Source organism: Bos indicus x Bos taurus, chromosome 3 (genome assembly GCF_003369695.1).
Source record: "Bos indicus x Bos taurus breed Angus x Brahman F1 hybrid chromosome 3, Bos_hybrid_MaternalHap_v2.0, whole genome shotgun sequence".
In the NCBI taxonomy this organism is placed as follows: domain Eukaryota; kingdom Metazoa; phylum Chordata; class Mammalia; order Artiodactyla; family Bovidae; genus Bos; species Bos indicus x Bos taurus.
Window position 1 is genome coordinate 92,219,190 of NC_040078.1, and position 133,655 is coordinate 92,352,844.

General features: G+C 44.1%; 4 protein-coding genes, 1 long non-coding RNA gene and 1 other non-coding gene across 12 annotated transcripts in view; 3 read left to right on the forward strand and 3 right to left on the reverse strand.

The window, feature by feature from the left end:
* The window catches only part of CDCP2 (CUB domain containing protein 2), a 20,575-nt gene extending 10,973 nt beyond the window's left edge, over positions 1–9,602 (forward strand). The window contains exons 3-6 of the mRNA XM_027538363.1: positions 512–847; positions 2,261–2,614; positions 5,531–5,709; positions 9,230–9,602. Coding sequence (XP_027394164.1) covers positions 512–847; positions 2,261–2,614; positions 5,531–5,709; positions 9,230–9,556 — 1,196 coding nt within the window. The 3' untranslated portion in view covers positions 9,557–9,602. The remainder of the gene's footprint in view (positions 1–511; positions 848–2,260; positions 2,615–5,530; positions 5,710–9,229) is intronic.
* Positions 9,603–46,286: 36,684 nt separating this feature from the next.
* On the reverse strand, positions 46,287–90,435 carry TCEANC2 (transcription elongation factor A N-terminal and central domain containing 2). Of its 4 annotated transcripts, none has more exons than XM_027537174.1 (5): positions 90,347–90,435; positions 89,116–89,259; positions 72,455–72,596; positions 54,664–54,857; positions 46,287–47,323 (listed from the first exon to the last, which is right to left on the reverse strand). In XM_027537174.1, exons 2-5 carry the CDS (start codon positions 89,215–89,217, stop codon positions 47,135–47,137), a joined length of 627 nt encoding a protein of 208 aa, XP_027392975.1. In that variant the 5' UTR covers positions 89,218–89,259; positions 90,347–90,435; the 3' UTR covers positions 46,287–47,134. The 4 variants fall into 4 exon arrangements, with proteins under 4 accessions (XP_027392975.1, XP_027392976.1, XP_027392974.1 ...); XM_027537175.1 differs by lacking the exon at positions 90,347–90,435 and adding an exon at positions 90,092–90,272; XM_027537173.1 differs by lacking the exon at positions 90,347–90,435 and adding an exon at positions 90,027–90,271.
* Positions 70,426–70,555, reverse strand: LOC113890609. Its single transcript, XR_003510567.1, has one exon. It is a non-coding gene; the product is annotated as a small nucleolar RNA SNORA42/SNORA80 family (small nucleolar RNA).
* Positions 76,534–82,920, reverse strand: LOC113889850. Its single transcript, XR_003510363.1, has 2 exons — positions 82,027–82,920; positions 76,534–80,044 (listed from the first exon to the last, which is right to left on the reverse strand). It is a non-coding gene; the product is annotated as an uncharacterized LOC113889850 (long non-coding RNA).
* Positions 90,424–116,216, forward strand: TMEM59 (transmembrane protein 59). Of its 4 annotated transcripts, none has more exons than XM_027537169.1 (9): positions 90,550–90,799; positions 94,684–94,716; positions 95,730–95,835; positions 97,626–97,720; positions 100,722–100,874; positions 102,936–103,017; positions 104,650–104,731; positions 107,032–107,140; positions 115,573–116,214. In XM_027537169.1, the coding sequence occupies exons 1-9, from the start codon at positions 90,611–90,613 to the stop codon at positions 115,726–115,728; spliced, it is 1,005 nt and encodes a 334-aa protein (XP_027392970.1). In that variant the 5' UTR covers positions 90,550–90,610; the 3' UTR covers positions 115,729–116,214. The 4 variants fall into 4 exon arrangements, with proteins under 4 accessions (XP_027392972.1, XP_027392971.1, XP_027392970.1 ...); XM_027537168.1 differs by having other exon boundaries at positions 90,552–90,799; positions 104,647–104,731; positions 115,573–116,216; XM_027537171.1 differs by lacking the exon at positions 94,684–94,716 and having other exon boundaries at positions 90,424–90,799.
* Positions 116,217–124,244: 8,028 nt separating this feature from the next.
* The window catches only part of LDLRAD1 (low density lipoprotein receptor class A domain containing 1), a 10,557-nt gene continuing 1,146 nt past the window's right edge, over positions 124,245–133,655 (forward strand). Inside the window, exons 1-6 of the mRNA XM_027537176.1 lie at positions 124,245–124,376; positions 124,893–124,947; positions 127,553–127,681; positions 129,761–129,898; positions 132,053–132,181; positions 133,596–133,655. The exon at positions 133,596–133,655 is cut by the window's right edge and continues 1,146 nt beyond it. Coding sequence (XP_027392977.1) covers positions 124,356–124,376; positions 124,893–124,947; positions 127,553–127,681; positions 129,761–129,898; positions 132,053–132,181; positions 133,596–133,655 — 532 coding nt within the window. The 5' untranslated portion in view covers positions 124,245–124,355. The remainder of the gene's footprint in view (positions 124,377–124,892; positions 124,948–127,552; positions 127,682–129,760; positions 129,899–132,052; positions 132,182–133,595) is intronic.

The following is a 133,655-nucleotide window of genomic DNA, read 5'->3' on the forward strand; positions in this document are numbered from 1 at the left end:
GCCTTGTCAATGGCACCCGCTGGTCTCCATGTCTCTTTGTTTGAGAGCTTTTACCAAAGCTGTGGCAGCCTACCTCTCAGCCTGCATTCTGAGGGGCTGGTGGGTGAATGCCCCCATTCTCCCACCCTGTCTCTCTCAGTGCCCACCTGTGGTCCCCTGTCTCTCCCAGATAAACTCTTTGGGCTCAGATCCTTCTCCTGGGCTCTGTCTGGGTGAATGCAAACTCACACAGCTAAGTTACTTAACTTCTCTCTGCCTCCAGTTTTCCAACTGTAAAATGGGGAAACCGCCCTGCTTTCCTCATGGGGTTACTTTTCTGTTGTCATCGTTTAGTCGTTGTCACGTCTGACACTTAGGGTGATGGCTAAAAAGATGGCTTGTGCCTGCCACTTAACAAGCGCTCAGTGGGTGGTGCCAAGGGTCCGGGTGAACACTTGTGGGAGTGGCATTTCCCAAGGGAGGAGATGGGGGTGCCAGGGGAGGGTGCCAGTTCAAGTGGGCTCCCTTGCAGATGTGTGTGGTGGTGTCCTGACCGGCCTGTCAGGGGTCCTCGCCAGCCCCGAGTACCCCAACAACTACCCCAACAACGTGGAGTGCCGCTGGGTGATCCGGGCCGCTGGCCCCGCCACCATCAAGCTGGTGTTCGTGGACTTCCAGGTGGAGGGCAGTGAGCAGTGCACGTACGACTACGTGGCTGTGCTTGGGGGGCCCGGCCCCGCCCGGGAGCACCACTACTGCGGCAGTGCCAGGCCCCCCACACTCGTGTCCCTGGGCCACGAGCTGCAGGTGGTCTTCAAGTCTGACTTCAACATCGGAGGCCGCGGCTTCAAGGCCTACTACTTCTCAGGTGGGAGGACTGCAGCGAAACCCCCAGGGCTCTGTGCATGCTGGGGGGTGGGGGAGGAGTTCTACTTTTCTGCCTCTGGGTTTGGCACTTCCTGCTCTTTCTCTGCCTGAAATGTTCTAGCACACTCTTTCCTGCCTGGCTGATGCCAAGGCACAAGCATGTCACCTCCTCTGTGAAGACTTCCTGATACCCTCTGAATTATTCTCTTCCTTCAGCTCCTTCGAGAAGTGTTTTCATAACAATGATCTAATGCTTGTCACTTCTGTATGTGGTTTGCATGTTGATCTCCTCTGCCTGACTTCTAGTTCCTATGGATTTATCTTTATACCTGCTACATAGAAGACACTCGGTTAATGTTTGTATAAATGAATGAATGAACACTTTGGAATTAAACTCTAGTGGAGGAGATGGAGAAGAAAACAGTGAATACTCACTGTGATCTGTGATATCTAATAGTAAGAATGATGGATGACTTCCTGGAGGAGGAGAGAATTGCGCAATGCTTTGAAGGAGTTAAAGCTTCCCTGGTGGCTCAGAGGTTAAAGTGTCTGCCTGGAATTCAGGAGACCCGGGTTCGATCCCTGGATCAGGAAGATCCCCTGGAGAAGGGAATGGCAACCCACTCCAATACTCTTCCCTGGAGAATCCCATGGAGGGAGAAGCCTGGTAGGCTACAGTCCATGGGGTCGCAAAGAGTCGGACACAACTGAGCGACTTCACTTTTCACTTTGAAGGAGTTAAACAATGGCAGAAGGAAGGGAAGGGTGTTCAAGAAGTGAGTGTTTAGTCGCTTCAGTTGTATCCCACTCTTTGCAAACCTAGGGACTGTAGCCTGCCAGGCTCCTCTGTCCATGGGATTCTCCAGACAAGAATACTGGAGTGGGTTGCCATGCCCTCCACCAGGGGATCTTCCCCACTCAGGGATCAAACTCATGTCTCTTACATCTCCTGCATTGGCAGGTGGGTTCTTTACCACCGGGCCACCAAGAAAGTCCAAGCAGAGGGATCAGCATGGAGAACAGAGAGGGTTTGTGTGCCCATAGTACTAGGAGATGTTTGGTGAGGCTGGAGGTGGGGCTCAATGTAAAGGGGCAAGGTCATGAACCACCTTGCCTGTCAAGTCCAAGTTTGGACTCAACTCCGAGGACAGGTATTAGACATTTTTATTGAATTGCTAGCAGGGTCAACACTCAGGCAATGGATTGCCCATTGGAGTGAGAGTCCCAGTTTTCAGCTAGTTATAGTTTAAAGCAGGCTTTGGGATTAATTGTCTGGTTTTCTGCATGGTGCCTACAACCTGCCAGGGTGGTTTTAGGATCCCTATGGTGCCTGCTGCCCAAGCTGTGGTTGCAGAAGATGACAGTCTCCACTCTTCTCACCGTTGCTCCTTTGGACTTGCTCTCCCCAATCCAGGAGAATGCCAGGAGGTGTACACGGCGGTGCGGGGCAACTTCTCCAGCCCGCAGTACCCCAGCTCCTACCCCAACAACATCCGGTGCCACTGGACCATCCGCCTGCCTCCTGGCTACCGGGTCAAGGTGTTCTTCCTAGACCTGGAACTGGAGGAGCCCAACAGCCTAACCAGGACCTGCGACTTTGACCATCTAGCAGCCTTTGATGGGGCCAGTGAGGAGGCGCCTCTGCTGGGGACTTGGTGTGGCCACCACCTGCCACCCCCCGTCACCTCAAGCCACAACCAGCTCCTGATTGTGCTGCACACGGACCGTAGCACCACCCACAGGGGCTTCTCTGTGGCCTACATTGGAGGTCAGCTGGGGTAGAGGGTGAGGGTGTGCTTATGGGGGAAGGTGAGGCTGGGGTCCCAGGACTTTGCAGCCTCCTTCCTCCATCCCTCTTTCTCTCTATTGCACCGATTTCTCTGGTGGCTACATCACTGCCGACTCCTGCCCTGGGACCTCTGAGGCTGTACCAATGTGACTCCTGCTTATTTTCACTATTATAGTGCCCTATTTTTCTAGCTTCCAAATCTACGATTCCCAATTCCTCTCTATCTGTCTCTTTCCTCCATGGCCCCTGGCTTCTCTTGTGTTATGGTTGATTCTCTGTATCCAGGGGCAATGCACAAAATATGGTAATACGATTTATGTTCATAATGCTAAACAACCTTGCTTGTACAGTCATAAGTCCTGACTGACAGTGGTTTGAAAATCCACTGATCTTTCAAGACCTTTGATTTCCTTTTATAACAAGAAGTCTAGAGCTAGTCAGCTGCGGTATTGGTTCAGGGACTCAACAATATCCGAGTTTGCATGTCTGAGATTCTCTCAGCCTCATGACCACAATATGGCTGCCACAACTCCAGGCATCATGTCCATGCTCAAGTCTGGAAGAGGGTAGGGGAGGTGCCAGCCACAAATGTCCTTTTATCAGGAAAGTAAAAGCATTTTTCGAAGCACTCAAATTTCTTCTTCTTGATCTTATTATTTTAAGCTTGATCATATGGCTGTGCCTAGCTGCAGAGTTGGCTAGGGAACTTGGCACTCAGCTTTTCCATCCTCCACAGTGCCAGTTAGATTTGCCAGCTGACAGCATCTATCCCCTCCTCTCCCCACCCGTCCCAGGGCCATGGGCCCAGAAAAGCCTGTCCTCTGGACCCACTTTGCCCTCTACCTGACCAGGCTAGAGCCTCTTATGCAGGTGTAGAAACGGAGATGCAAAGAAAGGACTTTGATGTCATGCAGGCAGCAGTGGCACAGGCAAGGCTAGAACTCACACTCCTGCTTTTTGTGTGGCTGAGCAGGGCCTGGGGGGGAGGCTCGTGGCTGAGCTCAGACAGACTAGGACCACATTCAAATGCTGCTGGGCCTTCCTGGTGGCTCAAACAGTAAAGAACCCACCTGTAATGCAGGAGACCTGGGTTCGATTCCTGGGCTGGGAAGATCCTCTGGAGAAGGGAATGGCAACCCACTCCAGTATTCTTGCCCGGAGAATTCCATGGACAGAGGAGCCTGGTGGGCTACAGTCTTTGGGGTCGCAAAGAGTTGGACACGACTAAGTGACTAATGCACACACACACTGATCATCCAGTGGGGCTGAGCTGTAGGGGAAGGAACCAGGAGAGCTGCAGCACGCTAGCGGCCCCGAAGTGACCTGAGCAGACCCTCCCTCTGTCTGCTTCAGTCACCTCCACCCAGAAACACGCAGGAGGACTCTTCCTCTGTTAGAGTGCCCTCTTCCTGGATGGCACTTGGAGATCCAGGTGCCATGAGCTCTGCCACAGCTGGCTGACAGGTCTCAGTAAACTGAAGATACCAGCTGAAGGAGCTGCAAAGTCCCCTTTGTTCAGATGGGCCTATTTCCAGGCCTGGGTTCTCTCCCAGCTGTGTGTGATCTTGGACAAGCCCCTTCTCCTTTCGGTACCCCCAGAGACAGAGGGTGGGCCTCTCCTCTCCTGGCTCCTGTTTCAGATACAAGGACCCCACTCCCACCCGCCCCCTTTCTCCCTGATGCCCTTGGGAGCCTGGGGTCAGACAGGGCATTCGTGCTGGGCCAGGATCCAGATGCGGCCCAGGCTGTCGGCGGCCTCCCGGCTGGAGGACGACCTCAGCATCAATCAGGGGTGACACACAGTTCAGCGCCACCAAGATCATCGTGGGAGACGGCAGGCCCATAAATCCCCGCCTGCCCAGACACCAGAGGCTGAAATATGTCTGAGGCGTTTCCCGGAGAGAGGTTGAGAGTTCCTGGCCTCTGCCTGCCAGCTCCTTCCTTTTCCTCCCTCCAGGTCCCCACCCCCACGTCCTTCCTCCTAACCTCACCCCTGCCCCAGCAAACACTGCCCCCTACACACCCACATGCACACACACACAGTCTCGCACAGACCCAGACGCTTGGAGTCAGACCGTCCTGCTGGGAGGGGGTGCGGGGGCTCCCACACAGGGTGGAGAGACCAGGAACCATGGAATCTTTACAGACTCGATGGTTAAAATGCCAGCTTGGACACTGCAGACAGTGTCACCTCTCAGAGCTCTGAGCTCTAAAACTGTAAAACGGACTTAGACGTGTCTGCCTCATGGGGTTGGTATGAGGAGGGAGAATGAGGCTTTCTTCACTACCCTTTTCAAACTGCAATCCCTCCCGCCCCACCAGCTCCACTCATGCATACATGCTGCTCTCCTCGTCTCCATCTTTTTCTTTCCTTGATTTTCCTTCGACTACTCTGACACTTAGGTGTATTTTACATATTTATTGCTCCCTCATCCAACTAGACTGTAAGCTCCAAGAAGGTAGGCATGTGAGGCTGGTTTTTTCCTTTTCATTTCTATATCTGGCATTCAAGATAGTGCCTGGACTACATAGGCTGTAAATACTTGTTAAATGATTGAATGAATTGCCTGGTATATGGCAAACATGATCAGCAAATAGTAGCTTCCATTATGATTAACAAAATTCATTCATTCAATCATATATTCACCTTTCAAGCTCTGGGCTTAGAGGACTCTGAGAAGTAGGAATGGTGCCTGCCCTGGAGCTCATAGCCTGATGGAGTTAAGTGGAGAAACACATGTAAATATGTCCTTGTAGGACTGCATATGAGCCATTCACTCTCTGGGCCTCGGTTTTCCACCCACCACCCTTTGGCCAGGGGCTTGAAGAAGGTGGGGGGGGGGTCAGACTGCCTGCCCGCATGGCCTCCAGCTCCCCTCTCCCATCCATCCCCAGTGGTGCCCATGAACGTGAGCTGCACCCGCACCGACTTCCAGATCCTGATCTCTGCACAGGCGCTGGCCCCACTAGAACGGACCAAAGTCTACCTGGGAAGCCGGAGCTGTGCCGCCCAGGAGATGGGCAGCAACTTCCGGATCCAGGCCCGCTTTGACACCTGCGGCACTGAGTCTCAGGTAGGGGGATGAGGGCTGGCATGAGGCTGGGGCCCTGATCCCTGGGGAGAGGCACCTGCCAGACTTGAGAATTCAGCTTCTCTTCCTGGCTCTGGTCATCACACCTGCTGGATATGGAACTCAGCCTCTCCTTCTCCTCAACAAACTTGTTCAATGTAGACACACAAGGAGCTCAAGTAGGGGAGATGCAGAAGGGCGATCCTGCTGCGCGACCTGCTGACGACCAACAGCCCCTACTGGAGGCCCCTCTGTCAAGGTCCTGACTGTTTCTGGAGGCTTTCCTGCTCTCCCCTGTCCTCCCTGGAGCTCCCCAGGGCCACACAGTCCCCATCTCTAACACACAGAGGTGTTTGAGCACTACTGCCTCCTGCCTGCGCAGGGAGTCCCTTTGGACTACTTTGTGATCCCAATCCTTTTCTGGGTTCCACAAAACAAAAGAGCCCTTCAAGAGACAGGATCCACCTGCCTCCAAAGGCGGCGAGGTGTGCAAATGAACATTTTCTACTGTCCTTGTATTTTGGAAGCCTGGAACCCAGGTTTGGGGCCTTTAGCATCACTGGGTGGCTGCCCAAGCACCCTGGATGTTTGTATTCTTAGGGGCAGGTTGGAAAGGGGAAAGGCCTTGGTATCTGAGGATTCATGATTTGGCAGAATCACGTGATTTCCAACAAACCATGTTTCCCCCACACCCAGCATTAACCAAGTGTGTACCTCTGGCTCTTCCAGTTCACCCTCCGCTCCCCCAGCCTCCTAGCAACCACCATCTTTTTGACCTGAGTAGAGGAGAAGTGGGAGTCAGTCTTGGCTGCCAAGATAATCTGCCCTCACCTCTACTCTATGCCCTAAATCCCTGAGCGGTTTTCTTTAGGGGCAGAACCACATTCCATAGAGTCATAAGATGATGGGGACAGAGAGCCCCAGAAGCAGGGAATCATGACATCTAGAACCAAGAACTCCTAGACACTCAGGGTCTGAGTTGCAGAACCTCCGCTAGAACTTAGAGCCTCATAATCATAGAAGCTTGGCATCAATATTATGGAAACATAAAAACCGGGAACCTTAGACTCATGGGTTCTTAGTGTAACACATATAAGTCGTAGACCCATGAGGACCAGTCTCTGCATTGAGTTGCTTTCAAAGATGCACAGTTCAAGTGGCCAAAAGCAGGACAACCTTTCTGTGTGTGCGTGCTTTGTTGCTTAGTCATGTTTGACTCTTTGCTACCTTATGGACTGTAGGCTGCCAGGCTCCTCTGTCCATGGAATTTCCCAGGCAAGAATACTAGAGTGGGTTGCCATTTCCTTCTCCAGGGGATCTTCCCGACCCAGGGATTGAACTTGTATCTCTTGTGTCTTCTGCATCGACAGGAGGATTCTTTACCCCTGTGCCACTTGGGAAGCCCCCAACCTTTCTGTACTTTTCTTAAAAACCACAGAGACTTGATCTCATAACCATAACACCACATATGTGTGGACTCTTTCCTCAAGTTTCACTCATCAAAAACCCCTGAAACTTTCCCACACACCCATTTTATGTGGTTTTCCCTCCATTCTTTATTATATAGATTCACTTTGGCCCTTTCACTGGGTCCACTTTCACTCTCAGGTCCTGTCTCTCCCACCCTCTCAATTCTTTGTCACAAAATTTCAGGACTCTGGTCCTCCTCAGAGAGTCCGGTGGCAAGACAGGCTGAGGGTACGAGGCAGAAGACTCCTCTGGGGACACGGTCTCAGAGCCTTTTGGAAGCCCAGAGTTGGGAGAGACCTACAAGGTCGCCTGGTCCACCGAAGGGAAAGACCTACAAGGTCGCCTGGTCCACCGAAGTCCAGATCGGTAGCTCCCCTTCAGTCTCTTCCCGAAAGGGCTGCCCAGCATCCCGTGATGGCAGATTCCTCCTGTGCGCTTGCACTTCCTAGGCAGCTTTGATTTTTAGAAGAGCCTCAGCTCATAAGTCGGAGAAGGCAATAGCGACCTACTCCAGTACTCTTGCCTGGAAAATCCCATGGACGGAGGAGCCTGGTAGGCTGCAGTCCATGGGGTCGCAAAGAGTCAGATAGGACTGAGTGACTTCACTTTCACTTTTCACTTTCATGCATTGGAGAAGGAAATGGCAACCCAGTCCAGTGTTCTTGCCTGGAGAATCTCAGAGACGGGGGAGCCTGGTGGGCTGCTGTCTATGGGGTCGCACAGAATCAGACACAACTGAAGCGACTTAGCAGCAGCAGCAGCAGCTCATAACTAGGACTTCCCAGGTGGTGCTAGAGGTAAAGAACCCACCTGCCAATGCAGAAGACTTAAGAAATGTGGGTTCAATTCCTGGGTCGGGAAGATCCTCTAGAGGAGAGTATGGCAACCCACGCCAGTGTTCTTGCCTGGAGAATTCGATGGACAGAGGAGCCTGGCAGGCTATATAGTCCATGGGGTTGCAAAGAGTGGGACACTACTGAAGTGATTTAGCACACACACTGCTCAACAGTAACGGAACCAGACAGGGCAGTTGGGGCGGTCTGAGAAGTGTAATGGCTGCTCTATATTTGGGGAGAGTATCCCGGCATAACTGCAGTCTCCAGTCAAGACCACAACAGACTGTCTGTCAAAATATTGTCCCTCAGTTCCCAGCCCCAAAGCCCTACCGTCTCAGGGCATCTGGACTCCTGTCTCCTTCATCCGTGCAGCAGTGTGACAGGCTCCCCACATCTCACTCCTCAATGGCTCTTCCCAACCCCTGGGTGATGACGCTGGACTGACCTGGACTCAACCACAGGGACACAGAATCACTGCAGACACAACTGGGCCAAAAGATTCCAGAAGGAAAGTCACATCACACCAGGGAGACGGCATCTCACGGGGAGGCAGGAGACTGGCTTCTGGCCCTAGCCCTGGGCAAATCATGGCTTTGCTGGGCCTCAGTGGCCACATCTGTGAATTGCCAAGGAAGGGAGATTAAACATCTCCCAAGGAAGGGAGATGCCCTGAAAGTGCCCTTTGGTTCTACATCCTTTGGTTTGAGTGAGGTGTGGCGGTTAACAGCACAGTTAAGAATCGAGCAGCCCTGGGGAGAATATACTCCCTGTCACTTGGGTGCTGTGTGGCCTCAGACAAGGGACTTAACCTCTGGGCCTCACTTTCCTCATCTGGCAAATGGCGATATTAATGGTACCAATTAGAGAAGGTTGTCATGAGCATTAAATGAGATAATGCACTTAAAGGCAGAGCCTGGAACATGGCAAATGTCCCTGTTGTTACAGTTTCTATCTTTCATAGATTCCACCTCCCTGAAGCCAGAGCAAATACTGACCCATCGAATCTGATACTGTCCTTCCAGACATTCTGGTAGTGCCCCTTTCACAGGTGGGGGAAGGGGCCTGAGGCTGTGAGTGGAAGGAGTCAGTGGCCAAGCTGGGACTGGAACCCCGACTCTGGAGTTCTGCCCCCTTGGCACTGAGTCCTCACATCGCTAGGGCAGCAGGGGCAGTCCTGGCCCCCTTCGGTGTGAGCAAGTGCCCCTTGACCCCCACAGAGAAGAAATAACACCTCAGTGATCGTCAGCGTGCTGTACATCGACTTCTCAGCTGGTGGGCAGGAGGACACCCACGAGTACGAGGTCCGCTGTGAGCCGCGCCGCAAGGAGGCCTCTGCGCACCTGCTGTCAGGCTCCCACTGGCTCGGGCCCTACGCTGCCACGGCCGAGCACCTTCAGGAGGCGCCCCCCAGGGACGAGGTGGAGGCACTGGAGGGCCCCGTGGCCATGGTGGCCCAGGACACCAGTGACATCGTCTTCCTGGGCCTTTGCATCCTGGCTGGAGTCCTCATGGTGATTGCCATCGTGGTCCTGATGCTGCTGTAGGTGGGGAGGGTAGGACCTGGCATCTGACACCCCTGGGACCCTACAGTAAGGGTGAGAGCAGGTCTTATTGACTTGTTAGTGACCATGGACAAGTCACTACCTTCTCTCTGAGCCTCAGTTTCCTGGAGCCCTTGACTCTGCCCTACTTACCTCGGTACAGGGCTGGCATGAGGCTCAGAGAAGAGCATAAATGGATAAGAGCTATGTAAACTATAGCCTGCCATGCACATGTGTGCAATTGTTTTCGTTGTTATTAATTTTAAAGATTTTCTGCTATAGAAAGAACCCTCCTGTGTGTGTTATTTGTCAGTGTATACAGTTGTGGTCACTGGCGACAGAGTTGATAAAACTGACTTGTAACTTGTATGAGAATTTCACCATCTCAGGATACAAATAAGTCACCTCCTAATTTTCCAACTAATTGCTCATCCCAAGCCTTCATTAGTGGGAAGTTCAGTATCCATCCAGGGGCCTCCACTCTCCTGAACTGACCCAGGAACCCCGAGGACTTTGTCTAAAGCAGGCCAGTCCTGCCTCCAAACTCCAGGAAGAGAGAGGATTGTGGAAGGTGGGCTGTGTGCATCCTGACAGACGCCAGTCCACCCAGGTGGGCAGAGCCCTGCCTGTGGATGCCTACCCTGGACTCAGTAATGGGGCTGGAGACTGAGGACTGGCAGCTCTTCCATGCTGGTGTTTTTCCTTAAATATTTAGTGATCTTTGGGGTTTACCAGGTGGCGCTAGTGGTAAAGAAACTGCCTGCCAATGCAGGAGATGTAATAGATTGAGGGGGTGGGATTCAATCCCTGGGTCGGGAAGATCCCCTGGAGACGGGGATGGCAACCCACTCCAGTATTCTTGCCTGGAGAATCCCATGGACAGAGGAGCCTGATGGGCTACAGTCCATAGCGTCACACAGAGTCAGACATGACTGAGGCGACTTAGCAGGCACGCATGCATAGTGATCCTGGCCTGAAACGCTGATTGAAATCCCGTTTGTCTCTGCCCTCACCCTTAATGTCAAGCTTAGCTCACCAGCCCATCCTTTTCCTCCAGATGACTTTTCTTTGAATCCCTCTGACTTTTCCCTGTTATTGGACTTCACTAAGCGATACTCCAGTCTACTGAGAGCTACTCCAGTCCACCCGCGTTTTTCCAGGTTTACACCACAGTGAGTGGGGGTTGGATTCCCAGTGCTTTCCTGTGAGAATATCTCTGGCATCCTTATGAGAATTCTCTTGCCCTCCCCAGAGCACTATATATCAAGAAGTGGAGCAATCTTGTTAACGAATAATAAACAAAAAATACATTTATAATACATCACTTTCCCTTGTTCACCTTTATATTTGCATAATGAATCACTCAAGTGAGTCCTTTCATGACACGAGAAATTGACTGTGCTGACCACTGGCATCAGTGTAAAAAACTGTAGTCCCATCCACTGATTTCCAGCCTTGTGACTATTACAGTCTTAGGCGCCAGGCATACAGGGAAGAGCAGGTCAGAGGAGATTCCTAACTTCTAGATGCTTACAGTCGAGCGTAGCCAAATCTGGGAGAGGGAGGCCAGACGAGTTGGTAACTTGCAGAGGAAAGAACTAGAGAGAAAAGAGCTGATAAAGTAAGACATGAATTAAACAAGGGAAAAAGAGTAGTCTGGACATTGGGAGAACTCGGTTCAAGTCCACACTCTTCTTTCTAACTGAGTGAGCCTGAGCAAGGTACTTTGACTCTATGGACCTTGATATCCCCACCTGCAGAATGGGACCACAGTTCCTGGCTTGCCCCGAGGGTGTGGCAACATGATGAACTAGAGGTCTGTCAGGGTCATGTGCCAGCAGGAGACTCTGGGGTGTTTGGAGAAGAGGCCCCAGGCTCTTTCTCTCCCACCGACCTTCTTACTCTCAGACTCCTCAAGCCACTGAGCCAGGCTTCCTTCACCAGCCTGAGTTGTGAACACCTCACAAACTTCCCAGGTCTCAATTTCCCTGAATGGGCAAGATTGGACACACAGCATGCCCTCTTTGAGGACACCTTTGGGGTTCTGTCCTCCAAGGACTATGGGCTAGATTTTGAGGTGGCATCTGGACCCAAGCTCACCTTGTCCTTATCAGCTCATCAGAGTGGGGGAGATGACAGCCCAGCCTGTGGCTGGGCTCAAGATGGGATGGTGTGTGTGCACAGATCTGGGAGTCTCGATCTCCACCCTCAGCTGCCAATCTTCAAGCGCTCCAGCACGGAGGCCAGAGCTTCGGCTGTGCAGACAGACCATCCCCAATTGAACTTCGGCTCCACTACTTGCTAGCTGTGTGACCTTGGGCAGGTCACCCCATCTCTTTTAGCTCAATATTGTCACCTGCAAAGTGATGCCAACTTCATCAGCCCTGGGGGGATTAAGTGAGATAATGCATGACAAAGCCCAAGTCAACAAAACTCTCACTTAATACCATTGACTTATGAATGTGACCTTGGGGGAGCCCGTTTCCTTCTCTGGCCTCAGTTTCCCTATTTCCAAAATGTGACGTGCATCACTGTCACCCCCAGTACCGTCACTGTCATCGCTACTATTCTTACGCACCCTACATGGCAGGGATTTAAGACATGTCATCCCACTTAAGCCAACTTGTGAGGTAGACATAGTTGTCTCCATTTTACGGATGAAGAAACTGAGGCTTGGGGAGGGAAAGTGCTGTGCCCAAGGTCACATGGCTATGTTATGTTGAAACTAGGCTAAGAGAGACAGTGCATCCCTGAGCTGGGGGTCTATGTAGCGAGCTGGAGCCTCTTGAGACCTCAGGCGAATGGTCTCAAGCATGAGGGCTATGCCCACTTGGGAAAGGACTGGACTGGCGGAGAAAGAGAGGATGGTTTTGTCTTCACAAACGTGCCCAGATACTGCCATTCCCAGCCCTCCGGGCAGCCAGCACACTGATTATCCTGCGTGAGCCACGGGAAATGACAGTCTTTATGACAGTGCGGTGTCTCCAGAAATGAAAGGGCTGAAATGATACCCATTAGCCAGTGCGCGCCGGCCCTGGAAGTGTCGGCATGGGAAACATGGTGCAGCTTTCCTGCTCACTGACTATTTCCCCTTTTCAGAGGGCAAGGGTCTGTGGAGGAAGCTGGGCTTAGACCCCAGGTCCCTCCCTATTGGCATGTGGCCTTGAAATGTGCCCAGCCCAGAACTTGGGCTCCTCCAGACAGCCTGGGTCTGCAGGGCCAATGTTATCAATGAGGGAGCCCTTGCAAATGGCTGTGCTGATCCTCGAAACACCTCTTCTGGCCTGTAGGTCAGGCAGACCTGGGTTCATTTCCAGTTCTTTCTCTGACTCTATGCAACCTTGGGCAGGTTGTTTAACTTCTCTGAACCTCAGTTTCTTTATTTGCAGAATGGGGAAAGAAAGACCTTACTTATGAGGTCACTGTGAGGACTGCAAGAACAAGGGAGCACACCCCACATGGGGCCTCCTCCTGGGTCATTCAGGAGGTGGTTGCTGGCAGCTGCTTCTCTCAGGACAGTGACGGAAGCAGTCCCTGCGTCCTTGGCTTCAGAATGAAGCCCACCGGACCAAGAGGGCCATGTGGTCACTCTTGGCAGTTGATGCCTTCTCCTGGGACACAGCCCACCATGTAGAAAGGCTCTTGAACTGTTGGTTCCATGCACACTCTTGGGGAGTAAGCCACCTGGGCACAGTGAGCTCATGAGCTCAGTTCATGTCTGTTTCTGCCACTACCTGGCCAAGTAACCTTGGTCTGTCGACCCATTGGTTCTCTGGGTCTCCTTAAGAGACACTACTCCAGCACCCACCATAAGCCCGGAACTGGGCCAAGGCACTGGGATCCAGACAGAAGTGGGGCAGAGACGGTGTCAGAAGTAGGACTTAGGAGTAGGGTTCTCAGCTTGGCTCTGCTGTAACCTCTCCAGATCTCAATTTCTTCATCTGTTAATTGGGAATAATAGTAGAAGCAGTTTTTTGAAGTGTATGCCAGGCATTTTTCTAGATTTTTTTGTATTTACTTTCTCCTTTAAATCTCTAAACGGTAACTATGATTATTCTTTATTCAAAGAAACAGTGGAGGCAGGATTCAAACCCAGGCACTAGATCTGTCTGCAGATCCAGACCTGACAGGAGAGCAGATGAGGAGAGTCAATAAGAAAAACAGGTCACAACCATAACTCACATTTGTAGCTGTAACAAAAAATATTTTATTATTTTTAAATGTTTTTTTCTGTTTTTTTTTTTTTTTAATGGGCAGAAAGGAACTTAAAAAAAAATATTTGTTTGGCTGCGTTGAGTCTTAGTTGCAGCACATGGAATCTTCACTGCATCATGCAGGATCTTTTGTACAGATTCTCTCTCCTTGTGGTTCACGGGCTCTGGAGCTCACGAGGCTCAGTAGCTGCAGCACACAGGGCTTAGTTATTCCAAAGCATGTGGGATCTTCCCCGATCAGGGATCGAACCCATGCCCCCTGCATTGCAAGGCAGATTCTTATCCATTGGACCACCAGGGAGGTCCCCAAAGTACATTTCAGATATTAATATTAAACACTTTGTGCCTCGTGTTCTAAGAACCTGAGCACTTCCCATAAGCTAGTTCCTTTAATCCTTGTAATAATGCTGTGAGGCAAGAGTACTGTTATGAGGCCCATTTCACAGATGAGGAAACTGAGGTGCTGAGAAGTTGAGTAACTTGCTTGAAGTCACAGCTTATAGCTCCCATTAAAAAAAGGCTGATGCTGATAGCATGAATTGTTCTACACATGCTTGTTTAGGCCTCACAGGAGATGAGCTTGGGCAGAGAAGGTGGTGTCCCACCTACAGTCCTATCACTAGTTAGCGGTGGAGCCAGGCTTCCAATCAGGGGTCTGATTTCAGAGTCTTGCAGTGCCAGCACTTCGGGGCACAGTGCCCAGTGTGGAGCATGACTGCGTTAAGTATTGACCAGTCCCAGCCTGAAGCTGCAAAATGATTTGGGATTCCCAAGGCCCCAGAGAGGCCCTGACAAACTGCTGCCCCATCACGGGTGCCTGGTCAAAGGCTGCTCCCAGTGGAGCCTTCCAGAAACCCGTGGCCACCTTGGCCTGCTGTTTCGTCCCTGAAGGCCTAGAACGCATGGTGCCCAAAGCCAGGCCCAGCTGCCCTAGACACTGAGCCTAAGGCCCCCCAGGGCTACTCCACATTCCCCTCTGAAGTCAGCAAGGCTCTAGACTGGCTCCTTCCCAGAACATCAGTGGGCTCACTGCCCTCTGCTGGCTTCCTCCAAGCCCACCCAGTCTCTAGGAAGGCTGCTCCAGCCATCTTAGCACCCTGGCTCCACCTGAGCATGCCTGGCCAGCTCTGGGGGCTATGCTGCAAAGAGCCTGGACACCATCTCTTTTGGTCTTGCCGCAGAAATGGAAATATAACAGTAATTGCTCCCGCTCACTGAGTCCCTAGGCATGCAGGTGCCCCACCCACTCTAATCTGCACAACCACCCCATTTTACATATGAGGAAGCTGAGGCTCAGCCAGGCTGAGGAGTTTACCAAAGACCACCTGCTGGTAAGTGGTTGAGAGGGAACTTGAATTCAACTCTTTCTAGGGGCTCTTTCCACAAAATCAAAACCACATGGAATCTCCCAGAAGGTCTTTCTGATGTTTATGCCAAGAATATCCCCTTCAGGATATTCATCCATGCCTTTGAGTACCTGATCCCGAACTTATGGGTGTTGGGGAAACAAGGCGATATGAATGGTGTGGGTAACCTGCTCCGAAACCAACAGTGACACAGGCGGGTGAGCACTAGGACCAGCAGAGGAGCCTCAGCACCGCCTGGAAGCAGGGAGGGTCCCCTGGAGGTGGTGGCGCCTGGGCAGGGTCCTGGGGAATGCGGAGGCACTGAACAGGTGAAGGGAAAGAGAGGGCGGGGAGGAAGGGTTCTTCAGGCAGGACGTGGCTAGAGATTAAAGACTGGGGATCCCCAAGTCCACCAGGTGGGAGTGGAGGTGGAGGTGACAGAGAGTGGAGGTGATAGGCCAGAAGTGCAGGTGGGGACAAAGCCTGGCTGTCGAGATTCGTCCCACACAGCAGGGCCAAGGCCTGGGGGATCTGGGATGGCCACGTCAGGCTCCCCAAATCATAAATCCTGTGCACTGGCTTTATAGCTGAAGCCTGGACAGAAGGCAGTTGGCCTACGGTCACCCAGGAGAGCGGGAATCACACCCAAGTTGCCTGACTCCAAGGGACACTCTGTCCCTGCAGTACAATCTCATGGCCCTTCCTCCTTCCGGGGGGGTGAGTTTCTACCTGATCACCATGGTAGCCATCAGGGACCCCAACCCCTGGGATTCCCCTGGCAACTCTGTTGACAAGGCCCCACCCGCATCACCTGGATGAGGGAGTTTCCCTGTCTTTGAATTCAAACACAAACAAACCCCAAACAGAAACTGCCCCACACCTGAGCTCCAGGTATTCACAGCCCAAGCTTGTGGGGTGTACACACCTTTTGGCTCACACCCAGGAGAGGGAAGGAAGCTGTTTGAATATAAAAACTCCTCTGGATGAGTGCCCAGCATTTTACAGTTTGCAAACTGCTTTCCCCAAACATTCTGTTCTTTGATCCTCACACCTGTCCTGAGAAGGAGGTGTTGCCCATTTTGCAGAGGGGGAACCTGAGGCCTGAGAAGTAAAGTGATGTGCTCAAGGTCACCCTGAGAGTTACTGATGGAGCTAAGGTTAGAAACAAGCAACTGCAGGAGGCTGTGCGTGCTGAGCCCACATCAACCAGGCAGCTCGATCCTGATGAGTGTGGGGGGTAAAGCCAGGAGCCCTTTGGTCTGGGTGGGACAGAGGAGGTGCCACTGGGGCTGGGTCCTTCAAAGATGCACTGCAGTCACCAGGCAGAATGGGAGGAGGGCTTTCTGGGCAGAGGGAACAGCGTGAGCAAAGGCCTGGAGATAGGAAACCTGGAGGATGGTCCCAGACAGGGAGTATTCCAAAAGGGCTGGTGTACAGGGGCTGTGGGGCCAAGAAGGTGGCTCTCCTCCATCCCAGGGGCCCTTTTCTCCCTTCCTCTGTCTCCCAGCTGCCTCTGTCAACATCTGCTTTTCTGTCATTGTCAGCGTTCAGATCTGACTCCTCCATCATTCTGGAAGCTTCTGGAGGTCAAGGACCCTATCCAGTTCATCTCTGTGTCCTTGTCTTCTAGCACAAGCCTGGGCTGGCACAGAGATATAGTCTGTGAATGAATAAAAATGAATAAGTGAATGAGGCCACAGTGCTGGTTGCATATGAAATAGCAGCCAACAGCGTTTTGAATATCAACTGTGTGCTACCAGGTGCTTGGCTAACTGCTTTCTACATGTATCCTCTCTTTAATCCATTGATTTTATTATTCTCATAATCTCTGTTTTATACGTGAGGAGCCAGAGGCACAGAGAGGTGAAGTAACCAGAGCAAAATCACAAAGCCCAGAAGTGTCTCTGGACTTCAAACCTAAGCCACAGGCTCATCTGAGACAGTTTGCACATGTTCTCTGGTGGCTCAGATGGTAAAGAATCTGCCTGTAATGCAGGAGACCCAGGTTTGATTCCTGGGTTGGGAAGATTCCCTGGAAAAGGGAATGGCTATCCTCTCCAGTATTCTTGTTTGGAGAATTCCATGGATAAAGGAGCCTGGTGGGCTACAGTCCAGGGGGTCACAAAGAGTCTGACACAACTGAGTGACTAACACTTCTACTTTCGCAGGCACGTGGAGAATGTCCTCCTGCACACACACAGTACACACACATGTATGCACACACATGTACACACATACAGATGCACACAGCGTGGATATCCAGGCCTCAGGCCCGTGCTCTTGGGCACCCACTCCTCCCTGGGTTCACTTATGCCTGGCGGGGCCTGGTGCCAGGCCTAGGGGGTGCGGCTGGGAAGGAGTCAGGGGGACTCTGAGCCTCTCACTCCCTTCTCCTCCGTTGCAGCTCGCTGTCCTTAGGCACCTCCAGCTCTGTCAGGGTTGTGGAAATGCTTTCTCTACAATTGACCCTGTCCATACAATCCCCAACACAAAATGTTGGTTGCCCATCATGAAGGAAGTGAAGACTTCTGTCTGCCTGTGGTGTAGCAAGCCCTGTCCCAGACCCCTTACTAACTGTGTCACTCCTGGAGGGGTTCCTCAGGATGCCCACGGTCACCCAGAGTCAGGGGCAGAAAGGGAGTTCCAATTTATGTGGATGGGACCCTCCAGACCAGCGTGTCCCTCACCGCCCAAGTTTCTCACTGGGACCCCCAAGCCTCTTTGAGGTCTGACAGAGGACAATCCAGTTATAAGGAGCAGAGTGGGGACCAGAGAGGGGAAGGCCTTGCCTGAGGCCACGCAGCCAGTGGAGAGGAGCCAGAACTAGGGCTAGCTGTGGGGACAGGTCACAAGAGCACATGTCCATCCCGAGCTGAAATTGAGGCTGGCTGGGGGCTAGTCTGAAGGTTTGGGGAAACCCTGCCTGGACACCCGTCCTCTTTGCCGGCTCCATCTCAAAGCCGAAGGGAACCCTGGAAGGAAGGGGCCTGCTGGGTGTGGGGGGTCCAGACAAGGCCTGCAGTTCTGAACGGCAGGTGACTTGGTGTGCATGAATCCTTGCACTGGCTTTCACACTTCACACGTGCAGCCGCACAGGAGCTCCGCTGAGTGTGGCTGGGGGCACAGGTGCGAGGGTCTGCGTGTGGCTGCGTGTGTGGGTGCGTTTGGAAACATACGTGTGGGTCTAACATTATGCCCACTGCACTCTCACGTGTGCCCCGCCTGCTTGGCTCTGTCTCTTCCAGTGTCTCTTTTGATTCCCACCAAAGGGCTGTGAGGGGGTCGTGGAGAAAGGGAGGTTGAGAGGAAAGCAAGGGAGGGGTGTTTGACTGCAGGAGGTGGCTACGTACATGTGCTCACGTAAAGGGGTGCTCCTATGCATGTGTGTGCATGTGTGTGTACTCTGTCTGGAGGGGACTGGGAGTGGTGATCCCTGAGGTCCCTCCTGGTTCTACCGAGCCTGTTCCCCAAGAGATGTCAGGTTTGGGGTTTTGGGGGGCCTGTGTGGGCAGAAGAATGTGTACATGCCTAGTAAGAGAGAGCCCTTGTGTGCACTCCAGGTGTCTTCCTCCACCAGACAGTTCCTAAGGACCTGAGGCTTGAGGAGGGTAGGGGAGCCAGCCCAGAGGATTGGACAGATGCTTTGGAGGCCACTCTGCCCACCCACCTGGCAGAGGGCTGGGTTGGCGTTGGGCACAGCGCCACCTTGTGGGGCTGCAAGGTGGGCTCTGCGGCATCCCAGGGAAGCTGATGACCTCCCTGGGGAGGATGGAATGTGACAGGGAAACATGGTCTGAGGGATCTGGCAGGTCAAACCACCAAGGAGCCGGCCTGAGCCACTGCATCCTGGTTGTGCCAATTTCCCAGTAGAAAAAAGACTTTAAACGCCTCCTGGAAGGTTTTCTCCAACATCCCAGAATGGCCCTGAATCCTCCTGGCACCCTTCACCTCGCTTTTAATCTTAAGTCCTATTACCGTTGCTGAGAAAAACAGACACTGACCAAATCCTTAAAACTGGGATGTGTGAAAGGTGGTCAATTGTCCCAGCCTGCCTTGGCTTGCCAGGACTGAGGGGCTCCCCAGGACATGAGACTCTCAGTCCTAAAATCAGGGAAGCCTGGGCAAACTGGACTTGTTAGTCCCCCAGATGGGTGAGTGTGTCAAAGGGGCAACACCCAGTGCAGTGGAGACAATGTCCACTAGCTTGTCTGAAGGATCTAAGGAGGCTTCTGCGCCCTCACCCAGCAGGGTCTTGGTCGATCTTGTGTGTCCTGGGAGTTCTGTTACCGTCTCCGTGGTATTGGGTGACGCCCAGTCTGGGTCTCCACCCAGGCCTCTCTCTTAGTTTCAGTCCTTGTCCCCTGCTCTAGATGACAGCTCCACGCTGCCCCACAGGACAACGACCACACAAGCCTCCAAGGGAGTCATTGTGTTCCCTGAGCCTCTTCCCCTCCTGTGTTACTATCTCAGTGAGTCACTCTGACAGATACCTAGGCTCATCTTTGATCCCTTCCCCTCCCTCACTTCCCACATCCAGCCAGTCAATTGCACGTGTCCCCATCTTTCCAGTGTGTTCCTGTCTCTCTCATCCCTACTGCCACTACACTGTCATCGGTAACCTCTCCTGGCCTCCCTGCCTCCAGCCATTGCCCTGAGTTCATATAGACCGTGGACAGACCATGGAGTCTGGGCATGACTTAAAAATGAGTAAGAATGTTGGTTTGAACTTGGTTCCAGTTTCTAGGTCCTGAGAATTCTTGCCATGCTGGTCTGGGGACACTCCTTACCTACCCTGCACAGGAGGGATGGTGTAGGTCCCCTTTATGTCCTTCAGGGTCTGTCTGGGCCCTGACTGGAGGCCCCTCTATTTCACCTGGGGATCTTCCTGCCCAGGCCACTCCAATGCTCCCCATTGTCCTCAGGATGAAGTTGGAGCTCCTCAACCTTCCCCACAAGGCCCTGATGACCAGCTGCCATCATCCTCAGAGTGATACTTATATCCATTGCTCTACCTGTACCCACTGTGCTGCTGGTTTTCTAACTCTGTTCTGTAGAGAAAGATGATATGTGTATAATGGGATATGTGTGTGTGTGTGTGTGTGTGTGTGTGTGTGTGAATGCTGTGTGTATGGTGGTATTTGTGTATGTGATAGTTGTGAAGATGGTGTGTGGTGGGGTGATGTGTGTGGTGGTGAGGATGGTGTGTGGTGGTTGAGGTAATGGTGTGGGTAGTGGTGAGGGTGATGTGTGTGGTGGTTGAGGTGATGGTGTGTGTGGTGGTGAGGATGGTGTGTGTGGTGGTTGAGGTGATGGTGTGTGTGGTGGTGAGGATGGTGTGTGTGGTGGTTGGATGGTGGTGAGGATGGTGTGTGGGCTGGTTGAGGTAATGGTGGGTGTGGTGGTGAGGATGGTGTGTGTGGTGGTGGGGGTGATATGTATGGTGGTGAGGATGATGTGTGTAGTGGTTGAGGTAATGGTGTGTGTGGTGGTGAGGATGGTGTGTGTGGTGGTTGAGGTAATGGTGTGTATGGTGGTGGGGATGGTGTGTGGGCTGGTTGAAGTAATGGTGTCTGTGGTGGTGAGGATGATGTGTGTAGTGGTTGAGGTAATGGTGTGTGTGGTGGTGGGGATGGTGTGTGGGCTGATTGAGGTAATGGTGTATGTGGTGGTGGTTGAGGTGATGGTGTGTGTGGTGGTAGAGGTGATGTGTGTGGTGGTGAGGATGGTGTGTGTGCTGGTTGAGGTAATGGTGTGTGTGGTGGTGAGGATGGTGTGTGGGCTGGTTGATGTAATGGTGTGTGTGGTGGTGGGGTGATGTGTGTGGCGGTGGTTGAGGTGATGGTATGTGTGGTGGTTGAGGTAACAGTGTGTGTGGTGGTGAGGATGGTGTGTGTAGTGGTTGAGGTAATGGTGTGTGTGGTGGTTGAGGTAATGGTGTGTGTAGTGGTGGGGGTGATGTGTATGGTGGTGAGGATGGTGTGTGTGGTGGTTGAGGTGATGGTGGGTGTGGTGGTGAGGATGGTGGGTGTGGTGGTGGGGGTGATGTGTGGTGGTGAGGATGGTGTGTGTGGTGGTTGAGGTGATGGTGGGTGTGGTGGTGAGGATGGTGGGTGTGGTGGTGGGGGTGATGTGTGGTGGTGAGGATGGTGTGTGTGGTGGTTGAGGTGATGTGGGTGTGGTGGTGAGGATGGTGGGTGTGGTGGTTGAGGTGATGGTGGGTGTGGTGGTGGGGGTGATGTGTGGTGGTGAGGATGGTGTGTGTGGTGGTTGAGGTGATTGTGGGTGTGGTGGTGAGGATGGTGGGTGTGGTGGTTGAGGTGATGGTGGGTGTGGTGGTGAGGATGGTGTGTGTAGTGGTTGAGGTAATGGTGTGTATGGTGGTGGGGATGGTGTGTGGGCTGGTTGAAGTAATGGTGTCTGTGGTGGTGAGGATGATGTGTGTAGTGGTTGAGGTAATGGTGTGTGTGGTGGTGGGGATGGTGTGTGGGCTGATTGAGGTAATGGTGTATGTGGTGGTGGTTGAGGTGATGGTGTGTGTGGTGGTAGAGGTGATGTGTGTGGTGGTGAGGATGGTGTGTGTGCTGGTTGAGGTAATGGTGTGTGTGGTGGTGAGGATGGTGTGTGGGCTGGTTGATGTAATGGTGTGTGTGGTGGTGGGGTGATGTGTGTGGTGGTGGTTGAGGTGATGGTGTGTGTGGTGGTTGAGGTGATGGTGGGTGTGGTGGTGAGGATGGTGGGTGTGGTGGTTGAGGTGATGGTGGGTGTGGTGGTGAGGATGGTGTGTGTGGTGGTTGAGGTGATGGTGGGTGTGGTGGTGAGGATGGTGTGTGTGGTGGTTGAGGTGATGGTGTGTGTGGTGGTGAGGATGATGTGTGGGCTGGTTGAGGTAATGGTGTGTGTGGTGGTGAGGATGGTGTGTGGGCTGGTTGAGGTAATGGTGTGTGTGGTGGTAGAGGTGATGTGTGTGGTGGTGAGGATGCTGTGTGTGATGGTTGAGGTAATGGTGTGTATGGTGGTGGGGATGGTGTGTGGGCTGGTTGATGTAATGGTGTGTGTGGTGGTGGGGTGATGTGTGTGGTGGTGGTTGAGGTGATGGTGTGTGTGGTGGTGGAGGTGATGGTGTGTGTAGTGGTGGGGGTGATGTGTATGGTGGTGAGGATGGTGTGTGTGGTGGTTGAGGTAATGGTGTGTATGGTGGTGGAGGTGATGGTGTGTGTAGTGGTGGGGTGATGTGTATGGTGGTGAGGATGGTGTGTGTGGTGGTTGAGGTAATGGTGTGTGTGGTGGTGAGGATGGTGTGTGTGGTGATTGAGGTAATGGTGTGTGTGCTAGTGAGGGTGGTGTGTGTAATGGTTGAGGTAATATGGTGTATTGGTGATGGGGGTGATGTGTGTGGTGGCTGAGAAGATGATGTGCTGTGGTTGGGACACAATTGGGCTTTCAGACCACTCAAGTCTACTTCAACCAGACCATATCTACTTGTATGTTTTGTGAGTAGGGTCCTCACAAAACTTCAATTGTAAGGCTTCTGCGGCTCTGAAAGTTTTATGAGGAATCCCTGCCCTAATATGACTGGCTGTTCGTTCCTTGTCCATGCCAAGCAGGTTCCCATCTCCATGCTTTTATCCATGCTCCTTGGAGGCCTCCATCTCTGTAGAAATTCTGCCTTCTCAAATGCCCATGCCTCCAAGAAGCTTCCAGGACTCAGTGTCAGGGCAGGACCACTCCCTCCTCTGTATACACTGCCCTGCATCTCTGCTTCCTGTGTTTTTGTCTGACTCACATACCTAGGCTGAGAGCTCACCACCTCAGTTATCCCCACGCTAATATTCTCCTTTCTTCTCTGCTGACTCATACACAGAGCTACATAGAACCTCGTAAAGATTTGCCTGCAGCACAAAGTCTGGGAGGCAGGGGAAGACAGACACATAAATGGATGATACTGTGACATGAGTATCATATGATGGAGGGGAGCCCAGAGGCCCTGGACCAGGGATGGGGGAGGGGGAAAAAAGGCTTCTTAGAGAAAAGACTCCTCAACATGGTTTAAAGGATGAAGTGTGAGCCTAGAGAAGTGGGAGAAAGTGTCCAGGCAGAAGGAACAGTGTATGCAGGGGGCCTAGAGCATTAGAGACAATGGTTAGCTCGTGTGGCAAACTGTAACTAGTATGTGGAATAAAGAGTGTACGTGGGGAGCAGCAGGACACGAGGCCTGGGAAGTAGGTGGGGAGCCGGATCACAGATGGCCTTGGGTACCAGGCTGTGGAGCTGGAACTTAATCCTAAGAACAATGGGGCCTTTACAGGGAATTGAAAAGATACTGACAAGGTCAGATTTACTTAAAAAATTTTTTTTATTGTGGTAAAATACACATAATGGAAACCCACTCCAGTACTCCTGCCTGGAAAATCCCATGGACGGAGGAGCCTGGTGGGCTGCAGTCCATGGGGTCGCTAAGAGTCGGAAACGACTGAGTGACTTTACTTTCACTTTTCACTTTCATGCATTGGAGAAGGAAACGGCAACCCACTCCAGTGTTCTTGCCTGGAGAATCCCAGGGACAGGGGAGCCTGGTCGGCTGCCATCTATGGGGTCGCACAGAGTCGGACATGACTGAAGTGACTTAGCAGCACACATAACATAAAACTTACCATCTTAGTCATTTTTAAGTGTGCAGGTCAGTGGTATTAAATACATTCACATTGTTGTGGACTTTCTGTGGTGGTCCAGTGGCTGAGACTCCGTGCTCCCAGTGCAGGGTCCTGGGGTTCGATTCCTGGTCAGGGAACTAGATCCCACATGCCACAACTAAGAGTTTTCGTACTGCAACTAAGACCTTGTGCAGCCAAATAAATAATTTTAAAAGCCTATAATATAAAGCATTTTTAGAAATATCCACAGGGAGCTCAGCTCTGTGCTCACTGATGACCTAGAGGCCTGGAATGGAGGGTTAGGGCAGGAAGGAGGTTCAAGATGGAGGGGATATACATACACATAGCTGATTCACATTGTTGTATAGCAGAAACTAACACAACATTGTAAAGCAACTATACTCGGATTAAAAAATAAATGAATGAATACATTCACACTGTTGTGGAGCCAACACCACCATCCATTGCCCTCTCTCCTTTCATCTTTTAAATCTGAAACTCCACCCATTCACCAAGACCTCCCCATTCTCCCCTCCCCACCAGCTCCTGGCAACCACCATTCTGCTTCTTGACTGTATGGTTTTGACCACTCTAAGTACCTCATACACGTGGAATCATACAGTATTTGCTTATTTCAATCAATGTCCTCAAGGCTCACCCATGTAGCATATGTAGAATTTCCATCTTTCTTTGCTGCTGCTGCTAAGTTGCTTCAGTTGTGTCCGACTCTATGCGACCCCATAGACAGCAGCCCACCAGGCTCCCCCGTCCCTGGGATTCTCCAGGCAAGAACACTGGAGTGGGTTGCCATTTCCTTCTCCAATGCATGAAAGTGAAAAGTGAAAGTGAAGTCACTCAGTCGTGCCCGACTCTTAGCGACCCCATGGACTGCAGCCCACCAGGCTCCTCTGTCCATGGGATTTTCCAGGCAAGAGTACTGGAGTGGGATGCCATTGCCATCTTTCTTTAAGGTTGAATAATATTCTATTATTCAGTATCTGCCACACTTTATTTATTCACCCTCTATGAACATGTGGGTTGCTCCTACCTTTTGGCTATTGTGAATCATGCTGCTTTGAATGTGGGTGTGAAAATCTCTCTTGGAGACCCTACTTCTGATTGTTTTGGCTGTATGCCCAGATGTAAACTTGCTAGGTTATAAGGTGATGCAAGTTTTAATTTTTTGAGAGACCACCATACTGTTTTCCACAGCAGCTGTGCTGCCTTACACCCCCACTGACAATGCACAAGTTTCCAATTTATCTATATACTTGCCAACACTTGTTATTTTGCTTTTTTGATATTAGCCACCCTAATGGGTGTAAGAAAGTATTTTAAAAAATAATTTACTGAGGTGAAATTCACATAACATAAAATTAACCATTTTAAAGCAAACAATTCTGTGGCATTAAGTACATTCACAATGTTGCTCAGCCAACAACCAATTCTAAAACATTTTCATGACTCCAAAGTAAAATCCCTTACCTGTTAAGCAGTTTCTTCCCATTCTTTCTCCTCTCAGCCTCTGGCAACAATCAATCTGCTTTCTGTCTTTACGGACTTTTCTATCTGGACATTTGATTTATAGAACCATACAATATGAAACCTTCTATGTCTGGTTTCTTTCCCCTTACTTAATATTTTTGAGGTTCATCTGTGTGTACCATCTATCAGTACTTAGTTCCTTTACATGCTGTGCTATGCTAAATCACTCAGTAATGTCCAATCCTTTGTGACCCCATGGACAGCAGCCTGCCGGGCTCCTCTGTCCGTGTGGATTCTCCAGGCAAGAATACTGGAGTGGGTAGCCATTTCCTTCTCCAGGAGATCTTTCCAACCAAGGGATCAAACCCGGGTCTCTCGCATTGCTGGCAGATTTTTTTTACTGCCTGAGCCACCAGGGAAGCCCTTATTCCTTTATATGGATGAATAAATCCCACTGTATGTACAGTTGTCCTTTGGTATCTGTGGGGACTGTTCCAGGACCCCTGTGGATATCAAAATGCACAGATGCTCAAGTCCCTTACATGGTATAGAATGGCACATTTTCCAGTATACTTTAAATCATTTCTAGATTACTTATAATATCTAATACAAAGTACATAGTTGTTAATACAATGTGAGTACCGTGTAAATTGTTGCCAGCCCTTGCCAAATTAAAGTTTTGTTTTTTGGAACTTTCTGCAATATTTTCCTGAATATTCTGGATCCACAGTTGGTTCAATCCATAGATGTAGGACCTGTGGATTTAGAGGGCCAACTGTACATACTACAAATTGTTTATCTGTTGATGAACCTTTGGGCTGTTTGGGTTTACTTTTGATCCCTCTAGCTAAGTCCATACAGTTGTTTGGAGGGGAAAGTCTGGATGAGGAAGATGGATGCAAGCATAGGTCACTGACATGGGAAGACAGAAGGGCTGCATTGATTTAGAAGGCAGGTGGTTGTAAGTGCTAGAGGGAGGAGTGAAAAATGTCTCCCCAGTTCATTGCTCTTGAGACAAGCTATAGGGGAAAAGAAGTTTCGGGAGAAGACCATGAGCTCGGTTTGGACCTTGCAAATTTGAGTTGCTTGTGGGCCATCAGATGCAAATGCCCTCCAAGGCGTTAGAGATGTGGATCTATGTGCATCTGGAACTCAAGAAAAAGTCTGGGCAGAAGAGGGGTTTGACAGTCATCAGTTTGTAGCTGAGATTATCAGGAGGGAGTAGGGAGGTGGCAGGAGGGAGGAGGCTCAGAACAGGACCCCGAGGGTTCTGGAAGGCAGTTCCTGCTCATCCTGACCATCTTGCTCACCACTGAGTAAGCAGGCCCAGGTGCAATGACGGACACAAACAAGTAGCGACATAAATCCTCGTTGAATGAATGAAACAATCCACAGAGGCCTGAGAGACCTAAGAGGAGAAACCAGAAGACTGTGATGTTGGAAAACTTGAGAGGAATTCAAGGATGAAATGGTCCGCAGTGCCGATGTTGCAGCCGTTATTCTGGGTAAGAACCAGTGACCTTGACTTCTATCTGGGAAAGAGGAAAGCACTGATGACCCAGGCAAGTGACACAGATTTGCAGTGGTGCAGAGTCGGGACAATCCCGAGAAGCCTTGCAGGAGCGGAGCTCGGAGCAGAGAGGGTGAGCTGCAAGGTCCCGTCTGGTCAGCCTAGGCTCTGGTCAGGAAGCCAGGATCTGACTGAGTGACTTGGCTGAGTCCCTTCCCTCTCAGGCATTTGAATGGCCGCTCCTGGAGAATCTGCAATGACTGCTATTCATCCTCACTAGCTGTAATCCCACCTCCCAGAGCCTCCCCAGAACCTCCTCACTTCACAGGTCCCTTGGCTCTGCGTAGGGAAGGGCTTATCTCAGGGAACACTAATGAGTCCCTCGTTTTTTTAAATATTTGGCTGCACTGGGTCTTAGTTGTGGCATGGGGAATCTCTGTTGCTGGGCAAGGACTCTCTAGTTGTGGCGGTGAGGGTTTAGTTGCTTTGCAGTATGTGGTATCTTAGTTGCCTGACCAGGGAGCAAACCCACATCCCCTGCGTTGCAAGATGAACTCTTAACCACTGGCCCGCCGGGGAAGTCCCTGGGGTCCCCTGTCTATAACTGGCCCTCAGAAGTATGTAGGTGGAGAAGGGAGAACCAGAAGCTTCTGGCTGCTCGACCAGCATTTCCAGGGTTCCATAACAGTTTTCTTCTCCTTTTTCCAAAGTTGAGGTTTTTCATAAGCCCCAGGCACATCCGATGGGAAGAGGAAAGGTATCTGGGAGAGGCTGAGAGACCCCAGGAACACTGAAAGTTAGAGGGAGGGCTGACCTTGCATCCAGATGGCTCACAGAACACCCCCCACCTCCCCCCCTCCGCCCCCCCCCCACACAACTCCCTGCTAGCTCAGAGGAGATGCCCACATAGGTGGTGGGAGATCTAGACATCCGGGGCTTTGGATCTGGCTTCTCTCTGCTTCACTGAGTGACCCTGGGCTAGGGCTTCTCTTCTCCAGGGCTGCTTCTTGTCTCTACCATGGATTCACTTGACTGCCTCATGCCCTGACATTCTAGAGCTTCAAACTGCCATACTGAGATCAATGTGGACACAGTACAGCACAGCAGATCCCAGCCAATGAGGGGCTGATAGACTCTCCAGCTCCCTCACCCCTTGACTGGGACAACTTTGAGGCACATTCTATGTCATCATCCAGAATTCCTTGGTGGAATCCTTGGTTATCAGAAACTTATTTGAGGGCCTCCCTGGGTGGCTCAGTGGTAAAGAATCCACCTACCAATGCAACAGACATGGGTTCAATCCCTGATCCAGGAAGATCCCACATGCTGCAGGGCAATTAAGCCCAAGTGCCACAGCTGTTGCGTCTGCACTCTAGAGTCCAGGAGTTGCAGCTACTGAGCCGGGGCACCACAGCTACTGAAACCCGAGAGCCCTAGAGCCTGTGCTCCGCAACAAGAGAAGCCACCAGTGGGAAGTCTGCTTACCACAACTAGAGAAAAGCCTTCACAGCAACGAAGACCCACACAACCAAAAATAAATAAATCAAAACCAAAAAAATTTTTGTAAAGGAACATTTGATAACATCCTCCTTTCCTTGTCTCATCTTCCAACATGCCTGCAGGTGCTCTCTCTTGTCTCAAATCCTTATTTTAGGGACTGTTCCTGGGGAAACCCAGCCACAGACAGTGCAATAATAGTAATGGTGAAAGTGAAAGTTGCTCAGTTGTGTCTGACTCTTTGCACCCAGTCCTATCGAGTGCAAGGAGTGGACCCCCTTGTGGACTGAAAGCTTGTTTGGGAGTCCTGGGTCAGGCCACCTCCGCTCTGAACCTGAGGCATTTCAACAGAGACATAGAGGTGGGGGTGCAGCTAGTGAGGGTGTATAGTTGTCATTGCAGATTCTCCAGGAGTGGCCACTCAAATTCCTGAGAGGGAAGGGACTCAGCCAAATCAGTCAGTCAGATCCTGGCTTCCTGACCGGAGCCTAGGCTGACCAGACAGGACCTTGCATCTCACCCTCTCTGCTCCGAGCTCCTCTCCTGCAAAGGCCTCTTTGTGACCCCATGGACTCTGAAGTCCATGGAATTCTCCAGGTCAGAATACTGGAGTGGGTAGCCTTTCCTTTCTCCAGGGGATCTTCCCAACCCAGGGATCACACCCAGGTCTCCTGCATTACAGGTAGATTCTATACCAGCTGAGCCTCAAGGGAAGCCCAGAAATACTGTAGTGAGTAGCCTATCCCTTCTCCAGTGGATCTTCCCGACCCAGGAATTGAACCAGGCTCTCCTCCATTCAGGTATATTCTTTACCAACTGAGCTATCAGGGAAGCAATAACAACAGGAACTGCCGTTTACTGAATGCCTGATATGTGCCAGCCTTCATATTATATAGACCTCATGTGATCCTCCCAACGAGCCTTCCAAGTGGACGTTATCACCTCTATGTCTCTGTTGGGATGCCTCAGGTTCAGAGGGGAGGTGGCCTGACCCAGGACTCCCACTTGACAAGCTTTCAGTCCACAAGGGGGTCCACTCTTTGCGCTCGATAGGACTGGGTGTCGAGGAACCTGAACCCAGGGGCCTGGCCCCATTGGTTATCACACCCAGAGCAAAGGCAGTGTGGGGCACTTTCAGGCACTGACACTGTCCCCACGACAGCACCATGAACAGTGGCGGCAGTGGACTCCTTCCAAGGTGTCACTAGCCAAGGATACTGATGAAGATGGAGTCCGAAGCTGGAGAGGAAGAACAGGCAAATATGGCGACTGCCATCGACAGGCTGGCTTGTGGCTACTCTTGGGGATTCCTAGCAACACCTGGGGGACTCTTTGAGAGAGATAAACTCCCATGTATGCAGAGTGAGGCTCAGGATCATCGTCCTTTGGACGAAAATCGGACTCCATTTTGTAATCACAGGTCATTAAACTTGAGCAGTGTTTAGGCTGCATCCAATACATTCTTAATGTGTTTGTGTAGACAGACTATGCCTTTGTTTATGGAAGCACAGAGATATTTTGCTTTAGGTTTAAGTTTCAAAGCATGGCTCCATAGTAAATATTTTAATTATATAAAAAGAAAGCTAGGGATTTCCCTGGTGGTCCAGGGCTTAAGAATCCACCTTCCAATACAGGGGATGTGAGTTCGATCCCTGGTCAGGGAATTAAGATCCCACATATCACCTTGCAACTAAGCCTGAGCGCTGCAACTAATGGGCCCTCGTGCTCTGGTGCCCGCATACCACAACAAGAGAGAAGCCCGAACGCTGCAACTAAGACTTAATGCAGTCAAATAAGGAAAAAGAAGAAATAAAAATTAAACTGCTGTTATTTAAAAAAAAAGGCTATTTGAGTAATAATGAAGTAATACACTCATGTACACTAAAATAAGCTCCCTTGACGGTATTCAGGAGGCTACACTCCACTTCACACTGGGTCTATTTTCCCAAGTGCAGCTCGGAGTAACCCCCCATTTCTGGCCTCAGTTTCTTCACGGGTGGTAAGTGGAGCACCTGGATAAGCCCCAAGCTCTCTGAGGTCCCAGACTTGACAGGGCCGGTGGCTCTCCCTTGGGGCTGTTCAGCAAATCTAGGCAGGTTCCTGCCCGCACTGTCTAGCCTAGAAGCAGATCTGTAATTGAGCCTGCAGGGTCACAGTGACAAGCACAGCCGTAAATCTCAGCTGAGGAAGCAGCCCCCGGGAGATAAATTGTACTGAGGCTGGCTCTTTCCTGTCTCTGGGGTTAACGTGGAGAGAAAGGGAGCCGACAAAACCGCTCCCTGTGGATTAGACAGTCCACAGGCTGTGGGCACCAGGACCCAGGCCACCCATGGCCGGGAGGGAGTGGCTACAGAATGCTGTTTGCTCCTCGGAGCCCTTGAACCTGGGCATAGGGTGGTTTAAGCCAAACAGTGACTCGGTCAGAATGAATGCTTTGTCATGGAGTGTCTACATGTCTCTTTCCTCCCCTGGATTCTGCAGCCAGATACTGTGTCTCAGTCAGCTTGGTGTGTCAGCACAGGGGCTGTATGTATTACTGAATACCCATAAAAGATGATAACAATGAGAACTAATATTGAGTGTGAATTCTGTGTCAGCCCTGTGCTTATTGTTCTACACGTATTATTTACTCCTCACAACAGTGCCAGAAGGTACCCTTAGGAGACAGTTGAGAAGACATAGCACAGAGATGTTAAGTAACTCATCTAGCATCACTCAGCTAGTTGGTGGCTGAGCCAGGATTTAAACCCAGGTAGTTTGGCTCCAGAGACGGGGCCCTGGATCACACTGCGAGGTGGTCACAGAGCAGTCATGACAACAACAGTGAAAACGGACAGTCAGGCACAGGAGCCCACCAGGTAGTCTGGCAGTGGGAGCACCGGGTTAAAGACAAGGGGCTGAGAACGGCCACTGCCGTTTGAGGAACGATGATACACTTGGTAGATAATAGGATGTGCTGAGAGATGAACATAGGAAGCTGGGGCCTGATCCCAGTGAGCTCGGGGGCCAAGCTAAGGAACGTGGGCTCTCTCCTGTGGGAGAGGGCAGAGCAGTGACACAGCCAGGCATGAGGACCCCCTCTCACTAGCTCTGTGACCTCGGGCAAGGCACTGCCCCTCTTGGAACCTCGGTTTTCCAAAACTAAGATCATGGCATTCGGTCCCAATCACTTCATGGCAAATAAAAGGGGGAAAAGTGAAAGCAGTAACATATTTTCTTTTCTTGGGCTCCAAAATCACTGCAGATGGTGACTGCAGCCATGAAATTAAAAGACGCTTGCTCCTTGAAAAGGAAAGCTATGACAAACCCAGACAGCATATTAAAAAGCAGAGACATCATTTTGCCAACAAAGGTCCATCTAGTCGAAGCTATGTTTTTTTCCAGTAGTCATGTACTGATGTGAGAGCTGGAGCATAAAGAAGGCTGAACGTTGAAGAATTGATGCTTTTGAACTGTGGTTCTGGAGAAGACTCTTGAGAGTCCCTTGGATAGCAAGGAGATCAAACTAGTCAATCCTAAAAGAAATCAACCCTGAATATTCATTGGAAGGAGTCATGCTGAAACTGAAACTCCAATACTTTGGCCACCTGATGTGAAGAGCTGATTCTTTGCAAAACACCCTGATGCTGAGAAAGATTGAAGGCAAAAGAAGGGGGTGACAGAGGATGAGATACTTAGATAGCATCACTGACTCAATGGACATGAATTTGAACAAACTCTGGGATAGTGGAATACAGAGGAACCTGGAATGCTGCAGTCCATGGTGTCACGAAGAGTCAGACACAACTTAGCGACTGAACAGCAATAACATTCATTCATTCCTGCTGCTTTCTGCCTCTCAGGGTCTGGGCAAGGACTAATAAGACAAGAGACAAAAACGATTATATAAATTGTAGCAGATCTGACAGATGCAGGTTGGTGGGAGGCATGGAAAGAAGTGAACAGACAGCAGTTGTGAGAGTAGCCAGCTGTTTTCATCTAGAGGCTACCAGATTGCCTCCAACTTTTATTGTTATTAAAAGGAATAGCATTTGCATGAGGCCTTGCTACTGCCATGTGGCTTTTATCACCTCAGTTGAGGGCCCTCAAACCTTTTAAGTTAGATGTAATTATTTATCTTGGGCTTCCCTGGTGGCTCAGACAGTAAAGAGTCTGCCTGCAGTGCGGGAGACCCGGGTTTAATCCCTGGGTTGGGAAGATGCCCTGGAGAAGGAAGTGGCAAACCACTCCAGTATTCTTGCCTGGAAAACCTCATGGATGGAGGAGGCTGGTGGGCTACAGTCTATGGGGTGGCAAAGAGTTGGATACGACTGAGCAACTTCACTTTTATTCAGCTTACAAGTGAAGACACCAAGGTGCAGAAAGGTGAGGTGGTCCCCGTACCCGCCGAGCCCTACAGGCCAGGGGCAGAGCTGAGCACAAGTTTGGGGTTCCAGGTGCACAGCCGTGTTCTTTCAGTCTCTCATGTGACCTTCTTTATACTGTCAGCTTGTCAGAGCCAGAGGGCAAACCAAGGGCACGAAGGTACAAGGAGACAGGAAACAGCAAGAACTGAAGACTAGAGGTATTTGAGGTCTCGAGCACTGGTCAATAACCTCGAAGGTCTGACAGGTTATAACTTGTCATTTTACCGAAGTCCAAATCTGTATTCTTTGCTGCAAGACCGATAAGTGGGGCAAAAGCCTGTCAGAAAGGCTATCCGGCTGACTGCCCAGTGGGCGGTTCTCAGCTCAGCTGCCCGGTTTTCTTCCTGGGGGAGGCGGAGAGGCCTGGGGTTGAAGTTGCACAGGGTTAGAAGCAGTCCATCTGGGGAGAAATCCCAGCTCTGCCACTTGAAGCTGTGTGATATTAAGTGACTTCCTGTCTCTGAACTTGTTTCCTGATATGGTATATAAGAATAATAATATCTACTTCCAAGGATGTTGAAAGGATTAAATGAGATAGTCATTCATAGGCTCTCAGGAGAGCCAAGGAACTGGGTGGTACAGGGCAGCCTCTGGGAGGGGAAGTGGGAGGCAGGGATGCAGAAGAGGGAGGAAGGCTTACTGCTCACCATATACCTTTTTGTAATCTCTTGTTTTGTTTTAATCATGTGTAGAGGGTCCCTTTTCAGATATATTAATAGAATTTCAAAAAGTGAGATGATGCATATAAAATACTTGGCGCAGTCTTGATGTATATCACCCCATAACTCTTAGCCTTATAGTTATTATATATATTAGTATAAAGTAGTTATTATGAACTCTTTCTTTGTGGACAATGACTCCCTCCTGCAAAGATGAAACCCTTGATGGAGCTGAAAAGGAGGATGCTAAAACAAGCGCTGTTTCTTACCTAGAGTTTCACGGAGTTTCAGGGGGCAAATACTTGCCTTTGACCGGGCTTCTTGCTAAGAAAGGTTAGGCTGACACCTGGGCACCTGGAGGATCATGGCAGCCTCGTTGGAGTAGGAGGCTGGCCTTGAACGTGTGTCAAACCATTGGTCCACGGGCCTGGGCTTGGCGCCTGTCTCTGTCATTCACTGGCAGAATAACCTTGAGCAAGTCGCGGAACCTCTCTGAGCCATCAGATTTTCAATTGACAAATGAGGACGGTAAGAGTGGTCTGCCTTGCAGGGCCATTGGGAGGATTTTGAGAGAATTGTGTGGTACCTCTCATCATCACATCTTCATCTTCATCACTGTAAGGCGTCTGTCTTTCATCTGGACACAGCAGGAGCCAGTAAAAGGTTTTCTGCCAGGCGCAGTAGGGTTGGATTTTAGGCATGAGAGGTCACTCTGGAGGTCAGTGTGGACAGAGGACTGAGCAAGGAGGGGACTGAGAAGGATTCTGTGTGGACCCCCAAGCCCACCCCACCTGACCTCTCTGAGCAACACCTTTGGCCATGAATTGTACTCACCCTGGAAAAGGACTGTTCTGGATGTGGCAGGGAAACAAAATCTGATGTAACTAACAGAGCTTTGCCTTATCCACTTGCCTGGGATGGTATTTATGTTAATCCTATTCCCAGCTAAAGCAACTCACTAATAAAATCGGCGCCTCTGCTCTGGGCTCCACACCATCTGTCAGTTCCGCTCGGGAGGCGCTCTTCCCAGGGAGCAAGGAGCCCATGGCTGGGCTTCATGGGCCCTCGTGGGCCAGCCTGGAGGTCCTGTTTACCTTGCACATACATACGAAGCCCTGCTGGGGGCCAAGCCCTGGGCCAAGCACTGGGGACCCGGAGGACAGAAAACAGACAAGGTTGCAGGTGCTCCATGAAGCATGCACTCTGTTGCTGCTGCTGCTGCTGCTAAGTCACTTCAGTTGTGTCCAACTCTGTGCGACCCCAAAGACGGCAGCCCACCAGGCTCCCCCGTCCCTGGGATTCTCCAGGCAAGAACACTGGAGTGGGTTGCCATTTCCTTCTCCAATGCATGAAAGTGAAAAGTCAAAGTGAAGTCACTCAGTCGTGTCCAACTCTTCACAACCCCATGGACTGCAGCCTACCAGGCTCCTCCGCCCATGGGATTTTCCAGGCAAGAGTATGGGAGTGGGTGCCATTGCCTTCTCCGTGCACTCTGTTAGGAGAGGCAAAAACAAAAACACAAGTAAATAAATAAGTGACTAAGTTCAGATGGGGTTAAATCCAATGCAGAAAAAAAGCCCTCATGTGTCAGAAAGTGGCCTAATGAGAGGGTGAGGGGAGACCTTGTTGAGAAGGTGAATCACCCTGGCCCATCAGAGTGTGCCAGGCAGAGGGAACAGAAGCAGATCCCCCAAGGAAGGGCCACTGTCAGCGAGTTTGAGGACAGAAACCAGAGCACTGGAGCTGGGGTAGGAGATGAGACGGATCCCGCCGGTGGCAGAGGTCAGGACATGGGGGACCCTGGAGGCTGTGGAAGGACTGTGTGAGAGGAACTACAGGAGGGTTTTGAGTGGCATGACCTGCAGTAGTTTTAGACGTCACACTGGCTGCTGGGTGGAGAGTCCATTGCAGGAGGGACAAGACTGCTCCCAGGAGACAGATAAGAGGTTCTGGCAACTGGAGATGGGAGAGAAGTAAGGCTCGGGGTTCCCTTTGAGGGTAACAATGTGAATAAGATCCAGAGTGTAGTTTACCTAGCACAGCATCTAACACACCTCGGGAGCTCCCTCCATGATGGCTAGGGGTTTGATTATTAATATTTTGATTCTCCTCTGCCGCACAGCTTCTCCAAAATATTACCCTTTAAAAATCCTGATATTTGATCACCTCAGGTGCAATGCTATGGGCACTTTCCCTGGCAGGCTGGCCTCCAATCACGTCCCCAGTGGCCACGTACGCTGCTGACCTCCGAAGTGACCCTCCCAGGGGCCATGCATTTATTTCCTGGCTCTGAAGCAATCCAACGTTTAGTGCCTCCTCAGGGAGCCTTGCTCTCTGCTTCAGGCAGGAGGGGGTGGGACTCTTGCACACAGAGAGATTTCGAACCTGACACAGTCCCTGCCCTGGAGCACCTATTAAGGTGGAGTGGGAAACAGTGTCTGATGCACTACTCCGTATTTGTTGATTCACAGCTACCCACGTCATAAGCCCCTCCTACTGTACCTATAACTTTACTTGGGTATCTCCTCATCTCAAAACCTTTAAACTTCTCCAGGTAGAAACTCCCAGCCCAGAATTCAGGCCCTTCACAGACTGGCCCCTGCCTCTTCTCCAGTCTTCACTTCAGGCATTCTGCCTCTTCATGCACTTTGCCTCCTGCCACAAGACACTTGGGCTTCCCTGGTGGCTCAGTGGTAAAGAATCCGCCTGCCAATGCAGAAGATTTGAGTTTGATCCCTGGGTCAGGAAGATCCCCTGCAGAAGGGAGTGGCAATCCACCCCAGTATTTTTGCCTGAGAAATTCCATGGATAGAGGGCTACAGTCCATGGAGTCACAAAAGAGTCAGATATGACAGTGGCAGTCCATGGGGTCGCTAGGAGTCTGACACGAATGAGCGACTTCACTTTCACTTTTCACTTTCCTGCATTGGAAAAGGAAATGACAACCCACTCCAGTGTTCTTGCCTGGAGAATCCCAGGGACGGGGGAGCCTGGTGGGCTGCCGTCTATGGGGTCACACAGAGTCGGACACGACTGAAGCGACTTAGCAGCGGCAGTAGCAAACAACAACACACGACACTTCTTATTGTTCCCTGTTCTCTGACATGTCTCTGACTTGCACTACCTTTCCTTGTACCAAGAATATCACTTCTCCCATTCACTACCTGGTAAACTCCTATACATCCATCAAAGCCCAGCTCCAGGGAATTCCCCAGCAGTCCAACAGTTAGAACTCTGCACTTTCACTGCCGAGGGTGTGGGTTTAATCCCTAATCAGAGAACTAAGATTCTGAAAGCTGTGTGGCAAGGGCAAAAAAAAAAGGTCCAGCTCCAACATTAGCATCTTTGCAAAGCCTTTCTGATTGTCTCCAGACTGAGACACTCAATGGGCAGAGTTGGCCCCCACTCCACGATACTCCCACAGTCTTCCACCCATTACTCTGGCATGCCAGACTGCTATGGATCAGTGATTCAGTCCTTCCATTGGACTGTGAGCCCCTAACGGGTTCATCTCGGTGACCCACAACAGGGCCTAGCTAGAGGAGGGAAGTGGTCAGGAAATAATTTTGTTGGGTGACAAGGATATCGGTGTGGCCACAGTTACAGGTAGATGAGAGGCACAGGCATGAGGCCAAAGTGGCCAGGAGACGCCTGGAGGGCAGGGCCTTGGATGCCAGGGCTTGGGTGGATTTCAGCCACTGGAGAGAAAGATGAGGAAGAAGAGGAAAACCAAATCCCACTTAAAAGACCTGGGAAGGAGAACTATATGGCATTATGATAGGGGATATAAATATTAATTATGTTTACACAATGTTCTCAAAGGCTATTAGCTCTGGGTTCATTGTCCAACATAAATAAGATAACCCTTGCCATTAAGAACTTCAAGTCTACTAATAGGTAAAAAAATACCTGTGCACCTATAAACATATAAAATTGTCTCTTTCTTGACCTCTGACTCCATCTCATCAAACATTCCCTTATGCAGATGTAGAAATCGAGTCATGGAGAGTTGAACTAGCTTGTCTAAAACTTGTTAACTGAAGCAACAAGCTAATGACTATTCAATTCAAAGGCAGTCATGAAGTGCTTTGGAGGAAGAAATCTCACCAGTCACAGAACTTGTTTTTCATCCAGTATGGTTGCTTGTGTTTTCTGCCTTATACATGGATTGATACTCCATGTATCAATGTATACTGTATACTCCATGTATCAATGTATAATGTATCAATGTATCAATTGATACTCCATGTATCTGTGAAAAAAACCCAGATTGGATTACAACCCAAAGTATAAAATAAATATGAGTCCATACTTACATAAAATAAATAATAACTAGGGGGGAATGGGCAAGTCTTCCTTAGGAAGAATTCCGAATACTATATGTAGATACTGCACCCTCCTCCAGGAGGTGGAGTTTGATTCCCATCACCTTTGAGTATGGTCTGGGGAGGAGAGTCTGAGATGGAGATGAGCACACAGGAAGTTTATTAGGGGCTGCTCCCGGGTGGAGGGAGGGAAATGGGTAAGATTAGGCAGAGATCAGTTGGGGGATGCAGTAGTAAGACCTCAGCTGGTGCCACAGAGCTGTGAAGCTCCCAGTCCTTCAGAGTCGTGCTGAATTGGGACAGTGGAAATAGGCCTTTATAAACTTGAATCAACCTGCCCTGGGGGAGGGGTCTGACCTGGGGGGAGGTAACTCTCCTCAGCTGAGGGAATTCCCAGCAAGGGGTTGCTGGCTGAGGGGGAATGAGGGTGTCAGTCACAGGGATAAGGTCTGGGCAACACAGGACAGCACCCTCTAGAGCCCACATTTTGTGCCATCCAGCCCCACTTCTTGAGTTCTGGGAGCATCTCTTCTGGGATTCCAGTGGGCCTCTTTTCCTGGGGGAAACTTACAGAGCAAAGTTAGTGAGACAAACTGCCACCCTCAGCACTGTGACTGGTCTGCAGCTGATACTCATCTTCCTCTTCTGTTACCTGTTCTAGATTCCCCTTACCCTCAGCTAGCACCTCTTCTGGGCTCAGTGACCTACGTGGTGGCGTGATCCTGAGAGCCTGTGGTCACCTGATCCTTCTCAGGCCACGGCTCCCACACTGTCTATCTACGGTAAGTATTGGGAAAGGATCCCCTGGAGAAGGAAATGACTACTCACTCCAGTATTTTTGCCTGGGAAATCCCATGGACAGAGAAGCCTGGTGGGCTACAGTCCATGGGGTCACAAAAAGAGTCGGACACGACTGAGCGACTAAACAATCTGCCAAGGGAATGCCAGGGGATTTCCAAATGGATTAGCTGGGTATGAAAGATATACCTCTCTGCTCTCCAGTGCTTAACAGCAGCCTTACCACTTCCCGATGATCAGGGTTAATTATGCTGAACGAATGGTGACTCTGCGTCTTGCCTGCTGGTTCCTGGAAACCAGGATCTCAAAGTACCTGGGTGTCAGACATGGTGAAAAGTTCAATAGTCGTCTTGAGGTTTCCCCAGCTGAAGTGTTGCCTCTTGAGAACCAGACCTCCAACCCTGCAGATGCCAGAGTTGTGGGGAGTGACGGTAAGTGTGAGACCACTCCTGCTTTCATCCTTGGTTTCTGGACCCATGTATTTATTCTCCCTGTTGGAGACAAAGCGCTGTGTAATGGTCTTTGATATACTGCTTCTAGGAGGATGGCATCCTGCCCTCACAGAGTGTTGTTTCTGAGCTGGTGGCTCAGCCGTGCCTTTACAGACAGTTCCAAACTGGCAGCTTAAGGACAGTGCAGTATGTGGAGGGATGAGTTGCCTCCATGGCCATGTGCCTACTGATGTAGAGTCATGCTGGATCCCACACCAGTAGCTTAAACACCCTGTGATCCTTGCAGAATTGTGCAGGATGAAGCCCTACAAAGAGATACCTAGGATATATGTCTATTTCAGGAAGGATGAATCGCAGCTCTTTCCAGGGTAGAAGGGGTTTAACATAATCAAGTTGTCAAGTAGCTATTTTTCTCAAGGAAGGAGACATATCTAAGATTGAAAGTGGGGTTTTGTTACTGGTAGCTTAAACACTTAGCATCAGCCATAGCTACATGAGTCTTGGTGAGCGGGAACCCATGCTAATGGGCGCATACATTCTCTCTCTCCATGCCATCATGGTTAGTGTTTATTGACACCCCTATTGCCAACACTGGGATGGTCTTATAATGCATATACATGGTTGTTTAATGCTTCCCCCCCGCCCCCCATCTGGTTGGTGATAACACAGAATTCAGTGACCTTCACACTTGGTGCACATTTCCATAGGTCCATCCATACACCTCTAGTCCAGGTCTCCTTGTCCCTGGTTTTCTAATCTTATCCTTCCAGGCCCCCAACTGCTGCCCATGAGATCCAGTAATACTCCATCCTTGGGCCCCTTTTCATTCCACAGAGTGGATGACTATGTGTGCTATTCAAAGCCCTGCCCACTGGAATTATTTTCTCCTCCACTGTCTTTCAAGGACACCCCTATGTGAGGCCTGCAGTGCAGCAACAGTCTATTTTTGGCTTGCTCACACGTACTGAGCCTACCCACTCATAAACAAATTTTGGCTTTTTTTCCTCCTTCAGCTGGATATAAGGAGCTCTCCAGGCAGCCGTAGGTGAGCAGAGGAAGAGACACTGGTGCAAAGGTGGTGGGTGACAAGGTGTCTGGGCCACCTGTTCATGCAGCTGCCTTCTGCCCTGTGGTCCTGTGACCAATCCCAGCGGTACCACATCTGTCTCATGATGAACTACTGCAGGCCTTGTCTGACCTTCCAACTTGGTGGATCTGATAGAATCCAGCTCACAACGAGCAGCTCTGGCTGTGTGGTCAACTTGATGATGCAGAGTCAGATGATCTAACCTGGTAGCAAATCAGGAGCTGTATTTTGAAGTGTGTCATTCCTGGCTAGAGATGACATGGCCCTGCTCCAGAACCCCAGGGGTCGGGATGGTGATTCTCCTACTAGGCCTTGTCATAAACTCCACAGGCATCTTTTCCCACTACAGCTGCCTCAGATCTGGGTTCTGCCAGATCATATGGTCCACAGAGCAAAGCTACTTGTCTTACAGCCTGGACCTGCTGCTGAGTCCCGATCTAAACTCTGGGTCCCGATCTAAACAGGCAGCCCTGGAGGCTTCCCTGGCTCAGATGAAGAATCTGCCTATCAGTGCAGGAGACTTGGGTTGGATCCCTGGTCTGGGAGGATCCCACATGCCATGGAGCAACTAAACCTGTGAGCTGCAACTATTAAGCCTGTGCTCTAGAGCCCAGGGGCCACAACTACTGAGTCCATGTGCCCTAGAACCCTGGAACAAAAGAAGTCACTTTAATGAGAAGTTCATGCACCACAGCTAGAGAGTAGCTCCCACTCCCTGCAACTAGAGAAAAGCCAGCAGTGAAGACCCAACACAGCCAAAAAAACAAATAAATAAAATTACATATATTAAAAAAAAAACAAACCCAAACAGGCAGCCTCTGTGTTATCTGATATATGGGAGGATATATGGGAGGAAACAGTACGTATTCCTAGTTATGGAATAGGCTGCCTCCAAAACCCAAAGAAACATTGTGCTTCCTTCATAATGGAGGAGTAGATGCAACACTTTTGTCTTTTACTTTGGAGGGAATGTGTCTGGCAAATCCCCGATGACTGGCCACTAGAAATTTCACTGATATGTCAGATATGCAGATGATACCACTTTAATGGCAGAAAGTGAAGAGGAACTGAGGAGTCTCTTGATGTGGGTCAAAGAGGACAGTGAAACAGCTGGCTTAAAACTCAACATTCAAAGAACTAAGATCATAGCATCCGGTCCTATCACTTCATGGCAAATAGAAGGGGAAAAAGTGGAAACAGTGGCAGATTTTACTTTCTTGGGCTCCAAAGTCACTGTGGATGGTGACTGAAGCCATGAAATTAAAAGATGCTTGCTCCTTGGAAGAAAAGTTATGACAAATCTAGACAACATACTAAAAAGCAGAGACATCATTTGGCCAACAAAGGTCCATCTAGTCAAAGCTATGATTTTTCCAGTAGTCATGTATGGATGTGAGAGTTGGACCATTGAGCATTGAAGAACTGATGCTTTCAAACTGTGGTTCTGGAGAAGACTCTTGAGAGTCCCTTGGACAGCAAGGAGATCAAACCAGTCAATCCTAAAGGAAATCAACCCTGAATATTCATTGGAAGTACTCATGCTGAAACTGAAGCTCCAATACTTTGGCCACCTGACGTGAAGAGCTGACTCACTGGAAAAGATCCCGATCCTGGGAAAGACTGAGGGCAAAAAGAGAAGAGGGCGGCAGAGGATGAGATGGTTAGATGGGACCACCAACTCAGTATACATGAATGTGAGCAAGCACCAGGAGATGTTGAAGGACAGAGAAGCCCGGTGTACTGCAGACCATGGATGTCGCAGAGTCAGACACAACTTAGCAACAACATCAGGCTCCTGAATCTTGGTAGTGTTTTCTCCCATTCTCTGCAATGTGTGTCTCACTAAGGTTACTTGTATACTTGCTATTTCTTGCTCATCTGTTTCAATTAGCTGATGGGTTTAGTACAATAGATATGTTTGATATTCTGCAAGATACCTAGTTGGTACAGGTCTTTCAAGACTAGATTGTACGACAACATGAGAGTTAACAGCCCTGGAGCAAGACTGTAAATATATACTTTTGTCTGTTCCAAGTGAATATGGAGTCTGAGCTTTCTTTCTGATATGGAAAGAAAAGAAAAATATTCACTACATCAGTGGCTACATACTATGTACTGGAGAACATATTAATGTACTCCAGGAAAGACACCACATCTGCCATTAAAACTACCACTTGGCTGATCTTGCTCTGGTTCCCTGTCACCTTCCAAGGTACATCTGATTTTTGTAGGGGACAGACCAGTGAATTAAATAGAGAGATAAAGGGAACACTATTCCTGCAACATTTAGGTCTTTAAGGATGGCATTAATCTTTGCCATTCCCTGATTACCAGTGAGGTTGAGCATTTTCTAATATGTTTATTGGCTTATTTCCTCTTCTTTGAATTCTTGTAATTTGTAATTGTTTACTTTTAAAAAAATGGTTGCTCTATCTTAGTCATCCCTGTGATCCTCAGACTTGGCACATGAGAACTCAACAAATATGCACTGAATCAAAGGTTTTTCTCTCTTTTTCGGCCGTGCTGCCTGACTTGTAGGATCTTAGTTCCCCAACCAGGGATCGAACCTGAGCCTTCAGCAGTGGAAGTGTTGAGTCCTAATGGGAAATTCCCTAAATCAAAGATTTTAACAAGATGAAAAAGTAGCATTTGATTGGACATCCTGGTCATCTGGGATCTTGAAACCAACCTCCTTAACTTATGGGTAAGCCTATTCCTGACAGCAATTGTATCATTTTGGTTGATTTAAAAAGAAAATACAAAGTCATCCAATCAAATCATCTCTCTTCTGAAACCGAGGCAGCGTCACCAAACTAATCGAAGCTCCAAAGCCTTGTTTTCTGGATGGACTCCCTTTGATAGCAATAATGGGCAGTAACAAACTAAGCCCTCAGCCCATCTGGCTGTGATAAACACATCCAAAACACATTACAAATCTCAGAGTGAGGCTCTGAGGCCTGAGGCTGCAGCAAAAGAAAACCAAGGCTGACAGGCACAAGTTTAAAACCCTGATATTTTATAAATGAAAAAAGGCCAGCTGCCTGTTCCTTCACCACTGAACACGGTAAATGAATTATCTGAGCTTCCTGCCATTTTTCAAACCTGGGACTCTCAGATATCATTAGAGTGTATCATCAACTCTAAACTTCATTTGTCCAAAAAAAAAAAATCTCTAATTTACTGAATCTCTAGTGTTTCTTTCCTTTGCCTTAAATTGTTGTTGTTTTTAAATCATTAAGTTTTTTTCTTATGTATCTGTTTATACAGGAATGTCTTTATCTTTTTAAAACACACATCTTATTAGGTCTCTCACTTCCTCAGAAACTTCTCATGCCTTCCCATGATCTGAAGGCCAAAGTCCAAACTCCTTCACAAGGCCTCCAGGGCCCTATCTACTTTTTTTTGCCCAATTTCTCTCCATTCCTAAGACCCTTAAGCTTCTACCACCCATTTTATTGCCTTTACTGAAAGAAGCCATGCACTTTATACCTCTGTGCTTTTGCACACATACTGACCCCTCTGCTAAGAACTCCGTGTGAAGACTTCCTTTCCCTTCAGTTCAGTTCGGTTCAGTTCAGTCGCTCAGTCATGTCTGACTCTGCGTTAGAATGGTGTTAATCACCACTTTCTCCACTTCCTCAACATTGTACATAAATATCTACAGTAAGCACTTAATATGCTATACTGTAATTATTTTCCTATGTGTTTGTCTCTCCACCAGACTAAGAATTCCTGAAAAGTAGAAACTGTATCTTCATTACTGCAGTTTCCCCTGTGCCAGTCTAGTCCCTGGAACAGAGGAGGTGGGCAACATTTGTTTATTGAGTGAATGAACAGACAAGCTCCCTACTCCAAAGACCAGGACCTCCAATTTAACAACCACAAGAAAAGGATCAATAAGCTGCTGGAGCAGATTCTAAGAGTATTTACTCACCCGAATTTTCTCCAGCAACTGAACACACTCAGAAGACATACTCATGCCTAGACTTACGGGCAACTCAGAGGTCCCAAGAACTTCTCTCACCCCATTTCACAACCTGACCCTTTCATTTTTAAGAGGCTGGAGCTCAGAGGTGCTTCTTAGTGGGTGGGCAAGCTTGGATGGATGTCGGCAGGCTTCCCTTCGGCAAGCACTCAGAATAGCTCCATTAGTGTTCATGGAAATTCTGCACGTGCATCAAGGAGAAAACAGCCACAAATAACACAGCCTGCTTTCCAAATCTCCAAAGCACATCTCTGCAATCATTTTACTTTCCAACTATCACCACCAAAGCCTTTCAGCCATAGAGCGATTTGTCTTCAACTTACTCTGGGCTCCTAAGTTAGCAGAACCCTTTGGCTGTTTATAAATGAAGCTTCCTACTTCCGGTCTCTCTCCCTGCTCCAGCTTCTCTTCTACACAGCCACTTATCCAAAATACTAACCAGTTCCTGCATGGCATCAGTCCAAGTACCTTCACCTGATGCTCAAAAGACCCTTCAAACTTGATCCTGGAAATCTAGGGGTTGACACTTGGGAGACAGGGATGGGCTGAAGATACAAACTGGATTGCCATCAGCATGTAAAAGACGCTTGAAACCATAAGCGTGGATGAAATCAACCAGGGAAGCTATATATAGGCAAATCACCTGAGTTTTGAGGCTTAGATCTGCTATTCACTATCCGTGTGACCTTAAGTAAGTTATGAAACTACTGTGAGCCTTACTTTTCTCATCTTTAATTGGGTATTTTTAAAAATGTCCAGCACAGTGCTGAGCAATTATTATTCAATTTCCCAGAGTTACTAGCAGTGGGAAACTGAACAAGATACTTCTTCTTGGTAAGCCTCAGGGTCTCATCTGTAGCTCCCGCTAGGTATCCACAAGGCACCATGGAATGGGTGCTCAGCAAATGACTGCCAAATAAAAGAAGAAATCTAAAAAAACTGAAACAAAACTTAGTAATAAAATAGATGAGATGATTCAACAGGCTTTTTTAAACTGTATAAAGATCAATGTAAATGCTAATAAATTATCTTAGGAAAAGGATCTAGCACTTAGAAGGTAGACAATGTTAGGCCCTTTCTTTCTGTCCTTGCTTTAAAAAACAAACAAACAAAAAAGTTTCTAAAATAAACAAATCTCTGATAAGCTTAATCCACTATAACAGCAAAAATATAAACACAAGTACATATAAAATCATACAAATACATTCAACATCATTACATTGGCATATTTCATTTTGCTAGACTTTTTTCTTCCCCATCTCCTATTTCCTTTCATGCCATCTTCTGGCTCCCCTCTCTTCCCTAAGGCAGCCAGTGGAAATAGTCTGATACATACCCTTTCATACACTGCTCATATAATCCTGTACAAAGACATATATTCATATATAGGATTCTTTTGCTTCCTTTTTATAAAACTGAATTCTTATTAAAGACATTTCTCTGTAAATTCTCGCCCCCACCCCCCTGCCCCCGCACTTAATACATCTTGGTCAATCCTTCAGGTCAATGGATGCAGAAGTCATACTTTCTTTTCAATGACTGACTACTCACTGTCAGTCTTCCTCCTCCCACAATAAAGCTGCACACCAATGTCCTTACAAGGATTATGTTCTTTAGGAAACTTCTCTGCTGGGTCAGTGTACAGACGTTGTCTTAAATATGAGTAAATATTGGCAGATTATTTTCCAAGAGGGATGTGGTCATTCATATTCCCACCATCAGTGTAAAAAGGGACCATTTCACCACATCTTCAACAGAAGTTGGCATTTTAATTTTAAATGTTTTCCAGTTTTATTGGTGAAAATGGCATTGTATTGTTGCTTTATTCTTCACTTTCTTGAATATTTTTGAGGTTCCGCATAGCTTATTGTTTATTGTCATTTGTGATAAAGATCTTCGATGTACACAACTTACTATCAAGAATATCAGAAAAAAAACCGTGTATGAGAGAGAAAATGAGAGCGAGACGGTGTCCTTGCTTTTTTAATCTATCTCTTCCTTTTCTGGATTTTAAATTTCTCTTTTTGGCCCAAGCCCCAAGGCTAACAGGACCTTATAGTTCCCTGACCAGGGAATCTGGAACCCCTGCAATGGAAGCAGAGAGTCCTAACCACTGGACCAAACAGGAATTCCCCAAACTTCTTCCTTTCTACTGGCTCCTTCTTTTCAGATTACAAACATGCTCCAGTCTCCCCTAACCTAAAAAGTCTTTTTGGGGTCTCATTCTATCTCCCTAAATTCCTGCCTAATCATTCTTTATTTTCACCAACTATACTCTTTTCTCACCTCAAAACACTTTTCAATGAAAAAGCCATACCTTTGGTTTTAGGGGAAAAAAGCCCCAGTTTATTATTTTTTTAAAAAAAGCAAGTATCAGTTCCATAATTGTTTAAGCAAGCCTATATACAGGTATTTTGTTTTAAAAAAATATGTATATAATTTTTCTCTTACAGTAATTCATTTCAAGAGCAATTCCATTAGGTATCTTCTACAGAGCCCTAAACCGAGGCAGCCAGCATATTCAAATAAACTCCAAGGAGTGGGCACGCTTCAGGCCAGCTCCTCATTAGAAACCCCAGCATGGGGGCTCTGGAGACCAGTGTGCGGAAGGTCTTCCAGGGAGAGCTGAAACGTTCAGATAAGTCAGTTCTGCAAAGAAGGGGTAGCTGGCGGGCTCCAGCAGGCTCACCCCTGGGGTAGCGCAAAGAGAACAGACGGGGGAGTTCTGAGAGGCACTGGCGCTATCTAAACTCGGGGGGATGGAACCGAGTGAGCAGCAGCGGTAATTGAGTTTCAGTTACCTGCAGGGTGGTGAAATAAAGCAGTAACTTCATCCGCCTGACGCGGGGGAAGTTTAGAGGTGTCCTTGGCATACTCACAGTGAAATCCGTCACCCTTTCACTGTGTTGGGCGATGGCAACCGTACTGCGCTTCCTAGTGACAGCGAGCACTCGTCCTGTTAGGCAGCCCCAGCGCACTCCAGCTAATGAAGCATTTCCTGCAGGCCTGTCTCCAGGGCTCTGCATCCTCTGTCTGAAGGAATGGCACCATGGGAAAATTTAGCACAGCCAGCATCAACCATCGCCCAAACTCAAAAGAATCTTTGAATGGCAGAGAGAGGCCCATTTTCCTTTCTGCCCAGCCCAGTGCTGGAACCACCCTCAGGTCACTTTTTGTGGGTCTGTACAAACGTGCCGACTGGCAGCATGCCGCTCTTCACCTGCTCCCGGATTTCAGCTCGATGCTTTAATGTGAAGACCAGGGCTCTCACCGTCCGCCGGTATGGCCCATTAATGAGGCGGGAGCAGAGATGAAACGTTTCCCGTTCAATATTTTCAACCAGTAGGTGATCCATCTAAAAAAACAGAAAAATTATCAAATTAGGGCCTTGCATTGCATAAAGATTAAAAGCAAGAGAGGCTGGAGCACTTTGCTCAGAGGCCTCCATTAATCAACTGAAATTCAAGGACATCTACTTCCTGTCACAAGAGAAACAGGAAGAGCAAATTAATTCCACCCTGGCAATTAAGGAACAAGGCCATGTGCTTTGTGACAGGGACCTCATTCACAACCCCTGCCGGGTGGTAATATTTGCCATTATAACAGGAAACTGGCTTGAACCAAGCAATGGGTTCTGGGCTCTGGGCCCTGTACTTTACCAACCAGGAAACGAAGACCAAGGATAATAAATCAGTGTAAGAGTATACTTTTTGTTTGTTTGTTTGAAAGTGCTTTTTAACCCCTTATAGCATTTTTAAACACTGGGTCTGGATCCTAAATGTGTGTTAAGCAGTTTATAAATCACTTTTCACATTTAACACTTAACAACTCCTATTATCTCATTTTACAGATGAGGAAACAGGTTCAAAGGTAAAGAAATGCTCCAGATTTTACAACTATTAAGAGAAGTTGGGACTCTGACTCGAACACTCATGTTTCTTCCCTTTTACCATACTCACTGCCCCCATAGCCTCCTGAGGGACCATGTGAGTTTGGAGAGACCCTGACAGGGTCAGCTAAGCAGAAAAGGGCCGAGAGGATAGGATCTGTGGCTATGCTGGGGTGTGCGCCTCAGGTCCAAGCCCTCCTGAAGCCACAGGCCTGATCAAAGAAGGATAGGTCTGGGACTTTGTCCACATGCTCCAGATGTAGGCCAGACTGGGCTGCTGGTTGGGGACCCCCTCACTCCTTCCTTTCCAGGCGCATCGCTCACTCTTTGCCTCCCTGGTCCTGACTCCAGCCTAGCCTGAGCATGCTCAGTTGCTTTCACACACCTCTACACCTCTGCACAGGTACTTGCTCTCTCAGCAAGACACAATGTCCCAGGAAACGCATTCCTATTTGTATGTGTAGCTAAAATACAAAAAGCAAAAAAGCTAATCCTAGTTTAAAGGACTACAAGTTCTTCTCAAGGCTGCCATAATGTCCTGAGCTCCCCGTAGTCATTTTCACAACAGAATGGTGTTGTCTTCCCTGAGAATGAATTCCTTGAAAACAGGAAACAAATTTCTCTCTCGTTAGCTTTTTTTTCCTTCACTCTTTCCCTCCTACCCAACCATATATTCAGATACTTACTCAGCACTTACTATGTGCTTGGGCTGAGAAAAGAGCAGTGAACAATGTCAATACAGCTCTTGACTTCACAGAGAGCATGGGCCAGCTGGAGACAGACAGGAGCAGACCCTGGCAGTGTAGCGAGGGCTGGGAGAGGGAACAGAAGCAAGTTCTGGGGCACTGAGATACAGCAAAGGGACCCAGCCCAGGAAAGAGTGAGCACTTGACGTGAGACCTGGAGAAAGAGTAGGATCAGGCCAGGTGACGTGGCCATTTGCTTGGTGATAAATTCAGTGAGCTGTACATATATGTACTGTACTTATACTTTAAAAAGGACAAGTTTAAGAAAAAAATGCACCAAAAATTAAAAAAGGATTATCTGACATTTGATAAAAAGTGTCCTAACAAAAAAGAGAGACCAACAGACCAAAATGAATGAAGAATCCTGGAAGAAATGAGACCCAAGCAGGGGAGCAGAATAGGACTGAGAGACAGAGAGAGAGAAGATGAATATCCAGGCCCAGACGTCTGCTTAGATGTAACAGACGAAAGACGTTCAGGGAGGTTTGTGGTCCTGATGACTGACTGGTCATCTCCAAGGAGGGTGCTGGAGTGAGTTGGCTTGGCGCCACAGCTCTCTAAAACCCAGATTCCTCGAGCGTTCATGGCCTCCTGGGTGGGCAATGAACTAGCCCCCAGCCTGAGGCAGCCCCCGAACCAGACTACTTTACAAGGTGGTAAGGGTGGCCGGCCGTCTGCCCAGCGTTTGTCCGGCAACATTTGCAAGAGAGGCTCCTCACCCCAATGTGGGGTTCCTCATCCCAGTGTGAGGGTGGTTACTTACCGACTGTTTAGAGACTCACTTGATATAACGGGCAAGAAAAAAGTCTGTTTTTTTCCTTCGTTTTGAGGGGAGTGGTTGTTCGGGGAAGAAGGGTACGTGCTCCTTTGCAAAAATAAATCATGGCCATTCCATTAAATTATAGTGTGTATATATATATATATAAAGAACCTGAGAGTACCTTGAAATTCACAGAACTGAATACTTATTCATACTTCATTCAACAAATAGCTATTGAGTTACCACTGAGTGTGGTCTGATTTAGATATTTGAGACACCCAAGCAGAAAAGACCTGACACCCTACCCTTAAGTCACACCCTAGAAAGGAGAGGTGCGTACACAGAAAACCATGGGGCAGGAGGACCGGAGCTATCCCAGCGATGTGATGGGAAGGAGAAGCAAGCAACTAACGATTCTCATGGATGCCTCTTGTTAAATGAAGGCCAGTCAGAATGAAGACATGAAGAAAAACATTCGTAATACTAAAATGTAAACCATAAAGGAAAGTGATTCATCATGTATCCTTGTGTATAGTGTGTTCACTGCACAAAGTGAAAAACGCCTCTTATAACGCCTTTGGATATTCCAAACCTACCCAAGCTAAGAGTCTTTCCCAGTGGGTCCTAACCTGGTAATTTAGGTAAGCCCCTTTGGGTGAAGCATTGAAGCTGAAGCTCCAATACTTAGGTCACCTGATGCAAAGAGCTGGCTCACTGGAAAAGACCCTGATGCTGGGAAAGACTGAAGGCAAGGAGAAGGGGACGACAGAGGATGAGATGGTTGGATGGCATCACTGACTTGATGGACATGAATTTGAGCAAACTCAGGGAGACAGTGAAGGACAGAGAAGCCTGGCGTGCTGTAGTTCATGGGACTGCAAAGAGTCAAACACGACTTAGCGACTGAACAACAATAACAACAACTTCAGGTGAAAGGACCAGAGTCTTACTAAGACCTTGAGAAAAAGGGACTTTGCTATGGGACACACGTACGAATGGGAACAAGAATGCTGTAAGGAACCTAGGGAGATTTATTTATGGGCCAAATCCTTTCTCTGTGTCTCTCATGATCTGCCTGATCTCTTTTTCACATATTTTTGCTCCTTTTCATTTACCTTACTATCAGTTCTAACTGCCTTATTCTCTCCTCCTGCTATACATCTCTATCCATAGCTTCTGCTTCCTGAAACTCCTCCAAGATTCCTTCTGTTTCAAAACTTCCGTTGTTGTTTCTTGGTATTTCCTAGGTCAGCTTCCTAGAGACAGAAAATCTGATTTGCCTTCCTTATATATTTGTACCTATGGGTTGAAAATGTGTTATTGAGTTGTCCAATCATGGACAAACTGGGAGAAGATATAAAACACATCTACCCCGAGCTGTCTTATGTCAAGGATTTTGGACTCAGAAGAAATGGGGCCATCATCAATTAGTGACGTCTGCCATGACTGTAAGCTTTTTAACAGCAAGGGAAGAAACTCTTCTTAGTGTGTTTATCTGAAGTGCAGAACTTCCCACACTGTATTATAACTTCTATTTGCCTGTTTCCCTCAGAAGATTGTGAGTGCCTCCAGGGCTGATACCATGCTAGATCCATTTCTAAATTCCCCATGCCTAGCATAGGTACTGGCACATATTAAGTGCTCAGTAAATATTTGTTAAATGAATTTCCTCTTTCCCCATGTATACCTCCCTCCTTTTCTGCTCTTTCAGTAAAATCCTATATATAGCAGATGAAATATGTTTCTATTTTATATGTATTTTCTAGTGAGCAAATTCCAACCATTCTAAGGCTAGTTCAACTGCTGTCTTTTCCATGGACTTTTCCCAGATTTCCCCATCAGATTTCACTGTTCTGTCTTTTGTGTGTTTACACCTCTTCCTAGTACCACTATTTCAGACAGATTTCATCTTGCCTCATATTATTTGCAGGCTCTTAGTCAGGAGACAGTAAACTTTCTTAGGATAAGGACTGCAGTTCATCTATGTTCGCATTCTCCGCTGGCACCAGTAGTAGCAGAACTAAACACTTGGGGAATTGAATATCCACTAAAGGAAACTTTGTATGAGTTTTCCAATAGCATGATTGAACTTGTACATATATACCCACACTCCTTTTTGACCATTTGAATACATTTATTAAAGAGCTGGTCAAAACCAGAGGTGCAGTCTGAGGCCATTAAGCAAAGAAAAAACTAACAGTCCCATATGGGGATGTACGCCTGACCTGGGTCTCATTAGCACCATCTGACAGCCAACTGGGCCAACCAGCCAGTGCTTCATAACTCTTAACGATAACAGGCTCACTTTGAGAATCAGATTTATTTTTTTTAATGGCATAATAGGAAAATGATCACAGGCCGTGAGGTAGGAAGGGGAGTGGATAATGAGGAAGGGGAAGTAAGAGAATGACACCACAGGGGACGTTCATATGAGGAAAGATCTAAAATGCAGGGAAGAACAAAGAAGATCTAGAAGGGAGAAAGTAAAGGGGAATGGAGCGTGGGTCTCAACAATGAGTTTTTATTCATCTACTCCATTATTCCAAGAACAAGGAAACAATCCACGAATCTGGAAAGTAAGATCTGTAGAGTAATAGAGAGATGCACATTGGGGCTGTGTGTATATATTCTTCATCTGTGGCTGTAACTACTTAGACCAAAACAAATATCATGGAAACATTACTTTCTATAAAAACGTAATAAGTAGATTTGAAAAAAAAACACATGCTAAAATCAAATTGCAAAAGCTTTTAAGTCACTGGGCCAATAACTTACCCAATGGTTTACTTCTGCCTGATAAAATACATTTATGGAGATCTGATGTCTGATATGAATGCACTCAGCATTATTTATTGTCAAAGACCAGATACTGGATTAGATGGTTCATTGATTTACCCTAACATGAAAATGTTTCAGATGATGATGGGTGTTAAGAGTTAACTTTAAAAAGTGTTTGTATTTATCTTTTCTGATGTATCAAACTATATATAAAAATACTATAAAGTGCTGTTTATGCAAGGAAAAGAGATTGACTTTCTTTGGCCAAGAAAGACAGTAAGATGCACGCTTCTAGTTTTTAAAATTTACTCTTTGTGAGCAAAACCATTCAACTATGCTTAATCTGATATTTTTTTCTAATTATATTGGAAAGCACTAACAAATGTATCACTTTTTTAACTTTGCTTTGTAACACTTGAGTGCTTACCACTTGATGTGCCATTTAAAGGATAATTAATGGATAAACTAAAAGGATAATTATTATGGAGTTTAATATAGCAGGCAAACTGCTCATTAATCCTTACAAGCATAGCTTCGTTATTATCATTTACTTAAAAAGATACCATAGGGAACTGGTATTTACCACCACATTAACTACATATTATATATCCACACTCTATGTTTCTGCAATAATTTTGGTTTATTTGAAAATAAACTTCTCTTAAAATATCAAATATCAAGTCTTGTTGGCTAATCAATGACTCTGGAAAATTAGACTTACGATCTTCGTATTTTTTTCTCTCTTCCAAGGGCTTAATGTTCATATTAATGCTTCTTTAGGAAAAGTTAAACAAACTTACAGTATATTAATTCACTGAACCATCAAATAGACAGTAAAAGTTAAAAACACAAAAAGTAGAGATAGATAAAAATAATAGAAAACTATATACAAGATGATACTGATACCGATCAAGATTAAATATAACATAAAAATAAATAATTGTCAATTTTGTGCAGTGTCATTTAAATAATCAATAAAAATACTTTACGGAACAGCTAGCACATAACATAACAGACTCTTAATAAACCTGGGATAATCATAACTTGACCACAATTCTTTGAAAAAGCTATAATAATTTACCAACAGGAAATGCACCAAAATGTTAACAAGATTATGTCTGGATAGTAGGTTCAATGGTGACTTTATTTTTCCTTTCTATATTTTTCCATTTTCTATCATGTTTGTATTAAAAACTCAAAATTTTATTTTTAAATAAAGTAAACAATATACACAAATCCATTTGCCTTTCTTTTGTGGATGCATAATTGAGACAGAAAGGTTAAAATATTTTTTTAGAGAATATAGTGACAGATCTAGTCGAGTATTTAAATCAAACTTCTGAATTGCTTCTTTTTTGTTAATATTATTAAATCATTCTTTAAGGATACTTTATTAGGGGTACCTTGAGAGGAGGAAAAAATACCAATGTTATATGTCTGATTTTCCCAGAATACTAACTGAATATAAGATTCATTTGATGATGATGATTGATATTATTGCTAATGAACAAAAATTTCTCTTCCAGCATTTGTACCTCTAACACCATCTAACTGCTGGTCCCAAAGATGATAGAGATTATGTCTAGTCAACTGATTATAAGCATTAGAACTAAAGGTAGAATGCGGACAAAAAATGTAGTAGTCTTTTCAAAAAACAGTTATTTATTGTGCCATTGATATTGCATAAGAGTCCATCTCAGAACTTTTGCTTCAGTGGGAAAGAATTTTACTTATTCATTTATTTTTGTTGAAGTATAGTTGATTTATAGTGCTGTGCCAGTTTCTGGAATATAGCAAAGTGATTCAATTATATGTATGTATATGTGCGTGTGTGTGTGTATATATTCTTTTCCGTTACTGTTTATTATAGGATATGGAATACAGTTGTCTGTGGTATACAGTAGGTCCTTGTTGTTTATCTATTTTGTATACAGTGGTTTGTTATCTGCTAATCCCAAACTCTAATTCATCCATCTCCTAATCTCTTTCCCCTTTGGTAATCATAAGTCTGTTTTCTATTTCTGCGGGTGTTTCTGTTTTATAAATAAGTTCATGTGTGTCATATTTTAGGTTCCATATATGAATGGTATCATATGGTATTTGTTACGGAAAGGATTTCAAAAATCGGAAAGAACCAACATTCATGAAGTGACTTCTAACCAATAGGCACTATACTATTCTTTTGTACATATAGTTCATTTAATCTTTCCAAAAATTTTAGGTAGTAGGAATTATAATCTTCATTTTACAGATTGAAAAATAAAGTCTTTGAAATGTTAAGAGACTTGCCTAAGGTGTCACAACCAGTACATACGTAAGCCAGTGTTTTAATCCATGTCTTGCTAGTTCCAATGCCTGCACTCCTTACATAACACTGTCTCCCAGAATGTTTACAAATCCAGAATCTTTAAAAAATAAAATTAGAATAGTTATGGTCCTAAAGAGAATGAAAGTTCATTGTGAAAATGTGAAGGTCATTTAACCAAGAATATCTAATAATCACATTCCAACCAAGACATTACCTCTAATTCCAAGGCTTCTGAGAGTAATTTCTGGGCATTTTTCCTAAATGTCTCAGTTTTGGCATCACTTCGGACTTCTATGGAAGGTCTATTGACATGTTTTTCTATGAAAGTTCTCCACTCAGTGTAAACTTCTCTGGCAAGACAAGCCACTTCTGAATCTGAGTGTTGACGCATCTTGTTCACAGTATGACCTGGAACAAGAGAACAGAAACCAAAGGAAACATTGTTCTGTCTTCTGAGAAGTGTAGGACTGGAAGGACTGATGTGTGGCCCTTAGCAAGTCATTCACATACCTAAGGATGTAGAGGCTCTTGTGCAAATGAAGACCTCTGTCTCAAAGGCTGAGCTAATGAGATAATCACTAGGGAAGAACCACTGGGTCAGCTAATGCAATAAGTCATAAAACAGAAGCATGATCAATAGATACTTAAAACGGAACAGCGAAGGTACCAACTCCTTAATCCAAAACTTGCAATGAAAGAAAATGAATTAAGCATTTATCTTGTCTTTTCAGTACATGTTATATTTTAGGACAACCAAACAGTCCCAGTTATTGATAAAATGTTCTTTATTCAGCTAATGAATATGGTAAAATTGACAGTATTTAAAGAAATTTTTGTGGCCCACAATGAAATAATTTATTTAGGTGACAATCAATAGTGGGTGAACACAGTCAATGAAAAATTGATGGGGAAATCTACAGTGGAAGGATGGGCTGTCATCACCTCCACTGATCAATCTCAGCGTCCTGAGTGGGATTATCAGACGGAGGCAGCACTTCACAGACCTACCTACAAAGTAGTCTTGCACTCTCTTTCTGAGGAAAAAATGAACCACAACCCAACTAACTCATCATTCAAAGCTAACCTCCAGTTAAAACAAAATACGTGAGCCAGAGGAGTAAGTTAAATTATAGCACAAGAGACAAATCCAGAATGTGAGGCATTCTGCAGGACAACAGACTGGTTTCTTCAACTGTCAATGACATTTTTTTATAAAAGGCAGTAAGGTTATAGATTGATAAAGATTAAAAGAGTTTTTGAGTTCAAACTATCAAATGTGATGTGCAATCCAAATCCTGAATGGAATAAGCCAATCAAAATACACTTGGAGATAAACAAGGAATATGCATATACACTGGTTATTAAATTATGCCAAGGACTACTGTTGATTTTGTTAAGTATGATAATAGCATTGTGGCTATGTAAGAAAACGTATTTTTTTAGAGATGCATACTGAATGAAGTATGAACTAAAATGACCAAAGGTCTGAGATTTTGCTTTAGAATACTTCAGTAACAGCACAAAAACACAGGAAGGGGAAAGATAAAGTGAATAGGACCAAATTTTAATAGTAGGTGTTCTTTGGAAGGAATGATGCTAAAGCTGAAACTCCAGTACTTTGGCCACCTCATGCGAAGAGTTGACTCATTGGAAAAGACTCTGATGCCGGGAGGGATTGGGGGCAGGAGGAGAAGGGGACGACAGAGGATGAGATGGCTGGATGGCATTACCAACTCGATGGACGTGAGTTTGAGTGAACTCCGGGAGTTGGTGATGGACAGGCAGGCCTGGCATGCTGCAATTCATGGGGTGGCAAAGAGTCGGACACGACTGAGCGACTGAACTGAACTGGACTGGATGAATCAAATATAGGTGAAAGGCCTATGTGAGTCTGTATTCTTGTCTTTATTTTTGTGACTGTCTGAGATTTTCATTATAAAAATGGAAAAAGAGGGAAAAGGTCGAAAACTACCATAGCAAAAATACTTAGATAGAAGTAAACACATAGAAAAGCCAAAAAAAAAATCAAGTAAGTACTTAGAATTAAAAAGTGTAAGAATATCAAGGTAGGTGTATTTTTTAAAAAATCAATAGCTTTTTTATGTTAGCCATAAACAGAATATAATAGAGGGAAAGTCATGCTTAAACTAGTGAAAACCATAAACCACTTAGCAGCACATTAACAAGAGGGGGCCGCATGTGCCCGTGCTTGCTGTTTGTGTATGTGCCTGTCTCCTTCGTAGCTCTGGAACCACTCCTAAGCGCCACCTCCATCACCACGGCCGTTACCGCAGGGCATGTCGCCTCCAGATGACTCCAGCAGCCTGCTGGCCTGTCAGCTGAAGTTTGGAACCCTGAATGCCATCTTCCACACTGCAGCCAGAGTGACCTTTATTTAACTTTATTATTTTCTCTTTCAGGGATATTTTTTCTAAAACATTAATCTGACCATTACACTCCCCCACTTAAATCTTTCAATCCCATACCCAAATTCTTCTCTCTTGTCACACAAGGACCTTCACAATCCGCCACCCTCCCGTCTCCCTCCCAGTTTTGTTTCCAGCTGTCAGCCTGCTGTCGTGTGATATTCTAGCTACTGCAGTTCCTACTGCTACTGCTGCTAAGTCACTTCAGTTGTGTCCGACTCTGTGTGACCCCATAGACAGCTGCCCACCAGGCTCCCCCATCCCTGGGATTTTCCAGGCAGAGTACTGGAGTGGGGTGCCATTGCCTTCTCCGCTGCAGTTCCTAAGACACTTCAATAATTTTCTCATCTCTTTACTTTTGAACATATACTCCAAAGAGCATTTTGTCTGCCTAGAGTATGTTTTCTTCTTTCTTCATCTGGTTAACTTCTATTCTGCTCTAGTTCAGGAGTCCTCTCATCCTTGAAGTCTTAATAACCCCCCATCTTGGTTGGTAACTCTCCTCTGTGATTCCTTAGCATCTTATGCTTCTGTTCATCACAATAACTATTATAATTAGTTGTAATTATCTGATCAGTTATCTCTCTTGCCACCAAAGTGAGCTCCTTGAGGGCATGAGCTGTGACACATTCATCTTTGTATCTCCAGCAGAAAACACAGTGGCAGGAAGTAGGGGTCAGGAGAATGGGTGTATGGTAAATGTTGAGGAATGAGAAACCCGTATGAAGAAATACATATGCCTTTACTAAAATATGCAACAGAAAATCTGAATGAAAGAGGAACATATATCATATTATATGATGGAAAGACTAGTACAGAGATGTCAATATAAAAATTAATTTGTAGTTTTAATGTAACTATGATAAAAAACATCAGTAGGCCACTTTTATTAGAATACATCCAAACAGCTTTACACTCATTTTATTAATTTTTTATTTTATATCTGAGTAGTAGGCCTCTTGAGAAACCTGTATGCAGGTCAGGAAGCAACAGTTAGAACTGGACAAGGAACAACAGACTGGTTCCAAATAGAAAAGGAGTACGTCAAGGCTGTATATTGTCACCCTGCTTATTTAACTTATATACAGAGTATATCATGAGAAATGCTGGGCTGGAGGAAGCACAAGCTGGAATCAAGACTGCTGGGAGAAATATCAATAACCTCAGATATGCAGATGACACCACCCTTATGACAGAAAGTGAAGAACTAAAGAGCCTCTTGATGGAGGTGAAAGAGGAGAGTGAAAAAGTTGGCTTAAAGCTCAAAATTCAGAAAACTAAGATCACGGCATCTGGTCCCATCACTTCATGGCAAATAGATGGGGAAACAGTGGAAACAGTGGCTGACTTTATTTTTTGGGGCTCAAAATCACTGCAGATGGTGACTGCAGCCATGAAATCAAAAGATGCTTACTCCTTGGAAGGAAAGTTATGACCAACCTAGACAGCATATTGAAAAGCAGAGACATTACTTTGCCAACAAAGTCCAAAAGGTCCGTCTAGTCAAGGCTATAGTTGTTCCAGTAGTCATGTATGGATGTGAGAGTTGGACTATAAAGAAAGCTGAACGCAGAAGAATTGATGCTTTTGAACTGTGGTGTTGGAGAAGACTCTTGAGAGTCCCTTGGACTGCAAGGAGATCCAACCAGTCCATCCTAAAGGAGATCAGTCCTGAGTGTTCATTGGAAGGACTGATGTTGAAGCTGAAACTCCAATACTTTGGCCACCTGATGCAAAGAGCTGACTCATTTAAAAAGACCCTGATGCTGGGAAAGATTGAGGGCAGGAGGAGAAGGGGATGACAGAGGATGAGATGGTTGGATGGCATCACCGACTCAATGGACATGGGTTTGGGTAGACTCTGGGAGTTGGTGATGGACAGGGAGGCCTGGCGTGCTGTGGTTCATGGGGTCACAAAGAGTCGGACACGACTGAGTGACTGAACTGAACTGATAGCTGATTAACAATGCTGTAATAGTTTCAGAATTTTAGACTTATTTTAGAAAAACAAGAGTATAAAATACTATTTTGAAAAAGAGGAATTCTGAGGTATAATTAGACTTATAAGATACTAGAACATATTATAAAGCCACTAAAATTATATGGACTGGCACCAAAAAAACAGATCGATCGATCTACGAATTAAAAAAACGAAGCTCGGGAGCAAATCCTAGTGTACACAAAATTTAATATATAATAAAAGAGGAATCAATGAACAGAAGAAAATGGAGAATTCAAATTTGAGAAGATGGTCAAAACATTTAGAAAATTTCTCAGATCACGCCAACTGCACAGTTCAACACTCGCTGGATTTATTTACTTCCCACACGTCGACTGAAGGCCTACTCTTCGTATGAGGAACTACACTAGTCGTGTGGGGCTGAATGAGAAACCGTCCCTGCTTTAAAGGTTCTGTGAGTAGCATCCTGGAGGTGAGAACAAAATGTAACTTTTAAGGGAAGACAAGAGTCTTTAACTTGTGTCTACCCAATTATCTGTCAAGAATTTTTACCAAGTCTTTCTACTGCCCAGGGAAAGAAGTATATCAACACTCAGTACACAGAGGAAGGGGAAGGGGAGGAATGCGGAGCCCCTGTTAGAAATGGCTCAAGGTGCTTCCTAGCTGGCGATGCTTAGTGAAGTGCTTCTGAAACACATGGCATTTAAAAGTTGAAGTCAGTACTCAACACTTTTCTTTTCTGGGCAGAGTTCTCCATATCCTTGAGATTATTCATTCGGAAAACAATTTTTTTGTGCTGTTGGTCACTGTTGTGGATGCCAAAAATACCAAGATAAATGAGACACTGCAGGACCTCAAAGACCTAAATTCAGAGCATTTTATAATTTTATTTATTTTTGGCTGTGCTGGGTCTTCGTTGCTGTGTGGGCTTTTCTCTGGTTGCGGCAAGCAGGGGCTACTCTCTAGCTGTGGTGCACAGACTTCAGTAATTGCAGGAAGTGGGCTCAGTAGTTGCGGCTCCCAGGCTCTAGAGCACAGCTTCAATAGTTGTGGCGCATGGGCTCAGTTGTTCCACATTATGTGGAATCTTCCCAAATCGGGGACTGAACAGGGGGAATGATCCTGCATTGGCAGGCAGATTCTTTATTACTGAGCTTTCAGGGAAGCCCCAGGGCATTTTAATACTTATATTGAGCACCCACTAACTGCCTGGTGCTGTAGATACACATGAGTGAGACACAAACTCTGGAATTTAACCTACACACAGCCCTGCCAATGTGTGCAAATTAGATTCATGTATAAACATATTCATTACAGTACTGTGTACAGCAGCAACAAGCTAAAAACAACCTACAAGCTCACCATTAAGGGTCCAATTTGTTAAATGAAAGGAGTACATCAAGGCTATATATTGTCAGCCTGCTTATTTAACTTACATGCAGAGTTATATCATGAGAAATTCCAGGCTGCATAAAGCACAAGGTGGAATCAAGATTGCCAGGAGAAATATCAATAACCTCAGATATGCATACGGCACTATCCTTATGTCAGAAAGTGAACAGCCTCTTGATGAAGGTGAAAGAGAAGAGTTAAAAAGCTGGCTTAAAACTCAACATTCAAAAAAACTAAGATCATGGCATCCAGTCCCATCACTTCATGGCAAATAGATGGGGAAACAATGGAAACAGTGAGACTTGATTTTCTTGGGTTCCAAAATCACTGTAGATGGTAACTGCAGCCATGAAATTAAAAGACCCTTGATGCTTGGAGGAAAAGCTATGGCAAACCTTGACAGCATATTAAAAAGCAGAGACATTACTTTGCCAACAAAGGACTGCATAGTCAAAGCTATGGTTTTTCCAGTAGTCATGTATGGATGTGAGAGTTAGACCATAAAGAAGGCTAAGTGCTGAAGAATTGATGCTTTTGAACTGTTGTGTTGGAGAAGACTTTTGAGTCTCTCGGACTGCAAAGAGATCACATCAGTCAATCCTAAAGGAAATCAATCCTGAATATTCTTTGGAAGGACTGATGCTGATGCTCCAATACTTTGGCCACCTGATGGGAAGAGCTGACTTAGTAAAAAAGACCCTGATGCTGGGAAAGACTGAAGGCAGGAGGAGAAGGGGACGACAGAGAACAAGATGGTTAGATGGCATCATCGACTCAATGGACATGCATTTGAGCAAGCTCCAGGAGATGGTGATGGACAGGGAGGCCTGGTGTGCTGCAGTCCATGGGGTCACCAAGAGTCAGACATGACTGAGCGATTGAACAATGAATACTTTGCAGCCACTAAAGACTGCAATCGCTCTATATGTAGTAACGTGGAAAGATGATTACTTTATTCAGGTTCTCAGAAGAGCCTGCATAGTATAAGTCAATATTTATTTTTAAAATTACATTTGTATACACACACACACATACACATATAAATACATATATTTGCTCACATGCAGAGAAAGAGTCTAAAAAATTCTGTAAAGAAATTATTTACGAGGGTCTCTTCTAAGTAGTGGGACTGTGTGTATCTATGCAGTTCAACTCAAAATCTCATGGGTTGGCTCAACCTGTAAGGAATCCTAAAAAAGCTGGTAAATGGTATACTGTAGGTGCATTTGAGTGTCTTTGGAATAGAGATCTTTCCCTTCATGTGTTCCCCACCTTATCCTTTTCTCTTCCCAAGAAAGGCACTGTTGATCCAGCTTTCTCCTTGAGAAATGAAGATGCAGAAGTCCCTCAAAAAGAGAGTGCTTCTACTTGTCCACTGGACCTTTTTATCGTGATGTTACTTTATCACTCTGTGGCATCTGGCACTGCTGCCTTCTTCCTTCTGAAATATTCTCTTCCACCGCTTTTTGAGGTACCACCTGTTAATGGTTCTCCTCTTCCTTCTCCATCTCTTCTGCTGGTTATGTGCCTTGCCAAACCTTTAATTACCAGTGCAGCCTAGCTGGGGCATTGTCCTTGGCCTCTTCTCTTCTTTCTTCAACTGTTTTTCCTGAGTAATCTTACCCGCTTCTGGGGCCCAACTACCATCTGCAAGCAGATGACTTCCAAAGGCTCTCACTGAGCTCAAGACCCATGTATCCAGCCCCTGCTGGACAGCTCTACTTGCTTATTTTGCAAGCCACCTCTAGCTCAGCATTTCTAAAATGGAAAGTGGAACTCATCACTTCCCCCTCAGTCCCTCCTCCTGTATTTCATGGCAGTGCTACTCACTCATCGTTTTTATCTCCTTAACATTTCTTCTAACTTTTCCTTTTTCTCACTTCCCGCTTTAGTCTCACTGCTGCCCTGATTCAGGTCCTCATCACGTCTTCACCGGTCTACTGCAATGACTTACTAACCAATCTTTGTCCCCAGACTGGCTTTCTCCGATTCATCCTCCATATTAAAGTTAATTAACCTTTTAAAAACACAATTTGATCACATCATTCCCTTACTGGAAGCCCTTCAGTGGCTTTCTCCTCTGTCTTCAAATTAATTTCTCAGTATAGATTCAAGCCCTCAATGCCCTGGAACCTCTTTGGCCATATCTCTTACCATGTCTCTCTCTTTCTTCAGTCTCAACCTTCCTACATCTTGCCCCCCAGGGACAAAGTTCTAGTCATAGAGAACAGTTTGCATGCCCTTGTTTGGGGTCAGGCTGTCTGGCCTTCTTAAATTTCTGTACCTTAGCTCACAGTTTCCTCTGCCTAGAAAGGTTAAATGCTCATTTTTTCCTCTAAGCTTGATGTAAACATCTTGGGGGCAGAACTCCACACCTTACTCCTTACTCCAAGATACATTCCCAGCTCCCAGCACAGTGCCTACCACAAATCATTCAAGAAATGTTTGCTGAACTGAATCAGTTATATTAAAAAAAAAAAAAAAGTTTACATTTGGCTTTCAAATTGGCTTTGTAGTAACATCTGAATATGGATACAGCTGATTGGGAAAATCACACAATTGCAAACAAAATAATGGAACTATACTCTAAAGTACTGAATGAAAAGGTTCTAATTCTTACCCACTGCTAAGAATGCTTCTTGTTTACTACTCCAAATTTTATAGGAATTATCTCATTTTTTAATAACTAAAAAATGAATTAAATACTATTGTTATATCTCTTTTTACAAGTGAGAAACTGAAGCTCAGCAAAGCAATCTGCCCTGGCCTCACAGCTAGTAAGCGTGGAAGCCAGAATCTGAGCACAGCTGCCTGACCCTAGAGTCTGCACACTTAACCCAACACCCTGTCCTCCTCAGTCATTAGGGACTGGCATATAGGGAGTGTTCAATAAAGCTCTGTTGAGATAATGTTGTTCACCTTCTTGATATTCCCAAATCAGAAGAGCACAGGTCCTGAGAGGTGGCCAGATGGCAGAAAACGTGGGCTCTCAGGCCAGGACAAGTGATCACTGCTCCTGGCCCGCAGGGGGCAGTATACTCCACAGTGTCCCCCACTGCAGCCCCACCCAGCCTGGTCAGAAGGCTCTCCCAACACCAGGCAAACACTCCAAGCAGGGCAGGTCTAAGGAGAATGGGGGGTGCAAGATTTGCCAGTAACAGGGTGACAAAGGGAGGAGTGTCAGCAGGGAAGGCATTCAGTCTGGGGCAGGAAGAGAAGAGAGGAGGCCTAAGGAACCGCCTTCTATAAAACACAAGGCACAGTGAAACTTTAGATCAGAAAATGAATTTCGCGATAAGAATAATGACAGTTAGCCACTGCACTGAACACTCTACACTTAAGTCAATGAACTCTCAGAACAACCCTATGAGGTAGGTGCTATGATACCCTGTTTGACAGGTAAAGAACCTGAGGAACTAAGAGTTTAAGGAACTTGCACAGGACACAGCAAATAAGCAGCAAGGCCAAGTTTCAAATGTAGGCAGTCTGGCTCCAGGGCGCAAGTATTAAACCTATACTGTTGCCTCCAGTGATCATATAGTCCTACCTCCTCCTGATTCAGATGAAAAAATGAGGCTCCATGACCTTTCCCCAAGGTCACAAGTTGGTCAGTAGCTACATCAAGGAAGTTAATGATCTGCAAAAAGTCATTATTTGCTCCATGAAGTTTATGTTTTAAAGCAAGCAGTGCCACTGGCTGGTCTTATGATCTAGGTCAAGTCCCCTGGGTTGGAGAGTATGGGGTTTCTGCATCCCAGCACATTGTTAAGAAAAACTCCCTGCAGGAAGTGGTCTTTTGCTCATTTAACAAACATTATCAAATACTTAGTTAAGTACCAGACCCTGTGCTAGAACTTGGGATAGAATGTTGAACAAGACATAGCCCTTTATTCAAGGAGCTCCACAGAGGTCTAAGCACAGGAGAAGACATCTAAACAAAAACAAATGCAGCCAAGTGTCACAGGTTCTCAGACAGTGTTGAAACGGGAACCCAAAGGAGAGTCAAAAGGACAGAGAAGTCAATCTGGCTGGCAAATGGGCCAGGGAATACCATGCAAGAGGCAATTCTTGTCCTAAGTCTTGACAAGCAGTGGAGTGAACAAGAGCAGAGAAGCTGAAAGAGCAGTGTAATTGGAGCGCTGTGATAGGCAAAATGATGTTCCCAAAGATATCCATGCCCTAAACCTCAGAACCTATGAATATGTTGCCTTACAAGGAAAAAGGCGTGATTAAAGTCAAGGACCCCAAAATGAAGAGATGAGTCTGGATTACCTAGGTGGGGCCAATCTAATCACATAAGTTCTTAGAGGCAGAAGAGTGGGTCAGAGACATGAGGTGTGAGAAAAATCCAACCCACCATTACCAGCTTTGGAGATGGAGGAAGGGAATCACAAGCCACAGAAAGCAGGTGGCTTCTAGAAACTGGAAAAGGCAATGAAACCGATTGTCCCCTAGAGTCTCCAGGAGGATTGCAGCCCTACTGACACCGTGATTTTAGCTGAGACCTGTACTAAAGGTCTAACATACAGAAATGTAAGATAATAAATCTAATGTTTAAACCATTAATTTTCTGGCTTTTGAATAGTGGTGCTGGGAAAGACTCTTTAGAGTCCCTTGGACAGCAAGGAGATCAAACTAGTCAATCCTAAAGGAAATCAACCCTGAATATTCATTGGAAGGACTGATACTGAAGCTGAAGCTCTGATACTTTGGCCACCTGATGCTAACAGCTGACTCACTGGGAAAGACCCTGATGCTGAGAAAGATTGAGGGCAGGAGGAGAAAGGGGGTGAAAGAGGATGCGATGGTTGGATGGCATCATCGACACAATGGACTTGAATTTGAGCAGACTCTGGGAGATAGTGAAGGACAGGGAAGCCTGGAGTGCTACAGTTCATGGTTCACAGAGTTGGACACGACTTGGCAACTGAACAACAATAGCAACAACAATTTTGCGGCAGTTTGTATGGCACTATTCCTAGACAATGAATACAGGAGCGTCTCAGTAGTTCAGGATTGCTAAAACAGTGTGAATCTATAGAACAACCTGAGAAAGGAAGGCCGCTGGAAAGTACCTTGCCACTAAGTTACCCTGTGAACCTGGGCAAGTCAAATCACATACCCAGTCATTCATTCACTCACTAACTCATTCACTCACTCAACAAACACTTTTGCTTCACAAAGAAGATTATGTTTCCTCTGGGCCTTAAAGGTCCAAGGTACCCAGCTCAAGCACCTTGAGCCTGCCAAGGTGCATCTTTGGGTTTCAGGAGGTGGCAAGACATGGCCTAAGTCCCTCTTAGCTTTGTAGTTTATTTTGTTTCCTGAACTGGGGCAAGTTACATTAAACTCTCTAAGCCTCAGTGTTCTCATTTGTAAAATGAGAAAATAATAATATTTACTTTATAGAATTGTTATATAGATCAAATGACGTCATAGTGTCTTAGTCACTCAGTCGTGTCCAACTCTTTTCGACCCCATGGACTGTAGCCTGCCAGGCTCCTCTGTCCATGGGATTCTCCAGGCAAGAATACTGGAGTGGGTTGCCATTTCCTCCTCCAGGGAAGTCATAGTGGGGAAAGCATTTTGTAAGTATAGGGTTTTGTGTTGTTAATCAATTATAAATGAAAATCAGATCAATATGATTGACTTAAAACCTTTCCCAGATTATTTATATCTGCAGTATTGCAGAAGTAGAGCATGCTCTCCTTGTAGGCTGGGTGCAAGGCCTAACTACACTGCCTTACCAGCCATTTACTGACACCCCCTGCCCACTGGTTTCCTTTATAATAAAGGTATTCAAGCCACGGAGGCCCGATTAAGAGGCAGATCCAAAGGCTTTTGCCCAGCTAGCCCTCAACTTCCCAGACCACTTGAGAACCGTGAGGCCACTCACTTTCCCTGTCTCTTAAAACACTCTCCTCCTTAGTCCACAGGTCACTGCATGGCCCTAGTTCTCTTCCTCTAATTACACTCCATCCACTTCTTCAGCAGCTCCACTTCCTCTTCCCACTTTCCTTCCACGGATATTCTCCTCATTTCAATCCTTCAGCCCTTTAATCTTTTCTTTTACTCAAATAATTCATCCACTTAAATGATTTTAAGCAAACGCCTCCAGGCAAATGTGTTCCAAATACAGATTTTTAGTCTAAATATCTCTCATCTGAGTTTCAGTTCTCCATCTCTAACTGCCTATTGGACATTTGGTCCTAGAGAGTTTATGTCAGAGCAAACACTGACTAAAATGAAAATACTAGGAGAAAACTCCCATATGACGTACACAAGAAAAGGCACTAAATTCTGATTTAAAAGAGGTGAGCTTGAGCAGATGGCAGAACCCATAGAGATAGTCCAATAAAATAAAGGCACATATGGCTGGGATTCAGGGCACAATGGCAGTCTGCTAACCAAGAAAGAACACTGCCCCAAGAGACCTGGGTTCTCATTACATCTCCGGTGCTAACCCACTATGTGGCCCTGGATAAGTCACTTCATCTGTCTGAGTCTGAATTTCCTTGTTTATAAATTGAGGTAGCTAAATGGATTTATAAGTTTATGACATTGACATTTATAAAGTTCAAATACAGATAACAAAAATTATAAGATCTCAATAGACAACACAAAAATTCACACAAAGAGGGCAGAGTGCCAATAAGCCAATAGAAAACAATCCATTCTATACAGCAAATGAAAACAAGATGTTATTGGAAATGGTACTAATGTAAATTAGAACAGTAATTCTAAAAATCTAAGATTCAGAAATGGATCAGGACAGGAGACGCATATCCAGGAGTTGTCTGAATTAAGGCCTCAGTTAAGTGAAGAAGTGAACAGCCTCTCTGGCTAAGTGCTCTAAAGCAGAGCCAAAGACTGAGGTCTCCGAGCTTTATGGAACAGTCCCCTCTGAGAGGACAGGGAACAAAGATGGAAGAAACAGAGAGAGGCAAGAAACAGGAATACAGAAAGCTAGAAATACCATGGAGAAAACCTTGTTTGATTTTGTCATTTTCATTCATTTGATGAATATATCCTGAGCATAGGCCACATTAATGCTTAAAACACACTGGTGAATAAAATACACAGCATGGTCCTGCTGGCATAGAGTCACTGTAAATAAAAACAACAAAGTAAATAACCAAATAAGTAATTACAAACTCAGACAAGGACTTGAAGGAAATAAACATTGATAAAATAGACAAAGAATTACCAACAAGTTCAGTGTCATTTATGTTAACAGAAAAGAGAGTAATCAATGGTCTCAAATTCATGGTTCTGGGAAGATGAGAACTGAGACAAGACTATTGGATTTGGATAGGATGAAATCACTTGTGTCCCGAGAGAGAAGAACAGTGGTTGTGGGTGAAGCCAGCATGGAACGAGAGAGTGGAAGAGCCAGAAATGGGAGTTGCGATTATTAATCATATTGAAAGGAATCTGACTATATAAAGAAGAAGAGAAACAAGGTATCCGGAAAAGATGACAGACAATTAAAGGAGAAGATTTAAGTGTATGTGAAGGCAGAAAGCAAGCACATGAGGCTATGAGAGGCATCCTGGCATTCTCATTTCCACAGCCAATTCCTGCAAAGTCCAGTCCATTCTCCCTGATTAAGGCCTCCCTACGAACCTGTTGCTCAACAGGTTGTCTTCTCTATTTTTAAAATTAGAACATTTTTCAATCCCACATTCCTTTCTGATATTGCCACCTCTCTCTTTCAATACCAAACTTCTTGAAAGAGTTGTCTATTTTCACAGTTCATTTCCTTACCTCCTCTTCACTCAAGCTTCTGCCCTTAACCATGCCTTTGAAACTGTCCTTAGCAAAATCATGAATGACCTTACTTTGCAAAATCCAACATGCACTTTAAAATTCGTTTCTTTGGCCTTTGACAACGATGGACAGTGCTGACGAATCCCCTCTCAGAACCACTCTTTCTCTTTCCACAGCAACATTCTCTCCTGTTTCCCCAGTCACACCTTTCCCGTCTCCCACAAGCCTCTTGCCTGTTGGTGTGCTTCAGGATGTGGGATTTGGCTCTTTGCTTTTCCTACATACTCTTCCCGGGCAATTGCCTTGCTTTCTCACTACATGCTGATGGTGACTCTCAAGTATATATTTATAGTCCCTCCTTAGCTCTAGCCTTATATATCCAACATTCTGTTGGATATTTCCTCTTGGATGTCCCACAATATGTCAAACACAGTGAGTCCAAAACTGAACTTACCATTCCCCCCACCTCCAAACATGCTGTTTCCTATCCTAATGAGTAGTGCTGCCACACACCTATTTGTCCGTATCAGAAATCTGGGCCTCAGCCTTCACTCTTTTCATTCCCCAACATCCAATCAACTTCTAGGTTCACTGGATTTTAATGCATTTATGTCTCTTGATTCCAACCACATTTCTCCATCCTCATGATTACAACTCCTTCCGGGCCACCCTAATTTCTCATCTAGATGTTTTAGTAGCTTCCTAACTGGGCTTTCTGCCTCCAGGTTTGCTTTCCTCAAACACTCTTCCCCTATGGCAGAGACAGGTATTTCTAAACTGCAAATAAGAATTCAAAAATCCTTTGATAACAACCACTTATGATCTTTAGGATCTGAGGTTTTATAGTGGACTAAAGCTACACTTTCACTGCAATACAATTTGATTCTGGATAAAAGTCATCTCAAAAAAAATAAGCGGAGGCTAAAGGCATAGGGTTATCCTAAGGGCCGACTAATAGCAGCACTACTGAAATACTCTGCTTTGGGTCAGTGGTGAAATGAGAGAGCTAATGCGGGGACTCTGATTCTGAGCTAGGATCCTTGAGTGGGGCAGTAAAGCATTTCAGGTCAGAAGTGGTTCTTGACTACTGGCACAAACAAAAAAAGAAGCTAACCCCCTCTACAAAGAAATGTTTCCAGTTTAGCCTCACAGAATTCCACATATTGAAAGAAAATAATGAGCTCACAATTAAAAATCAACAAACAAGGAATTCTCTGGCAGTTCAATGGTTAGGCCTCTGTGCTTCTGTTGCTGAGGGCCTATGCTCAATCCCTGGCTTGGGGAACTAATAAGATCCTACAAGCCTCATAGCACAGCCCAAAAAAAAAAAAAAAAGAAAAATCAACAAGCACAGGGAAAGGCAAACACCAGGAGAGTCAACAGAAACAATAAACACTAGAGTTAAACCCTAAGGACAACAAATATTAGAATAGTCAGATGACTACAGAAGAACTATACACTATATGTTTGCAGACATAAAAAGGCACAATCACAAGTGTGTACAAATAACATTTAAAAGAGACAGATTTTGGGAAGAAAGAAAGCTTGCAAAAATTAAAAAAAATGGTTTCAGGAAGAAAGAACTCAATGAATGGGTGAGATAGCAAATTAGAGTCAACTGAAAAGAGAATTGGTGACTTGGAAGATATATCTCTGAAGAAATTGCCCACAATTTTATGAGAGACAAGGAGACACATGAGCTAAAGAAAATGGAAAATTAAAGCTCTAACCTATTTCTAATTGTAGAATCCCAAGACAATGAAAAGGAGGTGCTTTGAAGAGATAACCACTGTAAAACTTCTACAAATGAACATAAATCCGCAGGTCCAGGAAGAAGAATATATCTAGGTTAAATTTAAAGAAACACATGCTGTGATAGCCAGTCTACAAGACAGCCCCAGTGATCCTCACCTCTTGGTGTTCATAACCCACGTGTAGTTGTCTCCCAAGCTGTACCCAGGTTGGTCTGTGTGATCAACAGAATATAATGGAAGCAATGGTATGTCACTTCCAAGATAAGATGATAAAAGATACTGTGGTTTCCATCTTGGTTATTCTCTCTTGGATCACTTACTCTGGAGAAAGTCAACCATGATGCCATGAGCAGCCCTATAAAGATATAAGCCCAGGCATAGGGCTGATAAGAAACTGAGGCCTTCTATAAGCAATCCTGTAAGTGACCCATTAGGAGCAGATCTTCAAGCCCTGCTCAAGCTTTCAGATGATTACAGCCCCAGTCAACAGCTTGATTGTAACCTCTTAACAGACCATGAGTCAGAAGTACTCAGATAAACAGCTCCCAGATTCTTGACCCTCAGAAAACCTGTGTGAGACGACAAATACTTTAGCTGCTAAACATGGGGGTAATTTTTACACAGAGACAGGTAACTAATACACATGCTAAGACAACATTTTCGGGTTTTTTTCCCACTGTGCAACCCACTTCAGTGCCTGCAGCCTACAGACAGAGGCCAGGCAATGGTTTGGGGCCAGTTTGCTCTGTCATGGGATGCTATGAGAGGCCTGGGGGACAGCCTGCCATAAACCCAAACTCATGCCTAAGACCAAACAGTTTCAAATGACTTACAAAGAGTCTTTTCCATCTGATCCAGACTCTCTAACTGATTACATTTCAAATATACCAGACTGCTTTTAGTCTCTGCAATGCACCATGCTCTCTCTGTACAGCTCACATGACATAGTCCTGCATGACACATTCTTTAACATCTTCTCTACTCTCAACACACGTACTCCTTGATCTAACTTCTCCTCATCATCAGAGCACTCACAGAAATCTCATGGGACAGGGACAGGAAGGACTCTAAAGGTGGGAGAATGTAAACATTCTCAGGCAATGATACAAATGAATCTTCAGGCTAGCACCTAACATAACTACAAAGGAACCGAGGAACCCTTATATTCCACACAACCTTAGGCAAGGCCCGGGATAAGGTCAAGACTCAAATGTTGGATGGTTTCCAGGTCCTCCTAAGTCATACCCCCTTGCTGTGGTTTCATTATGATCCTTGAATTGAAATTCCTGAACATCAGACACGCCCATTCTTGAAAGCATACTCGTAATTGTACTTAGCATACTTGCAACTGTACTCAAAGGACAAACAGAAATGATTTTTAAAACTGTCATCTGTTCTGTAGTGTAGGATAATTCCAGTCTATTATGTCGATATTTAAGATCTGATTGTAAGTGTATTTGCGGTGTGCCTAAATATGAACATATATATATACATATGTACATGTACACATCATAAAATATTAACCACTAGTACCCTCTACTGGTGGAAATACCTTATCTGCTCATATGAATGGTCTTATTGCCCTCTAGTGACCACAACCTATAAAGAGAAAATCCAGCAGCAGATGGGAGAATCTCCTTGGCTATAATGATAGGGTTTTATGTTCTTTAAGCATCTAATTTTCTCAGATTCTGGTTTATATTACAGGGGTGCAACTCTCAAGACTCTTGGGGGAACCTCTGGGGGATTTCACACAGCTCTTGCCAGCTGTTAGCGCCAGTCTGAAGCTACTCTCTCTCCTGCTTCTCATGAACAAGAGGTCAAGGGGAGGCAGAGAAGGCAATGGCTGCACGGGTGAGGGCAAGCACAGCAGCTGTGAATGACTACCCTGGACTCCCTGGGGACTTGGGAGCAGCTTGAGGAACACATGTTGGCCCTCCCTCGCATATTATTCACAGTTGTGTACTGTACTAGAACGGTAATTCGATGTAGTTCCTGACTTACCTCTTAAGATAACTCCAATGCTGTAATAAGTGATGTAAGATGCTATCATTTTGCTTTTACAAACCATGCTTTGGAAGTTACTTCTACTTAAGACAGAAAAGCCAAGATTTAAGTGACCTGTTGCCTCTTCTACGGAGTTTTTTCTGAATTCCCCAGATGTAAGACTACTCTGTTCTCTGTGCCAGCATACACCTTGCACAGATCAGAATGGTACCACAGACATTATTCATATATTTTAATTTTTAATCTAAACTATTTTACTACTTACACTTGTCTACTTGCTGGTTTCTCCACCAAACCCTAAATTCCTTGACGTCACAATCATGTCTTCTTCATTTTTGCACACCCAGCATCAAGCACACTCAAAACATTACCCACAGATCATGCAATAAGTACAGAAACTGAAGTAAGCATTTAGAAACTTTTATAGTAGTCTGACAAAGTACTTCCACATCTGTTGAATCTAATTTTTTTAGAAATAGGGCTTGCACTCTGCATATTTTAATTTCATTTAATTGTTAATTTTATTATACTATAAAAGTATTAGTCTACAATCAATGGAGAATTTTTTAAACAATGGTCTCTCACCACAGATAGTTTGAGAAGTACTGATATGATAGATAACTATGTTTGTGAGAGAGAGGAAGGAGGAAGGAGATAAAACAGAAGTACTTCTCATAAAATTCAGAAGGAACATACCTATCTTTGTTGACTTTAACACTTCTCTGGAAGGTATTTTCTTCTTTAATTCTCGTAAGGCTTCGACTAGATTCTCTTTGCTTTGATCAGGAAGCTCCAACATAGTTTTCCATCTTTTTATGTCTTCTATAACCACAACTCTCTGGGAAAAAGAAAAGTCATTTGGAAAATGGAACATTTTCATTAGAAAGACATCTGCCTTCACCTGAGCTAATGGGGCTCCTACTGACATATGAATTATTGATTATGACCTGAACCAAAGCACAGTATATTGATGGCCCCAAATGATGGGTAATTGCTTAAAAGCAGCCCCTGCTTACTGCAAATCAGGAAGAGAGTTACATCTATTAGGAAAAGTGCAAGTTTTAATCTTACCATGTCGGACACCACGGGGCACTTAGCACTGAGAGGCAAAAAGGAAGAGAAGAAAAGAAAAACGATGCTGAGGTGAACCAACCCTATAGCTCACTTAAGTGTCTCAATCCATAGGGGAGGACAGAGAGCAGAGAATTCATAAAGACATAGTTATTTCAACAATAAAAAGCACACTTCAACAGCTTCCTACTTCCCAGATGGTAAAACTCAAACCTTCTCTTGTATGAAGAATTTTAAAAACTTCAAACACAAAAAGTTAGAGTAACTCGACCACTTATAATGAAAGAGTTACATTTTGCCATTTCACATAAAACAATAAAACACTGTATAGTTCAAGTCTCCTTACACCCTTTACCCTTTAATCCCTTCCTTCCATATCTAGAAAAAACTACCATCTTAAAGTTGACATGAATCTTTCCATTAACTGTAAAATATTAACAAGCAATCCAGGTGAAAGGGATGAGGAATGTCTTTGTACTATGTTGCACTTAAAATTATTTTCACTAATAATTTTTTAAAATAAACTGGGAGACAAAAAATAAAGTTGCTTTTATAATAACAAAAAAGTTTTGTTTCTTGTTTTGTATCATTATACCTTGGGGTGGTGGGCCGGTTAGGGTCTGGGAAGGGGCACAGGGGCTTCTGGTTCATGTCCTGTTTCTTGATCTGGATACTGGTGACACAAATGTGTTGTGAAAATCTTTAAGATGTACACTCATGATTTGTCTACTTTGCTACATGCCTGTGATAGTTTAATAAAAAGAAACCCCAAAAAGTCTTCATTTACCGCCCTGGGCAGGGTCTAGCCTAGCTGCCTGTGCTGGGAGAAGGGGTTGTCTGGAGACTTCTCTATTTCCCCATCTTTGCTTCTCCTCCTTCCCCAGCTGCTTGTTTGCTTTAGTCTCTGATCCTTCCAGGTTTGAAACTGGGAAAAGGAGGTACAGTAACAGACAGGAAAAGCCTTACTTTTGGTTGCGATGCTGTGCTCACCAGGTTTCAGTACTCTCTAGACTTGGCAGATAGTCAAAAGCTGACTCTCTCTCGTGAGCTGTTTCTGTGGTCCCATGGCAGCTCCCAGGGTTGAGCTCTCACCTGTGGTATTCCCACAGCACTGGCAAGGTCTCTTCCAGCCAGCCACATACAGGTCTACCCTAAGTCTCCAGCTTCTGGCAACCAGCTTCATACATTCTCTGAAGGGGTCCCATTACCCTTCCAAGGATCCTTGTGAACCAAGCCCCTTTAATTCAACTCCAGGTTAACCAGTATTATCTCTGCTATGCCCGCATCTTTGCCCTGAAAAACTCTGAGCATAACAGCCTTCCAAATGCAACCACTTCCCTTTCAGTGGCATCAGTAAAAACCTTCTGGTTTTAGACTTTCCCAGGCACAGGTCTGGTCTCTGTCTACCAACGCCAGGAACTGAGGTCAAGTTCTCCAAAAGAAAATACCACAGCCATCCCATTTTATCCAAAGGAATTTTCATTCCTTTCTTTACCTTCAACTTTCCTTATTACCTAAGATAGGTGATAGGTTCAGGATTCCAAAACCGGTCTTCACATCCTGCCTTCACAAGTTCTGCACAGATGGTTTAGAATAACTTTTGGGAACACCACTTTATACCTAATGCTTTGTTCTCAAGGCTTCCCAGGTGACGCTAGTAGTAAAGAACCCATCTGCTAGTGCAGGAGACCTAAGAGACATGGGTTCAATCCCTGGGTGGGGAAGATCCCCTGGAGGAGGGTATGGCAATCCACTCCAGTATTCTTGCCTGGAGAATCCCGTGGACATAGGAGCTCGGCAGACTACATTCCATGGGGTCGCAGAGTCAGACACGACTGAAGCGACTTGGCATGCACACACACACACTTTGTTTTCAGTCCTTAGGAACCCTAACCAAAATTGAGACACAGGACTTTTCTATGGCCTGTTACAATATAAAATAACATTGGTGTTAAATGGCATGAAAGACAAATGAATGAAGCTAGGTAAGGGATATTTTCGGAGAAGGCAAAATACTGAAGACCCACTCCAGTACTCTTGCCTGGAGAATGCCATGGACAGAGGAGCCTGGTAGGAGTCCATGGGGTCGCTAAAGAGTCAGACATGACTGAGCGACTTCACTTTCATTTTTCACTTTCATTCATTGCAGAAAGAAATGGCAACCCACTCCAGTGTTCTTGCCTGAAGAATCCCATGGATGGTGGAGCCTGGTGGGCTGCTGTCTATGGGGTCGCACAGAGTTGGACACAACTGAAGCGACTTAGCAGCAGCAAGGGATATTTTCAGTAGGAAGTAGATATAAATATATTATGCAACTTGCACTTCTCACTCAATATAGTTTGACTCACCCATACTGATGTGTATAAACCCAGTTGATCCATTTTGATAGTATTGAATATTATTCCATTATTTTTATATACAATGTCTCAGCGTATTAAAATCTATTCCCCTAATGCATATTTAGCATTTTCTCCCCCTCATATTTTTCCTATTATAAACACTGCTTTAGTGAACTCCTGCCTATTATATATTCGTATGTCTTCTATCCTTCACTTTCAACTTTTCTGGGTCATGCTTTAGTAACTTATGGCTGCTTTATTTTGCTCCTCCTTCCCCATCCAATCTGAAAATTTCTATTTTTTAATAGGCATGGTTAATCCATTTGCATTTATCATCATTCCTGATATACTGGACATACTTTCTCTTTGCCTTTTTTCTTCCTTTCTTATATTTTATTTAACAGCCCGAGTTTTCCTTAATCTTGTTTTTCCTCTCATGTCTTGGAAGTTATACATTCTATTTCTATCATTTTAGTGTTTGTCCCTACAATTTTTAAGATACTCAATGAAATCTATACCAAGTCTCTACATTATAGAAAACTCCTGTTAGAAATATATGTGGTCTCTTTGCCTGTCCTTCAAGTCTCTTAACTTTTCTGCCATATTTCTATTTCTGTGGGATGCATTCTAGTGATTTCCTCAGGTCTAGCTTTCAATTTGGGCTTCCTTGGTAGCTTAGATGGTAAAGAATCTACCTGCAATGCAGGAGACCCAGGTTCAATCCCTGGGTTGAGAAGATCCCCTGGAAAAGAGAATGGCTACTCCAGTATTCTTGCCTGGAGAATTTCATGGACAGGGGAGTTTGGCGGGCTACAGTCCATGGGGTCGCAGAGCCAGACATGACTGAGTGATTAATACTTTTTTTTTCAGCTTTCAATTCAGTATTTCTCTCCATAGCTATGACTTTACTTTTAACCTGTCCAATGTATTTGTCAACAAATATGCTTTTTCATTGGACAAATTCTGTTTTTTTGCTCTCTAAATCTGCCCATTTTTTTCATACTATCCTATCCTTACCATTTCTATTCCTTTCTTTATCTCTGTGAATATTTTTAACACATTTAAGATCTCTTTTAGACTGCTACCTATGTTTCCTGGAGTAGAAATTCTATTACTTAAATCTACCTGCTCATTCTCCCTCCTGGTGATTTATTTTACTGTAAGTTTTGTAAGTTTTGACCATGAGTACACTTTTAATGTTTTCCATGGGAATCCTATGTACTCTAGGCTTAGAAGTATCTTAACATGGAAATCTCACCTTTGCCTTTGTCAAGGCCCTTGGATTTCCCTGGTTCTGGACCAGTTTTTATGTTAATTTTTCAGCTTTGTTGACAGTATGAAGTTAAATACACACACACACAGTAATAATCGTGAGGTTCTAGTTTATTATGGGGTCAACTTTTTTTGAACCCAAACCCTGACACAATACAATCTTCATGCTGATTCCTTAGACTGGTGGATGGAATTTTTCTAGTTCATTTTTCAAAAATATGGTAGCCCTATGTTGACTTCCAGGTCCTTATCTGCTATCCTCATACTGGCCCTAAAATCCCAGCCCCCAAACTCTGTACCTGGTTTCCATAAAACTATATAGAAGCGTACCTTGTATTACTGCACTTCACTTTACTGCACTTTGCAGATATTGCTTTTTTTTTTTTTTTAACAAATTGAAGGTTTGTGGCAACCCTGCATTGAGCAAGCCTACAGATGCTATTTTTTCCAACATATGCTCACTTTGTGTCTGTCATATTTTGATAATTCCTGCAATGTTTCAAACTTTCTCCATTATTATTATATTTATTATGACCTGTGATCAATGATCTTTGATGTTACTATTTTAATTGTTTTGGGGGGTGCCATAAACCATGCCCATGTAAGACAGCAAACTTAGCTGATAAATATTTTGAGTGCTCCACCAACGAGTCATTTCCCCATTTCTGTCTGCTCCTTGGGCTTCCTGATTCCCTGAGACCCAGCAATACTGAAATTAGATTAATTAACAGCACTAAAATGGCCTCTAAGTGTTAAAGTGAAAGGAAGAGTAGCTTGACTCTCACTTAAAGTCAAAAGCTAGAAATGACTAAGCTTAGTGAGGAAAATATGTTGAAAACCAAGACAGGCCAAAAGCTAGGTGTTCTGCATCAAATAGTTAACCAAGTCATAAATGCAAAGGAAAAGTTCCTGATGGAAATTAAAAGTGCTACTCCAGTGAACACACAAATGATAAGAAAGCAGAACAGGCTCAATGCTGATATGATAACATTTTAGTGGTCTGCATAGATCAAACTAACTACAACATTCCTATAAGCCAAAGCCTAATCTGGAGCAAGGCCCTAATGCTCTTCGAGTCTATGAAGGTGAGGCAACTGCAGAAGAAAAGTTTGAAGCTAGCAGAGGTTGGTTGATGAGGTTTAGGGGAAGAAGTTGTTTCCATAACATACAAGTGCAAAGTAAAGCAGCAAGTGCTAAGGCAGAAACTGTAGCAAGCTATCCAGAGGATCTAAGACAATTAATGAACACTACACAACAGATTTTCAATGTAGATAGAACAGTCTCATACTGGAAGAAGATGACATCTGGAACTTGCATAGCTAGAGAGGAGAAGTCAATGCCTAACTTCAAAGATTCAAAGGACTGGCTGACTCTCTTGTTAGGACTAATGTAGCTGGCGACTTAAAGTAGAAGCCAATGCTCGCTTGTCATTTTGAAAATCCTTGGGCCCTTAATTATGCAAATTACTCTTCCTGGGCTCTATAAATGTAACAAAGCCTAGATGACAGCACACTTGTTTACAACATGATTTACTGAATAGTTTAGGCCCATTGTCAAGACCTATTACTCAGAAAAAAAGATTCCTTTCAAAATATCACTACTCATTGACTAATGAACCTGTTCACTCAAGAGCTCTGACAGAGATGTACAATGAAACTAATGTTGTTTTCATGCCTACGAACACAACATCCATTCTGCTGCAAGGAGTAATTTTGACTTTCAAGTCCTAGAAATATATTTCTAGGATACACACATGGAGAAATACATTAGAGATACATTTCATAAGGCTATAGCTACCATACATAGTGATCTTTCTGGTGCAAAGTAAATTGAAAATCTTCTGGAAAGAGTTCACCATTCCAGATGCAGTTAAGAATATTCATGACTCATGAGATTAAGTCAAAATATCAACATTAACTGGAGTTTGGAAAAAGTTGATTCCAAACTTCATGAATGACTTTGAGGAGTTCTAAACTTCAGTGAAAGAAGTAACTGCCGATGTGGTGGAAAGTGCAAGAGAACTAGAATTATGAGTGGAGTTGAGGATATGACTGAATTGCTGCAATCCCATGATTAAACTTCAATAGATAAGGAGTTACTTCTTATGGATAAGCAAAGGCTTCTTGAGATGGAATCTGCTCCTGGTGAAGATGCTGTGAAGTCTGTTGAAATGACAAGGAAGGATGTAGAATATCACATAAACTTAGCTGATAAAGCAGCAGCAGAGTCTGGTAGGATTGACTTCAATTCTGAAAGTTCTACTGTGAGTAAAATGCTATCAAACAGCATTGCACACTATAGAGAATCATTCATGAAAGGAAGGGTCAATTGATATGGCAAACTTCAGTGTTTTAAGAAACTGCCGCAGCCGCCCTAACCTTTAGCAACCACCACCCTCATCAGTTAGCAGCCATCAATATCTAGGCAAGACCCTCCAAAAGGCAAGACCCAGCAAAAAGATTCCAACTCACTGAAGGCTCAGATGATGGTTAGCATTTTTTAGCAATAAAATATTTTTAAATTAAGGTATGTACATGTTTTTAAACGTAACGCCATTGTACACTTAACAGATTATACAGTATAGTTCAAACATAACTTTTATATTAACTGGGAAACCAAAAAAATCCGCTTTGTTGCAGTGGTCTGGAACCAAACCTGAAATATCTCTAAGGTTTGCCTTCAGCTCCCACTTATAGCTCTGCATTTGGATTTCCTCTCTCTTCCTGGCACCTGAGGGTTTCTCTTTTTTCTTTTCAATCTCAGGTCCGTTCTGGAGACTTTTTGCTGGTGTTTTTTTTTTTTTTTTTTGGTCGCACAATGTGGCATGCGTGATCTTAGTTCCTAACCAGGGATCAAACCCGGGCCCCTGCAATAGAGTCTTAATTGCTGTACGGCATGCCAGGGTAATTCCTGTATTGGATATTTTTTATTGAGCATTTCTACATGGCTGGAATGAGGTTGGGGGTTCCACATCAGATTATTTCAACATATGGAACTAGAGACGTTTAAGCTCTTTAGCATGGCATAAAAGGCCTTACATGACCTGGCTCTTGACACCCTTTTCAGCCTCACCATTGGCTCAACATACATCAAACAATTTGAAACTGCCTAAACAAATCACAGTATTTGACATCTTCTGCCTGGGATGCTCTTTCTTTGCCTGAATCACATGATAAACATCTGTTTATTCTTAAAGACATTAAAGAATCAACTACTATACAAAGACTTTCTTGCCTCTCTCCAACCACATTTAACCAAACTCCCATGGAATCTGCAAAGACATCAATTACTGCATACGTGCTTTCTGCAAATAGTTATCTACAAGGCTGTCTTCTCCACTAGACTATGAACAAGTTGAGGGCCAGAACAATTTCTTATTTCTCTATCCCCAATGCACAGTAGATATAAGAAGAAGAAGTGAAATTGCCTAGTCGTGTCCAACTCTTTGTGACCCCATGGACTGTAGCCCACCAGGCTCCTCCATCCGTGGAATTTTCTAGGCAAGAGTACTGGAGTGGGTTGCCATTTCCTTTTCCAGGGGATCAGCAGATGTAACTGAACAGTTATTTCTACCCTCAAGGACTAAGTATAGTGGTCCTCAGATCTGAAATATTAGACCAAAAATAGAGAAATATAGCAATTAGTTTCAGAGAAGAATTCCACATACTTACAAAGAATGTTTCTCTATTTCTGTCCAAATATGAGCCCCAAAATAGATACTGCAAGTTCTTATCTGAAATATTTAGAGGAAAAAAAGGGAAGTGGACATGAAATATCAATGGGAAAGCTACTCTGAGTAGTGGAATGGTTACTGCCAGAAAGAAAAGGTGCTTCCAAAATCCCATTTGGTCCTACATTTGGTCCTATAGTTGTGGATGGCTGAAATACAAGGTTTGATAAAACCAATGAGGGAAAATGCTTCGCTCATGAGCAATAACATGGGCATCATTCCACTGGTGGGGGCAGGGACAATATTGGCTAGTCAATCCTATAAGGGGAGTGAAGGCTTACAGAGCATTCTTAAGTGCAGAACCTAAAATAACAGGCATATTTCAGACTCTTTCAATTTAAAAAATCTCCTATTGCAACCAACAGAAGAAATCACTTTCCCTTAGGGAGTAAGAAGAGATTAACCAAATTAACCTTTACTATTCAAATGTACACCACATGAGCTCTATTGAGTAGCACTTTCATTGACTGTGATAAGGCTATGGCAAAATTACTTCTAATATGCTGATAACAGAAGTACAATGGTCCTAATATCCCAAGATTTTTATACCTCCTTTGCTGGCATTCAGAAACCTCCAATTTTTTTTAGTTCTCCCTATAGGAGGCAGACTGTGGAACCAGATTGTCTAGTTCAAATCCCAGCTCTACCACTGAGAGCTTCATGACTTTGGACAAGCTACTTAATCTCTCTGTGCCTTAGATTTTTTTCATCTGTAAAATATAAATGATAAAAGCATCCATTTCACAGTGCTATTATTAGAATTTAGAGTTATTATGTGTAAAGCACTTAGCACAATGCCTGGCCCATAGGAATAGGCTCAATAAATGTAAGCCGTAATCATTACTATTATCATCACCATCACCACCATCATTCTCAGCTCTAGGCTTACTACACAAGCCTCTTTTTTTTCCATATAAGAAAAGAGAGAACTACTTATTAGTTTTTATTTTGTGCCAGGCACAATGCTTAGCCCTTTCAACATGCATTTATTTATTTAGCCCTCATAACAACCCTGAAGGTGAGATACTATTTCTGATGTTACTGATAAGGAAATTGAGGCTTGAACATTCAGCAAATTCTTAGCATTAAAACATAATGGTGGTGTGTGGGAAGTCACTTGGAAAAACGTGGATCTAGCTAACTCTCTAGAATTCAAATTTAACTTGTTTTTAATTTGTACTGTGCACACAGGAAAGTAACCATGCGCGCATGCCTAAAGGAAAGGGAATAGGAGGTACAACTTATTGAATGGCTAGATGTCACTAACTTCCCTCTACCTAGCCAAATCTTTCCATCTATTTAAGGCACTCTAACCCCTAAAACAGACACTGAGCTCTCTCCTCTCTTAACTCTTGATCCTTATTGTCTAAACAACAATTTTTTAATGGATCATATATGATTTTGTATCATTACTTATTAATGCTGTCCTAAGAAGAAGTCCCATCAAGGCTTATACTTTTATCTTAAATTTTTCTTATGTTCTTTAGAGTACCTAGCATAGAACTGAGTATAAAGCTGTTTCACAATAGCATTTGTGGAGCAGCCTACTGTCTAGACCCAGCAAGAACATCCCCAAATAATAATGATTATTGTTTACTCAATAAATCTTTACATACAATGTGGCCGACCCTGTGTTAGGCCTTAGAGCAGAATCAGAACACAGTATGATACTGCAGTCCCAGTCCTAATAGTTCATGATAGACTGGGGAAACTACAGGTAATCAGGCAATTGCAATACAGTAAGGTAAGTGCTAAAACAGATATTTGAACCAAGTGCTAAGAGAACATCAAAGAGGGAAAGATTAACTCCCCAGAAAGCATTTCAGCATTCACTTTTTTAACAAGTATTTACTAACCACTTAATATGTGCCGAACACTGTCTTAGGTCCAAGGGTAGAGAGGTAAATAAAACGTCCAAGGTCCCTGTATTTATGAAGTTTATAATCTAAGATTCACTTGAGTGGGTTGACAAATGAGTAGCAATTCACTCTGCAAAAGATGCAAGAAAGGGGATCAGCATCAAGTCAAAGCCCTGGAGACATGAAAGAGAGGAACTTAGAAAAAGAAGAGCAAGAAGTGAGGCGTGGCTGGAATGCATTCCTGTTAAAGGGGAGCTATAAGAGATAAGGTGAGATGGCACCTCAGACAGAACAGAAGAGAAAGGGTTTCATATGCCAAGTCCAGGCGTTTCAAGTTTTAGCTCTTTTGGTCATTCAGAAAAATGCACCATGGCCTTCTATATGCCAAGTCCCATGACAGCTTCTGGGGCCACAAAAACATTAAGACAGTCTTTCCAGATGCAGACAGTATACCAGGACACACGCATGGAAAGGAACACGTTTCCATCACAATACTGTAAAGTAATTATCCTCCAATTAAAAAAGAAAAACACCTTTTACATAGCACAAGTACAACAAGTGCACTAATGGGGCATGTTAAGAAACGGGATAGCTTAGAGAAGGGAGTTGTTATATTGGCTCTGTATTTGAGGGACAGAGGGTTGGGGGACAGAGGGTGGTGAGGAAAGACCTTATAACAGAGGAGACTCTTTACTAGGTCACGGGGACAAAAGATTTCATAAAGTAGCTGATAACAACAAACCCTTACATAGTACTTAGTACTAACCAGGTACTGCTCCAAGCACTTTACATACATTGACTCATTCAAACTTTGCAATGAGCTTATTAAGTAGATGAGGCTTCCCTGATAGCTCAGTTGGTAAAGAATCCACCTGCAATGCAGGAGACCCAGGTTGATTCCTGGGTCAGGAAACTCCACTGGAAATGGGATAGGCTACCCACTCCAATATCCTTGGGCTTCTCTTGTGGTTCAGCTGGTAAAGAATCTGTCTGCAACGCGGGAGACCTGGGTTTGATTCCTGGGTTGGAAAGATTCCTTGGAGAAGGGAAAGGCTATGGACTCTGGTATTCTGACCTGGAGAATTCCAAGGACTGGATATTCCAAGGACTGCCATGAGGTCGCAAAGAGTCGGACACAACTGAGCAACTTTCACTTCAGTTCAGTCGCATCGACTCTGTGAGCCCATGGACTGCAGCACGCCAGGCTTCCCTGTCCACCACCAACTGCCGGAGCTTACTCAAACTCATGTCCATCGAGCCAGTGATGCCATCCAGCCATCTCATCTTCTCTCATCCCCTTCTCCTCCTGCCTTCAATCTTTCCCAGCATCAGGGTCTTTTCAGATGAGTCAGCTCTTCGCATCAGGTGGCCAAAGTATTGGAGTTTCAGCTTCAGCATCAGTCCTTCCAATGAATATTCAGGACTGATTTCCTCTAGGATGGACTGGTTGGATCTCTTTGCAGTCCAAGGGACTCTCAAGAGTCTTCTCCAACACCACAGTTCAAAAGCATCAATTCTTCTGCACTCAACTTTCACAGTCCAACTCTCACATCCATACATGACCACTGGAAAAACCATAGCCTTGACTAGACGGACCTTTGTGGACAAAGTAATGTCTCTGCTTTTGAATATGCTATATTTTGAATGTGAATTCCTCAGACAACCATTTTGCCTTTTTGCATTTCTTTTTCTTAGGGATGGTCTCTATCCCTGCCTCTTGTACAATGTCACGAACCTCCGTCCATAGTTCTTCAGGCAATCTATCAGAATCAAATCCCTTGAATCTATTTGTCACCTCCACTGTATAATCCTAAGGGATTTGATTTAGGTCATACCTGAATGATCTAGTGGTTTTCTCTACTTTCTTTGTAATAACTTTCGTTCCAAGGAGTAAGCATCTTTTAATTTCATGGCTGCAATCACCATCTGCAGTGATTTTGAAGCCCCCCAAAATAAAGTCTGACACTGTTTCCACTGTTTACCGATCTATTTCCCATGAAGTGATGGGACCGGATGCCATGATCTTCATTTTCTGAATGTTGAGCTTGAAGCCAACTTTTTCACTCTCCTCTTTCACCTTCATCAAGAGGCTTTTAGTTCCTCTTCACTTTCTGCCATAAAGGTGGTGTCATCTGCAAATCTGAGGTTATTGATATTTCTCCCAGCAATCGTGATTCCAGCTTGTGCTTCTTCCAGCCCAGCGTTTCTCATGATGTACTCTGCATATAAGTTAAATAAGCAGGGTGACAATATACAGCCTTGACGTACTCCTTTTCCTATTTGGAACCAGTCTGTTGTTCCATGTCCAGTTCTAACTGTTGCTTCCTGACCTGCATATAGGTTTCTCAAGAGCCAGGTCAGGTGGTCTGGTATTCCCATCTCTTTCAGAATTTTCCAGTTTATTGTGATCCACACAAAGGCTTTGGCATAGTCAATAAAGCAGAAACAGATGTTTTTCTGGAATTCTCTTGCTTTTTCCATGATCCAGCAGATGTTGGCAATTTGATCTGTGGTTCCTCTGCCTTTTCTAAAACCAACTTGAACATCTGGGAGTTCACAGTTCACGTATTGCTGAAGATCTCTAGTCTTTCCCATTCTATTGTTTTCCTCTATTTCTTTGCACTGATCACTGAGGAAGGCTTTTTGTCTCTCCTTGCTATTCTTTGGGACTCTGCATTCAAATGGGTATATCTTTCCTTTTCTCCTTTGCCTTTCGCTTCTCTTCTTTTCTCAGCTATTTGTAAGGCTTCCTCAGACAACCATTTTGCCTTTTTGCACTTCTTTTTCTTGGGAATGGTCTTGATCCCTGCCTCCTGTACAATGTCACAAACCTCCGTCCATAGTTCTTCAGGCACTCTATCAAAATCTAATCCCTTGAATCTACTTGTCACTTCCACTGTATAATCCTAAGGGATTTGATTTAGGTCATATCCGAATTATCTAGTGGTTTTCCCTATTTTCTTCAATTTAAGTCTGAATTTGGCAATAAGGAGTTCATGATCTGAGCCACAGTCAGCTCCAGGTCTTGTTTTTGCTGACTGTATAGAGCTTCTCCATCTTTGGCTGCAAAGAATATAATCAGTCTGATTTTGGTATTGACCAGCTGGTGATGTCCATGTGTAGAGTCCTCTCTTGTGTTGTTGGAAGAGGGTGTTTGCTATGACCAGTGCATTCTCTTGGCAAAACTCTGTTAGCCTTTGCCCTGCTTCGTTCTGTACTCCAAGGCCAAATTTACCTGTTACTCCAGGTATCTCCTGACTTACTACTTGTGCATTCCATTCCCCTGTGATGAAAAGGACATCTTTTTGGGGTGTTAGTTCTAGAAGGTCTTGTAGGTCTTTATAGAACTGTTCAACTTCAGCTTCTTAGGCATTACTGGTTGGGGCACAGACTTGGATTACTGTGATATTGAATGGTTTGCCTTGGAAACAAACAGAGATCATTCTGTCATTTTTGAGTTTGCATCCGAGTACTGCATTTCAGACTGTTTTGTTGACTATTATGGCTACTCCACTTCTTCTAAGGGATTCTTGCCCACAGTAGTAGATATAATGGTCATCTGAGTTAAATTCACCCATCCCAGTCTTTTAGTTCGCTGATTCCTAAAATGTTGATGTTCACTCTTGCCATCTCCTATTTGACCCACTTGCAATTTGCCTTGATTCATGGACCTAACATTCCAGGTTCCTAGGCAATATTGCTCTTTACAGCATCGGACTTTACTTGCATCACCAGTCACATTCACAACTGGGTGTTGTTTTTGGTTTGCTCCATCTCTCTATTCTTTCTGGAGTTATTTCTCCACTGATCTCCAGTAGCATACTGGGCACCTACTGGTCTGGGGAGTTCATCTCTCAGTGTCCTATCTTTCTGCCTTTTCATACTGTTCATGGGGTTCTCAAGGCAAGAGTACTGAAGTGGTTTGCCATTGCCTCCTCTAGTGGACCACATTTTGTCAGAACTCTCCACCACGAGCTGTCCATCTTGGGTAGCCCTACACGGCATGACTCATAGTTTCATTGAGTTAGACAAGGCTGTGGTCCATGTGATCAGATTGGTTAGTCTTCTGTGAAATTGATTTTCATTCTGTCTGCCCTCTGATGGAGAAGGATAAGAGGCTTATTTTAGGTTATTATAAAATAATGGCTAGAATTCCCTGTGCTATACAGTATATCCTAGTTGCTTATCTATTTATTTGGGCTTCCCTGGTGGCTCAGCTGGTAAAGAATCCGCCTGAAATGCGGGTAACCTGGGTTCGATCCCTGGGTTGGGAAGATGCCCTGGAAAAGGGAATGGCTACTCACTCCAGTATTCTGGCCTGGAGAATTCCATATAGATTATTATAAAATAAAATAATGACTTTCACTTCACACTTCATTTATTAAATAGATATTATTATTAATCCCATTTTACAGATAAGGAAAAACACAGAGAGATTAACTTGCCCAAGGCACACAGGTAGTTTAAGTGGCAGAGCTGGAATTTTAACACGGGCAGTTTGGCTCCAGAGTCTGTGTTAATTACCACACCATACTGCCTCTAAGACAAGAGAAAAAAGCCATTCAAGGAAAACAGAACAGCATATGCAAAGATGTAGAGGTATGAAAGAACATATCTTTGAGAAATTGTGAGTGGCTGACACTGGATGGAAGGTACATAAGAAGAGCAGCAGGGCAGGCAGGTACCAGGTCACAGACAGCCTTTGGTGTCATGTAAAGAAATGTCTTTATCGAAAGGTAGTTTAAAAGCACTGAGGGAAGGGTTTCCTTTGGCAAGGAGGTGACCTGGGTATATATATATTTTTTTTTAAGCTTTATTTCTCTGACTTAAGTGTGGAGGTTGGAATGACAGTGGATGCCAAAGTCAGGGAGACAAAGTTAACAGACCACAGAACTGCTCTAAATTCAAAAAGATTTTGAAATGTAAAGAGAGAGATGTAAGGGCAGAAAGGATTCTTAGGAGACAAAACCAAAAATCGGATATAAAGAAAAAGAATTAAGGGTGGTTTCTAAATTTCTAGTCCCAGTTACTTGGCATATGGATAAAGTTAATATGGGAGGTTTGGAAGAAAAGCCATTGCACTGAAGGAGAATGTTACTTTACATGCTTGTTGTTTATTCTGACTCCACAATCTTCACATGACATACTCTCATCATCACACACAGTGATTCTCAACTGGGGCCCACCTGGGGACACCAAGGGCAGAAGGGACAGGTGAAGGTATATTAGAATCTGGGTGTTTGTATGTTGAGTGTACATGTAGGTCAATTACTACTATCCCTTTTTTTCTTCCAGACAGTCTGATACCACAGTCCTGCCCACCACTGTCTCTGAGAATTATATACAGTAGTGACTATATACAATATACAGTCTACAATTATTTGTGGATAGTCTGACAAAACAGTTTAAACACTTGAATGTGTTCTGCTGCTGCTGCTGCTAAGTCGCTTCAGTCGTGTCTGACTCTGTGCGACCCCATAGACAGCAGCCCACCAGGCTCCCCCGTCCCTGGGATTCTCCAGGCAAGAACACTGGAGTGGGTTGCCATTTCCTTCTTCAATGCAGGAAAGTGAAAAGTGAAAGTGAAGTCGCTCAGTCGTGTCTGACCCTCAGCGACCCCATGGACTGCAGCCTTCCAGGCTCCTCCGTCCATGGGATTTTCCAGGCAAGAGTACTGGAGTGGGGTGCCATTGCCTTCTCCGAAATGTGTTCTAGGAATTCACAAAACCTCAAAACTAGGGGAGATTTTAAAGATCATCTTGAGCTTAGTAGGTCTCAACTAAGGGCTACTTGTAAATGCATGAGGGCATTTTTGGTCATCACAGTTGGAGGCGCTACTGGCATTTAGTGTCTGAGGGCCTGAGATGCTCAACTTTGTAAAACTCACAGGACGGTTTCAAATGATGAAGAACTGTCTTGCCCAAAAGGACAACAGTATTTGTTTGAAGAAACTCTGACATAGGTCAACCACATTTCCTAGATAAGGACAAAGTGAGATCCCAGTTTAGAAAATGACTTGCTAAAGATCACCCAGCTGCACAGGAGGGCCTAGAACCCAGGGTTTTTGTTTACACTTCCCTATATTGCTTTCTAATCTGGGTCTGGTAAACCTGTGGTATATCTAAAAGTCCAATGGAGTACTTAAGTCAAGTACTCAGAAGGCCCCCCACACCATCACAGTCTTTGTAAATTTTTCTCTAGCCCCCGATCCCACTCTCTTCAGAAACCTAGGCCAGAGGTGCAAGTTTGGCAGTCATCAGCATGGCAAGCCTTAAGATGAATAAGATTACCCTAGCCAAATACATAAAATGTGACAAAGCTCTGTAGAGCACAAACATTAGCAGTCTAATGGAGAAAAGAGGAAGCAAAAAAGGAAATCAGAAAGAAAAAGTCCGTAATGTAGAAGGAGAGGTTCAAGATGACAAAGGGAACTAATTGCAAGCACTTTTCTGCTTGTTTTTAGTGAAGTAACTTGTTGTTCAGTCGCTAAGCCATGTCCGACTCTTTGCAACCGCATGAACTGCAGCACTCCAGGCTCCCCTGTCCTTCACTATTAAGTGAAGCAATAATTACCATTAATTGGGTTCTTACATTCATTGATTCACTGTTGGTTGTCTATACTGTATTCATGATGCCTTGCCTCTTCCTTGCCAACATAAGTCAGACAGTTTGAGGCTGCAAAGAGTCCAGTTTAACAGTCTCTTTTTCAGTCTCAGCTGTGGCTATGAAGGCCACGTGATACAGTTCCGGTCAATATGATATGAGGGGTGGTATCATCATCCAATCTTACTGAGTTTGTACGGGGTACACAAATCATATTGAACATTACATTTAATACACAAGAACATCTTGCAAAAGAAGAATAATTTAAGAGGATATATCCTACCAGTTAGTGAAACATACCACAAAGCTAAAGTAATTAGAAGGGTGTAACAAAGGTCCAGAAATTGATAAATAGTGCATGGTGGAAACAAATTTGGAGCAGTCAGGAACACGGTGGGGAGGAAGCACATAGGTCTTCCATAGTAGAACTCCTCCAGACCTCCTTGCCATCCCAGTCATCTCCACTCCCGGATCCCCTCTCACCTTCAGAGATTCAATGGTGGCCTGCTTGTAAATCTTTCCTCCAGGATCTTTCTTCTGAGGACTACTCTGGATTCTGGGTGTTCGAATGACGAATTTATCCATTCCTAGGGGACTCCAACTACCTTCACGTACTTGTACCGTGTTCTGCTCAACAAAGAGGGCAGGTTCTAAAAGGTCATCAGAACTTCAGTGATGTGTGCTCCCTAAAGTGACATAATTGGGTTCTACATACTCTGGAAGCATTCTTGAATTATTAGGACTCGGGTGGAATTTAAAATAAGATTTCCTCTTAAAAATGAAACATCTTCCTAAAACTGAAAATTGTATACAATGATCGGTCTACTTCCTGAATTAAGAGGTACCTAGTGCACACTCGGTAAAGAATCTGCCTGCAGTGCAGGAGACCTGGGTTCGATCCCTGGGTTGGGAAAATCCCCTGGAGAAGGAAATGACAACCCACTCCAGTATCATTGCCTGAAAAATCTCATGGACAAAGGAGCCTGGTGAGCTGCTGTCCATGGGGTTGCAAAGAGTCGGGCACAACTGAGCGACTAACACTTAACTTAGTGCACACTGTAAAGGGGCTACCAGTAGAGGGCCAGGCGTTGAACCTGGTGACTTCTAAAGCCTCTTCCATTTTAGGTTGCGTTGTGGTAGGGTTAGCTTTCCTCCAGGTTCAGTGAAGCTCTCAACTACCCTACTATAGCCACAACCCCAAGGGTTCCCCTTGTAACCAATAGTCAACAACCTCCTCCAGATCTCAGCAGGGTCCTCACAACAACCAATCATCTCCAGGAAATGCTCCACGGTCAAAGGACCCTAAAGACTGTCCTGCTCTAATCCCATAGCAACGGGAAACACCACCTTCCTCTGCCTTCAGCACTCAGGAGCCCAGGAAGGGGAAGGCTAACCTTGGCACGTGAGACCCACCAAGAAAAGCAGCCCTGCCAAGCAGCTGGGCCTCTCCGGCACGCACCCTCTGAGGGCCCAAGCCTGGGCCTTAGGGGGTCGTAACACCTTTCAAGGTTGGCAGTTTCTCGGTAAAAGCTCCGCCAGGCAGCTGAAGTCCAACGCCAACCAGCGGAGGTTGGGGCGGGCGGGGTGAACCAAACCACATTCCCCAGAATACACCGCGAATGGGCAGGCTCGGGACCGCCTAGGGCAGCTGGTAGTTCCCCGAGACCAAGTTCCCCAACCACCGTGCGCCTCCCGCTTGAAGAGAACTACATACCCCAGCATGCCTCGCAGAGGGAGGAGTCGTTTCGCTCTAGTACTCGCGATGTTTGGATCCACTTCCTCTCGCCAACCTAGAAGTTCGTAGACCTAGAGGTGGGGCGGGAGGCGGCAGTTTCGGACGGGTCAGGGCGGAGCTGAGACGACTACAGAGGCGGAAGCAGCGGCCCGCGGGGCGGGGAAGGGGCTGGTCCCGGAAGGAGGAGGAAACCTTGAAAAGAAAACAGCAACAAGCTGTGCTGCTGTGACAGAGGCAAACAAAATGGCGGTGCCGAAGGGGAGCCTATGGCTCAGGGCCCAACTGGGGATCCCGCCGCTGCTGCTGCTGGCCATGGCCCTGGCCGGAGGCTCGGGAACCGCTTCGGCTGAAGCGTTTGACTCGGTCTTGGGTGATACGGCGTCTTGTCACCGGGCCTGTCAGTTGACGTATCCCTTGCACACCTACCCCAAGGTAGGGCCCGTCCGAACCGGGCTACAACCCTTCCCTGGCCGCCCATCTTTCCGCTCTCCCGCACCTCTGTCGTTTCTGGGAGCCTGACTGTTGAACCCACCCTTCAACCTTTGTCTCCCATCTCTGTGGCCCGTTTTCTTTCCTAATCCTACCCGCATCCCACTCGTCCTGTAATTACCGGAAGTTTGTGCCGCACCTACCCTGTAATAGGTCGGGGACAGAAAAATAAGCAAGACAGGACCCCCTTTTTTTTTTTCTGGGGCTTTACGGGAAAGGGGGGGGGGGCGGAGGAGGATCCAGATGATTAACGCAGGGTCCTCACTTTCCAGGGATGGCGGGGCGGAGGGGAGGCAGTTTCAGATACGCCAGTCCTCTAAAAGATTAGTTCTTAACCCCCTCTTCCCTTAGCGCCTCTCTGGGCTGGAAGCCAGCAGTCTGTATAGTATGAAATGTATTAAGGAGTTGGGAGACATCAGGAAGGGCTTTCCGCCTATGTTGAGTAACTGTGTGCTAGGTGCTGACACTGGGATTGGGATGGCTTAGAGAAAAAGCAGTTAGGTTTGTGCATTCAGAGAACTTACCTTTCGGTGCAGCAGAAGACAGGGGATTAGTAGAATGTGAAAGAAACGAGACTGGCGCCCGCCACGGATCACATATTACGAAGAGAGTGGACCCTTCTTCCCCTCCTTGTCCGCCCCTAGGTGCAGCCTTTCCTTTAATTCCATCCCACTTCTCAAGTTGTTTTTGCAGCTTTAGAACTGTTGACTGAGCATCCTAAACTGCGTGGTTTGTCCCCCACCCTTCCAAATATGTGATTTCGGTGTAAGCCCCGCCCCGCACACCACCGCCTTTCTTTATAACAGCTTGTGCTGGTCTTTCTACCCTTGTTTTTACTTTGTCTTCCCTATGCTATATACTTAACCATGTGGCTAGGCCTCTTTGCTCTCTCAAACTACAAAGAGACTAGGAGGAGTTTAGGATGTTCCTTATTGGCAAGTGCTTTCAGGCTTTTGAAATGAAAAGTTCTAAATGCTGTTTCTGCCCGTATGTCTGTTTACTGCTGGGTTTTACATTGCTTGAGGATTATCAATCTTAAAGAAAAAGTGTGGGAGAGGGGATTATCAAATTATCAGAGACAAATATATCATTAGCAATCAAGAGAGAGAAAAATGAGGAATTCTGACTTCTAGACTTTTAAATCAATGTGTACTGCTCCTGAATACATTATTTTCTTCTCTTTTTATAAACCGCTCATAAGTAAGAGGATTGTATGAGGAAATTAATAATGATTTGGCCTGGAATTGGGCAGAGATTTATTTTGTATCTTTTTAGCGTTTGGATGTACTGGCCTTCCCTCCCACCCACCCCTGCCCTTTTTTTGAGATTTTCCTAGCATATTTGTAGTTACTTGAGTACATACGTTGGAGAATAAGCAATTTAAAAGATTAGACATTTCGGGAACCTCTGAGTACTTTTATAATATCCACTACTTTCTAACAATTGATGTGATATCTATAAATCTTTCTTTCTTTTTCAGTAAAGCTATTCTCCCTAGGAACTCTAAATCACCTGGTTTCCTGTCCTGGACTTAAAGTTTATAAACTGCCTGCTGTCTTATTAGCCAGTATGATGGGAGATTTACCTTCGTTATCCCTAATTCTCACCCTGCCAAGTTGGGCTTGTCAGCTGAGGAAATCAAGGCTCTGACAGGTTCAGTGCCTAAGTCACATAGCCAAGAAGTAGTGGAGTAGCAGGAATTCAGTCCTAAAACTGGCTACACTGTACGGCTTTCTACTAATAAAGTTGTAGATTAAAAATATTTAATTATTTCATTGATGTCCTTTGGTCCTCCGTCAAATTATTGTGCTTTATGATTTGGAAAAAAGCAGTGGGTGTTACATTATTTAAATTTACAAGCTCCTAAAGCCTCTCTTCGGAGAAGGCAATGGCACCCCACTCCAGTACTCTTGCCTGGAAAATCCCATGGATGGAGGAGCCTGGTAAGCTGTAGTCCATGGGGTCGCTAAGAGTCGGACACAACTGAGCGACTTCCCTTTCACTTTTCACTTTCATGCATTGGAGAAGGAAATGGCAACCCACTCCAGTGTTCTTGCCTGGAGAATCCCAGGGACGGGGGAGCCTGGTGGGCTTCCGTCTATGGGGTCACACAGAGTCGGACACGACTGAAGCGACTTAGCAGCAGCAGCAGCAGCAGCAGCAAAGCCTCTCTTGGTCTGATATTTGTGACCAGTAAATAGAAATCTCATTTTAATGACTCTTTTTCAAAATTATTTGTTGCAAGAAAGCATTGTACTTTACTTGTTTGTAGTAGGTACTTAAAAATTATCATATTTCACCCTTTAACTTTCCTCAGAAGTAGAATTGTGTAATTTGTCTGGGTCCAAATATGGGAGACATAAGTCCTGTTAATAATAAAGGTAATTAGAGTCAGCCTGGTCATTTTTAAGAGTGTGGGCTCTGGAACCTTACAAACCTGGTTTCATTCCCAGCCTTACAGTTACATATCTGTGTGTCCTTGATAATCACTTCTCATGACTTCATTTTGTCAACTGTAAAAAAAAATATCTTGTGGAGTAAGTGTGAGGATTAAAGATAATATACATGGGACCCTTAGCACAGTACCTAACACATATCAACAGATAGTTGTTTCCTTTGTCAGATGTCATAAGGCCAGTTTGGTATGTGCAGCATGTTAGTAGTGCTGAATAAGAGAGAATAGTTAGCTTGACTTAGCTTAGGATAAGAAAATGTGTGTAAAATCTATAGATAGTAGGGTTCCTTTAAGGAGGATTTGGTCTAAATTAGAGAAGGTATATTTTATACAAGCTTGCCAGTAACTTTGGATGCATAGGGCATGAAACATTGTCTAAAACATGAAACAGTGATTTAGAACAAGGATATGACTTAATAGCTACCAGTTGAGTGCCTGCTGTGTGCCAGGTGTCCTATGATATATTGTTAACTCCGTACCTGGTACATTGTGGGTGCTCACAAAATATATGATTAATGTCATATCTGTTTATTAGATAGTATAGCATAATTTTAATGATCCTATGGATATAAAATAATATGTAAATAAAATAATAAAATATAAAATCCTCATCATATTTCAGGATTGACATATAAGTATTGTCACTGTTCTACAACTAAGGAAATTGAGGCTGAGCGAGATTAAGGCCCTTGCCTGAGGTTGTGCAGAATAAGTGATGAGGCTGAGTGACTAACCAGGGCTAATTCCTGAGCCTAGACTCTTTCAGCATGCTACACTCTCTTCTGAAAATCGTACTGGAGGGCTTACTGGATTGGTTTAATAAAATAAAACATATCTGAAAGCAAAATGGCTTGCAGTATAGCTCATACTAATGAGCTCATACTTCTCCATGCCATAGTAGGAAGTATGTGATGCTCCAAAGACATGAGAGAATTCTACTGTCTTACAAAACCTACTCAGGTATAAAATTTAATGGTTAAAACTCTTTCAATTTCACTGTAACAATAAATGCATCTAGAACCGACATCCAGAAATGCACTACCTTCAAAGTTGTATAATAAAGATTGTTCAATATTAGACAATTAGGATGAAATGGTTGGATGGCATCACTGATTCAATGGACATGAACTTGGGCAAACTCCAGGAGATGGTGAGGGACAGGGAAGCCTGGTGTGCTATAGTCCATGGGGTCATGAAGAGTCTGACATGATGTGGAGACCGAACAATAATAAATACTAGACTGCAGCCATCTCCTCTTAACGGATTGTTGCTGCTGCACAAATTTTACTAATCCTGCTGGAAAGAAATGCATAACTTTGTATTCCATTGGTTGCTAACTGGTATATGCACATGCTGTTTCCTTCCTTATTAGGTGCCTGCCAGTTTGTACACAGTGGATCACACAGTAAGTTGAGGGGACTTCCCCACATATACTGGTTTGTTTCAAATACTATACATTTCACCAAAGAAAAGCCTGTTGAAGACATTGTCATTAGTCTTACTGAGCAGTTCACATTTTCTAGCAATGAAGAATCTTTCTTAATCTTGAGCTCTCACACAAATACAATGATGCCTACAACTGTTGTTTTCTCTTTTTAAAATATATTATTATGATTAACACTACTACCATTTATTGAGCACCTTTAATGTTCCGGGCACTGCACTAGGAATAGCTGTCTTCCAGCATTATTGAGGGGTTTAGAGATAATTCATAGCTTTTATTTCCTTTTTGACGTTTGTCAGTAGATAGGTAAAGTAATGTGCATGCTGACCTGAAAGGTTTTAATCCAAGTCTGGCTGATTCCAGTGGCCTTTTCCATGTGTCACGTGTTGCCCTTGTTTGTGTTTTCAGTTCAAGTAAACTGAGTTTAAAAAAATCCTTTCATTTAAGCATTTTTCTAAATGTGTACCTCACTTTGTGGGGGCCTTTATAGCACTATCTGCTTTGTAAAACTAGTCATGATATTTTTCCTGATAGGCCTGATGATTTGTATAAATATTTATGTGGCAGAAGTACACCATTGGTCCTAAAGTACTTGTTTTCTCATTTTTGCCTCTATTAAAGTTCTGATTATGTCACTGTTATTTTTATTTTCAACTTTTCCCCCCAAAATATGACTGTGGAATGTAGGAAAAGGGTGATGTTTTTATGCGCTCGGTTTCTTGATATCACTTATTATTTATTTGTTTTGGATATCACTGCTAAAATAAGAAATTAAAACTTCTTTATATGGCAGACTATATAGTCTTAAGTATTACCTGACTTCTATTATTTTTTCTTTCTTTCAGTTATAAAACTTTTATTGGACAATTTATTATAAACCCTACTAACTTTGCTTTCTTTTGACTTTTTTTTCTCCCCCATAAGGGAAAAATGCTATTTTTTTGGTTAATCCTCCCTGTTCTTGACCTCCCTAGGAAGAGGAGTTGTACGCGTGTCAGAGAGGTTGCAGGCTGTTTTCAATTTGTCAGTTTGTGGATGATGGAATTGATTTAAATCGGACCAAATTGGAATGTGAATCTGGTAAGATGCTATGCTAATGACATCAGCAGTATATAACATTGGTGTTTTCTTTAAGTTGTGTTACGCTTTTTATGTATTTTCCTCGGAAAATGACAAGCATACTATTTCAACTAGGCATCAAGCATATTTTAATAATTATAAAGTTGAACTTCTAGTAGCTGCTGCTAGAAATTTCATGGGCTTCAAATTTCATCTATTTGTTGAGACAGTGTTTATTTTGTACTATAGATAGGAACACCTTTGTTTAACCAAGTATTTGGTTTAGACAAATGTAATAGTGATTACCCTTCTCATAATTCATCACTATCTTTTCAGTGGATAGCATAATTTTCCTAAGCCTTTCAATCATAGGCTAGTTGACTTAGCTCCCAAGTTGTTTTTTTTTTACTGAATCAGGCCTTTGACTCAGTATTTAATAGTGTATTCTTTGTGAGTCATGCCAATAAAAGAAGTAACTAGAGTCTTTGTCATCTCTTAAGCCACTATTCTTACCTTTTGCCCAAAGCGATGTGTTTAATAAAAGAAACCTGTAATCAGGACAAAATTGATATTTAGCTTTTTAAAAACCATAATGGACTTTTCTTCATTCATTACCTTACACTGTTTATTCAGTGCAGTAGGAGGTAGCTTTCTCCCTATCACTATGCTACTATTTCCATCTACCTGTGTAGTATCATAACCTCTTTTTTTATGGCTCAGTCTCCTAACTGGCCAACTTTATATGTGCATAATACTGTTCAGTTTATTATCTAGTACCTTCGAGAAGTGTACTACAAATGCATGACTGGGTGGAAAGAAAAATAAAATTGCGGTCTAAAGTGTTATATCACAGGAAAGAAAATGCTCTAGTGAACTAAATGAAGAGTGTACATGTGGTAGAGACTCATTCCAAGTTTGGAATCCTGCTGTAGAACATTTTCAAAGTTCAATTTTCTCAGAATTTAGGATGTTAGACTGTTATTTTTCTTTGCCTTGTGAATACCCTTGCTGCTGAACTCAGTGATCCAGTTCTTAACAGTAATATCATATATTTGTATAAATACTAAAGTATATCATTTTGTTCAACCCCATAAAGTAGGTGGTATTAATTCTGTTTTAGATATAATAAAGATCAATAGTCAGAGAGGTTAAATAGCTCTACCTAGGTCATATACACCGGAGAAGGCAATGGCACCCCACTCCAGTACTCTTGCCTGGAAAATCCCATGGACGGAGGAGCCTGGTGGGCTGCAGTCCATGGGGTCGCTAAGAGTCGGACACGACTGAGCAACTTCACTTTCACTTTTCACTTTCATGCATTGGAGAAGGAAATGGCAACCCATTCCAGTGTTCTTACCTGGAGAATCCCAGGGACGGTGGAGCCTGGTGGGCTGCCATCTCTGGGGTCGCATAGAGTCGGACACGACTGAAGCGACTTAGCAGCAGCAGGTCATATACACAGCCGACAGATGATGGAGCCAGAATTTCAGGATGCCAATTCAGTGTTTTTTCTTTTCTGCAAACCTTAGCTATGAGGTTCACCTCATATGAATGTCAACATAGCCAGAGCCTGAGTGTGTAATTAATAGGTTTATTCCTGAAACATTTGACTTGTGGGAGGCAGAAGATATGGGATTTTAGTAAAATAAAACATTTGCTGTTATTGCCAAATATGAAAATTCATATTAATGAAATACTTTTTAAGTATAATAAATTGCTTTATAAAGTGCTAAATTCCTTCCTTTCTATTTTATCCCTTTTCTTTCTCTCCTTCTCTTTTTTTCTTGTAATTTACTGTTTTTTTCTTCCAGCATGTACAGAAGCATATTCCCAATCTGATGAGCAATATGCTTGCCATCTTGGTTGCCAGAATCAGCTGCCATACGCAGAATTGAGACAAGAGCAAGTACGAAACAATACTGCCCTTCAGAAATGCCTGCTTAGATCGCACTTTGTATTGAAATGTATATTGTTCACATGATACTATTGCAGTATTATATTTTGTAATTAGTCTTCAGCAAACAAATTATTTTTGCAAATAGAAAGTCAGTTATTTTTGTATAAGGCTTTAATGTTAAGCGGTATGTTCACACCCATAATCTCATTTTGTTTTTTTTCTTAGTCCAGTGACAATATTATCCCCATTTTGCATATGAAAAAACTGAGGCTCAGAGAAATGGAAAGTTCCTTTTACCCTATCTGCCGTTACCTTAGATCAGCATCATTTCTCATCTGTATTACTAAATTAGGTTCCAGTCTGTTTTCCCACTTCAGCCTCTTCTAGTCTATTGTTTAGTCTGTGTCTGGATATTTATTTTCTAAATGGAAATCTCATGCCATGATTCTTCTATCTTATATTCTTTAGTAGCTTCCCATTATATACAGGTTTAAGTCCAAACCATTTATCACAGCCTGGCTTCTGATTGCCTCTTCTATATCATCGCTTAGAATTTCTACCCCTCATACTCTATCCAAGTATTCGGGGAAAAGTTGTTGAATTTTATTAACTTGGGCATAGGAGATACAACCACATGGTACAGAACTCAAAGGGTGAAAAAGAAAAAAATATGTATATATATACACACATACAGTTGACCCTTGAAAAACAGGGATTTTAACTGCGAGACCATTTACACTTGAATTTTTTTTTCTTAATAGTATACTGCACTACATGATCTATAGTTGGTTGAATTCTCAGATGCAGAATCACAAATATGGGAGACCAACTATAATCTGTGTATATTCACAGATTTCAGCACACCTAACCCCTGCCATTGTTCAGAGATCGTTGTATAGTGAAAAGTTTCCTACCCCTGTATCTCTTAGCCACTCCATTTTCCTCCATTAATGTAGCCAAGGTTACCAATGCAGAGGTATTTTATACATATACAAGGATACATGTATTCTTTTCTAAAATATAATTAAAGATTGTCTACTCATTTTTTTCCAGTACATATATATTTCATTATATGGATGTATCATTTATTTAAGTAGTCCCTTAGACATGTAGGGTTGTTTCTGATGGAGAAGGCAATGGCACCCCACTCCAGTCCTCTTGCCTGGAAAATCCCATGAATGGAGGAGCCTGGTGGGCTGCACTCCATGGGGTCAAGAAGAGTCGGGCACGACTGAGCAACTTCACTTTCCCTTTTCACTTTCATGCATTGGAGAAGGAAGTGGCAACCTACTCCAGTGTTCTTGCCTGGAGAATCCCAGGGACAGGAGAGCCTGGTGGGCTGCCATCTAAGGGGTCACACAGAGTCGGACACGACTGAAGCGACCTAGCAGCAGCAGCAGCAGCAGCAAGGTTGTTTCTGGGTTTGATGGGCTGCTGTCTATGGGGTCGCACAGAATCGGACACAACTGAAGTGACTTAGCAGCAGCAGCAGCAGCAGGGTGGTTTCTAATTTTTTAGATGTATGTATAATGTTGCATATTTTTCACATTTATATTTCTAGAATAAAATCATAGGAATACAATTGCTGAGTTAAGTATATGCATTTTTAATTTTGAGAAATAGAGCACAATTGCCTTGTATGGAATTTCTATCAGGTTTTAAAATTGAGATATAATTCATACTATAAAAATCATTCTTCTGAAGTACACAGTGTAGTAGTTTTTAGTCTATTCCAGACTGTGCAACCATCATTACTATGTACTTCCACAACGTTTTTATTATCAAAAAAAGAACTCTCTTACTCAGTAGCAGTCACTGTCCTTTCCTCCTCCTCCCAGTCCTTGGCAATGTAGTACTTTTATTACAGTTTTAATTTGTGTTTCTCTTACGAGTAACTTTAAACATATTTTCTAATTTTTAAGACCCATTTTTATTTCCCTTTCTCTTAATTATGTACGTACTGAGAAGTTCTTAATGTTTGTAATATATTAATCGTGACATTATTTCTTGTTTCTTCTATTCTGTATCTGCCTAGTGAATCCTTTTGACTCGGGGCAAGTATCATGTCCTCTGTGAAGCCTCCTTCACCACCTCTCACCCCAGTTTGGGTCAGATGCCTCTCCCCCAACACGTGTATCACCCTGTGTTTCACCCCTGTCCTACGTAGATTAAACACAGACACGTGGATAAATAAAACACATGGTTTCTGACTCTTAAAATTTATAATCTCAATGAATGCTTACTTAGTGAACTAAGCAATGAATGATTTCACAGCTTTTAAGTGGGGAAATTAGATCACGAATACAGATCTCTTCTGATTCTAAAAGCTCTTCTCTCTTAATAACCCCATACTGTCTTTCTTTTGAAATATAGCTAGAACCAAAGCTGTCCCTAGAGTTCAGCGAATGGTATCTCATGCTTATTCTCTAGAGGGGCCCACTGCTGTAGAATTAGTCAATGGTCAGAATTAAAGGGGAGGCGATACCAATTAATGTAAAAATCTCATCAGTAGCTTACTGTAGGTAGTCAGCCCATAAATATTCCCCTCACTCTGCCCTGCTACCAGATATCTCACATTTTATGCATACATTCCTTGGATTGATTTTTTCCCTTTTTTCATTGGTGTGTGTTACAGGATGGTTCGTTTTACATGAAAGTATTAAAGATTTGTCCCTTCCCCTTCTACCTCTTGAGGCCTTGCTAATCCTTATTTAATCAAAAGAGAAGAATTAAGATTCTCTACATTTTTGGACCTAATTCAAAAGCCTGTTAATTTGATAGAGGTGACAGGTAGCTTATATTGTATTAGGTGATACATTAAAAGATCCTAGGAATTTAAACTCTCATGGTTAATTGCATAGATAATGAAGAGTTTACTCTGATGCTAATGATGATAATAGGATCACTTGTTTTATACTCTGTCCATATAAGGATTTGATTATATTGTTCTTTTGTATATGTGTATATAAAAAATAATATATTTCACCTTGATTTAATTTTTTTTTTTAAGCTCATGTCCCTGATGCCAAAAATGCATCTACTCTTCCCTCTAACTCTGGTAAGATCATTCTGGAGTGATATGGTGGACTCTGCACAGAGCTTCATAACCTCTTCGTGGACTTTTTATCTTCAAGCTGATGATGGAAAAATAGTTATATTCCAGGTGATAACTGTGCTCCATAGATTCATTTAAATACTAGCAGTAGTAATGTATATATTTTAAATGAACGTCTTAGCATAGAATCACATACTTAGTCCCTTACAAATATTTATTATCAAATAATAATTACTTTTTAGCCTGCATTAAAACCTACATTGGGCATCAGGACTCAATGTGATTTACTCCTCCCTCTGCCCATTGGAAATCTATTTAAAGCCCATTGATGTGTATCTAACAAGATCTCTGAGTCTTCTAAATTTTAGAGTGGTTAATTGATAAAATGAAACCTATAGATATAATAGCGGAGAAGCCAATGGCACTCCACTCCAGTACTCTTGCCTGGAAAAAAGGAGCCTGGTAGGCTGCAGTCTATGGGGTCGTGAAGAGTTGGACACGACTAAGCAACTTCACTTTCACTTTTCACTTTCATGCATTGGAGAAGGAAATGGCAACCAACTCCAGTGTTCTTGCCTGGAGAATGCCAGGGACGGGGGAGCCTGGTGGGCTGCCGTTATGGTGTTGCACAGAGTCGGACATGACAAGCGACTTAGCAGCAGATAAAAGAGAGAAGAAAAATTAATGTAGTTTGAATATAAATAATGGTGTGTGTTTATACCACATATGGATATTAGAGAAAAGCAATGGGACATAATTTTCAGTCGTTAATAGTGCTTTTCCTCTTAACTCTGATAAGAGAGCTTGTTGAAGAAACGTGTTGCCTTCTAGAGAGAGAACTTTTCTCCCAGTTCATTGTTTATCATGGGATATGATAATTATAGCTGCTGTTTAGTGAAGGTTCATGTGTACTAGACATTTATGTATATTGCCTCAGCTCTCCAAACAACTTCATGAAGTTGCATTACAGCTGTTTTATTGATGAGGAAACTGTGAAGTTAACTTGTTTAATTAAGGTAACACTGCCAGAAGTAACAGAATTAGGCATCAAACCTGGGTTACTTTAGCTCCAAGGCTCATATACCACCCTACCATGCTGTCTTCTTTTTAATTTGGTTCTTAAGTTCTCGAATTTACCAGCCAACGAATTATGTTATGATGCTTTCTCAGGAAATAATGAAAGTAAACCTTTTAATTATTATTGCCAAGTGAGTGGCTTACTGTAAGCCTAGTATGTGATTTTTAGCATCATCCTGAGTCTTGGGTACCCTGTAATTTGGTAATGTGTGAAACACAGAAGGAATTTTCTCTTAAGTTCATGAATAAGTTCTATTTGCTAAAGCTACTTAAGTTGACTCTTGAAAGTAGAGTCCTTCATTCCTGATTAGATGTACGGTTAACTGTTTTTCTTTTTGTGTCAACTTAAGAATGATTATGATGGAGAAACCCCCTACTCCAGAGCATCAGAGCTACGTGAAGATGTAAAGTATAGAGTTGTTTGCTGTGTTTTTAGTCGCTTAGTTGTATCCGACTCTTTGCGATGCCATGGCCCGTAGCCGGCCATGTTCCTCTGCCCATGGGATTTCCCAGGCAAGAATACTGGAGTGGGTTGCCTTCTCCAGAGGATCTTCCCAACCAACCCAGGGATCGAACCCACATCCCCTACATTGGCGGGCGGATTCTTTACTGCTGAGCCACCAGGGAAGCCCTAAAATATGGAGTATTGAGCTATAATTTATGAGTTACTCATAGGTAGAAAAGAATAGAATGTTTCAGATGAGAAAAAATAAGAGATGTCTAACCAGAAATTTTGGCAGTCTGCCACATTATTCCTGATCAACTAGAATTAGAACTCATTTTTTACAGGATATGATACTTAATGCACTATGTTGTAATCTATTTTTTATTTTATTTTATTTTTTTATGTTGTCAGGAAATTAAACTGACTATTCTTGACAATGATAGAAGTCTGTTTCTTTGCAAGACACTGGATCTAGTGTTTAGCACAAGCAGTTAAAATATACTGTAGTTACTGTGTTTTATTTTTTATACCATACTTCTATTACTTTTTCTCAATTTGAATGTCTATAGAGATGATATGTTATAGAACTTGGTACTAAGAAAGGCTTAAGAAGTACAAATGACTTAATTGCTTTCTTATCATTTTAGTCTAAGCCAGAAATCCAGTATGCACCACAGTTGGAGCAGGAGCCTACAAATTTGAAAGACTCATCACTAAGCAAAATGTCCTGTAAGTTTTATTTTCAGTAGCCTAGGATTAAACACATTAGCAGTCAAATCTGATGCTTGTAGAATTGGTTGTATGATTGTTGAAAGGTGAACAAATGACTTAAAACCGTGGTCCTCTGGAGAAGGAAATGGCAACCCACTCCAGTATTCTTGCTTGGAAAATCTCATGGACAGAGGAGCCGGGCAGGCCATAGTCCATGGGATCGCAAAGAGTCGGACATGACTTAGTGACTGAACAACATATCCTATATAGATATACCTAGGGCCTTTATTTAATATCCTCTTATTGTGCAAGTATTTTTAAAAAATATTTATTTATTTGGTTGCTTCAGATCTTAGTTGCAGCACATGGGATCTCTCGTTCTGGCTTCTCTCTAGTTGTGGCTTGCAAGCTTAGTTGCCCTGCAGCATGTGGGATCTTAGATCCCCCACCAGCACTGAACTGTGTTCCTTGCATTGGAACGCAGATTCTTAACCACTGGACCACCAGGGAAGCCCTTGCACAAGCATTTTTATAAAATGTGAATTGTTCTTGTGTGTGTGCTTAACTTACAGAGTAGTGTCAACAACAACAACAAAAAAACTGTGGTCCTCAAACTTTACTGTGCATTATGATCTGGAGCCCCCCCTCCAAAGTTTCCAATGGACTCAATCTGGGATAAGACATGAGAATTTGCATTTCTAACAGATTGCTGGGTTCTATTGGTGGTCTGGGGATCACACTTTGAGAATCACTATTCTAAAAACATGTAGCTTTCCTTTAAGGATGTTATGAGTATGATCTAAGGAGATGTTCTGGTATCTTCCAATAAACTAACCAAATAGTGAAACTACCCTGAAAATACATTTTTATTCTCTTTTTATTTCTATGCTAGAAGTGAATTTAAACTCATAGAAATATAAAACATCAAGCTAAAACTATGCTTACCTTTTTAAAGCTATTAGCTCATTCCTTATCTTAAATACTGATTTTATTAACTTTTTATTTATTTTGGTGGGTGAATGATGGCAGCACACAGCACAAGGCCATCTTTAACTGTATCTTTTTATTTTTTTAAGATTTATGTATTTATTTTTTAGCTGTGCTGGGTCTTCATTGCCTCTTGTGGGCTTTCTCTAGTTGCAAAGAACAGGGGCTACTCTTCATTGCAGTGTGCGTGTTTCTCTTGTTGCAGAGCATGGGCTCCAGTAGTTGTGGTGTGTGGACTCAATAGTTACACCCCCCAGGCTCTAGACGACTGACTCAGTAGTTGTGGTGCATGGGCTTAGTTGCCACGCCACATATAGGATCCTCCTGAAGCAGGGATCGAACGCTGGTGTTGGCAGGCGGGTGCTTAACTATTGGACCACCAGGGAAGTCCCATCATTAATTTTAGATTTGAACAAACCATTCTATTATTACATTCAGACATAGAAAGCATCAATGTCAATAAAAATTTGAAAATAAAATAGGAAATTCATAATGTTGTATAGTATCCAGTTGGTTTTTAATGTGCCAAAGGAACTTGCATTCATTATACCAGATTACATTTACGGAAATAACTGGGTACAGTGTGTATATCTAGAAGCAGTCATTTGAGACCCCCTTTTGGAATATAGGATATCATTAACTTGTACCTTATTATTTCAGCAGATCTGCAAATGAGAAGTTCACAAGCACATAGGAACTATCTTGAAGATGGAGAAAGTGATGGCTTTTTAAGATGCCTGTCTCTGTATGTATTCATCTTCACTTATGTGTACAGAAGATAAAATCTGGCTTATATCAGAGAGATGCAGTCCTTTTTATTATTTTAAAGTTATATTAACCGCTCAAAAGTAAAAAAAAAAAAATTTTTTCCATCTTTTCCCTACCAAAACTGTACTTTTGGATATTTTGGTTTGTTTAAAAGGTGATACTCACTCTACTTTAATAAAACACAAGGTTTTTTTCCTGAAGTACAGAAGCACTCTTGTTCTCGATGGGAGTCTTTGATTTATGTTACAATATGCACTTCTTCAGACATCTCAGTTAAGCTTTAATTAATTTAGTTGGAGGGCCAACTGTATATTTATTGAAAAAAATTCACATGAATTTTTTTCAATTAAAAAAACAAAATTTTTAAAAATAAAAATAAATAAATTCTCCCACATAGTTCAAACTTAAGTTGTTCAAGGATCAACTGTATTTACATAACATTTATGTTTTATTAGGTATTATAAGAATCTAGAGATGATTTAAAGTGTATGGGAAGATGTGTATAGGTTATGTGGAAATACTATGCCACTTATAAAAGGGAATTGATCACCCTCAGATTTTGGTATAGGAGAGGGTAGCAGTCCTAGAACCATTGCCCTGGGAATACCCAGGGTTGGATTTTCATTTTTATCTCCATGGCCAGACAGGAGGCTAGGGGAGGTGGATAAGGGCTATAGATTAAGGAGGGCTTTGTGTTCTATACTGAGTGTCATCTCCATGCCAAAGATTCTTAAGGGTGGCAAGGGAAGGTGGACTGGCGAGGGTAATGGGTACCTTGTGCCCTCTTGGGAAGAAATATCAAGCTTTCTAGAGTGAGGAGGGTTTTATCAAAGTATGCAACCTTTTACTCCTCCAAGGAGTTCTGATATGAGCCTTCCCCCGACAACCACCTGCAGCCCCTCGCCAAACAAAGGGACAGTAGCACTTGGTGATAGTGGTCTACCGTGCCAGACAGCAGGTCAAGCACTTGAGTAGAGGTGAACAAGTGGACTCTAGTGTCTCCAGTGTAACACTTCAGTAGTCCAAACTGCATGCTTCCTGTAATTTCTTAGAGCAGAAATAGTTTCTTGACAGGTTTTAATCAGATATCAGATACTTTTTATTTTAAAGGCTAGGTAAGAAAATAAGAATTGAACTTCAAAATTTCCCCTTCCTTTAACTTCTAAACCTGCTTTTGATTTTGTACCAAAAAAGGGGAGTTTTTCTCTCATTCAGTGTTTTGGATTTTGTTGCAGTTTGATAAGTTTTATGAAACCTAAGTTATTGCCTAATCTTAAGTTACCATTTATTCTTTTTTTCCTTTTTGGTCACATCACTCAGCTTATAGGATCTTAGTTCCCCAACCAGGGATCGAATCCAAGGCCCCAGCAGTAAGAGCAATGAGTCCTAACTCATTGGAATTCCATCAAAGAATTCCCTACAGTTTATCCTTAATGCTACACTACCTAGCATCTTACTGGTGCCTTACTATCCTAATAACATTTTGTCATTATATGTTATTCTTTTAAATCTAACATTTTAAAAATAGCTTTTTCTTTGAATCTTAATCTATTGTTTGGGAAACAATAGGTCAATTATGGAAAAAACTCCAGTTACTAATTCTTGTAACTAGCCTTCTACACTGAGATATTTTAATCATAAGAAAAATATAACTATCTTTTTTTAGGATATGCTGTGATGAATACAGAATGCCTCATAATAGATATACTCTTGTAAATTGAAATTCAAGTAAATTGTGGAGAGTTAAATATTTGAAATATAGTAGAGAACTTCTGGAAGCCTGTTGTGAATCCTTTTATAAAACAAATTATTGTTTCATAATTTATCTATTCTGTACCTTAATTCTTTGGGCTATTGGGTTTTCGTAAAGAAAATGTTATCTTAATACCTTGCAAATATATATTTGTATAGGAGTATACAGTTTATAAAACACTTTGATTTGCTTCATCTCATTTAGTAATTTTAAAAAATCCTTAACAGTAATTTGCTTTACTTTTATATATTTAGCAGAAAGCCAATATTTTTTTTTAATTTATAAAAGTTATATGGCCATGTTATAGAAGCTTGAGAAATGGAGGAAAGGACATTATATCACTCTAATATAATAGCTATTATAATGTTTTCTTCTGTATGTTTTTTTAAAATAGTTTTAAGGGTAGTACACATGAAATTTTGTATTATTAAACTAAGTATACAAAATTGATTGCCTTTAATTGTAAAGAACCTTCTGTTCTTAATATTATGCAATTTTAAGAAAACTGTTGAATTTTTTTCCAGTAACTCGGGGTGGATTTTAACCGTGACTCTTGTCCTCTCTGTGATGGTGTTGCTCTGGATTTGCTGTGCAACTGTTGCTACAGCTGTGGAGCAGTATGTTCCCTCTGAGGTAAATTTAATTCTAACCCTTAGGCCATTTGAAGACTGAGCCATATCATTTCCTTTTTTAAATGTTTTGTTTGTTTAACTAGAAAAGCAAAACCTTTCTACTAATAGAATGAGAGAAAATTTGGCGGTTTTAATCACACACATGGGGGTTGGCACACACGAGAATTACAGGTTTGCAGCATAAGCATCACTTCCCAATTTTTTGTCGTGCTAACTTCTATAGTGACCAGTGTACACTGGCAGACTTGAGTTCAGTGTCTCTCTTCTCCCTAGGTCTTTTTTTTTTTTTTAATTTATTTTTTTATTTTTGGCTGTGCCACATGGCTCGAGGGATCCTACTTCCCCAACCAAGGATCAAAGTTTTGCCCCCTGCAGCAGAAGCACAGAGTCCCAACTACTGGACTGCCAGGGAATCCCCTCCATAGGCCTTGGAGACTGAAAAAAACCCATTGACATGTTTCTAAGGTGATATATAAGAAAGAAGGCTTGTGGAACTACTTCACATTTTAAATTTAACATTGCCACAAATGTTAAGGAATAATTGTTGCTTTAGAAGCATCAAGGCTGAAACGTTTGATTTTGAGTAATGTGTTTTGCTGTACTCTGAGACAGATGGAACACTGTCTTGACTTTCTTGTTAATTAAAATTTAACTGGCCCAGGAATCATAAGGTAAAGGACTTTTGTTTCAGAAGAAGCCTCTAATTTGATGATTCAACTTAGCTTTAAAGGAAGAAAAATTATTTATGTAACTAAACATGAGATAATAAATTTTATTGACATCACATCCAACTGAAATAAACTTTAGTTCTCGTGTGCCTCCAAAATCCAGTAGAAAAAGAGTGAAAAGAAGGAAGGAGGGACATTTAAATAGAATCTGATAATAAGTAGTTAGCATGTCCCTAACATGATGCTTGAACAGTACTCTTATGTTCACAGACTATAAAGATATGCTGTAAGATTTACCCATGAATAATGATTCAGATAATATTTTTCATGTTTTTATTAAAACCATATGGGATATAGGCAGGCAGAAACTGGGACAGGATAATGTTGATAACTAATATTTATACAGTTGTTCAAAATTTACAAAGTGTTTTCATGAATCTTACATGTCCAGCACACCTCTACAGCAGGTTTTATTATTCATTTTATAGATGAGTAAATAGGCTTATGAAGTTCAGATAACTTTCCTGGGGTTGCACAGCTATCAAAGTTTTGAGCCTGGAATTAAGCTCCTGTCTTTTGACTCTGCAACTCCTATGTCTTTTCCTATATACCATCTTTCCTCCAGCTGATCAACTATTTAAGTGGCACAAGTAATAAATATATGAAGTGTTAAGGAAAGCAGAGAGTATGTGTTGGATTGTTAGGATAGGTCATGAGGGTCTTGACCTGAACTTTGAAGAATGGTATGGATTAGCAGAGAGAGAAAAGTGGACGATTTTTAAACAAATGGATAAGGTTAGATAGGATTGCCTTGAATTGTGGAAATATTAGAGAATGGGTAAATTTCTAAAGAACTCATCTGTTTATGATAGCATCTGAACATCCTCTTGCTTATTACCTACTTGTGTTCTTGTTTAGTTCTGATGTCCTTATTTTAATCATTTTTTTGTTATTGATAAAGTAGAAGTTAGACATCTTACATAGGATTGCCTTTGCCTGTTAACTTACTTTTGAACTGCCCCATGCACTCTAAATCTTCATGGCAGCAAAGCTACAAACCTATAGTAATAAATATTTGTTTTACCCTCCATCACTAGGGAAATTGATAATGTGACTCATATAGGAGCTCATCGTCTGTGTAACCTCTTTGACACTAGGAATTTGAATACTACCAGCAACACATGGTTCATGTTTTTGAGCCAGGATGCTCAAACTCTTACTGAAACAGTTCCTAGATGGACATTTCATAGTTCTTCCTCTCTTAATCTCCTTACTTGACTTACAGAATTGACATCTTCTGGTGTTGTTTAGACATAGCAATGCCTCTCATTGGTGTTTGATTGCATCTTACAGACCTGGGAATCCGTCCCTCCTTTTTAGATGACTTTTGAGCTTTCTCTTTCTTTTAGATGTTGTCTCTGCTGTGATAAATTTTGTCTTGATTGTATAGTTTTAATTCTGTGAGAAGTTCTCTCCCCTTATTTCCAGGTTGCTTGTAGAGCATCTCACTGTTTCTGCATATGCCCCCCACACCCCTGGATCATGAAGCCTAAAGCATTAGAACCACATGTGGAGTCCTATTAGCAGTTACTACATTCCCTCCTGATACCTGCATATGGGTGTCACTTTGCCCCTTTACTCTTGCCTGGAAAATCCCATGGATGGAGGAGCCTGGTAGGCTGCAGTCCATGGGGTTGCTAAGAGTCGGACACGACTGAGTGACTTCAGTTTCACTTTTCCCTTTCATGCATTGGAGAAGGAAATGGCAACCCACTCCAGTAGTCTTGCCTGGAGAATCCCAGGGACAGGGGAGCCTGGTAGGCTGCAGTTCATGGGGTTGATAAGAGTGGGACACGACTTCACTTTCACTTTCATGCATTGGAGAAGGAAATGGCAACATTCTCCAGTGTTCTTGCCTGGAGAATCCCAGGGATGGAGCCCATCTGTGCGGTCGCACAGAGTCAGACACGACTGAAGCGACTTAGCAGCAGCAGAACTCTTCTTCCTGTCCTTAACAATCAAGAATATGGTGACACCCTCAAAGAATATATACTTTTCTAAAATAAATTTTCGAGAAAAATGTATCAAAGACAGCTATTTGTATTCACTGCTTTTAGACTTTACTTTTATTTGAAACCACAGTAGCTAAGTACTAATGTTTTTTCATCTCTATTTTTAATTATGAAAGGTCTATATATTTGACATAGAATTTATAAAGTTATATATAAAGAAGGAAAAAAAATCACTCATCTAGAACTATTTTGTATTGCCATTTTAGTGGATTTCTTTTCAGTAAACTATATCAGTACATATTAATGTTTTTAAAATATTGCAGTATAGATACTCCTTTTGTGATATTTTCTCCTTAATTTACTGTAAAAATAGCTGAGAATTTAAGTCACCTACTTTAAAACTTTACTTTCATAAAACCTTTTCATTGATTTTATTTTTTGAACATAAATTACTTCTGACCCCTCTCCATAGTAACATGAGAGTGCATTTTAACTTATATAAGCAATGAGCAATGCTGTTTATATTTTGTTAATATAGTTTGCATATATAATCCTGTGTGTTTATAGGAAATCAGAAACCTGCTGAAAGAATATGTTTGTCTTCAGTATGGACCTGGTATCTTGAGCTCAAACATGAAATATTAAAAGCTTCCTTTTCAGTCACTACAAATAAAGCTTAAAATGTTTGTAATAAAGGCCAGAAATGTAATCTTGGAAACTTACGAACAGCTTTGCTCTTCTTATTTAGGAAAGTTGTGAAATAACTTATCTTTAGCCTCTTTTGCACATAGTAAATATTCATCTCATATTATTTAAGAGTAGTGCCGGAAAGAGTAGGCACTGGTTGATCTTAAAGCAGTATCATTTTGAGTAACTTGACTTATAAAGATTTTGATCCTTATTTCTCCGCTTTCCCCCCTGTTCTTTCACATGTATGATGTCATTTTTTGGGAAACATCATGAAATAATGCTTTTCTCTTGTTGAACTATCTATTTAAGATAGTAAAGAATTGTCATTCATAGTGATCCTTGTCAGGCAGGTCAAACCTGACTTATAAAAACAGGGTTCAGTATTGGATATTCCTTTCTAGAGATCAAGCAGCCTCAGAAAAGTCCCGAAACAACAAATAATCATAGAAATGCTGCCTCTGTTATCTTATTATCTGTTTGCTTCCTTTTTTATTTGTGAAACCCATGATCATCAGATTTCACATGGTCAGTTTAAAAGTTTTAAAAGACTCCAAATAATATTCATGTTAGTAAATCACATATACTTACTGGTAACATACAGTGTGCCAGGCCCTGTTCAAGAGATTAGAGAGATAATGAAGAATAAGATCACAATGAACAAAGTTAAATGTTAAAGATTTCAAAGACTCGTGTAGAATGAAACATGTTTTAAACTATAATAAACATTATTTTCTTTGTCTTAAAAAGACCAAGAATCTTGCTGTTTCGAATCTAAGTCTCAAGAGAGACAATCAAAATATTTTATAAATGCCAGAACTACCATAGCTTTTTAATCTAAATTCTGTTAAGAAATTTAGCTTTGCTGTTTTTTGCTGTTTTTTGCTGTTCTTTCTCAAGCCTTTATCGAATGTAGTGTTTTTGTATACATATATATAAAAATAGTATGTATAATATATATATTTTAGAAAACCTATGGATTTTTGCCTAGTTAAAAAATGTATGACATTTTGATTCCACTTGTCTAAGTACGACTACAACTTCTATTCTAAATTTCTAACTTATATTCACTCAAAACTTTGATATAGTTCCATTTTTTCTGGCATCTAATATTATTGCTTGAAGACTAGAAAGCTTATTAGTGGTTTTTTTTTTAAATTGAGGCTTCAAATTTCTAATCCAATTTGAGAATATAAAGAAATACTTGTAACAAAGTAACAAATACTTTTGTTGTAAAACAAGACAAAGCAAAATAGGAAATTAACATGTGATATAGTATTATTAACTAAAGTGTGGATTTTGTTCAGATTTCACAAAATTTTATGCTAGAGTCCCTTACTTGTTTCTTACCTTATTCAGGATTCCATCTTGTATTTAGTTGCATTGAGCAGCTTTAGCTGCATGTAACAAACTCTGATAAATTCAGAATTTTCATTTTTATTCTGTTACAAATATTTCCTAATTGTCCTTGTTATGGCTTCTTAGATACATCCATCATTTAAAAGGGACATTTAATTTCCAAATACATGGTGTTTTTAAAGTATCTTTTAATATTAATTTCTCATTTTGATATTTATTTCTCATTTAAATGCTTGCTTCTCTGCAGTTTTTTCAGTCTTTTAACTTTATTGAGGCTTTTGATGGCTAAGTCAAAGATCTCTCTTGGTAAATATCACTTTGCACTTGAAAATATGTGAGTTATTTTCAGATATCTTTTGATACTGATTTCTAACATAATTCCACTGTGATAAGAGAACAGACTCTGTAAGATTTCGGTACCTTTAGACCATGAAATTTTTGACCTTTGTTTTATGCCTCTGCATATGTTCCAGGGTCTCCTGGTTTATATCTATGAGAACTTGAATTTGTGTCCTACTGTGTGAAAATTGTATAAACCTTAATTATGTTGACTTAGCTCATAGTTGCTTTTCAGGTCTACTATATCCTTCTACTTCTCTATTCTATTAATTTTTGAGAGTTTGATATTGATACACCAGATAAAAATCTTAATCTGTCTACTTAAAAAATAATTATAATATATAGTGGAACTATATGTAACTTTGTATTTTCCAAGTCTTCATAAATGTATTATCTTACTTTCATAATTTAAGAAAGAAAAAAAATTGAGTCTAGAAAAAGATCTATGTATAATAACTTGCCTAAGATTGCCGAACTGGTTAGTGAAAAGCCAGGCCTAAAACCCAAATACATATTTAGTAATTAAATTTAAGTTTTAGAAGTAATACATGTGACATAAGGGGCTTCCCTAGTGGCTCAGATGGTAAATAATCCTCCTGCAATGCAGGAGACCTGGGTTTGATTCCTGGATTGGGAAGATCCCCTGGAGAAGGGAATGGCTACCCGCTTCAGTATACTTACCTGGAGAATCCCATGGACAGAGGAGCCTCACGGGCTACAGTCCAGGGGGTCACAGAGAGTCACACGACTGAGTGACCAACAGTGAGCGACTAATAAAATTGATTTCCTCTTCCTCCGTTGTCAGTAAACCAGTCAGTAGTATTAAAACATTTTCCCATGCAGTTACGTTTTAAAAATTTTCTATTTTTAGCTTTTAATAATTTTAGACTTTTATCTGATGTCCTTCTACTATAGATGAGGAGTTTAGCTCCCTTACACTGCCTCTCACTTCCATCTCTTCACTTGCTAGTTTTTATAATGTGTATTATTATTTCGCATACTTGTAGTGAATGCTTTATAAATTTCTATTGACTCCTTATTACTGCTTTTCTCTTTCTTCCCGTACTCTTAACTCTCAATTTTCATTAGATCCTTGAGAAATAAAATAAATTCATTCTTCTTATATATACTTTCAGACTCTGCTATTAGTTGATCTGAAAACTTAAAATCCACTAGATAGCATTTACAACATTATAACTATGTAGATATTCAAAATAGAACCAAGTACAGTGGTGGTTAGAGTCACATGAAAGCAAGTTATAAACCTGAATTACTTAAGTGTTCCCAGGAGAATCTTCCAAATCTCTCTGCTTAACGGAACGTTTTTGTTTTTGTTTTTGTTCTGGCTTTCTTCCCATAAAAGTCATCTCATTTGCCACTGTTTCTTGTATGTTGCTTTCTTCCTTAGATTCCTCTTTACTTTTGCTGGAATACCTTAAGTAATTTTTTTCATAAAGGATACTTGGACAGTAAACTTTCCAACTTAACACATTTGAAAATACCTTTGTTGTACCCTTGTATTTGATTGATAATTTGGAGAAGGAAATGGCAACCCACTCCAGTATTCTTGCCTGGAAAATTCCATGGATGGAGGAGTTTGGTGGGCTACAGTCCATGGGGTCGCAAAGTCAGACACAACTGAGCGACCACTTTGATTTTCACTTGAGAATACAGAGTAGCCACAAAATCACTAAATGTACTGGTTAGAGGTTATCCATATGCTCCCATCCATTTCTCTGCACAGATTTTACTCTTTCTCCTTATTCTTTTAGATAGCTTCTTCCATACAGATGTTTGAAATCATTTAAAATTTCTGTCACTGTTTCAAGGCTTTTAAATGTTAAGTAGAATTGTGAAAGTTTTTCTTTTATTGTGCCTTAGAGCAAATTATCACCCAAATAAAACCCAAATTATTAATTTGGATTTTAAGGAGCCCTCACTGGATCAGATCCATGTCCAATCCATCAACCATTGAATTTGTCTTGAAAATTTTCTCTTACCTGGAAAAGTATCAAGTACTGGGCCACCTCCTTGTTGAAGGATTATTGTTACCTTGAAGCAGTAGACAGCAGACCACATCAGAAATGTGTTCAAGTAGGCAGCCATCATGAGAATCACTTCTAGAACATTTTCATCACTCCAGAAAGGAAACGTATGCTAGTAGTCACTGCCCATTTCCTCCAAGCGTCTTTACCAGCCATAGACAATCCATATGTCTTTCTGGCCTTTTTCACTGAGCGTTACGCTCCGTATTGTTGCACATATTGGTATTGTAGATACTTAAACTTTGAAGGTGCTCTTTATTCAACACCGACTAAAAGCATCTTTCCAACACTAATACTTCTATGTGGTTCTCTGTTTCTTTAAATACATATTTATTTTTTACTTATTTATTTATCTGGCTGCACTGGGTCTTAGTTGTGACATGTGGGATCTTCTGGTTGTGGCTTGTGAACTGTTGGTTACAGCATGTAGGATCTAGTTCCCTGACCAGGGATCAAACCTGGGCTCCCTGCTTTGGGAGTGCAGAGTTGTAGCCACTAGACCAGCATGGAAGTCCCTGTCTTTTTAATATAGTTAGTTGCCCTGTCAGCGTCAGCGCTTCAGGTTTTAGCTCACGGAATCAGATTTATTGCCACATGCGTTAACAACAAAATCTACCCCACCTCTTAGTAAAAACTTTTCTTTTTTTACCTTTAGGAGATAGACCTGTACCTAAATAGAGGTACTTCCATTATACTTCAGTGAGTTTTATGACATTTGCCCTGATACTGTTTATGCTTTCCTTCTCTCATTTTAGTATCTTTTTGAGTATGTTAGTAACAGTTTGAACTTTTATACATTTATGAAGACCTTTCTGTCAATGTTAAATTATTTCGTGTATATTTTTTGTTCTACTCACAGACTTAAAATCGTACATACCATTTTCCATATATGTTAATTTAGAACGTTTAGTAGCAGAGGAACTTACTCCAAATCATTTGACCACTTGGTTGGAGAGATAAGGTCTTAAAGGAATTGATCACTCAAGGCATCAAGCATCTGTAATCCATGCTCCAGAATCAATACCAGGTGTGGTATGACCACACTTAATCCTTTTAAACCTGAGCAGTTTTTCCTGATACTCAGTTGTTAATTTTTAAGTATTTTAATTCAGGACATGTGGAAAATTTTTATTTGACCAGCCCCTGGGAATTGAATCACATATCTATAACACTTTGAGTAAAAGGATTCTTGAGGATGTTTATAGAAATTTTTTTTTTCTTCAACTAAATCTTAACATAATAAATTGCTATTTGAAGCCTTACTTGGAGAAGTTCCTAATTATGCAAATTGCTAATATTCATTGATGTTTTTTTGTTTTGCAGAAGCTGAGTATCTATGGTGACTTGGAATTTATGAATGAACAAAAGCTAAACAGATATCCAGCTTCTTCTCTTGTGGTTGTTAGATCTAAAGCTGAAGATCATGAAGAAGCAGGGCCTCTACCTGCAAAAGTGAATCTTGCTCATTCAGAAATTTAAGCTTCTTTTTTTTTTTTAAAGAAAAGTGGAATAGACATCTAAATTTCCATTCCTCATAAAGCTTTTTAAAATGGTTTCATTGGATATAGGGCTTAAAAATCACTATTAAATGCAAATAAAGTTACCCAAATCTGTGAAGACTGTATTTGCTGTAGCTTTACCTTCAATTTTTTTCTAGTAATTTAAGAGATGGCTCTTCGGGATTGTATTTTTATTTTACTAATATCTGTAGCTATTTTAATTATTATTTGCATTGTTTTTGTTTGTTTCCTTGCTTAGCCACATTCTGTGAGCTGATCATTGTTCTTCCCTACCGCCTGCCTTGTCAGTCACCTTAGTTAATAAGCTGAATACTCAGTAGGATGTGATGCTGTTGCTCAGAAATGGCTGACAACTTGTAATTTGAAATTTAGTAGAAAATACCCTTTAATACACTACATTTTCAGTTGTATTGAACTGAAATCATTAAAATTTTCTTTGAATAATTATGTGCTGAAATTTGAGTTAATATGCAGCTGATTTTCCAGATTTTCCCTTTCGCCACTGCCCAACCCAGAAAATAAACAGGAAATGTTCTGTCTGTTTATTGCTATATGATCAGGAAGCAAATGAAAGCAAAAATGATCTTCTCACAAGTGTTCTTTATGTTATTTTTCACAGGCTATAGATTTTTCTGTTGGATGGATCTTTCCAAAGAACTGTTTTTCTCTGTTATAAAGCATGTCAAGTATAAGTTATTTCCAAGAACTTCATTTTGACAGTAAGAATTTGACTCTAGTGATGCAGGACTAAGTTTAAATTTCACTTTGCAGAAAATGGTTGTTATTATCATTCCTTTATTATTATTATCAATAATACAGATATAGAAATAAGAATGACATCAGGTAACATAATACACTTCAGTCTTACAGTGATTCAGTGTCATTATACCATGAAATCTTAAATGACTTTGCAAACCAATATTTTTTCACTCACATGGGCATTACTGGCAACTGCAGTAGGGCCAGTTGACTAAAGAGTGAGTCACTAACTTACCTTCAGTCTAGTCGTTAGCTTTCTCTGAGTCAAAATAAAAAACAATTAAGTAAGGCTTTGGTCACAAGATCATAGGTTTTGGTTTTCTAAATAGTAGGTTGTCCAGATTTGGTAGATAGAGGGTTAGAAAGTATGTGAACACATTCAGATGGGGAAAAGAGAAATTACTAAGTGTTGCCAAGCAGTCATTGTCTCTTTCTTATTTTGTGTCAAAATACAGTTATATAAACAAGAAAAGGACTGGATTTACCTTAGGAAAAAAAAAAAGAAGCCCAGTTGTCTTGTTTACCACTTACGGCACACACTTAACGTTCGTTAATCAGACACAGGTTTAATTGTGGTGCCAAGCGAAGGAAACAGGGATATGTCCATAATGCTGCAGATTTGTAGGAGTCAGCCTACAGTTAGGAAAGGCCTCCCTTATAAAAACAACAATACAAGAGATAACAAGAGCAACTATATGACTGTCCTGTATTCTTCAGCCTTCCCTTGGTTTTGTTTCTCTCTGCTTCCTGAGTGAAGTATGCCAAGACATCCTCATTCCTCTTCAAAGTATTGATCCAAGTTTAGACAAAATTTTCCCCTCTTGTTATGAGACAGCTCCTTATATGTAAAAGTACCCAGTCATTCCTCTATTTGGTAGGCACTCAGATATTTGTGTCCTATCTTTTTATTTTAGTATGATTAACCAGACATTTTCAAAAACAATTTTACTTTAACAAAAAGAAAAATTACTACCCCCTCCCCCAAATGTATACAGCATTAAACTATTTGACTTGAAAACTCCAACAGAAGCAATAAAACTGGCCCTTTTTCCTAAAGTAACAGTTTGGCCCTTTCAGTGGGCCCAACTGTGCAAACACCTTTCCTACCACACAGCATCTTAAGCTTACCTTTGCTCATATGCAAATTATCAAAAACTCTTGAGTCGGTTCAATCCTGCCAGAAGGACTTCCTAAGGTCCTCCTTGTTTCAGGTCCCTGGTCTAAGAGATAGGCTGATTCAGATGATTACAAAGGTGGTAGTAATCCTAAGAATGATCTAGGCCAAAGATTCCCAATCTTTACACAAAACTTCATGGATACCTTCTCAGTACAGTATATTTTTTATCAATCAGGAATGATCAGATTATCTGGTCTATTGATCTTAGAAATCCTTTTGTGTTATCTGCCAATCTGAGCTACGTATTAGCATGTTGAAACCTGGTACTTTGACTCAGCCAAAAGCAAACAACTTTATCCCTTATTATTAGTCTGTGTGGCTTTATTTTAGGTAAATGTGACATTTCCACTGTGATTTTTTTTAATACATAATTCCCATTATAATTTTTGTGGGCTCTTATGTATTTTAGGATCACATGAGAGGAATCATTAATACAGAAATTTGTAGACCTTTTTTAATAAAGCTAGTCAGCCCACCCACCAACCTTTGGAACAATCTATACAATTCTCAGCTATGTCCTCACTGTCCCCACACCATGGCAGTGATTTTGCCAAGATATCCTATTAGAGATCCACATTTTAACCATTCAACAACCACTTGAGAGCCTGAGTGTCAGGCCCTATGCTGGATTATGGGGCTGCAACAACAAAGACCCAGTACCCAACTCTGGTTGCTCAGGTTTTAAAGGAGACAAACTTATTAATGTGATATGACCAGATAAGCATGAAGTACTCTGTGAGGACCCCTAACTTCAGTGATACTCAAGCTTAAACCTAGAGGGAAAAGGAAAGCCAGACAAAATACAGGGAGCAGTGTACCAGTGAGGATAGCATGCTCACATCTAGAGGCATCAGGTGGGGAACTGCAAATGGTTTAGAAGCCTGAGATAGCACATGTAAAAATAGCAGTAGATGGGGCTGGACAGACCACAAAATAAAGGACCTTAGTAAACCTGAACCTGGTCCTGAGCAAGATGGCAAGCACAGAAAGGTTTTAAGCACGAGAGCTGCAGCGCTGTGGAACAATGCCCTGGACAACGGTGCTCCTTATAGACTAGAGGGGCATTTGGGAGGACAGCAACGTCTTAGCTCTGTAGTTACCTCCAGGATCTGTTAAATTTTGTGTTTATCCAGCCACAGAGAAATGGGAAATCCCATTTGCTTCCCAGGGTGGTTGTTTTGTTTTTGTTTTTTAATGCCCAATAATCCTATTTCATTTTGTTTCACATACATTAATATTTTTGAGCTCTTAAGTATAAGGGTCTCTGTTGTTCCACATTATTGTTTGGATGGTAAGCCTACTCATTGGGTCATAGGCACAATCTGAGTATTGCCAAGCAAACTGGAAGGCTGTCCCATGGACTCCTAAGCTTCTTACCAGACTTCACGTTGGGCTAAATTTTTAAACCACAGTGCTTGGTCTACTTATTATTGTCCTCAAATTCTAGGTGTGCCAGCCCAGCTTCTACTAACCCAGGGTATTCCTGACCCCTTGCCTCCACATTACCAGTTGCAGAGCAGGTTATGTTTGCATTTGAGTATCATAAGTAGAAGCTACCTTTTTTATCTTTCTTTCTACTTCTAGACTAGAGTCTAGGGGTGGTGGTATGTGAAAGAAAGTTACGTGGCTCAAAATAGCCTGGAGTTAAAACTCCACTCCAGGTCCTCCCCACCATTCTATGCAAAACAAAAAACTCTCTCACCTGAAGAAAAAAAAAAAAGGACGTTAAGGTTGATTAGCCCAGCTCCCAGCCGGTCCAGCCTCCAGCCAAACTCCAGAATTCCTTGCCCCAGCCATTTAAGAGAGAACTACTCCAAACAACCTTGGAGAAGAACAGGCCCCCTTAAGACAGTAGATTTCCACATATATGCCTATATATACTTACTATTTTCTTAGGTTAGTGCAGCAGCTCACTAATCTGACTCCTGCCCCTTTTCGCCTCACTAAAGGTGACCTGTTCCTGTAAAGTGCCAGTCACTTTTTCCGAACCTCGCCTTCTCTAACTCCCTTACCCTACAGTATGTACAGTGACAGAGACAAAAGATTGAGATAGTGGGAAGCGCAGCCTTCTGTGAGAAGCTAGACTGCACAGTTAGTGTAGATTTTCTGACTCTTTGCAATAATTAAATTCTGAAGTGCTGTTTGTATACCTTCTCTGAAATGTATAATTGTTGAAGTCAGCTTTACTATTTCACTATTAAGTATTCTCTTCCTGTGATGTTAATGAATTATCTATTTAGAGCAGGCGTTCTTGACCTTTGTCACGCCATGGACCTTTTTGATAATCTGGTGAAGCCTATGGACTGACTCTTCCTCAGAATAATGTTTTCACATGCATAAAACCAAGCATAAAGGATTGCAAAGAAAACTAATCATATTAAAATACAATTGTTATTTTCAAAATTTTCCAATTATGTATATATGTGCTTCTTTATTAACACATAACATAAGGCCTAGTGGTGGTTCTCAGAGAAGACGATGGCACCCCACTCCAGTACTCTTGCCTGGAAAATCCCATGGACGGAGGAGCTTGGTGGGCTGCAGTCCATGGGGTCACTAAGAGTCGGACACGGCTGAGTGACTTCACTTTCACTTTTCACTTTCCTGCATTGGAGAAGGGAATGGCCACCCACTCCAGTGTTCTTGCCTGGAGAATCCCAGGGATGGGGGAGCCTGGTGGGCTGCCGTCTATGGGGTCGCACAGAGTCGGACACGACTGAAGCGACGTAGCAGCAGCAGTGGTGGTTCTGAAACTACTGGAATTTCAAAGTAATTTCAAATTTTATTTTGAAATCTCGGCAACAACTAGAATATGTAAATATCTGATTTCTATTGGTGATAAAGTCACAGGAACTGCTCACAATACTATCAATCGTTGACTGTGTTCATAATTAAAGGACATGCTATATTTCAGTTAGAAGTTAGTGAAAATATTTAACTTTTTTCTCTTCCAAGTTACTGAAACTCTGGTTTAGGGGTTGTCTAATTTTACTTTACTTGTTATTTTGAGAGTATAATATTTCTATTTGTTCACTTCTAAATGATTTGGGCTTATTTTACTATTATATGTTTTATATACTTGAATTGTTTGGCAACATTGCAGCAATAATTGAAGGCTTGGGTGGAAAGAAATCAGCAACTGATTAGAAATGAAAGGTTTCAACAAAAACTCTTGAAAATGTTACCTCAAGAGATACCATCATGCAGTCATTATTGGAGCCCCACATCTGAAAATTTCATAATGCTTAAGTATGTATGTGTCAAATAAAATTTGGTTCATCTGCACTGAGAAATATTATAATGCTATCTTGTAAAAGTGTCTACTTAGATATTTCATGGGAGAAGGCAATGGCACCCCACTCCAGTACTCTTGCCTGGAGAATCCCATGGATGGAGGAGCCTGATGGGCTACCGTCCATGGGGTCGATAAGAGTCGGACACGACTGAGCGACTTCACTTCCACTTTTCACTTTCCACTTTCATGCATTGGAGAAGGAAATGGCAACCCACTCCAGTATTCTTGCCTGGAGAATCCCAGGGACAGGGGAGCCTGGTGGGCTGCCGTCTATGGGGTGGCACAGAGTCGGACACGACTGAAGCGACTTAGCAGCAGCAGCAGCAGCAGATATTTCATGATGAAGTTTGTATATTGATTCCCCATGACTTTTGCAAAGCCCTTTAGAGTACTTTCACTGTCACCTTTAAATGTGTCTTTACAGCATCCTTCTGGGAAAGCAGGATGGGGTTTACCATCTCCATGTTAGAATTGAGGAAACAGAGTCTCAGCGCGGCAAGGCATCCAGCCAGGACTCCCAGAGCTATGGAAGGCACAGTGATAGATGCTGAAGCAGGGACTGAACCACCTCTAGGCAGGTCTGGAAGTCGACGTGACAGGTGCCTGGGTCAATCTAGTTGTGGTGCCCACTTACTATTGACCAACCCTGAGCTGCGCCCTGGACTACAAAGTAGTCCCCACCTCACGCAGATCTCTTTGTAATTATAAACAAACCAAGCCATTCAGAAACAATATTGTATTCTCCCAGGGTGCAGAATACCTTCACTTACATGCACTTACTTCGTTCTAACCACAAAATTCTGAGGTAAGTATTCTTATCTCCATTTTCAGGTAAGGAAACAGAGAGGCTGTGACTTGCGGCCTTAAATTAGGTAGGTATTAATTTGGCAGAATCAGAATAAAAACCCAGGTTTCTCTGACAAGCTGAGATTTGCTGATCTTATGGGCAGAGGATCTCCGCTAGCTATAGCCAGGGTCAGATGGAGCCCTAGACCATAAGGATTACGCTGCTGCTGCTGCTAAGTCTCTTCAGTCGTGTCTGACTCTGTGCGACCCCATAGACGGCAGCCCACCAGGCCCCGAAGTCCCTGGGATTCTCCAGGCAAGAACACTGGAGTGGGTTGCCATTTCCTCCTCCAATACATGAAAGTGAAAAGTGAAAGTGAAGTCGCTCAGTCGTGTCTGACCCTCAGTGACCCCATGGACTGCAGCCTACCAGGCTCCTCCGTATAGGGAAAGACAAATCCGAGGAGGTGGAGAGAGTTGGAGAAGGCTTCATGGAATGAGATTATTGCCTGGTTCTGGACAAGAAAGATGGATTTAGAAAGGTGGATGGAGCCAGCAGAAATCACTCTAAGCAAGTGACAAGCTACATACTGGGAGAGAAGTGTTTGATCCATGCCACAAAGGATTCAGACTCAGCATAAAGAAACCCGTAAGTCAATAAGAAAAAGATAAGTCACCTATAGAAAAATGGACAACAGATAGGAAAAAGCCTTTCACCAGGGAAGAAATCCACATGACCAATATATTTTAAAAGGGCAACATTACAGCATGGGCTGGGGCAGGGCTTTTCAAACTGAATATGCATTTGAACCTCCTTGTTAAAATGCAGGTTCTGGCTTGGGTCTGGATGAGATTCCATCTCTCATACATGATGAGGTCCTGCTGGTCTGAGGACCATACATTTAAGAAATGAGGAGATAGGTAGAGGTAATGTGTGAACTTTTCAGTCACCCACGTCTATAACGCAGCTGTGCCTCCTTTCAATTGTGAACCTTGGGCAAGTAACAATGTTTCTGTGCCTCAATTTCCTCAACTGTGAAATGGAGATAACAATAGTCTCCATCACTTGTGGTCGGGAGGACTAAGTGGGTTAACACATGTAACACGTGTAGTGCAGCATGTGACAAAACAAGTGTTCAATACATGTTAGCAACTGGTGGTGGCCTAGGAGTTACTAGAGAAACGCAAACTAAACCGTAGTGAGATACCATTTCTCACCCACCAGAGGCGGATGTCAGAAAGTCTGACACTTTCAAGACTGAGGAGACAGAAACTCTTGTCACTGCTGATGGGGGTGCAAACCAGTACAGCCTCCTGGAAGAGTGGTCAGGTAATATCCGGTGAAGTTGGGGGGCCCTGCAGGGTGATTCTAGATGTATGTGTATGTGTATTTCTAGAGAGTGTGTAAAACCTAGCCACTGGAAGCATACGCGGCATGTTCGAGAAACTGGTTGGCTCTGGGGAGGGAGGAAAGGAATAATACAACTGGGGAAAAAAAGAGGACTACAGTTTTGCTATACTTGATGGAAAGATGACTAAATTTTAACATTATTATCTCTGGATGGTGGGCTTCCCTGGTGGCTCAGATGGTCAAGAATCTGCCCGCAATACGAGAGACCTGGGTTTGATCCCTGGGCCAGGAAGATCCTCTGGAGGAGGGCATGGCAACCCACTCCAGTATTCTTGCCTGGAGAATTCGATGGACAGAGGAGGCTGGCGGGCTTGAGTCCATGTGGTGGCAAAGAGTTAAACAGGACTGAGCAACTCAGCACAGAAACATACACATCTCTGGATGATGGATACATGATTATTTGTTACACTAGTCTTCCAAATTTTTTGTATTTTCTTACGTTTTTAAATTTTGTTTTTCAGGGAAAGAGAGGGGGAAGAAGGGAGACATTAGAGCAAGTGGACTGAGTGGGTCTGGTATAGTATTGGGTGTTGAGTGGGGAGGACAAAGAGATCCATCTACGGGGGCACCACTTTTCTTCAGGAATGAGGGGAAAAGAAGTTTAGAGAGACAGATGAGAAAGCTGAAACTCGGGTTAAGTGACGTATCATTTTAGTGGAAAATACATATTCTTTCCACATAGATTATGTATTTCATTGAACAAACATCAGTGAAAACATGATCCCTGCTTTTTAGCCACTGGAACCTTAATTCTGGGTATTTCTGCCTGGATTTTCATGCAGATGGGGGGACTTCCATCTCATCATCGATGTGGGGGAAAATCACACACTGAAAAATTCCTGAGTTCAGCTTCCCTCTCAACCCTGCACTGTGTGATTCAAGGGCAGTTTCTCACTCTCTGAACCACAGGCTCTTCTGTCACATAGAGAATTCTGGTGTTGGAGCATGGCTGTCAGCCTGCAGAGGGGGAAGAGGCCAGGCCGGAGCAGGGCCCTCCTGCCCTTTCCTCTTCTTGGGAGGCAGTCTGGGAGGAGCCTGCCCACAGGGAGGGTGAGGCCTCCTGTCCTTCCTCCTCCTGGCTACCCCTGGTGACAGGCCGGGAACCTGCCGAGTTTTCTGCATTGCCAGGGCCGGAGACAGGAGCTGGGAACCAGAGACATGAACAAGATCTTCCCCCAGGTAAGAGCTGCCCTAAGACGGTTCCTGACTTGGGGCAGGGGGGCGGGGTGCAAACACCAGGCTAAGGGTGGGCAGTAAAGAGGGGAGACACTGAGATGACTCGGGTCCCCCACCGCCCCGGAGGCTCTCTACCAGGTTGTAGGGAGACGCAACAAGTGAACCAGGTACATGGTTCAGGTGGTGAGAGCTGGGAGGGGACAGGAGGCCAGGGGAGGGAATGATTGACATTAAGGGGGCCGCCTGGGGAGCTTCTCCAAGGGGGTACCCCCTGAGCTGGTTTGAAGGATGAACGTTTGCCAAATGGGCAGTGGAGGAAAAGGCTTTCCAGGCGAAGAGCACAATACAGGCCAAGGCGTGGGAACATAAAGTAGACACGAGTGTGGAGCAGCCGAGTGGGAGGGCCAGTGTTCCCACCCAAGGCTCTTGGTGACGCTTCTGGGAAACTTTTCAGTCCAGCTCCCTGAGGCTGGACCTCCCCTCCCCTCAGCCCACCCCACATTCTGTTCTCTTGGGCAGGGGGATGCCAATGGCAGTGCTGCTGCTGGAAGCAAAGCCCTCCCTGGAGGGGAAGGTAAAGGCCGGGGGGCCTGGGGCCAGCCCCTCCCCCGCATGGGACTCCCTTGATGCTGGGCTGTTGCTATGGAGACACAGAAGCGGCTCCCTAAGGCTCCCTCTGTCTCTCAGGCCTCGGCCCGTTGTTCATGTCATCCATTCCCAGTGTCCCGGCCATCTGTACCAACAGCCATTTGCTAAATGCATAAGCACATGTGAGCACGTACTGTGCGCTGCCCACCCCGCAGACATACAGTGCCCCCCAAACCCATAGAGGAGAGAGCTCTAGAGTCCAGTCCCTGACTCAGGGTGACTCAGGTGGGTCTCCACCTCTGAGGGATAAGGTGGGAGGGATCTCACGTTTATTGAGCACCTACTCTGTGTCCAATCTTGACTCTCACTTGACCACTGAGGGGAGAGACCCAGAGAGGAGCTACTACTAATAACTATCAAGGATCAAGGCCCTACTGTGTGCCCAGCAACATGGGGCCTCTTCTATACCCAATGGTCAGCTCTGAGGAGGTCTCCTGTTAGGTGCAATAGCAGATGAGGCAGCTGAGGTGACGTGAGGTCGGGTGGTTCAGCTGAACTGGGATCCCGCACGGATGGGAGGCGTGAGGCAGGGTTCAAGTTCGAATTAGGGTCCCTTGGCTTGCAGAGCCCCAATATCTTTTTGCTGCACACTGGCGCTCGTTTATTTCAAGCCTGCTTCATGAAGGGCCTGGTGTGGAATAATGGACTCCTTTTCCCGTCTGTCCCCAGGGGAATCAGCACTTAAGGGCTTTCAGGCTTTGAAGTGCGACCTTCACCTGGCCATGGCCCCTGAGACGCTTCTGTGACCCCTCCTGCCCAACCTGTGCTGTGCAAATATTTGAGAAGCAGCTGCTTGGCTGACCGACCAGGACGCTTCTCCTTGCCAGCCTTCTCGCTGTCTCCCTGGTTACCCGAGTTTACAATGGAGCCACCGACCGAGGCTGCAGGGAATGTGGGCTTTAGATTTATGCTGCGTCTCCTCCTCTGTCTCCCTTCCCAAGGTACACCCACCCCAGGCTTCAGCCACACTTGCTGTCCCCCATATGCCATCGGGACCTCTACCCTCCTGCGCCCTCTACCTGGACTGCGCTCTCCTTGCACCTTCCCCTCACCCGCCCATGGAAATCCCATCCTCCTTCAAGCACCCAGGACACCTCATTCACCACATTGGTCACCTGGCTGTGCGAGCAGCTGGGGAACAGGTACTGGTCTGACTGATAGACCAGCACAGAGCAGACTGCTCTGAAAATGTGAGTGGACTGTATGGAGTGACCCGAACTGACCTGAAGTGGGCTCTTCCCTGTATCTCTAGGTCAGAACATTCCCAAAGCACCTATTGTGTGCCTGCTGCTGGGCTGACCTCTGAGGACACATGCCCCTGCCCCTTCCCTCAGATAATAGTCCCCGGGGGACAGAGGAGTGCTCACACTCTTCTTTTTATGTGTCCAGACCTTGTCTTCTAAGTGCAACTGCAAGCTTTTGGAGGGTAAGGATCAGAATTGTGACTGCTTTTATGTCCTCTACAGAGCAGGGCACCTAGTCACTCAGTCATGTTCAACTCTTTGCAACCCCATGAACGGTAGCCTGCCAGGATCCTCCAGGCAGGAATACTGGAGTGGGTTGCCATTTCCTTCTCCAGGGGATCTTCCCAACCCAGGGATTGAACCTGGGTCTCCCATGTTGCAGGCAGATTCTTTACCATCTGAGCCACCAGGGAACTTAGTAGGTCCCCAATAAGATTTTCTTTCATTATTTCACAAGCCAGAAAAAATTCAGGAGCAAAGTCAGTTAAAGGTGTCACTATCATTTCCAGATTGGCACATAGTAGATGCTCAATAAAGACAAATAGTAGCTAGAACCTTTATAGCACTTACTATGTACCAAGCCCTGTTCTGATCCAGTACCTAGCTCAATCCTCTCAACAACTCTAATGTAGGCATTAGAGCTCCATTTCCCACGTGAGGAAAACAGGCACAGAGAAATAAAGTGGCTTCTCAGTGTGGCCCAGCTGAAAAGTGGTGGAGCTGGGATTCCAACCAGCATCCTGGCAGTTTCCAGAATGAACAACTAGTTGACACCGTGGAAAGAGCACCAGTTTTGGCAGCAAATAGATGTGGACTGACATAACAGCTCCACACAAGGGGACCTGGACTTTTCCTTCTCTGAGCTTCAGTTTCCTCGTCTGTAAAATAAAAGTTGTCTTGAGTAATTAAAATAATGGCTATGAAGGGCCTGCTTTGGTTTCTGCCCTATGGCAGGAACTCAGGAAGCAGGTGTCCGTGTCTCCTTCCCTATCTCCTGAGGAGACAGACTCATGGAAGGACATGGGGGTTATGGGTGGAGCAGAGACCTGGGGCCCTCGTCCCGACTGCCACTTACCAGCTGCTGGATGTGGGCCAGGGCCAGGCGTTTGGTGGGGTGGGTCCACAGGCAGAGCTGAGAACATCTCAGTGGGCTTGGGAGCGCCCTTCTCCAGGGAAGCCTGTCCTGCCCCAGCACCCCAGTGAAGAGGGACCACTTGTAGGGGTCAGGGCAAGGGTCCCTGGGCCCCCGCACTGGCTGCTCCATCACTGGTTTCCCACCCCACACAGCGAACTGCAGCCCTTGCTGCTGCTCACGCCGAGGGGCCTGCCTCTCAGCCTTCCTGATGCTCCTGCTGACAGCTCTTGCAGCTCTGATCGCCCTGGTCGCCATCCTTGGACCCCCGCCTCGCACGCCAGGTCAGGGCGGGGAAAAGAGAGTGGGTCAGACTTAATGGGAGGGTAGAGGGAACACAGAGCCATGGGGGAAACTAATCCTGCCTGGCTTCTCCACAAAGTGACATTTGAACAGTTCCTTGGGGTGCATGTACAGATACACACCGACACTGACACGCACACATCTTGAGCTTCCATGTGCGCACCTGTAGCTTGAGCTACTGAAGTGGACCCAGCTATGACGCCACCTCCTCCAGGAAGCCTTCCCCGCCTGCCTTGTTTAGGAGCCTTGTTTCAGCTCCCAGTGCTCTCACACTTCCTCTCCCCCAAGCCCGATCACCCCGAGTGGTGTTGTCCCTCTGTGTGTCTGTCTCCACCACAAACGACGGGGACCTGTCCAGTACATCCCTGAGGCCAGGCAGGCTTCAGCATGAGCCCCAACACCAAACGTGACCTCGTGAAGCTAACAGTTTGCAGAGTGACACGGAGGTTAACCCAATAAGCACTTTAAGGCAGGCTTAGTGGGAGCTCTGAGCGTCTGGGGTGGGACTCTGGCCAGTCCAGGGGTCAGGATGGGCACCTTGAGAAGTGAACAGCACTGAAGCATGAAGGGAAAGCGGGGTTGGTTGGTGGAGGGGGTGGTGGGAAAAGCATCCAGGCACAGGGAACAGCATGTGTGGGGTGGGAGGAAATATGAGGAGAGGGTCAGTGGACTCGATGGACAGGGCAGTGGGTAGGGCCGGGGGCCCAGGGCCCAGCGCCTCTAAGGCTGCATTGGGGAAGGGGGTCACCATCTAGAGAGCCATGGGAAGGAATTAGCTGGGACTAGGATGTCACCAGACCTACCTTTCTGAGAGATATCTCTGTTGCCTAACAGGACGTGCTAAGGGGACTCAGTGAGGATAGGGGTAGAATCCACCCTCGTGCCTGTGCATGGACACTGGGGGTAGATGTGAACACATGAAGAGCTGCCTCCATGCATGCACCCGTGTGTCTGTGTGTACATGTGTGCAAGCATCCGTGTGTATGCACATGTTTGTATGTGCAGGTACATATCTGTGTGTGTTTGCCCTTGTGTGTGCATGTCTGTGTTTGTGCAAGTGTGTCCAAGCATGTATGTCTGTGAGCAGTTGTGTGTGTGTGACAATGTGTCTCTGAGAGCCAACACCTCACACTAGCTGAGGCAGTTCCAGGAGATGAGCTGTGATTCACATGCGCACAGACCCACATAAACTCGCCCCCACCTCCAACCCCACACACGTGTGTCTGCATGCACAACCCGCAGAGCTGGACCTCCAGGCTCCTCTGTCAGTTTCTCTCCCCTAATTCTTTGGAGCAGCCCTAGGGCTGGGTGCTCCACGCAGTGGGACAGAGGGAAGACTCTCAGAGGGACAGACACTCAGACAGTCCCCACCAATCCTGGGCACTGCGGAGGCAGCCCGACCTCAGGAAAGAGAGAGGCAGCAGCCTCGTTATTAGCTGTGTGGCCAGGCCTCTTGAACCTCACCGAGTCTTGCTTTTCTCATCTATAAAATGGGGCTAGTGATGGCATGTCACAGGAGGGTTCAGGGAAACAATAGAATAAAAATATGAAGGTGTTTGCAGCCTGTACAGCTGTCCCAGATATAAGGACTGTGGCATAACGGTTGCTAGCTGGCTCCAGGATGTTGCCTCTGACACCCTCACCTGCACCAGGAGCCCTGCGATGAAAACCGCTTCACTAACTCAAGGCCTGTCCTGAGGAGCTTCCCGTGAGATGGTTGTTCAATAGCCATGGGAAACATGACTTTCTCTGCACTCTCTTTAGGGTTATCCACACAGAGACTTTTATGTAATCTCCCCAGCAGTCCCACGGGGTGTGTGCTACGCTCCCCACTTTGCAGACAAGGAAGAGGCACAGAGAGGTCAGGTCACCTGCCCACGGTCACACAGCCGGCAAGTGGTTGAACTGGGGCTTGCACGCCATCTTCGACGCTGAGCTCAGGGTCTTCCCTGTGGCCCCAGCCCCTCGCTCCAGCTCAGGTGGGGCTCAGGGGGGAGAACTTGGTGATGCCCTTGTGAACACCACCCTTGACCCTTCTGGGGCTCGCCCCGCCCACCCAGGGGCCCAGGCCTGTGTGACACAGACGAACAGGACGGGCTTCCTGTGCGATGACCGGAGCAGCTGCATCCCGGCCAGCAGCGTCTGTGACGGCGTCCGCGCCTGTGCCCACGGCGAGGACGAGGAGGAGGCCTTGTGTCGTGAGTACCTATGCCAGGGCCCCTTGGGAGTTGCCCCCAACTCCAGCTCTCCCTGCAGCCAGACTGAAGCTCGACCACCCTGAACGTACCAGGCACCCTTGTGTGCTTCTATGCCTTTGGTTGTATACTGCCAGGAACATTTTCTCCCACCCTGTCCCAGTCACACGCACACACTTATGCTCACACGAGGGAATGCCTCCATTCTGGGTCTGGAGAAACTTTATGCAACCTTCATGGCAGAGTTCAAGTGTTAACTCCTCCAAGAAGCCTTCTCTGACTCCCAAACTAGATGAAGTTCCCTTTACTGGACTCTCAGCCCCTGTGCTTATTACCTGTGTCCCAGCCCCAGTCACATTGATTGTCAATCTCATTTGGCACGTTTGCCACCCCCGTCAGACTGTGAACTCCTCGGAGGCAAACCTAGTCTGCTTGATCTTGGGGGCCAGGGCTGGAACAGGGCTCTGCACAGAGAAGTATCCAGAATGATTTGTTGAATAAGTGATGAAATTAGTGAATCAACCAATGAATGAATGGGAAGGTCTAATCCCAGACCTTAGACCTGGAAGTTCTCAAGAGAGAGGAGTGTGGCAGTTGCCACAGAGGAGGGAAAGAGATTGGTGAGTTAGAGTGGGTGGGGTGGGGTAGCTTATGAGAGGAGGGTCATTGTGTCATGAGCCCTCAAGACCAGAAGAGATCTTAAATTCATCTAGCCTATGTTCCAGCTCATGCCCCAATCCCCTCTGCCACCCAGCCTCTGCTTGCTCACTCCCAGGATAGAAGCTCACTACAACTTGAGGCAGCCACTCCTATCACTCTGGTTTTCCAATGGGGACGTCTCCCTTGTACTGAGTTTAGGGCTACCTCCCAATAGCACCCTTGACTGGTTCCAACTGTAACCTCGCATCAACCCCTGCCCTCCAAGAACCACACGTCAATCTGTTTCCCATGACGGTGGCACTGCGTGGATTGGAGATTACTTTGTTGTCCCGCATGAGTTTCCTCGTCCCTGAACTACCCTCTGAACTCCCAGTCACCCCATTGTGATTGGTTTTTCCCACCCCACCAGCATCCACAGAACACAAACCAACTGCCCGTGTCCCTCTCCCTGGACTAGCTCCAGAAGCATCTGTGACACTTCCGGCTGGCTCTGGCCAGTCCAAGGAACAAAGACTTTTCCCCTCCTAAGTCTGGGTTATATCTCTAGTGATGTGGCCTGAGTTTGTGTTAATTTTTGGTAGCCCTGTCACACTGCTGTCTAACACAGAACCCACTTTCAAGAAGGGTGCTCTGATTCCCTCTCACAAAACATGTGAACCCACATGCCCTGAGTTCTGGGATCCAAGTGCAAGACTTCACATTTATTCTTTTAAAAAATTATTTATTGTATTCATTTATGGCTGTGTCGGGTCTTCACTGCTGGTCTGGCTTTGCTCTAGTTGCAAAGAGCAGAAGCTACTCTCTAGTTGCAGTGCTCGGGCTTTTCATTGCGGTGGTTTCTCTCACTGTGGAGCATGGATTCTAAGTGCAGGGGCTTTAGCAGTTGCAGTGCACGGGCTCAGTAGCTGAGGCTCTCGGACTCTACAGCACCGGCTCAATAGTTGTGGCTCACAGGCATAGTTGCTCCATCGGATGTAAAATCTTCCCAGATCGGGGATTGAATCGTGTCTCCTGCATTGGCAGGTGATTTCTTTACCGGTTAGCCAACAGGGAAACTCCACATTTATTCTTGTTGTGTTCCAGTTGGAGGAAACTTCCTGGAGGTGAAGGAACTTGAACCTGGACTTGCAGGTGGGATGGTTTTGGACAGGTGTCAAGAAGGACATTTCTGGAGGGAGGAGCAGAGTAAGACATGGTGTGGATGGGAAGGAGCAAGAGCTGAGTAGGACTGAGGAAGGGAGGAGCAGCTCTGGGCATCCTGTTGGATAAACAGGGAAAGAACCCTCCTCTCCCCTTGATTGACCTCCTCCCCAGGAAACCTTCTCCTTGTGCCCTTCCTGGATGCTCAATGACCTTGGGTTTGTCAGCTGCCAGGCTGGTCAGGACAATCTACCTCCTTTTAGCTGTGAGACACCCGCAGCCTGAATGTACCGGCCTGCCCGTACCTGAACTGCAGCCAGATGTGGACTTGCTCCTGCTTCATCTCTCCCTCTGTAGGAGGTGTGCCCCAGAGCCTCCCCGGCTTTCTTGTGGCTCACTGTGGAGACCCTGCTTCCTGGATCTACTCAGACCAAATGTGTGATGGGATCAACAACTGTGGGGACTGCTCAGATGAACTGAGCCCAGGTGGGGGTCTGGGCACAGGCTGGGCTGGGCAACTGGCCAGGCAGCGGCCAGAGGGCAGAAGTTAACCAGAGAATCTCTGAGGTTTCCCCTGCGTCCCCTGTTTTCATTCTAGGAAGATGTTTCCCACTTCTGCTTGAATGCCTCAAGTGGCAGGGTGCTCATTACCACTACAAGTGGTTCCTTCCAGAGAGTTATTCTTCTGTGGTGGGGAGCTTAGTTTCAAGGTCTCAAATGAGGAAGCCAGGGAGCCCAGAGGGCAGTCACAAGAAGAGTACCTACGTGGCCCAACTGGGATTTGAACCTGGGCTTCCCTCATCTCCTCTGCACCACCCAACAATCCTGTGAAGAAAGCAGGGCAGGAATCACTGGCCCCACTTTATATGTAGGTAAACTGAGGCCAGAGGGGAGAAGCGACTTAGTAAAATGAGTGATAAAGAGGGAGCTTGTGTATAAACCCAAGTCTCCCAACTCTAAGATTTGAGTTCTTTCACTGCCCCAGAGTTTGCTTCCAATCTCTTCCCTAGCATTCAACCCACAAATATGTTCTGAGCACTGTTGGGGCTGGCCTGGTGCCAGGTCCTGCTGGGGGACAGCCAGGGGTCAAACATATGTCCTATCCCCAGGACTTACATCATGCTAGTGACTAAAGGTAGTGCCAGGGGTCCTGGAGAGGTTTTTGTTGGAGTGGGAGGGGAGAAGAAATCATCAAGGGAGACTTCTCAGAAGAGGCTGTGTTCAAGCTGGCCTTAAAAAATGGACAGGGTTTCACCAGGCAGAGACTGGGTGTGCAGCGGTGAATGCTGGAGGCCCAGGGTCCAGGTTAAAGAAGGGAGGCCTGCAAGGTTCCCTCAGGGAGTTGTAAGTGGGCTGGTGGGACCAAATTAGGGTGAGAGAGGAGGATGGGAGATGACGGGCATTAATATTTGAACACTGACCATGGGCCTGGCACTTGGCCTATCTTTCTTAGTAACAACCTTGAGCAGATGAGGAAACTGAGGCTCAGACAGGGTGAGAGACTTGCTTGAGGTCACATGCAAAGTCACATAGAAGTTTAGCCCTTCTGGATGGCACACATATGATACATATACCACTTCCTGCTGCTTTGGTACCTAAGGCAGATATTACTAGGCTTGGAGACAGCCTCAGTGCTTTTCTCAGCTCAATAATCCTAGTGGGGCCCACTGATGGATCACATGAGATGTACATGAGACAGGGTACTTGTCACCCTGCCACAAGGATGCCACCCCAGGAGGCTCTGAGCTGAGTTGGGGAGTCTAGATTCTCTCTTCTGCAGGAAATAAGGAATACAGTCAACCTGTGTCAGATAGGGTAGGGCTGGGGGGCTATGGCCAGCTGCAGGGCTTAGGAGTGCCCCGGTGCATGGGGCATTCCAGCTGTTCTTCTGTCTTCCCAGTGACTACCTGCCCACCCTGCGGCCCTGGGTGGTGGCGCTGCCCCTCGACTGTCTTCAGAT

Excerpts from the sequence above, each read along its gene's own strand:
- TCEANC2 (XM_027537174.1), bottom strand. The coding sequence starts at position 89,217 with ATGGATAAATTCGTCATTCGAACACCCAGAATCCAGAGTAGTCCTCAG. Across the intron at positions 72,597-89,115 it reads CCACCATTGAATCTCTGAAG|AGAGTTGTGGTTATAGAAGA; the intron begins GTGAGAGGGGAT and ends TCTTTTTCCCAG. Across the intron at positions 54,858-72,454 it reads GTTAAAGTCAACAAAGATAG|GTCATACTGTGAACAAGATG; the intron begins GTATGTTCCTTC and ends CTCTTGTTCCAG.
- TMEM59 (XM_027537168.1), top strand. The coding sequence starts at position 90,611 with ATGGCGGTGCCGAAGGGGAGCCTATGGCTCAGGGCCCAACTGGGGATC. Across the intron at positions 100,875-102,935 it reads GAAAAATAGTTATATTCCAG|TCTAAGCCAGAAATCCAGTA; the intron begins GTGATAACTGTG and ends TTATCATTTTAG. Across the intron at positions 104,732-107,031 it reads TTTTTAAGATGCCTGTCTCT|TAACTCGGGGTGGATTTTAA; the intron begins GTATGTATTCAT and ends ATTTTTTTCCAG.